Here is a 127,417-nt window from a genome sequence, read left to right on the forward strand (position 1 = left end):
GCCCCTTCTCCTGCCCCCCATCCCTAACGGCCTCTTCAGTCTCACTTGCTTCTCTCCATCCCCATGACTACCCCCCAGTCCAGGCCAATGACCTGGGCCTCCCCACCCCGCCTCAGTGCCCTCCCTCCCAATAAGCCAATCCCCCAGCCTGCATGGCCCGTTCAGGGCACAAATCTGATTACATCCCTCAATGCTTAAAATCCCTTATTAGTTTAGAGCCCACTAATGGCTTCCCAGAGCTTAGGCCTAAGGACCACGCCCCGGCTCCCGGCCCTGGCCCAGGGCTGAGGACTGCTCCTGGCTGCTGTCCAGGGTGGGAAGTACCTTGCTAAGCTCGTCGACCTGCCTTCTCCTGAGAGGTCGTCGGCGCCCTGGCTCAGGAAGAAACAGTCTAGAGAGGGGAGGCTGAGTGTATCCACCTGCCAGTGTGGGCACAGGGTGGCAAGACTTGGGCAGTCGGGGGCAAAGCCCTCAAGGAGGCCTCGGGCGGCAGAGACTGGCCTCGGAGTCCAGAACTGGCTCTGCAGGGTGAGGGTGGGGCGTAGGCCTGGGCCTAGAGCCCAGCTGCCTCACCCCCTACACCAGCCAATCTGGGGTTGGGGGGGGCGGCGAAGGGCGGCGGGGAGATTGGGCCCAGGGCCAGGGCACCACTGGGCAGGCAGTCCCTACGGGCACCTGGGCAGCAGGAAAGAGGCTCAGACCACAACGTACAAACACAGGCTATATTGGGGGAGGCTGGGTGGGGGCCAGGGCAGGTCAGTCCTCCTTCAGGCTCCCGAACACGGCGGCCGGCACACTCTGCTGCTCCAGCCGCACCTCTGGGGAAGGGGGGAGGCAGGGAGGACACGGTCACTCCAGGAGGGACGCTCCTGCCCCTGCGTTCCCCAAACTGCCCTGTCCAGCCGGCCCCTTACCGTTGGGCTCCAGGTCCATCTCGTCCTCGTCCTCGTCCTCGCCCAGCTCAATCTCCTCGGGGTTGGCCTGCTGGGCCAGCTCGGCCAGCTCTTCCCGGGAGGCGTCGCTCCTGGAGACAGGGAGAGATCAGGGAGGGGAGCCACACGGCTCGGCCTCCCCGGCCCCTCCCCTCTCGAAGAAGAGCCAGCTCACCCCCCCCACCCCCCACCCTTACCTCACGAACAGGATCTTGCTCTGGGCCCGTGGGGGCTGGTCCCGCTCGGCCTCAGCCGCCAGCTGCTCCGCCCGCTGTTCCAGCAGCTTCATGTCGTCCATGCCGCTCTGCCCGGGGGCCAGGTCAGACACTGGGAGGGGGAGCGTGGGGTCAGACAGCTTTGGTGGGTCCTGCCCTCCCCACAACCACACCAGCCCCCACCGCAGCCCACGGGCCCACCTCACTCTGGGTGCTGCTGGGGGCCCCAAGCTGAGGACGCAGCCCGCAGGGAGTTCCCAGGCTCCGGTGGGAAGGCGGAGGTGACCCCCAGAGCTCTCAGCTCAGAAGGTCCAGGCCGCGCAGGGGGCAGAGGCCGGGCTGATGGGGCCTGGCCAGGGAAAGGGGAAGCCGCGGCTGCTCACCAGTGCCCGTGGCACTGCCTGACACCTTGAGCATCTGCGAGGCCATGAAGTTGACCTGAGTGTTGTACGTGGCCTGCACGCTGCGGCGAATCCGCAGCATCTCCCGGATGGTGTCCTCGTTGCCATGCCGGACCTCGAAGTCCTTCCACGTCTGCCAGAAAGCCCCGGTGGTCTGTGGAGGGTGGGCGGCAGGTGTGTGAGCAGGCCGGCTTGGCTGCAGTGCCCCACTGCCCACCCGCCAGGCTCTCCCCCTACCCGGGGGTCACAGATCTGGGAGCAGAAGCTGTAGATGGCACGCGCCCGGTCGATCTCGCCAAGTCGGCACTCCATGTCCGCGAAGCGCAGGCACATCTCCCGGGCATGCTCGTCCGACAGCACCTGCCAGGCGCACAGGGGTGGGCGTCAGCAGGGTCCCCACGCCCAGGGCTGGCCTCCAGTGCCCCCAGCCACCCCCACGGGGCACCTCGATGGCCTTCTGGTAGATGCCGCGGGTATGGGTGACGCCGTAGATCTCGGCTGCGCGCTTGATGTAGATGTTGAACATGTCGTACTGCTGGGCGGGCTCCACGGCCCTGGTGGCACGCTCGTACACGGCCATGGCGTGCCGGGCCAGGCCCCACTCCTCCTCCAGCTGCGCGTACAGCAGGTAGAGCGCTGCGACGAGAGGACGGCGGGTCAGAGGCTGGAGCCCAGCCTGGGGCGCCCCGCCCAGCCCTGCCCGGCCCTGCCAGCCTACTCTTGGCATGTTTGGGAGGGCATCCGTCCAGCGCCTGTTCGAAGAGGTCCCGTGCGCGCTCCAGCTTTCGGCCCCCATAGCGGGCGATGAACTTGGTCAGGTAGGTGCTCCAGATGTCTGACACGTTGGGCCACTTGAACAGCGAGATGCCACGCTCGTACGCCTGCCCCAGGAGAGGAAGTCATGTGCCGGAAGGCGAGGGGAGCGCGCCTGCCACCTGGGCTGCCGGGAGCCTGCCCCCCATCTCCCTTGGGCTGAGCAAGGTGGCCTTTCCTAGCGCCCCCTCCTGACTATCGCGATGCCGTCGAAAAGGCCCGTACACCTCCCTCAACAAACTGCAAAGTCCCCAACAACGAGGCAGGACTAGGACTCACCAAGTCACCAGGAGGTACCATTATGGGCCGGGGAGCTGGGGGCGTGGGGGGGCCTCAGCTCTGCAGATACTGGAGCCCAGAGCCCCACACGGAGGCTCACACACCCAGGCCAAGGGGCAGGGCCCCTGTCACTCAGGCTGGGGGTGGCCCGTGCACTATGTACCACCTCCCCAGCTGTGTCCAGTCTCCCAAACCTGTCACGCAGCCAGGTGGGGTGTCCCTGAGTGCACACGCACAGACCTACAACCTGGGTCTGGGCTGTGGAGCAGGAACAGCCCCCACACACCCACACCAACCCCCGCCCCGTAAACACGGAAGCAGGACTTGGGGCCTCTGAAGGGGTGAACGGGGTCCCCCCAAATCCTGCCAAAGCCATACCCCCAGGACCTCAGAATGGAACTGTACTTAGAGATGAGGTGTTTAAAAAGGAAACGAGCATGAAGTCACTAGAGTGGGCCCTAATCCAAGAACTGGGGTCCTTATGAGGAGATGAAGTCACAGACACACACACAGTGACGACCATGGGAGGCCACGGGGAGAAGATGGCTGCCTGTGTGACAAGGACAGAGACCTCAGGCGAAACCAGCCCCGCCGACACCACAATCCAAGATTTCCAGCCTCTGGGACTAAGATGACACGTCTTGGTTATTTAAGTTCTCTGGTCTGTGATACCCCGTTAGGACAGCGAGAGAACACAACACAGTGCTCGAGGCTCTGAAGCGAACACGCTGTCATCTGGGACCCCCAGATCAGCCCCGCTCACCTTGAAGCTCTCCTCGAAGTACTTGTGCTCCTCGAGGAACATGGCGTAGTTGATGACGATCTGGGGCGTGGCGATGCGCAGGTCCAGGATGCGGTCATATACGGCCTTGGTGGACTGCGGGGCAGGAGCGGGTTGGAGCAAGTCCTGGGGCAGAGTCCGCAGCCCCGTGTCCCCCCTTCTTCCCCCTGCAACAGGCACTTGGCTACAAAGCTCACCTGGAAGGTGCCCAGGCTCTCCTCTAGGTCAGCGAGCATCGACCACACCTTCAGTGACTTGTACACACGGTTCTGCACAGGCTCTGAGCCGTCGAAGTACTCGGCACGGCGGGCGGGCAGCGCGGTGGCCTTCTGCAGGGAGCCAGCGGCGGATGCAGGGGCTTAGGAGCGTCCTGGGTCCGGCCATGCGGCCCCACACACCCCACGGCCCACCCCAAGCCCGGGCTTGTGTGTACCCGCAGCAGCCGCAAGGCCTGGTCGTAGTTCTCGTGCCGGAGCTCCAGCTCGCCACACTCGCACCACACGCTGGCCAGGTCGTCCACCTGCTTGAAGCTCACCTTGGTGGCCTTCTCCAAGATGATGCGGGCCTGCCAGGGCGCAGAGAGGACAGGCTGAGACCCTGCCCGCTCGCCCCCCCTCCCCCCACGAGGGTGCACATGGATATACTCGTGCAAATGTGACTGTGTCTGGGCCTCCTGCATCCTCTGGCCAAGGACGCATCCACACACGCATACACACACACACACACAAATGCACAAATGGCACAGCACTCACATCGTCCAGCTGCCCGTTGTCCTCGTAAAACTTGGCAAATGCGACCCACAGCGTGTGGGGCTTGCCCGTCGCCTTGAAAGGGTCCACCGTCTGCACAGCCTCCGTGTACGTGTTGATGATCTGGTGGGAGGGATTGAGTCAGGTGAGGCAGTCGGGGCCCCGGTGGGTGGGCGGGCGGGGGTCGCGCAGCCGAGGGGAGGGACCATCGCGCACCTCCCGGGGGCGGCCCTGATGCAGGGCCACGCGCTTGTGCCACTCGTGCACATGGTGCGGGTTCTGGCGCAGCAAGACGCTGTTGAGCAGCAGGGGGCGGCGGCCGATGAGCTGCTCGAAGCGGGCCAGCCGCAGCTCCAGGTCCACGTCATCTGGGCTCCGTGATGCGGGTCGGGGAGCATGAGTGAGGTCCTCAGCACACAGCCACCCCGCTCCCCAGACCCACCGCGTGCCCTGGGCTTGGCGGACTCAGCCCACTGGCCACCCCAGTCGGAGCCGTATACGTCATCCCGGTTACTCGCCAAGGTCCCACGTGCCCTGGCCACCTGGCCGGCCTCCCTCCCCCCCTCCCTGCTGGCCTCCGACGGCCCTGAGACACACCTCTCCCCTGCCCCAGCCGCTCAGGACCCTCGGGGCCCTCGGACCAACCAGCCCGGGCCTCCCCTTCTTGCAAGCCCAGGACGACTGCCGGCAGCTCACCGTCCTCCTCCCGCCCCAGTTCCGAGGCGGTCTCCATCTTGGCTGCGATCATGCTCTCTTCGAACTGTGCGTAGCTGTCAAACACCTGCGTGAAGTCGCGCACGGTCATCACGGTCCGGATGGCCTCCTCATACACATCTCGAGCCTGCGGGCATGGGAGGGTGGAAGGAAAGTGCTGGCAAGGGAGGCACAGGTGCCCACTCACATGAACACAGGGAAGCCAACAGCAAGGCCCTGGCAGTGGTCCCGAGCCGGGATCGCCCTGCTCTGTCAGGCTCTGAGCGGCGACGGCACAGCCATGATGAGCTGTCCCCTGCCCCCCACCCCGCCAGAGTGCTCTGGGGCCCCCACTCCTCCCCAGGAAACTGATGGTGATGCTCTCTTGTGCAAAGTGAATGACGCTCGAGGGAAACATGTGTAAGGTGCCCGATACCCAGTGAGACTCGTGAGGTGACCAACCGCCGTGCCCCAAGGTCCACGCCACAGGGACCCTGGCCTCGGCTCAGCCATGAAGGGCCCCGCTGTGGCTGTGGAGCACCCCTCATGCCAGCCCGGCCCCACTTCTGAAGCTCATGTTCTCCTCATCGCTCCTGCCCCCTCCCCCAGCTTGGGCCCCATCTCTCTACTAGCCCTGGCTGGTCATCCTACGGCCCCCGCCTGGCCACTGGCCCCAGAGCCTCCTGGCTGGTCTCCTGCCATGGGCCTCAGCCTGTGGCTGGCCAGTGGCTAAAATGCAGAGCTGGTCCTGCCTCTGTCCCACTCACGACGGGCCGGTGGCTCCCCTCCGCACGGTCCAGCCAGCCCCATCTTGGCCCGCAGAGCTCTCCCTTTCCTCGCCTTCGCCAGCCTCCCCTCTGCTCCAGCTCTACTCCCCTCTGCTCCTTCCTCCCCGAGGCCCCCAACAACCCCGGCCAGCCCCTCCAGGGACTTGTCAGAGGCCCAGGCACCCCCCGCACCCCGGGTGTGCCACCCCACTGACAAGCAAGCGGACAGGGACTCGGAAAGGAAGGCTAACTCTTTGGGAGTGACCCTCACGCCAGGCACCTGCGTGGCACCGGACTCCTCACAGGTGAGGGAGCAACTGTCACTCTCACTTTGCAAATGAGGACACCCAGGTTTGGTGGGTTCAAGGCCACCCAGCCAGAAAGGACTCAGGTCTGGCCAACCCCAAGGCAGGCGTGCATGCCAGCAGGACGTGCCCCATGTGCACAAACGGCGTGCCTGCGTGTTTGCTGCGCCCACACATGCCCGCCTGCGTCCCCTGAATGCCACGTGCTGGAGGGACCACCCCCTCCCCGCATCAGCCACCGGGCCCGCTCACCTTTTCGAAGTGGCCACTGCGGATGTAGTAGTCAGCCAGTGAGCACCAGAGCTTGCCCAGCTGGTCCGTGAAGCGGGTGAGGCCCCCGCGGATGATGGCGTCCACGTTGAGCGACTGCACCTTGTCCGGGTTCTGGGAGATGAGGTCACAAAGCTCGTGCCACAGCTGCAGCGCCAGGAGAAGAAGTCTCAGCTGGGTTCCCCACAGGAGCAAGCCCTCCTGCCCTGCCCCCATCACCCCACAGGCCCACCTGGTAGTTGGACTTGCCGGCCTTGGACACGAAGCGCTCGTCGTTGACCACAGTGGCCAGGCGCTGTGCGGCTTCGTCGAGCCGGTCACTGGACTTGAGGTACTCGATGTACTCCTCCGCGCTCTCGGGGCTGAGCTGCGCAGTGACCGGCCCCATCAGCAGTCGGGGGCCGAGGAGCCACACCACGACACCCCCTCCCCATCGGCGGCTCTGCGTCAGCCAGTCACCACTGTCCCGGTCAAGAGCCAGCCCTGCCAACCCTGCCTCAGCCACCCCTGTCCAACCCGGGTCCCACCAGTGAGGCCTCAGCCACACTGAATCCAAGTCTGGACTGGAATCAGTCTGGGCCCCACTGGTCCAAGGCCAGCCCCGAATGCTCCGGCTTCAACAGCAACGGAACAGCCTGCACCCTCCAGGCCTTGCTTTTTACCACAACCCACCCTACGTGGCCAGAGAGCACTGTGTTAAGAGTTACATGGTACATGATAGCTGCTAGAAGTTTAAGAAAGCCACACACCATCCTCACCCGGTTTCTACCTAGACACACTCCCATAGCCATTAATCTCGCATTCCCTGCCCTCCCGTGGTGGCCATTCTCCCGGTTTAGGTGGTCAGCTCAGGGGCATCTGTCTGCCCGGTGGGACCAAACACCTCCACGTGCAGAGACTGTCCCTGCCACCTGTCCCAGGACGTGTCTCGACACCGGACACACAGCAGTTAGTAGCAAATGTGTGGAAAATAAACAAACTGCTGACAAAATCTGTCTCAGGAAGCCTTCTCCCTACTTCCTGCCCCGTGACATCGTGCCAGGGGCTAGAGACCAGGGAACCAGTTCTGGGGGCCTCCTGACGCGGGGCAGTGGCCCTCCCGCCTACCTTGAGGAAGCGCCGATAGCCCCGCACGGCCGTCTCGGGCAGCGGGTGGGAGCGCAGGAAACGCAGGTACAGGGGCCAGATTCGGGAGTGCTGGGTGATGGGCAGGGCCCGGAGGGCACGGTCAAACGTGCGGCGCGTGTGCGTGACGCGGCCCTGGTCCATGAGGAACTGGCAGTAGTCCAGCCACAGACGGGGCATCTGGCGGCGCGGGGCAGAGGTGCGCGGTGAGCCCAGAACTCCCTCCTCCACGGCCAAGTCTAGCTCAAGGGCAAGTCTACCAAGGTGGCAGGACTCCGATCCCCCCACTCTGCCCACTGCTGGGGACCAGGGCCCCCAGTTCCCCCGCCCCGCCCCGCCCGGCCTCCGCCCTCTCCACCTTGTGCATGAACACGAAGGCCCTCTCGTGGCAGTTGTTGACGTCTTCATAGGCAGGGTCAGTGACACAGCGGTGCTTCACCTGCGCCCGGCGGGCCTTCAGGTATCGGTACCAGAGTTTGTAGCTGGGGAAGCAGACGGGGGCAGCCAATGACCGGTCAGCCTTACGGACTCCGCCCCCTCCACCCCTGCGCCCTGCCCCCCCACGAAGCAACTGCTGTGAGAAGGGACCTGAGGAAGGAGGACAAGTCCCTGCAACGGGGTGGGGGAGGGGAGATGTGCTGACCCGTGGGGGGATGGCTACTTAGTGCCAGAACGAGAGCCCCTGGGACCTCCGAGCCAGTTCCGTGAGGACAGGGCGGGGGTGGGGGCCACGGCGGGTCACACCTGCACGGCAGCAGCTTCAGCGCCCGCTCATACAGCTGGTTGAGCCGGGGCTTCGGGGCACCTTGTTTGAACTCAATGTAGCGGAGCCAGCACTTGACCGAGAACTGGTTCCGCATGATCTCCTCCTCATAGGGGAGATCCTCTTCTTCCTGCGGGAGCCAGGGAATGGGGAGGAGAGAGACCTGCCCTCAGAGCCTGCTCCCAGGTCCCCCCGCTCATCGGAGCCAGGTCACCAGACACCCAGATCCTAGGGCTCAGCTCCGCGTTTTACTCCTCGGAATCCCAGCGGCCCCCATCTGACCCAGTCATCAGACCCCTCAATTAGGGTTCGAGGTCAGGCTCAAGGCTGTCCCCCAGACACCACTCTTTTGGACTTCCGGATCGAGCCACCCACTCCCTGGCCCAGATCACCGGATTCCTTAGACTCCTGGGTCCAACGCCAGACCTCGCTCGGAGCTGGACACCAAGCCGTGACTCCGAACAACGTGTCTCTTCCCGAACACCAGGCCTCTGACATCTCGGGCTCCCACTAGCCAGAGCAGAGCTCAACTCTGCCCCAGAACTTGGATAAGTTGAACTATGAATAAGGAAACCTCACCTGGAGTGGAATGGGGAAGCCCTGAAGGGGGAACTCTCACGCCTACCATCTCTTTGTCAACTGCAGAAGCCCCACAGGAAGATTTTCTCCTTGCCTGGCAGCAGCCCAGAAACTGCCAGAACTCAGTCAATGAGAAGCCATCACCACCCCCGGAATATCACTTTCTTCTAAGAGACTTTCCTTCAAAGCAGCCCCTCTCAGCTGACTTTTTCTCTATAAAGTGACAGTCCTCTCCTTTGTTCTTCAGACTTGCCTTTGGTTTGACCAGAGCCTGCACACCCTTGTTTAAAATTCCTCTGCCAGGGGCGCCTGGGAGGCTCCGTGGACTAAAGCCTCTGCCTTCAGTTCAGGTCATGATCCCAGAGTCCTGGGATCAAGCCCCGCATTGGGCTCTCTGCTGAGCTGGGAGCCTGCGTCCCCCTCTCTCTCAGCCTGCCTCTCTGCCTACTTGTGATCTCAGTCTGTCAAATAAATAAATAAAATCTTTTTTTAAAAAAATTAAATAAATAAAGTAAAAAAATAAATAAAATTTCTCTGCCACTCTTAAATAAACCCATTTTGCTGGTAACATAACTATCGGTTTTATTTCCAGGCTCGACAAGGAGCTAAACCTTTACCTCCAGAGAGGTATGGACCGCAACCAAGCCTCACCAACACCAAACACCAAAACCCTGGGTAAGAGGGCAGGCCTCCATAGGGACACATCACAGATGCTGCGGATTCAGCTCCAAACAACCACAACACAGGGAGTATCACAACGCAGCAAGTGAATCTTCTGGTTTCCTAGTGCACGTAAAAGTTATACTCATGCTGTGCTGTAGTCTATTAAGCGTGCAATGGCATTATGTCTAAAAAATCACATCTTGGCGAAAAAATACTTTCTTGCTCAAAAAATGCTAACCCGAGCTTTCAGTGAGTTGAGATCTTTTTGCTGGTGGAGGGTCTCGCCTCCATGGGGACAGCTGCTGACTGATCAGGGTGGGGGCTGCTGAAGGCTGGGGTGGCTGTGGCAATTTCTTTAAAAAAAAAAGAGAGAGAGAGAGAAAGAGAGAGAGAGAGAATGGTTTACCACATCAGTTGAATCGTTCCCACATGAACAACTTTTCTGCAGTATGGGATTCAGCCTGACAGCGTTTTGCCCACAGCAGGACTTCCTTCCAAACTGCAATCAGTCCTCTCAAACTGCTGCTTTGTCAACTGAGTTTCTGTCACATGCTAAAAGCTCTGTTGTCGGGGCATCTCGGTGGGTCAGTGGGTGGGGCCTCTGCCTTCTGCTCAGGTCGTGATCTCAGCATCCTGGGATCGAGCCCTGGGATGGAGCCCCGAATCAGGCTCTCTGCTCAGCAGGGAGCCTGCTTCTCTCTCTCTCTCTGCCTGCCTTTCTGCCTACTTGTGATCTCTCTCCCCGTCAAATAATTTTTTTTTAAAAAATAACAAAAAAAAAGAATAAAAACTCTGTTGTCATTTCAACAATCTTCATGGCATCTTTGCTGGTAGATTCCATTTCAAGAAACCCCTTCTTTGCTCATCCATAAGAAGTAACGCACTCCTCCCCCATTCAAATTTTAACATGAGACCGCAGCAAGGCAGTCCTGTCGTCAGGCTCCTGACGTCTGGTTCTCTTGCTGTTTCCACCACATCTGCGGTTGCTTCCTCCCCTGAAGGCTGGAACCCCCCCAAGAGTCATCCGTGAGGGCTGGAGTCAACTTCTTCCAAAATCCTGTTCAGGTTGATACTTTGATCTCTTCTCATGCATCAGAATGCTCCTAATGGCATTTCAAATGGTGAAGCCTTTCCAGAAAGTTTTCAATTTGCTTTTCCCAGATCTATCAGAGTAATTGCCGTCTCTGGCAGCAATACCCCCATGAAACATGTTTCTTAAATAATAAGACTTGAAAACTGAAATTACCCTTTCGGTCCGTGCACTACAGAACAGATGTTACGTTAGCAGGCACGAAAACAACATTCACCTCGCACAGCCCTGTCAGAGCTCCTGGGTGATCAGGTACAGTTAGTGAGCAGTCATTTTTGGGAAGCAATCTTCACTTTCTGGGCCATAGATCTCAACATTGGGGCTCAAAATATTTGGTAAACAGTGTTGTAAACAGATATGCCATCATCCAAGCTTTGTTCCAATTACACAGCACCGAGTAGTTTTAGCTTAATTCTTAAGGGCCCGAGGATTTTTAGAACAGCAAACAAGCACCAGCTTCAGCTTAAAGTCATCAGCAGCATTAGCCTCTAACGACAGAGTCTGCCTGTCCTTTGAAGCGCTGAAGCCGGGCACTGACTTCTTCTCCTCTCTAGCTATTTAAGTTCTAAATGGCATCTTCTTCCTAGAGGAGACTTTTCCATTTATATTAAAAGTCTGCTTGGGGTGCCTGGGTGGCTCGGTTGGTTAGGCGCCTGACTCCTGATGTCAGCTCAGGTCTTGATCTCAGGGTTGTGAGAAAATAATAATAATAATAATAATAATAAATTTAAAAGTCTGTTTCACGTACTCACCTTCATTAATTATCTTAACTCTTTTTTTTAAAGACTTTATTTATTTGCGAGAGAGAGCATGCGCGTGCACGCACACACATGTGCACTCGCACACGAGCAGGGGCAGCAGCAGAGGGAGAAGGAGAAGCAGGCTCTCCGTGGAGCGGGAAGCTGGACACGGGGCTTGATCCCAGAACCCAGGGATCATGACCTGAGCTGAAGACCGACACTTAAACCAACTGAGCCACCCAGGCGCCCCTCAACTAGATCTTCTTCTTCTTCTTTTTTTTTTTTTTTTAAAGATTTGATTTATTTGAGAGACAGTGAGAGAAAGAGAGAGAGAGAGAGAGAGAGAGCAAGAGCAGGGGGAGGGAGAGGGAGAAGCAGACTCTTCACTGAGCATGGAGCCTGATGTGGGGCTCAATGCCAGGACCCTGGGATCATGAGCTGAACCTAAGGCAGACGCTTAACCAACTGAGCCACACAGGTGCCCCTAGATCATCATCTTCTTTTTTTAAAAAGATTTTATTTATTTATTTGACAGATTCAGAGAGATTACAATTAGGCAGGGAGACGGGCAGAGAGAGGGGCAGAGAGAGGGGGAAGTGGGCTCCCTGCGAAGCAGGCAGCCTGATTCGGGGCTCCATCCCAGGACCCTGGGATCATGACCTGAGCTGAAGGCAGAGGCGTAACCCACTGAGCCACCCAGGCGCCCCTCCCCTAGATCTTCTGATTAACTTGCTACAGATCCTACATTGGCATTCCCTGCTTCACTTCGCACTTCTGTTACGGAGATGGCTTCTTTCCTTAAACCTCATGAACCAACCTCTGTTAGCTTCAAACTTGTCTCCTGGAGCTCCCTCACCTCCCTCAGCCTTTGTAGAACCAAAGAGTTAGGCTTTGCTCTGAATTAGATATTGGATTAAGGGGATGTTGTGCCTGGTTTGATCTTCTACCCAGACCACTAAAACTTTCTCTGTAACAGCAATAAGGCTGTTTCACCTTTTTATCATTCATGTGTTTACTGGAGCAGCACTTCTAATTTTCTTCGAGAACTTTTCCTTTGCATTCACCACTTGGCTGTTTGGTGCAAGAGGCCTTGCTTTCAGCCTATCTCAGCTTCCAACATGCCTTCCTCATTAACCTTAATCATTTCTAGCTTTTGACTTCAAGTGAGAGACGTGACTCTTCCCTTCACTGGAACACTGAGAAGCTGCTGTAAGGTTATTAACTGGTCTAATTTCAATATTGTCACGTCTCAGGGAGTAGGGACAGAGACAGGCAACAGCCCATGGAGCAGTCGGAACACCTACATTTATTAACTTTCCCTTTTATTTGGTGTGGCTCCTGGTTCCCCAAAACAAAACTAATGGAAAAGTTTGAAATACTGTGAGAATTACCAAAACGTGACACAGAGACAAGAAGTTAGAAAATGCAAGCCTTCAAAAAAAGCAAAAAAGAAAAAGAGAGAGAGAGAAAGAAGAAAGAAAACAAAGATCTCCTGCAATAACTGTGAAGCACAATCAAAGGACATGTGTCAGTGCCCCAGATACCAAGTCTTGGACTCTTAAGGATCCCACTGGCCATCGCCTGACCAGCTCCACATCTGACTCCAGTTCTCCGAATCCAGACACCAATCCTTTATTCCAGAAACTACAAGGCTCAGGGCCAGACCCAGGCCGTTACTCAGGACACCAAAACTTTACCACAGAAACCAGAGCCCTGGCTTTAGGTCACTATCCTCTACTTCAGACACCAAGATCTCTATAAGATTTCACTCTGCGACCCACCCCTCTCCCCGCGCGCTCCCATTTCCACCGGAGGCCCGGGTCGCCTGGCCCTTAACTTCGACAGCAGCTCTTCACTCAGACCACCTGGACTCCGGCACCAGAACTTGGCTCCTGGCAGCCTGGCCCGCACGCCCTGCTCTCGGGTGGACAGAATTTGGCCGATACCCCCGGCGGCCAGACCCCGAACCTCTGAAGCATCCAAGCCCTGTGCTCTCACACGGGCCACCCCCGGCCCCGCCGCGGACTCACGAAAACGAGGTCCGGCCGCTCTGACCGGGAAAGACGCGCCATCAGCACCATCTTCCTGGCTCTCCAGCTACGGGCAGGAGTCGCGTTATAATGACGCCTCCTGCGGACGGCCCGCTCCCCGGGGCCAGACCTATTTCCTATTGGTTGAACCTTTACCGACCCCGCGGACCGCGTTTGTTGACTTTCGCTTAGAAGGCGCCGGCGACCGGAAGCAGAGTAGAGACGCCCGAAGATGACGTCATCACGAACCTCGTCTACCAATCAGCTTCAGTAATGAAGGCAACGAAGGCCCAATGAGCTGCAGTTTTGCTGGAGGGTTGACTTTGGGCGGAAGCGGCTTTGTAGCCTAGGAGAAGCGAGATGGGGGTGAAGCTGGAGGTGTTTCGGGTCAGTGAGCTTTGCCGCAGGTGGACAGTTGGACTCCCCCGGGCACTGAGGAGGAGGCTTTGGAGCGGGGGGGACTCCAGGAAAGAGGGCAATGTGGGGAGAGAGCTTCTGAGTTTTGAGAGGGATCTTTAAGTTTGGAAGCGCAGCGGAAGGGGAGGGCTGGTGGGCGGCGGGGCGTCCGAGAAGAGTGATGTGGAAAAGGGGCTCCAGGAAGGAAAGCTCCAGACCCTGCGGAAGCTCATGGGCTCTGGGTGGTTGTGCGTTTCTGATAGACCCCTGTGTTTAGGGGAATCGATTCCAAGTAATGAGGATTCCAGGGTCTGAAGATGCTCCAGGGATCTAACGGACGGGTGGGTAATGAGGTCTCACGAAGATGCTTTTGATTTTAGTACGGGATTTTGTACTCTGAGTCAGGGATCTTTCCGCGCTCGCGTGTGTACGTGTGTGTGTGTGTGTGTGTGTCTTGGAGGGGGCTTTGAGGTCTCCTAAATTATTATTACTAGAGGTCTAGGCTCTAAGGTGTGAGGCTTCTGTGCCCGTGGTGGGAGTTCTGAGGTTCTTGGGGACCCTGAGGACGCACTCCTGTCTCCGTGGGAGGATGGTCCTCCAGGCTCTGAGCAACCTGTGCATGTTGTGGAAGAGCTTTAATCCCTGGCTCTGTTCATTGACCTCCTGCCCTTCCAGATGACACTCTACCTCACCTTCCCTGTGGCTATGTTCTGGATCGCCAATCAGGCCGAATGGTTTGAAGACTATGTCATACAGCGTAAGGTGGGCACAGGGAGAGTATTCATGGGTTCGTTCCAGGGCTGGGGGAGAGAATGGGGCACCAACCTTCTGGGGACCAGTGTCTGCCTCCCACCAGCCAACCCTGCCCTGAGCGGGGGGGCTCCGGAGTCTCCTGGCTCATGCTTCCAGCTGCTATTTTGTCCCCACAGAGGGAGCTGTGGCCACCTGAGAGGGAAGACCAGGTAAGTAACATACTCTTCTTCCCCCTAAAGGGACAGAGGTGCCTGGATCCCTGTGGCCGTGATGGGTTTGAATGAAGATTTTGCTCTCAGTCCTGAGGAAAGAGAATTGGGAGCAGAGGGGTGTATAGTTTCTTTCTTGCCCTTTTCCTGAAAGGTGAAGCTAATCCCACTTGGACCCTCGCTGTAATTGGTGCAGGGCTTCCAGCATAGACGCTGAACTCTGAGGCTGTGGCCTGGGGGAGTAAGGAGGTGAAGGGAAGGGGGTCCAGGCCCCTGAGGTGTGTGTCCTCCTCCTCTCCCATTCCACCCCGCCTTCTCCACCCCCCAGCGCCGGGAGCTAGAAGAATTCAAAGAGAAGATACGGAAGCAGCGGGAGGAGAAGCTCCTTCGTGCTGCCCAGCAGAGCTCCTGAATCTTAGCCCGTCCACCCAAGAAAATACACATACACGGTTTCTTGTTTCTTGTGGAAGTGTTTTATTGTCTGTTTTCAGGGGCCAAGCAGGGCCCAGGATGGCTCAGGCCTTCATGGGGCTTGTGTCTGGGGTTGGGGGCTGCTGTTCCGACGGAAGCTGAGAGCAGTCGGGTCTTGAGGGGTGAGGAGGGGTTGGGGGCTGAGCGTCCCGGCTCGTTTCTGCACTCCGTCCTGTGGATGAAGAGGGGTCAGCCAGAGGGAGGGATCACGGGCAGTGCCAGCCGAAGCTGACCCAGACATCGGGAGACGGTGCCTGTGTGCCACCTCCTGCCGTTCGCCCCTGCCATCCCCCAGCTTCTACGTACATGAGTTACTCCTTTAGTTACCTCCTGAGTTACCACCTTTAGGGTGGTATTTGGGGTCTTGATCAGAACCCGGGGTACACGTGCATATGTGTGTCATAGACACACGCTAGTGTATGGAGGTGTGGGTCCCATATATAAACTCAGATGCCCTCTTCCTTGGAGGTGTCTTCCCAGGAAGGGGGGTCTGCTCATTCTGTCTTCCCTGAAACCCTGAGACAGGCAGGGGCTGTGAGTTCCAGCCACGGCTCTGACATTCACATGCCCCCGGCCCAACCTTGGGCCCCTCTCGGCCCTGTCTGGGCCTTTGTCCTCCCACCCGAAGTTGGGTATCCAATTGGCCAGGATCCTGTGCCTGGCATGGACCCAGGGTGGCACTTTTACTAGGCACTTACACCTAAGGGGCGAATCGGGGCTAGACATAAGGGTGAGGAAGGCTCCATTTACTTCTGGCTGGGGGTGGGAGGCAGGGTCAGAGCGCTCAGCCTAGCAGGTCTCTGCTCAGCCCCAGTGGCATGTCACCTACCTTGGGGCCTATGGGCTGGAAGCCAGGCAGGCTGCTGACTGTCACACGCTGGTCATCCATACGGCGGCCCTGGGTACTGGCCAGCATGTCCATGAGACTGTCCATCTCGGGTGCAGGGCCACTCTCTGCATTAAGCAGAGGCGTGCGGGGATGAACGTGTATACGCTGACTCCAGGGGACACAGCCAGAGCCCCCAACCTGCTCCTCCACCCCCACTCATTCTCTAGGAAGCGCGCTGGCCTCTCCCTCCCATCCCTTGCCCAGTGTTCCCATTTGCAGCTTGCTTTCTCAGACTCTTGCCCACAGGCCCCCCAGATGGCCAGTCTCCCTGGATCCCTATGCCCTGCCCCATTCATGCCCCCAAACATCACACCAGTCCCACCCTACCCCCTGCCCCCGTGCCCGTGCTCACGGCTCTCAGAAGTCGGACCCGGCCCTGCCTGCATCGAGCACCGCTGCTCCTCCATCCGGTCGCCCTGTACGTGGCTCAGCAGGTTGAAGAAGCCCTCCTGGTCTGGAGAGCCAGCCTGGGGGACAGACACACTCAGTCTAGCTGGCCTCTCAGCTGGGGAACCCCTCCCCTCCCCTCCCCTCCTCGGCGCTCACCATGGTCCCCGCCGATGTGCTGCTCTGCAGAGCCGCTCAGAATGAGACCTGAGCCTCCTTCCCAATCCCGGCCCCTGCCCCAGGGGCCCCGCCAGCAGGGCCACTCCACGTGGTGCTGCCTCCAGGGAGAGGCTACCGGTGCCAGCATCCTGACATCCTAAATTGGGGCCTGACTGCAGGGTGGCCTGGGGGCTGGGATGTGACCCAGGGAAACATACCAAGGGCTGCCCCCGAATCCCAGCATCCCCCACCTCCCAGGGGTTAACACGAAGAGCCCTGACCTCTGCCCTGGGGCTGGGCTAGGCCCTTGGACCCCCAGGCCCACCAGGGCTTCCTTGGGCAGCAACTGGGTCAGGGGTCCCAGGAGACTTGCTTGCTAATTAGGTGCCCTACAAACCAATTAGTCTTGTCATTCACAGGCCCTTGAGTTAGGGATGTGTGGGGTGGGATCTGCTTACTTTGACGCAGGGAGCCGAAGTCCCGTCCACCTTCTCTTCCTGGTCCGTCATCGTCCCCGCTCCCCTCCCCTGGGTCCCGTCCACTTCTCTGCTAACCTCTGTCCCGGCCCTGTGCCAGAGAAGGCTTTTTAAAAGACTGGGATGTGGACGGGGGGAGTGGATACCCAGCCCCAAATCCCTAGCTCATGCCCCATCTGCTCCCACCCAAGCTTAAGCCCCATAAAGATGATCCAGATAATTGTTTTTTGCAGCAGGACACAGTGCTGCTGTGGGGGTAGGAGACAGGGTGACCTGGGTTTGGGACCTTGTCCAGCAGGACTCACTGGGCCCCAAGAACTCTCAGTGGGGCTCAGCAGCAGGCCAGAGCATTGTCCCCCCACGATGGGGGGGGGGGGGGCTGGTTGGCCCAGCTGGGAGAGGTCAGGCCACCAGGGCAGCTCAGGCAGGGTCTGTAGCCCTCTAGTGGGAAGCAGAGTGAGATGGGTTCACCCTGCTGGTAGGGCTGTTGCCAACCGCAGGTGGTAGGGGAAGGAGGTGGACTTGAGGACTACTGAGGCACCACCAGGCTGTAGCTCCATCCCAGTCTCCCGGCCACTCCTCCCAGTCCCTGGGTCTGGTTGCCCACCACCGGCCCTAATACCAGAAGGTCTGGGATTCCCCCCCCCCCGCCTTTTTAAAGGTTTTATTTATTTTAGAGAGCAAGAGAGAGCATAAGCTGGGGGCAGGGGGAGTAGGGGCAGAAGGAGAAGCAGACTGAGCAGGGAGCCCAATGTGGGGCTCGATCCCAGGACCCCGGGATCATGACCTGAGCTGAAGGCAGACACTTAACCAGCTGAGCCACCCAGGTGTCCCAAAAATGTCTGGAATTTCCTGTTCTGCCACCAATGCCAGGTTGAGCTTTCTCCTGAGACCTGTCATCTCAGTACCTGGGGATGGCAGGCAAGGAGGAGAGTCCCTGCCCCCTCCCCCAAGCACCTATGGCCTCCTTTCAGTGGCCTGGGAGAGGGTGCCACTGGGAGGAACCCACGGGCACCCCATCCCCTACCCAAGATGCCTTTCTAGAAACCAGTTAAAACCTCTCCTCAGAGTAAATGGGCCGCACTGTCACCACACCTGCCTAAGCGTGAAGCTCGGTCCTCTTCCCCAGGCAACGGTTCCCCATCTGGGGCCCTGCCTGCACCCTGTCGGCAGCCCCAAGTCTTCGATGTCAACGGGATGCCCTGCTCTTCCGCAGATGTACTAGTTTACTGCTGCCTTAACAAAGTCACAAACCGGGGGGCTTAGAGCAACAGATGATTGTCGCACAGTTCTGGAGGCTGGAGCCAGAAGTTGGGGCGTTGGCGATACCATGCTCCTGAGACCCGTAGGGGAGGGTCCTTCCTTTCCTCTCCCTGGCTCCTCAGGGTTGCAGGCAGCCCTCGGTGCTCCTTGGCTGGTCGCTGCAGTATTTCAGCCTCTGGTTCTGATGTCATGTGACATTCCTCTGTGTTCCTGTCTCCACATGGCCGTCACAAGACAAGGAAACCAGTCGCGTTGTGTTAGAGGTTCATGCTACGATTCTTTTTCCAAATAAGGTCACCATCTCAGGTACCGAGCTTGGGCCTTCAACCTGTCTTGGGGGAGGATGGACAGGATACCATTCAGCCATTAACTGCAGAAGACCCTGGTCACCCTCACAGAATACAGTGGGGGGTGGTAGACCCTCCAGACTTCCACCCCTAGGGGACAGACTGAGAAGCTGGAGGGGGTGTCACGGCCTCCCAGCTCCTCCCTTTGCCCCTGCAATCCACCCTTCTTCCTTCCCCTCCTTCCCCTGCTCAGAACTCTCCCTTGGCTCCCGTTGCCCTCAGGAGAAAATGCCACGGAGTAATGGAACGTTCTAAAATTGGGGATGGACGCACAACTCTGAACATGCTAAAAGGCCTTGAATTGTACTCTCAGAGTGACTGTGTGCTATGTGAATTATATCTCAACAAAGCTATGAAAGAAAGAAAAAACAAGAGGCGCCTGGGTGGCTCAGTGGGTTTAGCCTCTGCCTTCGGCTCAGGTCATGGTCTCAGGATCCTGGGATTGAGCCCTGCATCGGGCTCTCTGCTCAGCAGGGAGCCTGCTTCCCCCACCCCGACCTCTCTCTCTCCCTACTTGTGATCTCTGTCAAATAAATAAATAAAAATTTTTTAATGGGCGCCTGGATGTCTCAGTGGGTTAAAGCCTCTGCCTTTGGCTCAGATCATGATACCAGGGGCCTGGGATTGAGCCCTGTAAATGGGCTTTCTGCTCAGCAGGGAGCCTGCTTCCCCACCTTCTCTCTCTGCCTGCTCCTCTGCCTCATTGTGACTGCTCTCTCTCTGTCAAATAAATGAATAAAATCTTAAAAAAAAGGAGAAAGAAAAAACAAGAAAGGAATGGAGGGAGGTAGGAAAACATGGAAGAAAACCCCAAATCTTACCTAGAGTGGCCAGCAATCCTGGTTTGCCCAAGACTTTCTCAGTTTAGCTCTGGAAGTCCTATGTCCTGGAAACTTCTCAATCCCAGGCAAATTGCCCTGGGTCAGTCCTCCCTTGTCCCACAGAGGTCTGGTCTCCAAGCTCACCTCACTCCCCCCTGCTCCTCCAGCCACATCCCCTTCTCTCTGCCTGCATCGCTGCATGGCTCCTTGATGTCGTGCAGGTTAAATCTACACGTCACCCTGTGAGTGTCCCCCTCTGGTACCACACACGATAAACCACCCCCCCACCTGGCATGTGCTCTCACATCACTATTTCTGTTAGAGCAGAACTGATCATTTTCTCTCCCCCTTCCACTTCACCTTAAGTGCCACATGGCAGATCTAGTTTTTATTCACTAATTGAGTTAGTGAATTGCCCGTCCCATGTAAGTGGCAAAGGGCCAAGCACCAGACTCATTACCTTTTTTATTTTCTTTAAGATTTATTTATTTGAGAGCAAAAGAGCATGAACAAGGGGAAGGGCAGAGGGAGAAGCAGACTCCCTGCTAAGCAGAGAGCCTGACATGGGGCTCCAACCCAGGACCCTGGGATTATAACCTGAGCCAAAGGCAGACTGCTTAACCGACCGAGTCATGCAGGTGCCCCATCCAGACCAATTCTTAATAAACATGGCCAAATGAAGGAACCAGTTCTGGACTCTGCATTCACACCCATGCATCACACCTGAGATACGGGACCTCTTTTGGATGGGTGCCACTGGACTGTGCCCTCTGTGTGGCAAGGTGACAGCCACTTGCTGGGGCACAGCAGGAGCAGGCCATGAACTTTCGAGTCAAGTGTGAATTGAGTGTGTGTGTAAGTGTGCAAGGGGTTGAAGCATGCCGCTGAGCCCACGGGTTCATCAGCAGAGAGATGTGATTATCAGCCCATGAGGGCAAGGCTATGACAAGCGGCCCCCCTCCGACAGAGTCCACGTTCAGATCCCAGCAGGCCTATTCATCGTGTGGCCTTAGACAAGGGTCCCGCTGAGCCGCGGTTTCATTGTCTATACCGCACTCCCTGTCAGGGCTTCTCCGGGGATGGAATGAGAATCTGGCACAGGTCCTTGGCACACAGTGGGTGCTGGTTTAGCTTCAACCCTCCCTCCAGGCTTTCTCGTGAGTTGATCACATGTTGTCCAGCCCGCGGCTACGCTCGGGTCACGGGCTTATGGCCCCACGGCCCCCGATGGGCACACAGCATCCGTCAGCCGCGGAGAAACTTCTGGCAGGGTGGTAGCCGCGTCTGGGAAAGATTAAAGCGTTGTTTCCCCGCAATCCCACTTGCTCGCTGCACGCAAGCAGGGAAGATGTGTCTGAGCTCACGTCTGCGTGTGTCGTCTGGGGGCCCCTCCAGTGACTCCGCACTCGTCTGCGTGGACACATCCGCCCGCCCACTCTGCGGGGGACAGATCTTCCTCTCCGAGGACCGGTGTGGGAGGGGCCAGCTCCGCGGGGCGGGGTCCAGGTGGCTGACGCGCGGGGCCACGCCCCCACCTTGGGACAGACCCGGAAGCGGTGGCGGCGCCCCTGGGGGAAGATGGCGCCCTCGGGGCTGAAGGCGGTGGTGGGGGAAAGTGAGTGCGTCTCCTGGGGGGCGGGGGCCGGGGGTGCACGAACCCTGGGACGCCGGCGGCGGGGATTTGGCGGCCCGGCAGGGCGTTGAGCACCTGATCCTCGAGGGGGCGGGCGGGGACTCGGTCCTGCTGGACGTCCCGGCTCTCCCGTGCCGGAGCTAAACTAAGTTGGGAGACTGACTCCCGGGACCCAGGGGGATCGGGCTAGGGGTGACGTAGGCAGGCCCCAGGGCTTGCAGTCCTGGACCCCCTAGGCTGCCGGCGGGGAGAGGGCGCAGCTGGACGCCCGACTGCCGGGTCTTCGAGCCTGGCAGAGTCCGGGGGGGTTGGACTCTTGGACTGGGGCCCGGGCTGGGTGCGCTGGTCAACTACCCCAGGTGGTATGAGAGCTTGGGGGTTGTGGTCAGGCCAATGTCTAGGCCCGGGGGATGGGGGACACCTTCCTTCTTGCCGGGTCACCACGAACCTCATGCAGCGTGAGGACTCGGGCGTCTCCGCCGTGGGTCGGGGCTCTTGGGAGACGGGTGGAGGTCGCCTCTTCCCCCATCTCAAGTAGTTCCGGCCTCAGCACCTCCTTCCTGCTCCTTCCGCCCTGGCGGTCCTGATAAGAGTGGACATGACACTCTGGGCGGGCGGGGCTACTCTGTCCCTTCTGCTTCTCCCTCCGCAAGGCAGGGCAGACTATGGCTCAAACCCCTAGCACCCCAGCCCAAAGCGGAGCCTCCTACACGGAGGTTAATGCGGAGAAGCTAGGCCTGCTTCAGAGCAGGGAGTCAGGGGTCCTGCAAGGAAACTGATGGAGGTTGGGAGGGGGATCTGGCTTCGAGGCCCCCACCAGGAGAACTCAAGGTTGCGATGGCGAGGCTGAGAGCTGGGCTCTGGAGGGAGGTAGACCTGTACATGAACTCTAACTTTTCAGTTACTCGTTCATCTAATGCATATTTGTTATTGACTACTTAAACCCCAGGGACTTAGCCATTTAGGGCTGAGGGTGCTTAGGCTGGTCACCCGTCCTCTGAACCTGTTTCCTTGTCTGTAAATTGGGGGTGACCCTAGGGGTGACCTCCCAAGACTGATGAGAGAAGTAAACAGGACTGAAGATGGAGGCCCAGCCCTGAGACTCAGAAGGCTTGGGGCTGTGTTGGGGCCAGTGAATCCAGTATCCTGAGCCCGCTCTACTTTTCCCGCAGAAATTCTGAGCGGAGTCATTCGGAGTGTCAAAAAGGATGGGGAGTGGAAGGTATGGGGTTGGCAGAATGGCTTGCCCAGACCCACGTGGGAGGCCCTGAATGTGGGACCCATAAGTACTCCCTGGGGAGGCCGCTAGTCCAGGGGTTTGGGGTGGGTGTGTGGGTGTGGGGCAGGCTGCTGTCGGGTCCTCCCATCCAGCCAGTTCTTGAAGCTGTCAGTCCTGCCCGCCACCCCAGCCCTACCTCAGGGGCAGCTGGAACTTCTCCTGCCCACTCCTCAGTCCATCAGTCGTTCTGTCCATCCATCCGGACAGGTACTCATCATGGACCATCCAAGCATGCGCATCTTGTCCTCCTGCTGCAAGATGTCAGACATCCTGGCTGAGGGCATTACAAGTGAGTGGACACCCCCACCCCATGCTGCCCAGATGGGACTGAGCATGGGGTCGGTCCCCTAATGCCCAGAATGTGTCACTTTCTATGGAGGACCCCTAGAGGGACACGGCTGTGACCTTGAACATGCTGAACCCTGCCATGTAACCCTTAGCCATGTGACCCACAGGCGGGTACCTCCCCTTAGGCGCGAAGGCATCCACTCCCCCTGCCCTGGCATCCAGCCCTCTTGCCCAAGTGTCCGACTCTCTGAGTCTGAGATTCTCCATGAGCCCTGGTCCCAGTGCCACCTACATATAGCCCTTTCTCCGTTCCTGCTAGTTGTTGAAGACATCAACAAACGGCGAGAACCCATCCCTAGTTTGGAGGCCATTTATTTGCTGAGCCCCACGGAGAAGGTGCCGGTGTGAACGAGTGTGTGTGTGTGTGTGTGTGTGTAGACGCATGCCTCTGTGCATGTCTGCACGTGTTATGGGGAGGGGGGACAGGCCATGGCTGGGAGGCTGGGGCAGGGCTCTGGAGGGGCAGGACCAGGCTTGGACAATGGTCTGTGACCCCCTCCGCCCCCCAGTCAGTGCAGGCCCTGATCGCCGACTTCCGGGGGACTCCGACCTTCACCTACAAAGCAGCACACATCTTCTTCACTGACAGTGAGTGAAGCAGGCAGGGGGCATGGGGCGGGGCGGGGGCATGGGGCCACTCTAGCCTGATGCCCTCTCTTGCCACCCCAGCCTGCCCTGAGCCCCTTTTCAGTGAGCTGGGCCGCTCCCGTCTAGCCAAGGTGGTGAAGACGCTGAAAGAGATCCACCTGGCCTTCCTCCCCTACGAGGCCCAGGTACGGTCTGGCTGGTCCGGGGTGGGGGGAGGGAGCCGGTGACCAAACAGCCTGGGTTCCCTCGGAAAGACACTGAATCCAGTAAAGAAGGGGCCTTCAGGTCAGAAAGGAAAGCAGCCAACACAGAGGGGCCTGAGTTCTTCCCACCGAGGGGCAGGGGCCCGGGCTGTTTCTCTGACTCCTGCGGGCATCAGCTGAAAGCAGCCCGGCCTGCCTCCTGCATGGCGAGGCAGGTTCCAGAGCCCAGGGGAAGCCCCAGGGAGCTGCAGGTGCTGGAGGCCGTGTGCAGGCCAGGGGTACACCCAGAGCGGTGGCCCCAACACTTATGTCCCCCCAGGTGTTCTCCCTGGATGCCCCCCACAGCACCTACAACCTCTACTGCCCCTTCCGGGTGGGGGAGCGGGCCCGGCAGATCGAGGCACTGGCCCAGCAGATCACCACACTGTGCACCACGCTGCAGGAGTATCCGGCCATCCGCTACCACAAGTGGGGACCCCCCCCCGAGGTCGCCCCCGCCCTGACCCCATCCTGCCTGCAGCCTTGAACCTCACTTTTGACCCCAGTCCTGGTCTTCGCCCTGGGCCCGACTCCCATCCCTAACCCCTTCCTTGACCTCCCGCGTGGGCCTGGCCCTCTTCTGCCCCAAGCCTGAGGCCCTCGTGTCTGCCCACCCCACCCCCAGGGGCCCAGAGGTCACGGCGCAGCTGGCCCACGCAGTCCTGGCCAAGCTGAATGCCTTCAAGGCGGACAGTCCCAGTCTGGGTGAGGTAAGGGGGCCTGCAGGGGAGGAGGGGTGGAGCTGAGACGGAGGAAGGACAGGGTCAGGATCCTCATCCCTGGCCCCCCCCCAGGGCCCTGAAAAAACCCGCTCACAGCTACTCATCATGGACCGGGCGGCGGACCCCGTGTCCCCGCTGCTGCATGAGCTCACCTTCCAGGCGATGGCCTATGACCTGCTGAACATCGAACAGGACACGTACAAGTACGCAGAGCCCCGGCACACGAACCCGGCGCATCAGCTCCCGCGTCCCTCCTCAGCTGCTTGCCCTGACCCTCCGTGTCGCCGCAGGTACGAGACCACGGGGCTGAGCGAGGCCCGCGAGAAGGCTGTGCTGCTGGACGAGGACGATGACCTGTGGGTGGAGCTGCGGCACATGCACATCGCCGACGTGTCCAAGTGCGTGGGCCACTCCGTGTCCCCAGTCGCGTCCCCTCCCCCACCCCCCACTATGGGCCACGTGCCTGGTCTTTGGCCCTGGGTGAGCGCCCCAGTGCAAGCCACGCCCCTCAGCCGACTCCTCAGTGTGGCCTTGCCCATGGCCTAGTACAGGGACACATGTGTCCCCTGGCTCCCGCGTCCCAGCTGTGTGACACCCCACATCACCCGCACACACTGCTGTCAAACTACAGCCTTGGCGCCAGTCCCCAGCCCCACCCCTGCCCTCTCTACACCGCCAGGAGGGTCACGGAGCTTCTGAAGACGTTCTGTGAGAGCAAGAGGCTGACCACGGACAAGGTAGGGGAGGGCCCGCGTCTGGATGGGTAGCTGGGGCAGAGAGGCCTGTGCCGCCATCGAGTGGGGGCGGGGCCCCAGTCCCGTGGCCGAGCCCGGAGTGGGATCCGGGGTGCGCAGGGGGCCGGGCCTCACGGCCTCCCTGTCCCCAGGCCAACATCAAAGACCTGTCCCACATCCTGAAAAAGATGCCGCAGTACCAGAAGGAGCTGAACAAGGTGAGCCTGGGCGGGAAAACTGGGTGGGGGACTGGGACTCAGTTTCTGTCACCCCCCAACTTCCTCCTCCCACCCCGCAGTATTCCACGCACCTGCATTTAGCCGACGACTGCATGAAGCACTTCAAGGGTTCGGTGGAGAAGCTGTGCGGTGTGGAGCAGGTGGGAGCGGGCCTGGGTCGGGGGTGGGGCCTCAGAGAGACCTGCCTGTAGAGGGGGCGGGTCTGCAGGGGAGGAGCCTTGGAGAGGTGTGGCCTTGAGGGGGCGGGGCTTCGGGAGAACTGTGATAGGGACTGTGATGTAGCGGTCTATGGGGTGGGCGGGTCCATAGAGGGGGTAGGACCCGGATAAGGGGTGGGGCCTGTGGAGAGGTGGGGGGGGTCTTGAGAGGGGCGGGGCCTGTTGATAAAACCTTCAGAGACCTGGTAGTAGGAAGAAGGCCGTCCCCAAGGTCCTGCCAAGGACTCTGGGGGTGGCCTAGCTCTGGAAGCCCACCGACCCCTGCCCCGCAGGACCTGGCCATGGGCTCAGACGCAGAAGGAGAGAAGATCAAAGATGCCATGAAGCTGATCGTGCCGGTGCTGCTGGATACGGCGGTGCCGGCCTATGACAAGATTCGGGTCCTGTTGCTGTACATCCTTCTACGGAACGGTGGGTTGGGGGCCTGGGAAGACCTCCAGAGACCTCCATTCACAGGGGTCTGCAGTGGTCCTGGGAATCTCTCAACCCCACAGTTTTCCCGACCTTGGGATACCCCCATTCAACAGGCACACCAGACCCGACAGATACACCCACCTCAAACCTGGGAACCCCCCCCATTGATCTGGGGAACTCTCACTGACATGAGGTCTCCGTTGACATAGCGACCCCCAAACCTGACTCCTCCAAACTTGGCCCCGTCAACTAATTTCGGACCCCCATCTCTCCCCTCTGGGATCCCCATCCAGAATTCTAGCATCCTCCTCGCACCTGCCCCAGTGACCCTTGGTCCTGAGGACCCCCCCCCCATCACAGTCTTGGGACCTCCTCTCGCCACCCTCAAACCCCTTCACCCAGGAACCCTGTGGCCACCTTTTGTCTCCCTGCCCTCTCTGAGCCAGCCCCCCTCATGAGGGTCCCATCCCTAGAAACCCACCCGTCCTCCTCTTCCAGGTGTGAGTGAGGAGAACCTGGCCAAGTTGATCCAGCATGCCAACGTGCAGGCACACAGCAGCCTTATCCGGAACCTGGAGCAGCTGGGGGGCACGGTCACCAACCCCGGGGTATGCTGGCAGCAAGCCGTTAGGGTCAGACTGGGCGGAGCGCAAATGTGGGCATGGGGGGCGGTGCCTGGGAGTCAGAGCCTGGGGCCTGGGAGGCTGCGGCATTCAAAGCATGGTGGGGCGCTGGGAGGACAGGGAGGTCTGGGAAGGGTCTGGTCTGGGGACCAGCAGGCACCGCAGCTGTTCCCAGTCATGGGTTGCATGATAAACAGGGGTGAGGTGTAGCCAGAACTGTGGTCCTGATGATGGTGCCGTGTGGGGTGTGTGGCCAGAGTCCCAGGGGACGGAGAGCAGGGTCACCAGCACACAGTCGACCATGGGCTCCTGGAGGACTCAGAGGACCGCCCCCCCGCACACCCCTACCCCAAACTCACCCACACAGCAGCTTCTTGTACTCAGCTGTCTGCTTAGTCTCTCCTGTCTCTCTCTGGCCCTGTGTGTCCCACCTCCCCTGACCCTGCCTCCACTGCTGGGGTGGCTCTCCTGTCCTCTCACCTGTCCCTCATCTCTCTCCCAGCCCCCTGTCACCCTGCCTCCCACCTCCCCGTTCCGCTGTTTCTCCATGCCTTTCTGTCTCTGTCTCCACCTGTCTGTTGTCTCTCTTTGCCACAGGTTTTAGTCTCATGGGCTCTGAATCTCTTTTTCCTTCTCATTCCCTGTTGTCTCCCTCTCCCTCTCTCTTTCCCTTTCTCCCTCTCCCCCTCCCCAGTCCTCTCTCTCCTTCTCTCACCTTCTTCCCTCTCTCTCTGCTTCTCTGTTCCATTTCTCCATCTTTTTCTGCAGCCCCTCCCCAAGCCAGATGAGTCCCCAGTCCTACCCATGACCCACCTCCTTCTCCCCCATCCTCCCCGCCCCCATCCCTGTGCCCTGCCTGTAGGGCTCTGGGACCTCAAGCCGGCTAGAGCGGAGGGAGCGCTTGGAGCCCACCTATCAGCTGTCCCGATGGACCCCAGTCATCAAGGATGTGATGGAGGTACCACTGGTGGGGCCTGACCTCCCCCTGCCTCCCCCGCCCATGGCAAGTCCGGCCCTGGTCTAGGCGGTGGCTCAGTCTTCTTCATGTCACAGTGCTAAGCTTCAGGGCTTAAAGGAAAATCCCTTGTTATGGGCATCCCCCTGGCATCCGATCTGCTCTGCTGTTGGGGGGGGGTCCCCAAGCCCACACCCGAGGAATTAGGAAAGCGGGGGCACCTCAAAGGGGAACCTCATTTCCTGTCCAAGCACTGGCCCCTTTGTCCTCAGTTCTCTTCCCCCTGCTCCCCACCCTCCCCAAGAAATCCCATGTTCCCGCTTCACCCTCCCCACCACTAGCCCCTACCCATCCTGGGAGCCCAAAGGAGCAATAGGCAAAAGGACCAGGCCAGGGGCCCGCTGTTCCTCTGGCCCCTGGCACCTCTGCCCACTTGGGGGCCCAGCAGCCTTGCCCCACCCAGCCCCGTGGAGCCCGGATGCCCTCACCTGAAGCTGCTGTCCTGAGCCTCCCTCTCTGGCTCCCAGGATGCCGTGGAGGACCGGCTGGACCGAAAGCTGTGGCCCTTCGTGTCCGACCCCGCCCCCACATCCAGCTCCCAGGCTGCTGTGAGGTGAGGGCCCTCGGGGGCCGCCTCCTGCCCCACACCCAGGCCCACGGGAGAGGAGGGGCGCGGCAGTGCAGTGGGGAGTCTCCTGCCCGCACTGACCATGCCCGCCCCCGCACAGCGCCCGCTTCGGCCACTGGCACAAGCACAAGGCCGGTGCGGAGGCGCGGGCTGGGCCCCGGCTCATCCTCTACGTCCTGGGCGGCGTGGCGATGTCAGAGATGAGGGCCGCCTACGAGGTGACCAGGGCCACCGATGGCAAGTGGGAGGTGCTCATTGGTGAGAAGCCAGGGCTGGGGTACCTTGGGTGCTGGGGCTGGCTCCTACATGCTTTAGAGGGTCGGGCTGCCAGGGGACTCCCTGTTGGGTCCCCAAACCCTGCGGCCTGTGCAGGGCCTGTGTCGGGGAGCCCTGGGGGAGTAGCTGGAAACTCCTGACTTTCTGAGGGGCTGGGGCTTGGGTTCTCAGGGAAGGGGTCCCCTGGGGGCTGGACTCCTATGTTTCTAGAGAGTCTAGACTTCTTAGATCCACCTCCCCAACCCTCTCTCGTGGCCCAGGTTCCTCGCACATCCTCACCCCGACACGCTTCCTGGATGACCTCAAGACGCTGGACCAGAAGCTGGAGGACATTGCCTTGCCCTGACCTGCCCCCCTCCCTTCCCAGAGAAATAAACTCCTCCCTTCTCTCCTCCCGCCGGCACCCACCTCGCCTTCTTTCTGATGGAGCTGACTTGGGCCAGGTGCCTCCCGTGGACCCTCTTCCCGGACCTGTCCCTTAGGACCCATTCTTGTCCTGCCAGAAGGCGTCTTAAGCTGAGGCGAAGCTTGAGAATTGGGCCTCGTTTGAACATTGGCTCTGAGAGGGACAAGCTGTAAGGCCTTGGCCGGCTTCCTGGCTTCTCCGTCCACCCAAAACACGGGGCTGCTTTGCAGACGAGGTAGAGACCATGCCAGAAAGCTGATGGCGTGAGGGTGTGACAGCTGCTGTTCCTCCGTCTTGAGTCATCTTGGCTGCTGTGATGGGCCTGTTAGTACTGACAAGCTGAAGATACCTGGTATCCTGTCCTCCCACAGCCCCCCTCCCAACCCCCACTCCAGAAACGGTTTTGATGGGCCCTGGAGCCAGACAGACAGGGTCTTCTCCAGCTCCTGGGATCAGAGTGTGCTTTTGCTGAAGACAGGTGCACAGCATGCCACGCCCACTTCCCACCCAGCCCAGAGCCTCGTTGCTCCCCGTTCTCGTCCTCTGCCCCACCCCCAGGGAGTTCACAGGGGCCGTGAACTGGGTATACACAGGTGCTGGGGCTGCCGCAGCCTGGGTGACTTCAACAACAGAGATGTGTTCTCCCATGGCCCTTAGAGGCTGGAAGGTCAAGCTCAAGGTGTGTGGGTTGGTTGTTCCTCTCACCCTGGGGAGTGGAGGCCGGAAAGCCATCTTCTCCCCATGTCCTCCTGTGCTGTCCCTCTGCACGTCTGTGTCCTAATCCCCTCTTAGAAGGACACCAGCCATGTTGGAGTAAGGCCCACCCTAATGACCTAGTTTTAACTTAATTATCTTGTAAAAAAACTCTCTCCAGAATCGGTCACATTCTGAGGCGCTGGGGGTTGGGACTTCCACCTGAATTTCGGGGAGGGGGAGATACAGCTCAGCCTGCAACACTCAGCTAAAAAGGAGATCGGAATCTCGCAGCGTGAATGGGACATGAGGTCTGTCCCTCTCTGGGGCACAGATACAGAGCCAGGTGGGCAGCAGCGGAGGGGGCTGTGGGAGCCCAGAGGGATACCCTCATCTATCCAGACTGGGGGCAGTCAAGGAAGTCTTCCTGGAGGAGGGGGAAGTTTGAGTTGGTAATGAAAAGAGGAGTCAGGGAAGGCGGAGAGGGCACAGTGGAAGCCAAGGCAAGAGTGAGAAGGAGCAATAAGGACATTGAGGGGCAGTAAGATCTGAGAGCCACAGAGCGCCTGGAGGGCCCGGGAAGGGATCTGAGCGAGGGCCGGCGGGGCCCACGTTTAACGCTGGCAAAGAGGTACTGCCCGAAGGGGTGCCCGGGGAGGGGCTCCAGGCGGGCAAACTGGGGATAGCGCCTCCCTCCCCACCCCGTGGAGCGCTACTTATTCCCATTAGGTCACCTTGGGCGATGTGGCCATCTAAGGCCGGGACCGGGAGGGCTTGGGCGGAGACAGGACACTTCCTCACCGGCCATGGAAGACGCGGCCCCGATTGAAGTCACCTCTCCTTTTCCGAATTCAGGGAATTCTAAGGACGCGTTTGCAGGCGGGGCCCTCGAGAAGGGCTAAACCCTCTGACTCAGTCTACTTCTAGAATACACGCGAAACTCCCACCAGGGCAGAAGGCTGGATGTGCGAGGTCGTCGAGGAGGCGGGGTGGGGCCCCGGCCCCCGACCCGTGGGACGCCCGCGCTGGATGCGGGGCTCCCCTTCCGGCCTCGGCAGAGAAGCCATTTAACTGGCCAGAGTCGGGGCGGGAAGGAGGTGGTTTTAAAGTGTGACGGTGAAACTCGCCTCCCCGGGAAACCGCGGTCTCCCCGCTCCGCCCCACCCCTGCCCAGGCCCCGCTTAGGTAGATAAACGCTATGAGCACCAGGGGGCGCTGTGCCCCCCAAATTTCCGGGATCTTGGCTCCGTACCTGGAGCTGGGGTAACCCTAACTGGAAACGGTAAGTGGATCAGCTGTACTCCGAGCTTCTCTGCTGCAACAAAACTCCCCTGCTCCCGCCGCCTCAGCCTCTGCCCTTTATGCCGAGGAGGTGTCGTAGCGTCTCCGACTTAAGGACAGTTTGATTCAACAAAAATTCATGGACCCCTGTGGGCGTGAAGCATCACGCCATTCCCCCCTCCGCATGCATTACTGAGACTTGTCAAAACCCTCCTATGAGAACGAAATCCAACCTCCCTCTCTCTGTGTTTCACAAAGTCCCTCTTCAAGTCCATTCCCCACTGGCTCCCTCAGCCACAACTGCCATCTGTCAAACACACCACTCCGTTCCAGCCACAGGACCTTTGCACTTGCTTTTCTAGTTGTCTACAGTGTTTCCCCCCGCAAATCTTCATATCCTCCCTCCTTCCGGTTTTAGCTCAAATGTCGCCGTTCTTTATTCCTGAGGACATCTATCCCGACTTGGTGTGTGTTCTTTGGGGTTCTTCGGGGTTCTCTTCCTTCTGGATGTGGCTGGCTGCTTCTTTGTGACCCGGTATAACTTGTTCTTAGCATCTGTTCCCACCATCTGTTCCCACCATCCTCACCGTGCTGTTTCCTCAGATCATCGGGTGGTTAGCACTATCTGAACCGGGCTTTGCTGTAGGTCAGAATAATCTCTCACCGGTGAGGCTGGGCACCTCCCTTTGCATCTTCTCAGGGGCTCCATAAGGTCAGGGTCCTATAGTTCATCTGTGGATTGGTGGGAGTGAGGCAGTTGTCCCCCAGTCCCCACCAGTTCTCCACCTAAAAGTGTCAGCAGCCATCACGTCTCCATGCCTGGACCCATTCTCTCCTGAAGATTATTTCCAAGTGTATTAATCCTTCCACTGGGATTAGCTGGGAACCTTCTCAAACAACCTGTCCCTTGGCAACTAGTTGGAAAGTAACAACCTGATACATTTTCTTAGGTATTATCTTCAGGATCCCCAGGAGTCAGCAGGATATTTGAGTTTATCAGGGAGATCTAGAGTGGAAACAGATCTCAGGGTGACCAGTGGTCACATTGTAAGCATATAGGAGGCATCCTGGAGACTCTGGCTGCCGTAATGATAATTATCATCATGATAAATTATGGATATAATAATAACGTTATTATTATTATTATTATTAGACACTCTAATGGGTCCCGGGCCCGGGCTAAGAAGGAGGGCCCCACAAAGTGAGCAAAAAAGATTTCCCAGGCTCACATCATCGCTTTGAAGGGTCTGAGGGCACGTCCCCAGGAGAAGTGAGGACCGACAGACGGTCTCAGGGTCAGGAATGCATTAGAGTGGGAGTTCTCCACCCGTGCTGTGCAGGGAGGTCCTTCTAGAATAAGATTCCATCCAAGTTTGTGGCCTGGAACTTGCTCCACTGAAACAAACTCGAGGCTTTGGGGCACACCAGAGCTGCCAGGTGGGCAGGAGGGGTGAAAGCAGGGACCCTGGCAGAGGAAGGAGTGCCTGAAGCCTTCAACTTGGGAGGCAGGGGCTTAGTGGCCGCAGGGGAGGGACAGGAAGTGAGTGTGACTCAGCGAGCCAAGGAAAGTTCCAGGAAGGAGAAGAGGGCAGGGAGGCTGTCAGCTGTCAGCTCCAGGGGAGCCCAGACAGCCAGGAGGTCACCGAAGCGAAGCGAGCTTCCCGTTTTTTTTTTTGTTTTTCTAAAGTTACTCAAAATCTTCAAACAGCCGTTAACCAACAGCGCCAAGAATGTTGTGAAAAGGCCCCTGGAGTGAAGAAATTGCCCAGCGAGTGGGAAGACTCTGCTGGGGGGTGGGGTGGGCAGAGATGGAGTCCCCAGGGCTGGGGCGCTGGGAGGGGGGACAGGACAGGAAGAGGAGGTCCTGACTCGGGCTTCCCAAGCCTCCAGTGACCAAAGTTCATGAGAGCACTAGGAGTCTCTGTCCCTGTCAGTGGCCAGGGAAATTCTGGGAAAATGATGGTGAGGGAAGGTGACATTTCTGCAGCATCTGTTTTGTGTGGTGTCCCGATCCGCATGGTCTCTGCAGTTGCCCGTGAATAAGTCAGAAGGAGAAAGACAAACACTGGGGGGCCTGGGTGGCTCAGTCATTAGGCGTCTGCCTTTGGCTCAGGTCATGATTCCCAGGTCCTGGGATCAAGCTCCGCATTGGGCTCTCTATGGGGCAGGAAGCCAGCTTCTCCCCCTCTCACTCCCCTGGCTTGTTGTGTTCCCTCTCTCACTGTCTCTCTCTCTGTCAAATAAATAAAAATCTTTTTTTAAAAAAGATTTATTTATTTGACAGAGATCACAAGTAGGCAGAGAGGCAGGCAGAGAGAGGGGAGGGGGGAAGCAGGCTCCCTGCTGAGCAGAGAGCCCAATGCAGGGCTCCATTCCAGGACCCTGAGATCATGACCTGAGCCGAAGGCAGAGGCTTTAACCCACTGAGCCACCCAGGTGCCCCAAATAAATAAATATCTTAAAAAAAAGAAAGAAAGAAAGAAAGAAAGACAAAGACAAACACTGCATGGTTTCCCTTATATGTGAAACTGATGTCCTCCCCCATTATGGGAATGTAATTGATCTGTAATATTGTGTCAGTTTCGGGTGTACAATGTAGTGATGTGACATATTTCAAAATGATTTCTACCATAAGGTTAGCTAACACATCCATCCCCTCATAGTTGCTGTGTGTGTGTGTGTGTGTGTGTGTGTGTGTGTGTGTGTGTGGTGCGAACCTTACAATCTACTCGCTTAGCAACTTTCAGACACACAATGCAGTAGTGTTTACTGTGACACCCCACCCCCCCGCCCGGGTACATTAGATTCCCCGGAACTTATTCATCGTCTAGCTGGAAGTTTGGTCCTTTGGACAACCTTCCTGTATTTCTCCATCCCGCCCTCGACCCCCAGCAACCACTGATCTGTTCTCTGTTTCTGTAAGGAATTTGGGTGGTTTTTTGGTTTGTTTTCAAGATTTTATTTATTTATTTTAGAGAGCAAGAGAGCAGGGGGGAGGGGCAGAGCAAAAGGGAGAAGGAGTCTCAAGTTGCCTCTGAGCTGAGAGCGGAGCCAAACACAGAATTCGAACCCAGGACCCGTGATCATGACCTGAGCCAAAACTAAGAGTCAGATGCCCAATCAACTGTGCCACCCAGGCACCCTGGTTTTTTAAATTAATTAATTAGTTAATTAGTTAAAGTAATCCCTACACCTAGTGTGGGGCTTGAACTTACCACCCCATGATGAGGAGTCACATCCTCTTCCAATGGAACTAGTCAGGCATCCTGAGTTTGTTTGTTTCTTTTTTTTTAAAGATTTTATTTATTTATTTGACAGAGAGAAATCACAAGTAGGCAGAGAGGCAGGCAGAGAGAGAAGAGGAAGCAGACTCCCTGCTGAGCAGAAAGCCCGATATGGGGCTTGAACCCAGGACCTGGGATCATGACCTGAGCCGAAGGCAGCGGCTTAACCCACTGAGCCACCCAGGCGCCCCTGTTTGTTTCTTTAAGATTGATATGTGGAACCTAAAAAAGCCAGGCTGGCACCTGGTGGGGGGTTCTGTTGGTTAAGCGTCTGCCTGCGGCTCAGGTCACGATCCTGGGGTCCTCAGATCCCCGGATCAAGCCCCATGTGTAGGACTCCCTGCCTCTTCCCCTGCTCATGCCCCCCCCCTCAAATAAATAAATAAAAGCTTTAAAAAAATGAAAAAGCCAGGCTGGGTGGAAGGAGTTTCCATGAAACTCTTTCCCGCACCCCTTTCCTTTGCGCTCCACGCATCCCCAGCCTGGTCCCCGTACTGCCCATCCCAGGGTTTGGGGGAGAAAATGCCTTGGTTAAAAGGGGAGACTTTGGCGTTGGACAAATCCCAGGACCCTGGGATCATGACCTGAGCTGAAAGCAGACGCTTAACCAGCTGAGCCCCCCAGGTGCTCCAAAATGTCCCTATTTCAGGGCACCTGGGATCCAGCCCGCTTCTCCCTCTGCTCCTCTCCCTTCCCCCTCTCCCTCCCCTACTTGTGCTCTCTCCCTCTCTGTCTCAAATAAATAAAATCTTAGGAAAAATAAATAGGGCCATTTTACCTCTGTCATTTCTTCAACAGCAAAAGAAAAGCTGTAGGAATATTCTCAAAACAATGTTGCTTTTGTTCTTTCTCTTTTTATTTATTTATTTTTTAATTATTTATTTATTTAATTTATTTGATAGGCACAGATTACAAGTAGGCAGAGAGGCAGGCAGAGAGAGGGGAAAGCAGGCTCCCTGCTAAGCAGAGAGCCCGATGTGGGGCTCGATACCAGGATGCTGGGATCATGACCTGGCTGAAGCAGAGGCTTTAACCCACTGAGCCACCCAGGTGCCCTCTTTCTTTTTATTTTTTTTAAGTAAATCTGGGACAGTGCTGTGGCTGTTCCGGGGAGCTCCCTCCACCCTGCCACACACTTCTTGAGGCTGAAAGGTACATGTCCTTGACCCAGACCACCAGGGTTCAAATCCCAGCTCCTCCACCAACTTGCTATGTGACCCCAGACAAATCCCTTAGCCTCTCTGGGCCTCAAGAGCTCCTTTTGTAGAGATAATTACCATCTCTACCTGACTGGGTGGTGGTCATATGTATATATTGCTCAACAAACAGTAGACACAGTCATCTCAGAGCATTCCAAGGAGCCCCCATGGGAAAGATATTCTGTAAGGAGTCCAGAGGCCCAAGGAAACCAGGGACACCAAGAGGCAAGAGTGGGTCTCTGCAAGGACAATCTCAGGTAGTTAACACTGGAAATCTTCATGATCTTTACCACCCACCCTTCAGGCTGTCGCTGTTCCTTGCCCCAAGGTGCAACCTGGCCCCACAGGGTCTTGCCTGTCCTCTCCCCACCTCTGCGCACGTAGCTAGCAGCTCGCACTCCCCTTCCGCCAGGCAGCCCCCCACCCCCAGGTCAGAAGGGTTTCTAAATGAAGCCAGGCTTGCCAGCTCTTGCTAAAGAAAATGGGCAGGTTGGGGCGCCTGGGTGGCTCAGTGGGTTAAGCCGCTGCCTTCGGCTCAGGTCATGATCCCAGGTCCTGGGTTCAAGCCCCACGTCGGGCTTTCTGCTCAGCGGGGAGCCTGCTTCCTCCTCTCTCTCTGCCTGCCTCTCTGCCTACTTGTGATTTCTCTCTGTCAAATAAATAAATAAAATCTTTAAAAAAAAAAAAAAAAAAAAAAAAAAAAAAAAGAAAACGGGCAGGGTTCCAAGGTTTTTGCTTTTCTTTTCTGTCATTCATATGGGACAGGAAGCAAGTGTCAGTGATTCTTTCCTGATTTGGCTGAGTCTCCTGTCATCTGAGTCTGTCAACCCGACAGCAAGTTGTTCTCTAGCGAGGCAAGTAACTCAGGTTGCTTCTGAAGGTCAGTTTCCCAGGCCCTCTGGGTCCAAAACAACCCTTCAAGGACAGCTGCACAGTAACAGAGGCAGGAAGAAGCTCGTAATACTTGTGAATTTTCACAAGGTCTGCCGGGCCACGCGGGGAGACGGGTGGTACAGAGCGAAAAAATCCTCTCTGTGGCTTCAGGACACAGATTTCCTTAAGATTGTTGGGAAATTCTTTTTTTCCCAACTGTCATTTAAGTATTAAGTGTTGGGTGGGGATAATCACGTAACTCTGTGCATTTGTCAAAACTCCTAGAACTCGGTAAAAAGAGTGAAGTTTGCTTTATGTAAATGACACCTTATTTTTTTTAATGATTGTATTTATTTATTAGACAGAGATCGCAAGTAGGCAGAGAGGCAGGCAGAGAGAGGAGGAAGCAGGCTCCCCGCTGAGCAGAGAGCCTGATGTGGGGCTCGATCCCAGGACCCTGAGATCATGACCTGAGCTGGAGGCAGAGGCTTAACCCACTGAGCCACCCAGGCGCCCCTGAAAATATTTTTTTTTGAGTTTATTTCTTTTCAGTTATCTCTATACCCAGTGTGGGGCTCGAACTCACGACCCTGAAATTAAGTGTGGCATGCTCTTCCAAATAAGCCAGCCAGGCGCCCCCAAAATATTTTCCTTTTTTCAAAGAGAATGAAAAGGCATGTGGCCCTTTCCTGCTACTTGAAAACCAAGGGTTTTCAAGCTAAGTCCTCAGGGAACCCTAGGGGTTCCACACACCCCCTGCTTTTCCCCCTGACCTATAGACAGAGATACCCACTTCTGTGCCTCTCAAAAGTTTTTATCTGAAAAATTCTGAGACTGAAAGATTTGAAGGATCAGAGCTCGCAACCAAATGACTCTTGCTGTGTCCTGAGCTACCTTGTATCCAAGCTGTGTCTCGGGGTCTTCAAGGAAGGGAGCCTGTGAAATTTGTTTATGCCAACCAGGCTCTTTGCCTTTCTGCCCACTGGTTTTCTTTCAGTTCCTCAAAGCTGGTGCACACTGTCCTTCCCCAGGGACTTGGGACATGCTGTTCTTCCACCCAGAATGCCCTCCTGACTGGTTCTCCTGCTTAACTCTTGCTTACCCTCCGCTCAGCTATCTCTTCCTCCATAAAACCTCCTTGGATTCTCCCAGTGGGGGCCACATTCTTCTGCCAGACGTTCTCCCAGAACTTGATTCCTCTCCTCCATGGCAGAGATGACTGATGGAGGGTGAGGTTAATTGAGCTCTCTCTCGGTGTCTGTCTTCCTCCAACAGACAGGGCAAAGTGCGTGAGGGCTGGTGGTGGGGGTCCCCTTGCTCCCCACGGCAGGCATGATGCATAGCATCACATCTGGCACATAGAAACTGCTCAATAAGTATTGTCTACACTTTGGCCCTGTGTACACGGTTGTGCTTACACAGGGATTTGACACACACATCACTTTTACCGAAATACAGCAGGCATAAAGTGTGCAGATGTAAGTGTGCGCTCGAATTTTCACTAGCTTCCCATTTTCCCTCACTCCCCAGGGAACTTCCAGCATCATCTCCAACAACAGAGATTAATCGGTCTTCCTTCTTTCCTTTCTTTCTCTCTCTCTCTTCCATCCTTCCTTCCTTTCTTTTCTTTTCTTTTTTTTTTTTTTTTGAGAGTGAGCGAGTGTGTGTGGGAAGTGGTGAGAGGGGTTGTGCAGAGGGAGAGGGAGAGAGAGAATCCCAAGCAGGCTCCACACCAGCACAGAGCTGGACACAGGACTCGATCTCAGAACCCTGAGATCATGACCTGAGCAAAAATCAAGAGCCGGACACTCACTCCACCGAGGCACCCAGGTGCCCTGTCCTGGTCTTTTTTAATAAATGAATTTGTGCAGTTAATGTTCTTTTCTGCCTCTGGATTCTTTTGTTCACAATTATGTTGGAGAGAATCATTCAGATTGTTACACGCAGCTGCCACTTATGATCTCTCATTCACACTCTGTGCTACTGACCAGGGATGGTCAATTTTTTTTTTTTTCTGTAAAGGGTCAGATGGTAGCTGGGGTCACCTCTGCAAGGCATCGTCTCTGTCACTGACTTAGGAAAGCAGCCTATAAAAAAGTAGGCATGGCCATACTCCAAGAACAGTTTATTTGTGGGCACTGGGATTTCAATTTCATGTCCTTTTCATATGTCACTGTTAAATATTTTTTTTCCCAATGATTCAAAAATGTATGAATTTTTGGCAGCTCCTTGAAAAGTTAAGCACAGAGTGGCCATATGATCCAGCAAGCCCACTTCTGGATGTGTACCCAAGGGGACTGAAAGCAGGGGCTCAGAGATGCTCATTACATTCCGAGGTTTACAGGAGGTGGAAACAACAGAGCAAGTTGTAAGTAACAGATGAATGAATAAACAAAATGTGGTGTGTCCCTACGATGGAATATTAGCCATGGAAAAGAATGAAGTTCTGACCCCTGCCACAACCTGGATGAATCTTGAAAACATTTATGCTAAGTGAAAGAAGACAGACATCAAAGGATAAGTATTGTGTGATTCCGCCTACTTGAGGTGTGAACACACAAAGTCATAGAGACAGAAAGTAGATGGTAGAAACCAGGAGCAAGGGCGGATAGTGAGTTAGTGTTTCAGGGCAACAGAGTTTCAGTTTGGGAAGATGAGAAAGTTCTGGAGACGGATGATGGGGTTGGTTGCACAACAGTGCGAGGGTACTTAATGCCAGTGGTCTGTACATTTAAAAAATGGTTAAAATGGGGCATCTGGGTGGCTTAGTCAGTTAAGCATCTGCCTTCCGCTCAGGTCATGATCTTGGGATCTTGGAATCAAGCCCCCTATCAAGCTCTGCTCTCAGTGCGGAGTCAGCTTCTCCCTCTGCCCCTCCTCACCCCTTGCAATCTGTCTGTCCCAAATAAATAAATAAACTCTTCTTAAGAAATGATTAAAATGACAAATTTAATGTGAAAGAGACACCTGGCTGGCTCAGTCGGTTAAGCATCTGCCTTCGGCTCAGGTCATGGTCCCAGGGTCCTAGGATACAGACCCACATGGGGCTCCTTGCTCAGCAGAAAGTCTGCTTCTTCCTCTCCCTCTGCCTGCCGCTCCCCTGCTAGTGCTTGTGTGCTCTCGCTCTGTCTCTGACAAATAAATAAAATCTTTTAAAAAATTTAATGTGAGGGGCACCTGGGTGGCTCAGTGGGTTAAAGCCTCTGCCTTCGGCTCAGGTCATGGTCCCAGGGTCCTGGATCAAGCCCCGCATCAGCCTCTCTGCTCAGCGGGGAGCCTGCTTCCCTTCCTCTCTCTCTGCCTGCCTCGCTGCCTACTTGTGATCTCTGTCAAATAAATAAATAAAATCCTTAAAAAAATTTATTGCGAAAAGTATTTTGCCACAATTTAAAAAATCCATTCGTACTAAAAACAAAACCCCCCAAAATAAAAATGTAAAAACCAGTCTTAGCTCGCGGGTTGCTCAGAAATAGACAGTGGGCCAGCTTTGTCCCATGGGCTGCAAGTTTGTCACCGTCTGTTGCAGACTGTTCCATTGAAGGAAAAAGAAACATGATTTTATCCAGTCTATTGTTGATGGGCATTTGGGTGTGAACACGGTATGCAGTTCTCACACGGGGTTGTTTTGGTTATGCTTTGGTGCAAACTGCTGTTTCTTTGCCCGTCCCTGGGACAAGGCTTCTGGAGTCATCCCCCAGGCACTACCTCCTGGACCATTCCCAGCCCGGATGTGAGAAGGGTGGGCTCTTGAATGGGGAAACTGTGGCAGGGAAGGGGGGAGCAGAGCTTCCTACCCCTGGGCCCCTAGAGTCTGCCCTGGGGGCTTCCTCTTGGCCCCGGATGTGGGATGGGAGGGCCAGGGGGGGCAAAACACCCAGCCAAGACAGGAAGCTCCACGTCCAGAAGCCTTAAAGAGGGAGATGCGGCAGAGGCATGAAATCAGTGCCTGAGATTCGACCTGCTGAGTCCATCCCGAGGGTAAGTGAACCCTGCTCCGGCTCAGCCCAGAAGTCCATCCCGAGGGGGCCAGGACAAAGCTGGGACTCCAGTCTCGTCCCCCACAGGGACCCAGGATTCCATATCCCACCCGCTCTGGACGCTTGACCCTCCCCAGATGAGAAGGGACTGACCCAGCTGTGGGTTCCCTCTTTCAGCAGCTGCAGGATGAAGGCTCTTCCCCTCCTCCTGCTCCCTGTTCTGGGGCTGCTGGTGTGTGGCAATTCTCTGTGTCCCGTGGACAAAGCCATCAATGAGAAGATCCAGGATGGCGCCCCATCCTTAAGTGAGGACCCTCACTCAACCTCAGCAGGGGCCCCTTCTAATTCCGGACACGGAGCAGCCATCGAACCAGCCCCAACCAGAACCAAACCTCCACCCCAAACCCAACCCAGCCCAGCCCAGCCCCCATCTAGCGGCACCTACCGCAGAAGCTGGGAATATCCTCCTTCCTCTAAACACCCATTTCAAGACAGAACCTGGGAGGTGGTGGGCTCCCCTCTTCATGGCTCTCTTCAGGGCCTGGCCCACCTAGGCCTTCCTCAGAACAGTTTTCTTGACCCCTGCCTATCTCCAAACCACCAGGGCCAGGGCCTCAGGAGGATGGGGGAGGGGCAGCCTGGTCTCACAGCCGCCTTCCCTCCTCCCTCCCTCCCGCAGTTCTTGAGACAATGAGGAACTTTGGCCTGACCTGCCGGAGTGTCACCTCCAGGGGGGACCTCGCCACCTGTCCCGCAGGTGAGTTTCGAGTCCTTTTCCCAGCTCTCACTTCTGTTCCCCGCACGCAGGAACCCTTCCCCCTAAGTCCAGCCTCTAGTTCTTTTTCTTTTTTTAAGGTTTTATTTGAGAGAGAAAGAGAGAGAGCTCGAGCGCACAAGCAGGGGAAGGGGGAGAGGGAGAAGCAGGCTCCCCGCTGAGCAAGGAGCCCCATATGGGACTCGATTCCAGGAGCCCGGGATCAGGACCTGAGCCGAAGGCAGCCACTTAACCGGCTGAGCCACCCAGGCGTCCCAGGCTCTGTTTCGAGTCAACTTCCCCAGAGTCCTGGTCTGCCACGCTAGCCTCCCCGCCCCAGCACCGAGACTGCATTTCCTCAGGACACTGGCGTCCAGGGCCCCAGCCTCCCTGCGCTCCACACAACCCGGCTCCCACGCTCTGGTGTTGGAGACCCTCCCGCCTCCGCTTCCCCCCGACCCCCAGGCCGGCAGCCTCCCGCTCGGGTCCAAACTCCCTCCGCTCCCGCCCGCAGGCTTCGCCGTCACCGCCTGCACTTGCGGCTCCGCCTGCGGCTCGTGGGACGTGCGCGCCGAAACCACGTGCCACTGCCAGTGCGCGGGCATGGACTGGACCGGAGCTCGCTGCTGTCGCTTGCAGACCGCCGCCTGAGGTCCCCGGGGAGCGCGGGCGGGGCTGGGGGCGTGGCCAGGCCTCGGAGGGGCGGAGTCAGGCCTCGGAGGGGCGGGGTGGAAATAAACCCTGAGAAGATGGTGGTGAGGGTCCGCGCGCCCTGCTGTCGTTTGTTGGGGGGTGGGGGACTGAGCTGGCGTCTCTGAAATGAGCCGGGCACGCAGACGCTGGAGGAAGGCGGTGGCTGTGGGCGTCCGTGACTTTCTTCTGCCCATTTATCTCCTCCCACGTTGTGCCTCCCCCTACCGCATCTCCGAGAACAAGGACTCTCCTTCCTCTAAGGACATGCACACCCAAGGATCATGGACTCCTTCAGGAGGGGAAGTGAGCGTTACCTCTGAGGCCACGACGATCCCTCGGGTCTCTGGTCTTCCAGGAAGTCATTGGGTCATTCTGTCCCAACCTGCACAATGAGGCTTCATTCGGGGTCTGGGTCTGTATGGGACAGGGACCCCTGACCTCCCCCCAACCCCCTGCATACTTCAGGGCCAAAGCCCCCAGTAGCCCCAGGGTCATGGTGGACCCCTGAGTCATCTCTCAGCCCAGAGCCCTGAGCCACGATCCCTCATTCCCCAACCTCGTGGAGAGATCTGCACACACTACATATACGCACACAGTACACAACCCAGTCATTATGGTCACACAGGGACACAACATGCCCGCAGACAATGCCCCTGAACCACATAAGTATGGCCATAGAAGAAGAAACATAGACCACAAACATGTAAACCCTGGACAGAGTCTTTTGCTTCTGACATCAAGTTCCCACCCCCCACCCCGGTGGCTTTGGTCCCAGTCTGAATTCTGACCTGGAAGGCAAGTCACCTGCAACCCTTACACAGCTTCCTGGGGGGCACAAATCCCTGGGAACCCTAATCCAAGGGTCTTAAAATCCAGTCCCTGAGAGATGCAGACAGACCTCAGAGCACTCGGTGTGCAATCTTGAAAGGGACCCCAGACTCAAATGCCCCAGCCCCCAGCAGCACACTCCAGGGACTGGAGCATGGGTGGTGGGGTGGGATCCTGGTTTTCAAGATGTTTTAGACGCTCCTGGAGGGAGGCAGTGGCGTAGGGCTCCCGTGACTTTCTTCTGACCACCCCCTCTCTCCCTATGTTATGCCCCCACCTCTGCCACCCACCCCCTGTGATGCCATAGCCCCCTGTCTGATTCAGGTAGCCATGAGCTGAGGTCACAAACTCTCCTCTTGTCCCTGGAACCCACCTATACCCCAATCCAGAGATTCCCCTCCTGTATCCACCCCCCTGACCCCACAGTGGCCATGGGGTTGAGGTGGGACAACTGAGTCAGAAGTGTGTTGAGTACCAGAAAGGGTCTAGAACCTCGCCTGTCCCACCCCCTCACTGATGTGGAGGGGGGTGCCCTCCTTTGTCCCCAGACTGATTGGAATGCCTCTTTATTTCCAAGCTCCACTCAATTGTCCCCCTGTGTCTGGCCCCAAGGAGGTCCTCTTCAGAGCGCTCATTTCCAGCGTAGTCATTCTCCTGTCCCAGGGTGCAGACCTGGATAGGCAAGCCCCCTTCTCAAGCCTCCATTTTCTCACTTGCCAACTGCCCAGCGCCCCCTGAGGTAGCCAAGATTCTTCTAGTCGCAAGTGCCTCAAACCTCACGTAAAGACAGCTTGAGCAAAAGTAAAAGGAAGTTCCTGGGGGCGCCTGGCTGGCTCAGTCGGTGGAGCATGCAACTCTTGATCTCGGGGTTGTGAGTTTGACACCCATGTTGGCTGTAGAGATTACTTAAAAATAAAATATTTTAAAAAGAAAAAAAAAAGAGGAAGTTTGTGGATATGTAACTGAGAGGCCCAGGGTTAAAGATTTATTTATTTTAGAGGTAGAGTGCGCTGGGGAAATGGGCAGAGGGGAGCAGAGGGAGAGGAAGAGAGCGTCTACTCTCAGTGCAGAGCCTGAAGCACAGAGGTCGATCTCACAACCCTGATATTCACGGACCTTTCTGAGCCAAAACGAAGAGTCTGATGCTGGTGGTCCCAGGCAAGCCCAGAGACCCAGGGTTAGAAACGACAGATTCAGGTATGGGTGGATAGAACCCTCAAATGATATCTCCAGGATCTGACTCCCTCTCAGCTCTGCTTTCCTCAATGTCTTCTCTCTCAAGCGGGTTCTCCCCCAACACAGCTCCAGGCTTACATTTTCTCAGGCTGAGAGCCCCCTGGGAGGTGGGGGGGATGGCCTTTTCCCCGGTTAATGCCGCAGAAGTCGCAGGCCTGAGTTTCATTGGCTGAATCTGGTTCCTGTGCCCACCCCTGTGCCAAATCTTTGACTCTGATTGGCTGGGCCTGGATCATGTGCCCACTCTAAACCAATCACAGGTTTATTGTTAGCTGGGCTGGAGACGCATATTCTTTTCTTAAAAGAAAATTGAGACTGTGACCCTATGACAGGGCTGGTCAGGAAACCTCACAGAGCCCTCTCGGGCCACTGTGATTGCTCGTGGGCCTCCAGGTGCACAACTGCTATTTTGTCCAAAGGGCTGATGGAGCCTGTTCTTAGCTTCAAGCACCTACAGAAATGGGCTAGGCTGCGGCCCCACCCCCTGCGCCTGTCCATCACAGCAGAGCCGGCTGCCCATTGGTCCGTCTCCTCTGTGACTGTTACGTCAGAAGAGGGTCTTATCTCTCAATCCTGACTTTCTAAATAATCAGAGGGAGGAGAGGGCAGAGAGGGAGACTGTCAAAGTGGTTCTCCTTGAGCCGGCAAAATTGGCAATAGTTTAGAAAACAGAGCATTATCCTCATCAAACCCTGGGGGACCATTCCAAAGTTATCTCAAATTTAATCACATATTTAAAAGCTAAAACATACCTACTTCTCCCACATGGACAGTCCTTTTTTTTTTTTTTTTTAAGATTTTATTTATTTGACAGAGAGAGATCACAAGTAGACAGAGAGGCAGGCAGAGAGAGAGAGGGAAGCAGGCTCCCCGCTTAGCAGAGAGCCCGACGCGGGGCTCGATCCTAGGACTCTGAGATCACGACCCGAGCCGAAGGCAGCGGCTTAACCCACTGAGCCACCCAGGCGCCCCTGGACAGTCCTTTTAAGGGGGACCTGGGTGGCTCGGTCAGTTAGGTGTCGGCCCTCCGTTCAGGTCGTGATCCCGGCAGTGGCTCCCCACTGAGCAGGGAGCTTGCTTCTCCTTCTCCCTCTGCCATTTCTCCCCATCCCCTCTCGCTTGTGCTCTATTTCTCTGTCAAATAAATTAATCTTTTTTAAACGTCTTTTAAACGATCTTTTACTTATTTTTTCCAGAGGGAGAGAACCATGATAGTCTAGGCCAGTGCTCTCCAATATCGCATCCATCAAATGCTTGAACTGTCCTGTGAGTTTAAGTCACGTTTGATTTTTGAAGATTTAGTACCCACAAAAAATAATATAGCTCAATAATTTTTTAGTATCGCCTACATGCTGAAGTGATCACTTGGGGGGTATATTATGTTAAACAAGATACATTATTAAAATTAATTTAGCCTGTCTCTTTTTGTCTTCTTAACGCGGCTGCCAGAAAATTTTAAATTAAAGATGTGGTTTACATTACCTTTCCACCAGAAGGCACCGTTCTAAACTTAGAGAAATTCCCTACAAACTTGGTCTCATTTTTATCTCCAGTTTTCAAGGTCACAGACACAAAGAGAGCTTTAAGACCTCTAGAGAGAGCAGACACGTGAAGGCATGAACATGGGCGTTTCTCTGGGGGTAAACCCCGTGTAGAAGCCTACCAATGGGCGAGCCATGTGAATACGTGAGCAGACGTGTGATGGTTTCTGGGAGTGTGTATGAGTGTGGGGAAGTGAGCAGATATGTGGATGAGAGTGAATGTTTCCAAGTGTTCCTCTGTCTGGGGGCCCCCGGAGAGGGGACACCATGTCCAGGGTTAGGTCAAGGGGTGCATCTGGCCTCTGTCCCAGACATGGGTGGAGCTCCAGTGGCTGGTCCCCTTGCCTCACATCCGTTCCTTTCCTCCACGGGGCCTTGAAGAAGTAGAACTTCTTGGGGTGGAGCTGAGGGGTGGGACTGGGGCAGGGGGCAGGAAGATGTGGGAAACCTAGGAATCCTGCCTCCAAGTCCAGATACCCCAAACCTAAAAGGCAGGACTCCCAGGGGGGCCAGATTCTCTCTTGAGAGGGGCAGGGGATGAAGGTCATATGGGTAGACACATACATAGTTTCCTGTAAAGTTTGTGATCATCCTTTAAAATTTTAAAAATTTATATATATTGAGTCTAATTGGTGTATAATGATGTGTGCGATTGAGGTATACAGGTGCGGACTTGATATATTGTTTATTACAACATGATGACCGTGTAGCATTGACTAACATTTCTGTTGCTGGTTCCTGATTGTGGTGGTTCCTGTCTCTGGATCTATGGGCTTCTCCTGCTTGGCGCTCCCGGGGACCTCTGGTCTCCTAAGACCCTCTTGATCTGGGGTGAGGAGCAGTGAGGATGTCCCTGGGCTGGAGGGTCCTGGATCATTGAAAAGAGGAGGCTGACCTCTCCTCCCCCTACCCCCAACCCACAGATTTCCTCATCTGCCATGACACCTTCCGGTGGGTGGGGATGTGTGTGGGCAAACTGGCAGACTGGGAACCATGGAGTCTGAGGAAATCTACACGAAGAAGAAGGTCAAGATGCAGGCGGCAGCCTTCAAAGACAAGAAACAGAGGGCTCCAGCCAATAAGGAAGGTTAGGCACCTCAGGGTGGGGAGGGGAGAGGTCAGGTGGGAGAGATGGGGATGGGAGAGACAAGGGGCTAGAAGTGGGGTCACAGTGCTCCTTCCCCACCCCAAAATGTATGTGTGCATGTGTATCCCCCAAACGCTCATGCACGCCCTCTCCACCTAACCAAGAAACAGATCATGTTTTCCCCATTCCTTATCTTTTATCCTCGGAAATTTGTCATGTGCAGGGGTCTGGTGAGCCAAGAACTCTGAGCCCCCTTCCCACCCCCACCCCTGCCCCAGAGGTCCCGGCAGGTTTCCCCTCTCATTGACCCACCCACAGGTGCAGATAACCCTGACTATGAGAATATCACCTTGACCTTCAGAAACCAGGACCAGCTGAAGGGCAGGCATTCACCATCCAAGGATCAGCACAAGCAACCACCTGCCAACACACATCACGCAGCCTTGGGAGGGGCCCATGGTAGGGCATCACGGGAACAAAGAGCACCAGGTGGAGGTCGGGGTCAGAGGTGGGGGACGTGGTGACATCAAGGTTTGTGTGTTAAAGGTCGGGGGTGGAGGTTTAGCTTCCCAGGTGGGGACGATGATGTTGGTGGTGTTGGTGTTGGTGGGAGTGTTGGTGAAGGTTTGGATGATGGTGATGGATTTGGATTTGGTGATGGCAGAGGGGTGGGCCTGGACAGAGCCTATGACCTTGCTGATGAGACCCGGTGCTGGGGACAGTGCTGACAACGGTATAGGCACTGATGTTGATGGGTGTGGTTGACAGCTACTGCTGACATCATGAGTGCTGGTAAAGGGGACGGTAAGGGGGCCATGATGATGGCAGCATTAGGACTGCTGGGGCTCTGGTCAGTATGCATGTTGGTGGTCACGGTGGCTAAGGTATTGGGAAGAGCAGGTGCAGGTGGTGTTAGAGTCAGTGCTGACGGGCTGGGTGGTGATGGTGGGCCCTGGAGGTCACCTGTCCTGCCTCTACTCCAGTCCCCACCCTGTCTAGGCGGCCCTCAGACTCCGCCCAGGTCCCTCATTGTCTGCACAGAGCCCTTATGAGCCTGCACATCATTCTCATCCTGTCCTGTGTCATTCTCTTGGCAGTGGTCCTGGCAAAGAGTGAGTAGGGTTTTTGGTTTTAGGGTGTTTGTTGTTGTTTTTGTGATTTTGTTTTTGTTTTGTTTTGTTTTGGTGGGGGGCTGCAGCAGCGTGGAGGGGGTCCGGTCCTCAGGAAGTGGGGAGGCCCAGTGTTTCCACCCTATCTCCCTTCTCCCTCGTTCCTCTGCCTTCCCCCACCCTTGTTCCCAGGACTGCAGGACTGGGGGCGCCTCAAGGCTTCTCCTGCCTCCCCCGCCCCTCCCCTTGAACAGATTCTGAGATGTCCCGGGAGTTGCTGGTCTTGAAAAGGGAGCTCTGGAATGGTGAGGGTGGCACCCGGGGGGAGGCCCCAGGGGTCCGGGTGGGGGTGGGGGGAGCAGCGGTGATAAGGACACGCCCGCTTCGGTCCTCAGTCTCCACCTTGGTGCGCGAGTGTCAAGAGGAACAGAATCAGGGCTGGAGCTCGGTCCAGCAGCTCGTCATGGAGGCCAAGCAGAACATTAATGTGGTCAAGAGAGATGTCCAGGCCGAGAATGATAAAGTGAAGACGCTATCAGCAGGTGTCCTGGCAGACCTTCACTGGGCGGAATTTGTCTCATGCTGGGTGCTGGGGAACTGGGGGCGGGGGCAGCAGGGGTCCCACCCTCCCAGGGCACAGGGGTTTAAAGGCACGATGGATGTCACCCCCTGAGTCACTCAGCAGATATTTAAATGCTGCTGGAAACACCAAGTACACAGGCCCCACGGCACCCCAGACTGGGGGTCGGGCAGGGAGGAGACTTCCAATAAAGGTGGGGGCCTTGTGGGGGACCCCACACCAGCTTTCTCCTGTCCTCTTGCCCCCAGACATAAACCAAATCAAGCATAAGTTACAGGAAATCTCCAATGCACTGGAGAAGAAGAGCCCAAGCTCATGTAAGTTGGGGCTGGGGAGGTGGGTGAGGAGGGAGCCACGGACTTGGTCCCAGTTTCCCTCCTGGGGGAGTGATCTGCCTGACCTTGGGTCTCCATCCCTCACAGAGACCTCAACAGATGGGGAGACCTCGAAGACACGGCTGCACCTCCCAGTGAAGCCGGCCACGTGTGTGTATCATGGTGTGTTGTGAGCGTAATGCATGACACAGTGGGTGGCTGTGTCAGCAAGGACCCCCAAGAGTGTGTCACTGTGAATGTGGGTGTTGGCAACACGGGGAGCACGGTGACCACGTGTGAGTGTCCTGTGGTATGTTGCATAAATGTGTCCTGGTGGAGCTGTGTGGGGGGCACCCTGTGTGCCACTATAATTGTGGTGTCACCGCGTGTGCCGTCATTGCTTGTGTTGGTGTGAATAGGCGTGTGCCAATATGTGTGACTGATCATGTCATCGAGGGTGTTCAGAGCCTGTACACATGTATGCCCCTTTGTTTCTGCACTCACGGTTTGTGATTTGTGAGGATAAAGGCCGATGCAAAAGAATGTGGCTTTCGGATCTCATATTCCGAGCATCTGGGGCTTTGGGAGCCTGGTCGGGGAGGGTCTGGCAAATGTTGTGGGGTGGTGAAAGGCACACAGTGAGCATGCGGACGTGATCCCAGGAGCCCTGGGGCACGAGATTGTGCGGCAATGAATGCCCTGAGTGCATGTCTGTGTCCATGAACATGTACCCAGGGGGTAACCTAGTCTCCCTCCGGGAGGCTGTGTGTCTGAGATAGACAGTGTCTCCCTAAGTGTAGGTGGGCCCACAGGTATATCCGAGCCCTTAAGCAGGTATCCTCGGGTGGAACTACGTTCCCACCGAGCGTGCAGCCCTGAGTGCAGACGTCCCTAAGTGCACAATGCCCCCGGCTCCTGGATGTATGTCCCTTAAGAGAACATGTACCCGAGTAAATGCACGGATTGCGTGTCCAAGGCGTAGTGGAGCCTCTAGGACAAATAGACATATGTGCCCTGAGACAGACATATGTGCCCTGAGACAGACATCCCCGCTCCTGTTTGTCTAAGAGTTGGCCAACCCAAGCCAGCCCCGCCCCTGACCTCCGGGCCAACACCTCTCGGAGGACGCCCAGGAGTCCCAGGCGGACGCCCCGGACACGCGCGCCCCCTGGCGGCCGCTCTCTGGAATCTCCGCCAGCGCGCGCGCCCCGCCCACGAGCCCGTCCTGGTCTCAGCGCCTGCGCACTCAAGGCCTTTTACGGCGCCGTAAAGCAACTCGGCCAAACCGACGGCCGCAGTTCGCTGGTGAGACCCCCGCCCGCGACCCCTACCTGCGCGGGGCCTCGCCCGCTCTGGGACCCCCAGCCTCCCGCGCGCCTGGGGATCCTGGGCGACGTTCCCGGCGTCCGCGATCCCCGGTCCGTCCGCTTCGGCCCACGCAAAGGGTCGGTGAGGAGGGTGGGTCCCTGTGGGTCCCTCCCCGGCCCCTCTGCCCGGTCCACGCTGGCGCGGGGGTCTCGGGGCTCCGACCTTTCCGCGGCTTAGCTTACCGGCTCCCATCGTGGCCTGGTGAGGGGGGCGGGTGCCAACACTCCCCTCCCACCTCGCGCGCTGGGCCCTCCCGGTGTAGAGGGATGCGCACCTGGGGACGTCTTGGAGCCCTGGAGTCCCCCCCGCTCTTGTCTTCCCATTCCCCGCGCGGACCTCGTTGAGGACAATCCCAGCATCCCCAGACCCCTCCGGCCCCCTCCTGCGCAGTGGGAACCGGGTTCTCAGCTCCTCCCGACCCCACCCTGGGCAGCGGCTTCACGCAAGAGTGGGCGAGGGTCGGGGGGCGGGAGAGGGTGTCTCAGCGCCCTTGGAATCCTCCCATCCGCTCCTACTCCTACACCCTCACCGCAGGTCAGCGTCGTGGAGGTCTCGGTGCCCCCTCCGGGTTTTCTCCAGTAGCCCCTTCCGGGTCTCCTCCGCGGACCCCTGGCTTGGTGCACTGGGATGGGAGGACCACTGCGCCCCCTCCTGGCTCCTCCGGAGCCCGGGTCTCCCTCCACCTTGTCTCCCACTGTCCGGCTGCCGTTCTGGAGGGCATGGAGGTGGAGGGGTTCCCAACGCCTTCTCTGCGGCCGCCTCCAGTCTTCCTTACAAACGAAGGCCCACCCGCATCTTCAAGGAGGCGTGCTTCGTGCATGCCAGACGACCGCTGTCAGAGCCCTTTCCTCCTGGCTTGTCCCGTGTACTCCTCTGTCAGTCCCTGAAACCCCAAACCCTCTTGGCTGTTGGTCTTGACACACCCTACCCGCTCTCTGGTTTCTTTGGCCTTCCGCAGGGGAGAGGCGGGCAAGTTCTCTTCATCTGCAGGAAGTTAGCCCTGTGGCTGCTGGAGGCTTGTGGGGGACAGTGCCCAAGACTTCTGACGGCTCCCCCATCCTTGTCCTCTCCTTGCCCTAGGTCTGACACCCCCTCCCCCATGCACTAGGTCTCTAGCTGCTCCCACAGGTGGCAGAGGGGGACAGGAAGGTGCTTTTCATGTAGGAGCAATCACCTGGAACTCGAAGGTGGGGATGGTTTCCGGTCACCCCTGTGGTCTCCCTCTTGTTTCCTCCCACCACCAAACCCTTTCTTTGCCAAAGGTGTAAACCTGCTACTTTCCCCATTTTCCGTCACCAGGGGAGGCGTGCTTTATGTGCAGGTGGGTGCCCCCTTTTCTAACTCTCTTCTTTTCCTACACGGGACGTCAGCACTGGAGCACACAAAAAGGGTGCTCCCTCCCTCCCCCGACCCGTGTTTCCTTGTGTCCCAGCAGGGCGGCGGCGGCAGCATGGAGGCACGCTTCACCCGCGGGAAGTCGGCGCTGCTAGAGCGTGCCCTGGTGCGGCCCCGCACCGAGGTGAGCCTGAGCGCCTTCGCGCTGCTCTTCTCGGAGCTGGTGCAGCACTGCCAGAGCCGGGTCTTCTCCGTGGCCGAGCTGCAGGCGCGCCTGGCTGCCCTGGGCCGCCAGGTGGGCGCCCGCGTTCTGGATGCGCTTGTGGCTCGCGAGAAGGGTGCCCGGCGCGAGACCAAGGTGCTGGGCGCTCTGCTGTTCGTCAAGGGTGCGGTGTGGAAGGCGCTGTTCGGCAAGGAGGCCGACAAGCTGGAGCAGGCCAATGACGACGCACGCACCTTCTACATCATCGAGCGGGAGCCGCTCGTCAACACCTACATCTCAGTGCCCAAGGAGAACAGCACGCTCAACTGTGCCAGCTTCACGGCGGGCATCGTGGAGGCGGTGCTCACACACAGCGGCTTTCCCGCCAAGGTCACGGCACACTGGCACAAGGGCACCACGCTCATGATCAAGTTCGAGGAGGCGGTCATAGCCCGAGACCGGGCCCTGGAGGGCCGCTGACCCCACGGGAGATAAAGAATGCAGAGCCTCCTTCCTAAACGTGTCTTGTGTCTTGTGTGGGGGCCTCACACGTCCACCCGACACCTTACGCCGGTGCCTGCCTCCGGCTGGGGAGGGAGGCCAAGACCTGCACGTTTATGGTACAGTGGAGGGGTGGAGGTGGGCCAGGTCCCACCCAGCCGGGCCTGGGGGAGGCCCGGGGTTAGCGTAGATGTGAGTCTGCAGGAGTTCCCCCGTGACTGGAGATGGGAGAACGCTGCTACTCTCTGTCCAGCTACCCTGTGGTGTAGACAGCAGTAGGTCAAGGATGGGATACAGCTGTGTGCCTAGGAAGCACGCAGAGGGAGTAGGCAGAGAGGTGGCTGACAGCGGCTTTACATCGTTGCTCAAAGTACGGTCCGCGGTGCGCAGCAGTGGGGTCTCCTGGGGGCTGGTCAGCACGCAGACCCTCAGTCTGCCACTGCGAGTCTGTGTCTTAGCAAGTTCCCCGGGGGATATCTGTACCTTAATTTTGAGAAGCAGTGCCCTAGCACACAGAGTGTGGTGCATTGGGGGTGCCCAAACCCCACCCGTGGAGTTTCAAAATTCTGCAGAGCTGGGCTGGCTGAGCATTTGCATTTCTTTTTCTTTTCTTTCTTAAAAGATTTTATTTATTTATTTGTCGGAGAGCACGCATGCATGAGCACACACAAGCAGGCAGAGGCCGAGAGGGAAGCAGGCTCCCTGCGGAGCAAGGAGCCCAATGGGGGACTCGATCCCAGGACCCTGGGATCATGGCCTGACCTGAAGGCAGCAGCTTAACCAACTGAGCCACCCAAGAGTCCTAGGATTTGCATTTCTAACAAGTCCCCAAGAACTGATGCTCCAAGGGCCGCACTTGGAGAACTCTAGAGACCTGGGGAAGTGGGTGGGCTCACTTCGGAATCATCTCGGTGCCAACGATAGTTTGAAGTTAATATCGATGATCTATGAACACATTTATGTTCCTTGTTCATTTTTTTTTTTTTTAAGATTTTATTTGAGAGAGGGAGAAGCAGACTCCCCACTGAGCAAGGACCCTGATGTAGGTCTCCGTCTCAGGACCCAGAGATCATGATCTGAGCCGAAGGCAGTCACTTAACCAACCAAGTCACCCAGGCGCCCTTATTTTATTTTTATTTTAAAGATTTTGTTTATTTGACAGAGTGGGAGAGTGCATAAGCGGGTGGGGGGGGTGGCCGACAGGGAGAGGCAGGCTTCTCGCTGAGCAGGGAGCCTGATGCGGGACTCGATACCCGGGTCCTGGGATAATGACCTGAACCGAAAACAGAGGCTTAAATGACTGAGCCACCCAGGTGTCCCTTTATTTTATTTTTAAGTCATCACTCAACAGGAGGCTCAAACTGAACAACTCTGGTCAAGATCAAGAGTCAGGGGGCGCCTGGGTGGCTCAGTGGGTTAAAGCCTCTGCTTTCGGCTCAGGTCATGATCCTAGGGTCCTGGGATCGAGCCCCACATCAGGTTCCCTGCTCAGCAGGGAACCTGCTTCCCTCTCTCTCTCTGCCTGTCTCTCTGCTTGTGATCTCTGTCAAATAAATAAATAAAATCTTAAAAAAAAAAAAAAAAAGAGCAGTTTGGCCTCTTTAAAAAAAAAAAAAAATCAAGAGTCAGTATGCTCTACCGACCCAGCCGGCCAGGCGTTCTTGTGCGTTTCTTTTTCAAGTTTTTTTTTTTTTTTTTTAAGATTTTATTTGGGGCGCCTGGGTGGCTCAGTGGGTTAAAGCCTCTGCCTTCAGCTCAGGTCATGATCCCAGGGTCCTGGGATGGACCCCTGCATGGGGCTCTGCTCAGCGGGGAATCTGCTTCCTCCTCTCTCTCTGCCTACTTGTCATCTCTATCAAATAAATAAATAAAATCTTTAAAAAAAAGATTTTATTTATTTGTCACAGAAAGGGAGAGAGCACAAGCAGGCAGAGTGGCAGGCAGAGGCAGAGGGAGAAGCAGACTCCCAACCGAGCAGGGAGCATGATGCGGGGCTCGATCCCAGGACCCTCTTGTGTGTTCTTGTTTAAAAAGTAAAATCTGACACTTAAGGCAGCTGCTCCTTTCCCTTTGGCCCACCACCCTCCCTGAGTTCCTGATCACTTCTCCTCCCCAAGGTAAATCCTGCCAGATCTTTTTTTGCGGGGGCGGGGGGGGTGTCTTAAAATTTCCCTTCCTTCCTTCCCCTCCTTGCAGACTTGAACAAGTCTGTCATGAAAGAGAACTTCGGGGCTGTCGGCTGGGTCCCCTCATTGAGGGTTTAGGAGTGGGGTGGATGCAGCTCTCAGTTGCTTTTGGGGGTGCACTGTGGAGGTTGGCATGAGGTGGGGAGAGCCCGGGTGCCGAGTCTGACCAGGGGATGGGTCCGGTTCCTCCAGCGAGGGGTGGGGTAGGCCTCCACCCCCAGCAAAGGACAGGGGCATTCACAGCCTGGATGGAACTATCAAGCAGCTACCATTTGTAGCCCTGGTGACGGTCATGGGCAGGAAATAGCTGTTGGCTGGGCGAGGGGAGGGGCCCCTGAGGAAGCTGGGGGAGGGGGTGATCAGGGCGCCAGTCTGAATTTGGGGAGGGGGCAGTTTCTAGGAGGCCGACCAGGATCCAAGATGGGGAGTCCAGGAGGGCGGTCTAAGCCTCCATGCAGGGAGGGAAGTCGCAGGGAAGCCCATAGGATTGGAGGAGTGAGCTGGGGTGCGCTGGGAAGCCAGGGGGAACTGCAGAGTCCTTGGGTTTAGTAGCCTGAGGTGTCCCCCAGAGCCCCTGGAGAGTGGCTTCTAGGGCCTGCTGGGCGAGGGGCAGATCGCAGAAACAAAGGACAGGAGGCAGGAACCGGCCAGCCGGCTCCACCCAGAGACCCAACAGTGAAGGATGCCTGAGAGAAAGAGAGAGGGTGGGAGGAGAAGAGAGGGGCTGTTCCCTAGGGAGGGAAGCTGGAGAGCTGGTAGGCTGGGAGGGGACTCAGGGTCTTTCTCCCTGCTGAGGGTGAGTACGGACTTGTGGGCAAGGGAGGTGTGGAATGATCTGTAGGAGTGGGGGTGGGGCACCCATAAGAACAGATCTGGCAAGTTTCCCATTACAGCAGCTCCGAACAGGATGCTCGAGGCTGCAAATACAGTGTCTACTGAAGCCGAGACAGGGTGGGTAGGGAGGGGGGAGGAAGAGGAACCCAGCGGCAGCCCTTGGTGAACCAGGCAGGCATGGTACCTCCCCTCATTTAATAGACCATGAAGTAGGTACTGAGAGAAGAGATCATCTGCCCATGGACCCACATTTACCTTTTTGACAGATATTTATTGAACACTTACTATGGGTCAGGTGCTGGGGTCACAACTGAGAACAAAACAAAAGCTCCTGCTCTCCTGAAGGTCACAGTCAAGCCTGGGGTGGGAGGCCGGCGGGGTTGGGGGGCAGTAAGAACACACCTATCAGTGAGTGACACATTTTCTTGGAAGGGGAGGAGTGTAGTAAGAAAGTAGGGTGAGATACAAGCGATCTGGAGTCAGGGGTGTCATTTTAAATGGGAGGGAGGGGGGAATGCAAGATAGCCCCCACTGAGGAGTAAGCGGGGCAGGAGACATGTGCAAAGGCCCTGAGGCAGGAGCGAACCTCCATGTGTAAGTGCCAGTGAGGAGGCTGGTGCAGGTGCTGGGGTTGGGGAAGGCGAGAGCAGAGGAGAAGCTAGGGAGACCAGGCAAGTTGCAGGGATTCTGCAATTGCAAAGCACCCTGTAAGACTTTGATTTTTTTTTTCTTTTCTTTTTCCCCCCCTCAGATCCAGAAGGAAACTTCTGGAAGGTGTGAGCAGTGAAGAAGGAGATTGAGGCAAGCTAGGATGGGGGCCCACCAAAGTGGTTGCTGGAGGTGGTGGGAAGTGGGCAGATTCTGCACATGGCTTTCCCTGAGGATTCGGAAGGAGCAGTGAGGGTGACAGGTGCCGAGTGTGACCCCGTCGTTGGCCTGAGTGGCAGAGGGGCCGGGAGTCCCCTTTGGAGAGCTCAGGTAGGCAGTTATACACTGGCCTGGAGTTCCAAGGGGGCGTCTGGAGGAGGCAGAAATCGGGCGAGCAGTGGGTAGACAACAGGTAACCTAGGCCTAGCTCTACCCCTGTCCCTTCCTGGCCCCAGGACCCCCCACGGGCCACCCCAGCGCCCTCCCCAGCCCCTTCGCCTGGCCCTTGACTCCCAGGTCCCAGGTGGTCCAGCGTGGGCCTCTCCTCATGGATTCCCCTCTAGGGGGCCCGAGAATCCCAGGAGCAGTCTGGTTCTTCCTGTTCTAGGCCAGGAGTTGGGGGTTGGGTGAGTGGGCGAGGAGTGTAACACAGGGTGTCCTGGGGTCCTGGCCTGCCTCCCTCCTCAGCCTCGGGTGCAGGGACTGACCTGGCCAGACCTGGGGCTGGTGCCATGTACACCTCCCAAAACCCACGTCAGGGTGGGGCCAGCACCTTTGGACCGGGTGACCAGGCCACCTGTGGGCCTGTCCGCATCTCCCGAGTGCCTTCTGCGCACCAGGCCCATCCTGCGTCTCGTGCGTGCGCTCCTGCCCTCCTGCCTGCAGGCCGGGCTGGCGGTTAAGCTCAGGCTATCCCCTGCCCCCCCTGCAATATTCTAGGGGTGTTCTCTGCTGCTTTGGACACGGGAATCTTCATCTCCAGCCCTGTCTAGTAAATGCTTCTTGTAATGAAGTAGGAGTGGGGGTGCGGGGGGCGGGGAAGTGGGGAGGTGCAAATGCCATTTTAGTTGCTCTGGACACCCCGAGGTGGCCTCAAGCCGCTGGTTCTGGAACTCCCAGCTCCCACATTGGGAGACCGGAGCCAGCGAGGCCCCTGGGAAGGGGCCGTCCTCACCCCGTTTTACTGACGTGGGCTGGGTGGGGAGCCTGGCTGCCTGAGCCAGGGGTCTTCTCCCTGGGGGGTTAGGACATGGGGGCTACATCTGGGGTGGCCAGGGGTGGGCTGGGGACATGGTCTACTCCTGACTCCAGCAGACGGTGGGGGGGCCCGACAGGGGAAGCACACAGGGGCCCGAGGCATCCGCCTCTGCTCCCCGGAAAGTTCTGAGGCGAGTACTCTGAGCGCTTGAAGACAGGGATGTGGTGACGGCCAGCTGAGGAGCAAGGGACAGGCCCTCTGGGGAGTTGGCAGGAGCCGGGGATGGGTCAACAGGCCTTCTTCTGTTTGGGCAGGAGAAAATGGGGCCGGGACCTTAGCCACAAATAGTTGAGGGTCCTCAGAGCCTCTCCGTGGGCCTGGCTGTTCCTGTGTCTGAGGTGGGGGAGTGACGCAGGGGGTGCACCGGACAGGTGGGCCGGGGACTGTTAGGGTCTGGGTCTCGGAGCACGTCCCGGTGAACCCCAGGGGGGCCATGGGGGTGGGTGGGCGGTCAGCACGTGGCCAGCCGGTCGCACACCCAGCCGTCCAGCCGGCTGCCGCAGAAGGCATCGTTCCACTGCCCGGAGCCCTGCATCATCACACAGTCCTCGCCCTGGCCCCCGTTGTTGGGTTCCCCTGGCCGCCAGTTGCTGCAGCGGAAGACTTAGGGTCAGAGGGTGGAGGTGGGAAGGAGCCCTAGTGCCTTCAGTCGAGACTCATCCCTCAGAGTCTGGCCGCCCCCCCCATCCCTGCAGCCCAGCGATACCCTCCCCCCGCAGGCCCTCACCTCCACCTGGGCCTGCCTGCCCCCCAAGCCGGCCGTTGCTGAGAAGCACCCCCTCCCTGAGGCCCCCCTTACGTTCTCCCTCCTCACCTATAGTTCAGGGGTTCCTTGTCCATCCATATAAACTCCCCCTCTCTGTCCAGGTCCCGAAGGCCAATCCAGGTGCCCTTCCTGTTGGCGTGTCTGGCCAGGAAGTCCTGTGGAGCAGGACAGGCCTGGAAGTGCCGGGGAGTTGTGCCCGGGTCCCTCCCACCATGCAAGAGGCAGAGGTAGGGGTCCACAGCCCCTGCCCACGAGCTCGGGCTCACCTGCTCCTCTTGGCTGTGGATGCTGACCAGCTGCCCTTGCAGTTTGCTGCACGCGAACCGGGCCTGGATCCACCTCTTGGGGTCCTCACCGAAGTAGTAGCACTTCCTCTGGAAGCTGACCCACTTCTCGGGGCACGTGTTACAGGTGGAGCCTGGGGTGGAGGAGAGGCTCAGAGGGGCAGCTGTGGTGGGCACCGTGGCGGATGCTGTGGCGGGCGCCATGACGGGCACCGTGGCGGATGCCGTGGTGGTCGCCATGACGGGCACTGTGGTGGATGCCGTGGCTGGCACCGTGGTGGGCGCCGTGGCTGGCACCGTGGTGGGCGTCGTGGCTGGCACCATGGTGGGCGTCGTGGCTGGCACCGTGGTGGGCGCCGTGGCTGGCACCGTGGTGGGCGTCATGGCTGGCACCGTGGTGGGCGTCGTGGCTGGCACTGTGGTGAGTGTTGTGGCTGGCGCCATGACCGGCACGGTGGGTATGATAGGCAGAGTGGGTGGCAGCGTCTCTCCTGGAGTCACCCCTGGGGTCCGGGCTGAAAGCAGACCCACCCCAGAGCCTAACAAAGGCTTGCAGGCTGCCATCTCCGGGGCTCTGCCGCCGACGGGCCAGACCAGCTCCCTGGCAGGAGCACCTCAACAGCCTGCAGCAATGCCAAAAAGAACCACCCCCAGACCCCCACCGGAGCAGCATGCCCGCCACGGACACCAACATCAAGGGGGTCCTGGCCAGCAATACCTCAGCCTCTGCCAGCGCCATCCCCACAAAGTGACCCACAGCCAGCCACGTATCCGTCACCATCAGCATCCCCATGTCACCAGCTCTGTGGCCAGTGGCCCCTCAGCCACCAAGCATCACCACAAACCCCTTCACAGTCAGAAGCACCTCCACTGCCAACACCATGGCAGTGATCACCAACCCCTGCCTGCGACACCTGCGTCACCACCATCATCACCAGAGGGGCCCAGGATGGCCAGCAACCTCTCTCTGCTGCGACCACCATGGCCAATACCAATGCCAATGTGGTGAGGCCAAGATTGCCAGCATCACTTGCCCTGTGACTTGTCCCCATTAATGGCTCCAATAACAGTCCTGGTCACCCTAGCTACCAGCACCCCCAAAATCAGATTCTTGCCATGTTTGGGGAAATGGAGATGATTTTTGTCTAGTTGGAGGCACCATGGAGAGCTTATGGAGGGGGCTCCTGAAGGGCTGGGTCCGCCTGGTCTCGACCTTGGGCCACCTTGGTCTCTGTCTCCTCTTGTCCCCACTCTGAGGAAACTCTTAGACACTGTCACCACCACCCAGCCCTCCCAGGTGCGAGGTTAAACCCACTGTTACTGGGTTGACTCGCTCTTGATTTAAAATAGATTTTCTTGGGCACCTGGGTGGTTCAGTTGGTTAAGCGACTACCTTCGGCTCAGGTCATGACCTTGGAGTCCCGGGATCGAGTCCCATATCGGGCTCCCAGCTACACAGGGAGTCTGCTTCTCCCTCTGACCCTCCCCCTTCTCATGCTCTCTCTCATTCTCTCTCTATCCAATAAATAAATAAATAAATAAATAAATAAATAATTTAAAAAAAAAATAAAATAGATTTTCTTGAAATGATGGGCAGAGAGGGCCCATAGCTTTGGTGGAAGTTTTTAAGTGGCTGGGGGTCCACAACCTCAACGAGGAACAAAGCTGGATGTGTTTCCGACCAGGAACCAGTGACCCGTATATGGCCCTTGGTGCGGGGGGTGGGGCACCTTAAAACAGGAAGAGAGTATCTCTGGGCACTTGAAGAAAATTTTGATGGGGGGGCGCCTGGGTGGCTCAGTCAATTGGGCGTCCGACTCTTGATTTCTGCTGGGTGTCATGATCGTGGGGTCGTGAGATTGAGCCCCGCATCAGGCTCTGTGCTCAGCGAGGAGTCTGCTTGTCCCTCTCACTCTGCTCCTCTCCCCTGCTCATGCTCTCTCTCTCTCAAATAAAGAAAGAAATAGAATTTGGGGCCGGCGGGCAGAAAACTTTGAGGAAAGTGCCCTGGCTGCGTGTTGCATAGTCGTCCAGAGACAGCCCTGGAGCTGGGCTCAGACCCCAGGCCTCCACAGGGACCAGGGAGGAATTGGAAGATCTTCCATCAGAGAGAATGTGGTCCAGAGCCCTCCCCAGAGGGACCACAGGCGGCTTTCTTGTTGGGATTCCCACAGCCACAGTGTCCCAGAGGACTGAACTCCTTCATACCAAGCACAGAGCCTTCCTCTTTTCTTTGCCACTTGGGGCAGCTGGGGCTTCCCAGAGGTGGAAAACCAAAACTCAAGGGAGGGGGTGAGGGTGGGGAGGACATCAGGGCAGGAACACCCGGGTTCAAGGCTCACTGGTTGACTGTCTGCTCTTCCTGCAGCCTCTTGGGACAGCCCCCCAACTCATGACCCCCAGCATCGCCCCCATCGCTGCAAAGGTGAGCCCCCCCCTTGGCCCCACCCCTGGCTGGGTCAGACAGTCTTCGGGGAGGGGCTGTGGCTGAGGGCGTCGTGCTGCTGACTCTGCTGAGCCACAACAGGCAGAGGAGAGAGAGGCCAAGAGAACCCAGAGATGGTCAAACAATGCTTTTACCTGGAGGAAAAAAGTGTTCGAGCGCCCCCCGCCCCTGCACCTGCTCCAGGTTCGAGGAGGGAAGCAGCTGGACTCAGAAAGAAACTCACTCTTGTGTGTCCCCCAAGGACCCTGCCACACACATGAGCGCACACCCGGCCACGTTGTCACGTGCACACGTCTATCACACGTCACCTCACCCGTGCGGTCCCATGCACGCACCGACACACCAACTCACCGTTGGACACATGTAGCTCTATCCATAGCTTCAGCACCTCCTGCTGGAGTCTTTCCAACGAACGTAGGGCTGTGTGTCTCTCGTTCAAGCCTTGGGAGATTGGATGGGGGACAGTGGTCAGAGACGAACTGGCAACGCCCCCCTCCGTCCCCCCCACCCCTAGCCCCTCCCAAGGCTCACTCAAGGACTTGAGGTTGCTCAGGTCCAAACGAAGTCCGTCCAGGTTCCGGGAGAGCTCAGAGTCTGATGGGGGTGGGATGGTGTCAGGGTTGGGAGTCCCAGAGCCCCCAGCCTCATGGTGCCTCCCAGCTTTAGCACTCCCCACACCCCCCACCCCTCCAGCCCCCCCAATTTCTCACCCTGAGCTTTCATTCTCTTCTGTTCAGCTCGGATTTCCTCCATGTTCTGTGATACCTGGGCAGCTGGTGGCGGGGGAGGGGGCTCAGTGGTAAGCAAGTCCTCCGGGTCCTCCCCAGTCTCCCAGCCCTCCCTGCCCCCCAGCCCCCGTGTCTTCAGGGTCACCTGCTCATTTTGGAGTTCACAGGTGGTCTACACGGTGCCCGCAAGTTAATCCAGGTTTCCCCTCCCCCCAGACCTCCCCTCCTCCTAGACTCAAGCTGCCAGCCAGCTCTCACCCTGGGATTTCTGGGCCATCTGGTCACCGTTGTGTCTTTCCAAGTCCTTGGAAACCCGAGAGACTAGGGCAGCAGGAGAGAAGATGTGCCCTCAGGAGCCAGGAAGCCGATTCCCGAATCACTCCCCGGCCCCGGCCCCAAGTGCAGGGCCCCCTCACATGGTCACGAGACCTGAAGATTTTCGTTTTTCATTTTTGGGGCAAAAGTGCTCAGGAAAATGCAGCCAAGAATAGAATGAACACATGTACCTTCCCCTCCACCCCCGCCCAGAATGAAACATAAAAGCAGCAGGTATTTCTCGAAAGTTCACTGGACGTGGTCTCAGTGCTTTGAAGGTCTTAGCTTGTTTCTGCCCCGAGAGCCCTGAAGTGATGCCCATTTTACAGGTGAGGAAACCGAGGCCTGGAGCAATTCCGGAGCACTTCTCCGTCAGGCACTTCTCAGAGCCCACTTCCCTCCAAGAGTCTCCGGGTTTTCATCCCCAGGGGAGTGGGAAATGCAGGCTGACCCTCAGTTCCCGGGGTGGGAGGTCGCTGGAGCCCAGTCCTTCTCCCACTGCCCACAGTGGTCAGTGGCAGAAGCAGGACAAGAGACCCTCTCCCCGCCTTGACCCCTCCATACCGTTCTGAGCAGCGGTTACTTCTAGCTGTCTCAGATTCTGCACGGTGTCCCAGTCTGGGGAGGAGAAAAGAGAAGGGGAGGAGACGGGTTTCTAGATGCCCGCAGCCATGCACACCCCTCCTGTCAGCTGGGGATGGAGGCCTTGGGCATACCGTGTGGCAGGTGTGGAAAGGGCAGGAGACAGGGGTGCTGGATGGGGTGGGGAGCTCTCCAGGGTGGACAGAAGGGTCTTGGGAGGAGGCTGGTGGGGACAAGGCAGGAGACACGATGGAAAAATTGGACTCCAAGGGCTGTGCTGGGCTCCCTGGGGTCAGAAAGTGGGCTTCTGGGAGGGAACACAAGAGGGAGACCGCATGGGGCTGGGGGCATCCTCACGCCAGAAGAGAAGCAGGACCAGCAGCCCGGCCCACAGCAGGACGGTCGCCAGCCCCAACAGCGCCAGCTGCACTCTCTGCCCACAGCATCGCCGCCTTCTGGAAAACTTTGAGAACTCTACTGGGTCTGGGGAGAGCGCCAGGGGGAGAGGGTTGAGCCTGGGCTTGGCCATGTCTGTCTCCCCATCACCCAGAGCCCCGAAGTCCTGGGAGCCTGTCCAGAGCCCACACAAAGGCAGTGGATCTCAGAGGACGCCCCAGCCTCCTCTGCGCGCCTTGCCTGCTGTCTGTCGTGCCCACCAGCGAGCACCCCACCGCCCGACTTTGTCCCTCTCTGCATCCATGCGTCTCCGACTCTGTCCCTCCAGCCGTCCAGCCCCATGTCTGCCACTCCTTCTGCCCACCCCCTAGTGGCCAGCAAGCCTGACTGGGGGCCAGGTCACTTCCCAGGAAGACAGGCCTAGGACCAGGAGCCGAGACCCTTCCTCCACGGACCCCTCCTCTGATGGCCGACCCCCACCCAGAGCTCACCCGTGGTCCTCTTCCCTTTTGTGGATTCAGTTACCCCCTCAGGCCCATGCTAGATCTCCAGCCTTATGCCCAGAATTCTGGGCCCTCCTTCCCCTTGGACAGCCAGCCCTCACCCTGGTCCTGGCCCAAACGCAGGGCACCAGGGTTCAGTTCTTCCTCAATACCCAAGCTCTTTCCCAGCCTTTTCCCTGGATGTCGGACCCCCCCCCCCCCCCGGGGGACTCATCCCAATCGCTGAGTTGCCCAAGACCCTACCTTGTGGCCCCACTGTGGGTCCGGGCCCCCTCCCCTCACCCTGGCTGGGAGGATTCATCACGCCGAATTCCCCTTGTTCTGAGGCCCTGTTCGACTTGGCTTCCAATCCTACTGGGCTCCCGGCACCCCAGCTGGAGCGGTTTTGTTGTTGGAGGCCGTTGAGTCAGGGAAGGGAGGGGCCTGTGGCTTTCCTCTCCTGCCTGGCTCTGGGCCCAGAGGGCCAGTCGGGGCTCACCTACCCCTGGCCCCTGGCTGGGCCTTCTTCCCAGAGAGAGACCCTGGAGCCCCTCTCCTCTCTTGGGTGAAAGGTAGGGGGTCAGCTGCTTGGTTTTGCCCATGTCAGCTCCAGAGAGTCCTCTCACCTGAGTATGAGTGCTCCTCCATGGCAGTCTTGCTTGGATTCTCTCAGTGATGGGCTGCTCACCACCGGACAAAGCAGTCAACTTAACAGGTAATAGCTCTGGCCGGGAGCTGGGTTCTAACGAGCAGGAAGGTTAGATGTCAGGCTCCGGACAGCATCTGACACCTGAGCAGCTCAGTGACCATTGGCTGAGTGTGCTCAGCCCATCGCCAGGAGTCAATGTTGCATTTAACTGCGAGATGCAGCTGGTATGGCGGGTCACAGGCCTGACACCAGAGGTAGGTACCCCAGAGTCTGGCACACGCTGGGTACACAGCAGGTGCTCGAAAAATGTGGCGAACGACTGAACCTCAAAACCGACTTCCTCATCCATAAAAAGCCAATGTTAAGGACACCTATGCCCTAGGGCTGTGAGATACTCCTCATGAATATGTAAATTGCTCTCAATAAGGCCTGACCATAGCCCCGAAAATAAAATCAGCTTGTTCCTATTGCTGCCTGTGCAACCTTGGCCTGGGACCCCACCTTTCTGAGCCTCAGTCTCCCCTCTATAAAATGGGAATGATGATCGCATCCAACTCAGGAGGTCATGGAAGGAACAAACGAAGTAATAACGTGCGTGAGGCTTTCAGCGAGGTGCCGCTCACACACAGTGAGTCTCCAGATCCTAAATGTTTATCAGGCATGTGCTGGGAGGCGCAGAAACTCCGCCACTAGACCTCAGCTTCCTCCTCCGCCAACATGCTCAAGGCATCTTTAAAGTCTCTTGACTTTGGGGCGCCCGGGTGGTTGTCAACTCTTGGTTTCGACTCAGGTCATGATCTCAAGGTCGTGAGATCCGGCCCCTGAGGTGGGCTCTGGGCTCAGTGGGAGTCTGCTTGGGAATCTCTTCCTTGGCCCCTCCCCCAGCTTGTGAGCGCTCTCACTCTCAAATAAATAGATAAATCTTTAAAAGTTTCTCTTGACTTTAAAGACCGTGCCAGTGACTGTGGGGGTGGGGGTCACACAAGCCTCTTGTCTGAGGTTACTGGCTGCCTCGCTTGCTTTATGACTCTGGGGAAGTTGCTTCCCCTCTCTGAGACTTGGGGAAGTGGAGGCGTGTGGTGGCGGGGACCCGATTACCTGCAGCTCCAACTGGACCGTTCACCGTCGTGGAAGAGGTGGGAGGTGTCAGCATCCCACCGCCCAGCCTGCCTGAACCCACACCAGACAGACCTGGGGCTGAGTTCCGGCTTCTCTCTGAATGCGCAACTTAGTTGGCTCGTCTGTCAACCAGGGGTGACAGGGCCAACCCCACTGGGTGAAGACCGAGGCGGTGCACGAGGTCCTGGTGCACAGTCGCTGCTCAGTTAACCTACTGGTGGGCTGCTGGGGAAACTAAGGCACCAAGAAAGTCACTCGTCCATGTCACGCAGTGGTGGGACCAGGACCTGAACCCAGGACGTGGGACACTGGAGCCTATTTACTCAACCACTGGTGGGGGAGGTGTGGTGTGGGGAACATGGCCTCCTGGTCTGCTGGTAACCAGGCTTGAGGCCAGGCCCTCTCTCTAACTCCGGAGCTCCCAGCTCTGCTTCTGGCCTTCCATGGCTCCCTGCGATCGGCCCCCAGCGCACCCTCCAAGCTCATGGGTTCCTCGCTGTCATGCCAGGCGCTGGCTTCCCCTTCCCCAGCCCAGGACCCTGCACCTCTGGCGGTCCCGCCCACACTGCCCGCTGCCCTCCCCTCAAGCCGAGCTCCTTCTGAGTATCCCTCAAGACTCAGCCCGGAGCTCGCTTCTTCCGGGGAGCCTTCCCTGTCCACTCCCCAGGGCCAGCCCCTACACACACAGGATCACCTATGTGCACACACATTCACACACTCACACACTCAACGTGTCTTACTCACTCACATGAGCTCTGAGCGTGTCGCTGTCCTGGCCCGTCCAGGCTGGCTGCAGAGGCCGGTGGGGCCGCGGGCCGTGGTGAGGAGCTTGACCTGGAGAGAGAGTTTCTTCTGAAAGCAGACCCACCCACGGCTTCTATTTTCACAGACCTAATTATGGGCTCGCCACCTGGGTAACCACAGCACACGCATGGCCTCCCGGGGGCTCCCTGCAGCCCGGTGAAGTCCGGACTATGAATAGCTCCCTCCATCACTCAGGTGAGCAAACTCAGGTTCAGGGACGCTAGCCCGAATCCCCGGAGCGCGGGGGGAGGTAAATGGGAGAGTCGGGACAGAACCAAAGTGACTAGAAAGATCCATGAGATCACAGAACATCTTGGTCAAATATCGATGGTTTTGTTATCAGGTTGAGTTTAGTCGTGCCCGGTGCACGTTGCCCAGTGTCCTTGGAGAGCAATTTAATGTCCACAAACACACTTCGAGGCAGATGCTTTAATTCTTCACGCTGCCTTAGGGGTGAAGGACGTGGGGCCCAGAGTGGTTAGGTAACTTGCCCAGAGTCACACAGTTCATAAACGGCAAAGCAGGGATTTGAACCCAGGTAGCGTGGGTACCAAGTCTGCATCTCTAACCACCGTTCACCTGGCCTTGTATTTATGAGGCCTTCCTGACACCTCACACCTTGCTCGTCCTCCAGAGAATGTATCCTCTGATCTTTAAACGTCTTCCCGGTCTGGTTTGGGGAACATCTCGTGCCAAGCCCCCATTGGATGGGAAGATGCCTGCCCATGCCCCTGTGTCCCACTTCCCAGCTAGGGCCGGGCTGGGGAGGAGCCTGGCTGAAATGCCTCCCTCGTCTGTCACACCACGTTTCAGCACCGAAGGTCAGCCTCGTTATGTATCTATCGACTGAATGGCTGTTGGTGGAGGCTGTTCATTCAGGGGCCCCCGAATGTCCCTCTCAACCTTGATCTGGGCTAATCGTGCGGACTCGGACCCATTGCATGATTGACCAACTGACAGAGGAGGGTCCTTTCATTTTATTTTTTATTTTTTTAAGATTTTATTTATTTGTTTAACAGAGAGAGAGAGAAAGCACAAGCAGGAAGAGTGGCAGGCAGAGGGGGAGGGAGGAGCAGGCTTCCTGCTGAGCAGAGTCTCCATTCCAGGACCCTGGGATCATGACCCGAGCCCAAGGCAGAGGCTTAAGCGACTGAGCCACCCAGGCGCCCCAAGATGGTCATTTTAAGTAGAGAAGAGCATTGTCAGGTGGGTACCAGAGAGGTCGGTCCCTGGGGCTAGACATAAGGCAGCAGGAGGCCTGTGGTGGGGAGGGGAGCCGGGTGTTGTCATGGGGGCCAGGTGGGGGTGTGGACCCTGGGGCGCTGTCGCCTTGCCCAGGTGCTGGAGGAGGTGTCCGGGGCGGCTGCTGCGGGAACGAAGAGAAGCGGATTGGTTTGGGAAGAGACGGGCCTTGGCTAAGGGGACGGTGAGCACGGGGAGGTACTCAAAAGCTGCTGTAAAAATTGACTTGGTCTCAGTTGGAGACCCTGGGGGACAGTGGAGCTGTCCTAGTGAAGAGGACACAGGAAGGAGGAGCAGAAAGTTTGGGAACAGTCCCTGTTGGGTCGCGGTGAAGACACAGGACGGGGTGAGGAGTGAGGAATGAAGGATGGGACGGGGGTACCGTTTGGTGTTTTTGAGCGTGTGGGAGTTTTGCGGGCCCCGTGCTCAGTCCCCCGTCCACACTGCTGCCCACCATCCCCACGTGTCCTTCCATCCGGCGATGCTGGGTCCCTGCCAAGACTCAGCTTGGACGAGAGGATGCTTTGGGGGTGAAATCTCCGCTCCCCTCCTTGGGGCAGGGGGAGTGGCAGCAACCCTGTCACGCGATGACCCCTCCCTCTTCCCTTCTGTGGTATCAGCCCACTGCTCTGTTCACTTTAAGGGAAAAACAGGAAACCGTGCGGATGTGGGCCCCGATCTGAGGGTGTCAGTTCTTCTTTCGGGTTTGGGATCCTTCAGCCTGGGGCAGTCCCCTCACTCGTCGCAGATCAGGATCCGTAGGAATGAACCAGGGGTTCGTAAATGATTCCCAGGCAGGTTCCCACCCCAGCCCCATCCCTGACCCTACTCGACCCCAACTCACCCCCAAGGAGGTTCTGATCCCCAGCCTTTCCCCGCTGTGCTCTGTGGGGAGAAGCTGCAACCACCCCGCTAAGCTTAGAGCCTCAGCACCTGGGACAGGGCCCGGTGTCCATTGCAAACGTGATGAAGGAACATTTCCTCCCGGACCCCAACCCTGACCCTGACCCTGACCCCAACCCCATCCAGGTGGCACAGCCCAGAGCTTACCCCACCCGATCAATGTCTCCTGGTGAGGCTAAAGGGAGAAAGGAAGGGGGTGTGGGGGGGGGCGGGAGGGAAGTGCAAGGAGGAACTGCAAGGAGAGCTTGCAGGAGGAGGTGTCTCTGGAATCGGGTTTCTCATTCTCAGCTCTGCTGGCATTGGGGCCGGATGGTTCCTTGTTGTGGGGGGTGGGGCTGCCTGTACACTGCAGGATCTTTAGCAGCCTCGCTGGCCTCTACCCACGAGCTTCCACTAGCCCTCCCCCTTCCAGCTAGTTGTGACAGCCAATAATGTCTCCAGACATCACCGGATGCCTCCTGGTGGGGGGCAGAATCACCCCCAGTCGAGCACCACTGCTTTGAAGCATGATTTATAGACAAAGGAGAAGGTGCTGGCTTCAAGCTTCCACCCGCTTTCTCTCTGTCTCCTTCTATTTGTCCATCTGCTGTGGACAGATGACCTCTTTTCCTCTTTCATCCACTCAACAACCATGATTTGAGCACCTACTGGGTGCCAAGTTCTGAGAACAAGATGAAGTCCCAGTTCTTGTGAGGGAGGTTTCATTTTTCATTGTGCTAAAATATATATCACATAACGTTTACCATTTTAATCATTTCCAGTGGCGATAAGGACCCTCACATTGTTCCACCGTCCCTGCCGTCCATCTCTAGAACTTTCCAGTATCCCAAAACTGAGACTCTGTCCTCACGAAGCACTGACTCCCCACCCCTGGCTCCCACCCTCTCCTCTCTGTCTGTGTGGACAGGGATCCTCTGGGGACCTTCTGGGAGTGGGGTCCTGCGGGACGGGTCCTTCTGGGTCTGGCCTGATGTCCTCAGGTTCACCTAGGATGCAGCGGAAAAACCAAGTTTGAATTTCACAAATCCATGGGATAGTTTCAGGGCTTGGAAAGCAGGGTTAGGGTACCTGGGGAAGAGCTAGTTTAGACTGGAGGGTTCTGAACCTGGGGGGACGTGAGGTTCTGTCCGAGCAGACCCCTCCAGGCAGCTGGATTTTCGTCCTCAATGTTTCAGCGGCCAGGGGTGCTCCCCTGGGGCTTTACAACCTCAAAGCCTTGAGCTGGTGCCCCACCCTCTTCCTGGCCAGGGAAATCCTCCTGGGAAATCCAGGAGGCCCCAGGTCCCGGAGAGGACCTGCCTCTCCCAACCTTGGCCACGTGGCTGCTCCAGTCTGCTCTTTTGGGGTCTCAGTTTCCCCCTCAGAGGAGGGCACTGGACTTTAGAACTTGGAAACCCCGTGGTCCTAATCCGCTCCTCCCTGACAGGCACAGAAGCCCCATAGCCTCTTGTAGGACCCCAGTGCTCCAGGAAAGTGGGGGGTCGGGGGCCCAAGTGCCAGCGTCTGTGACTCAGTAGCGGGAGGTGAGGTGATATGACATCATTACCTACAGAGACCTGAAAACGCAGGGACCAGCTGTCTTAGGCGACTTAACCACAGACACACGCCGAGACTCCCATACGCAAACACAACACCCTCCAACCACAGAGACAGAAGCCACACCAGACCACCCACACACCACATCCAAGATACAGACCACACGACACAGCCAAACCACAAATCAACATCCCCACGCACACAGACGCAACACAATAAGACTACAGACCCACGGGACACACACACATCCATAGAGAAACAGACATGGACAAGTACACGGAGAAACCCATGCAGGGACACAGACACCACACACGGAGTGTAGACACACAGGTATGGACGCCACACAGATACAAGGTGGACACACCCAATGTGCGCAGAGTCACACAGAACACAATCACATGGACATACACACACATAAACGCACAGAACCTACACACAGAAAACTAAACACACGGACACACAGAGACACACACACGGTCACCCAGACACGCACAAAGGTCCTCTGCAGGCTGTTCCCAAAGGAGAGGCCGATGGAAAAAAGTAGGTGTCCTCCATGAATAGCCCTCTTGTTTGCCTCTGCCCTTCTGCCCCGTCCGGGCGTGCCTCAGTTTCCCCTCGGGGACTCCTCTCTGCCTCTCCACAGACCCTTGACGTTAATCACCCGCAATCCCTGCTGACTTCCCACATCTCTATCTTGAGCCCAACCCCATCACCTGGGCTTCCTTGGCTCATGTGCCCTTTCATTGGCTCACCCCAGGGTCCTCCGCATCCCCCTTTCCACAGCCCTGAGCTCCGACATTAATGGGCCTTCCCCAGGGACAGGGAGCTCCCCTAGGACAGGACGTGGGGAGGGGGTGCGGGGGGAGTCCTTCCTAAGCTCCCAGTCACATACACTCCCCACTCATACCACTCCTGGCTGCCCTTCCCGACCCCCACCCACTCAGCAAGTTTGTTAACAGGAGGGAAGGCCACTTAGAAATGGGAAAAGACTGGTTCTGCGAGGAGCCTTGGGGTCTGCAAGCCAGCTGGCTTTGCTTCTGTGTGTTGTGGGGATGGAGGGAGAGGTTGGAGGGGGCTCGATATGAGGGTACTGTAGCCGGCCTGTCCACATCCTTACCTCAGAAGGGCCTCCCGGGCCCACAGCCCACACCCCCACCCAGATCCCCGCACACCCCAAGGGACCAAGGGGCTGAGCCAGCCCATCCCAGGAATCCTGAGAACATTCCGGGCCTGCACTGGGAGATTCGGGGATTTCTCTCTGACAATGGCCACGGTTCTCTAAGGGGATTGGGTAATGTGTGGGGGACCAGGCGGGAGGAGGGCTCCCAGCCCCTCAGAGATCCAGAAATCCTGGACCCAGTCTCCGCACTCCAGAACCCATGTTCTCACCTTCCTGGAGAGCTAGAATTCCAGGCCCCAGGTCCCCAGCCCCTCAGAGACCCGGCCCAGCCCTTTAGCGACCCACGAATCCAGGTTCCCAGGTCCCTCCCTCAGAGACCCAAGACCCCAGCCCCAGAAAAAACGTTGGTCTAGAGCTCGTGGTTTTTTTTTTTTTTTTTTTTTTTTTTTTTTTTTTTTTTTTTCCTCCCCTGGGCCTTTCTGCACGCTCCTGCTTCAGGTCTCCCAGCTCCGGAGGCGTGCTGCCCCCTGCTGGACACACCTGGTCACTGCCCCCGCCCCCCACTGGGTGACTCCCCACCTCTGGGTGGGAGAGGGAGAAGGCGGGCTGAGTTCCAGCTCCAGCCCCTTTCCCTGCCGGGTGACTGTATCCTCTCGGGCCTCAGTTTCCCCATCTGTAAATTCTCTCACATAGGTTCTTGTGCGCACAAAGCCTTCCGCCCGATGCCAAATGGAGAGAAGCCCACAATGCATGGGAGCCCTGGGAGGGCAGCCCTGCACCTGGCCCCACAAGGGTTCTTCCAAGAAAACCTCATCTCCGGGCAGCCAGCAAGGCCCTGTGTGGCTGGCGCCTTCCCCTTCCGCTCTGTTCCCCCTTTACTGGGCTCTAGCCACACCTATGGGCTTCTCTGCCTGCATTTGATGGAAGTGACCCTGGCTAAGGGGGCCCCTAGCCCCTCAGTCACCCTTTTACTTGTCTCTACGACCTGCCTTCTGTGCGTGGATGCGTCTGGTTTGCTGGACCGTGAGCTCCAGGGTCGGGAGTGGGGGCAGTGGCATGTCCTGGAGTCCCCGTCCCTGGTCGCGCCAGGAGGGCTGGGCGCCTAGTAATTGCTCCCCAGGTTTCAGGGCATATGAGCGCCCTATGACCACTATGTGGAATGACCACACACTTGGTGGCTTTCCACAACCTCAATGCGCTAAGGATCTGGAGGTCAGAAGTCCCACAGGTTCTCCCTGGGCTAAAATGAAGGCATCCATCAGGCTGTGCTCTTGGAAACCCAAGAGGGAGACTATGTTTCCTTGATTTTTTTCTGGCTTCCCCAGGCGTCCACATTCCTGGGCTTGTAGCCCCTTCCCCAGCTTTCTTCTAGTCTCTCTCGGGCTCTGCTCAACGGGCTCATCTCCTTCAAGACTCTGCTCGTCCGGCCTCCCTCTTCTTAGGTCCCTTGTGATGATGACCTTGGCCCCACCTGGAAAATCTAGGGGCACCTCCATCTCCAGCTTCTTGAGGTAATGAATCCCATCTGCAAGCCCCTTTTACCATGTCAGGCCATATATTCACAGGTTCCAGGGACTGGTACGGGGACACCTTTTGTGAGCCATTATTCAGTTGGCCAGAAACCCACAAAATACTGGTGTTATTACCGTCCCACTGGATGGATGCAAAATCAAGGTGTGAAGAAGCAAAATGATGTATCCGGGCTCACCCAGTGAGGAAGGGGCAAGCACAGGTTTTGGGTTTAGACTCTAGGCTTTCTGTTAGCATCTGCCAAATTAGCCCTCTTGAGCCGTCTGTGTCTGCATCTAAGGACAAGAGGGTGAGGGTGGGGGGATTGAGGCAGAGGGGGAAGGGGCTAGCAAGAGCTTGAGGGGAACGCGTCCTGCCCCACCTTGGGGGCCCTCCTCAGACACCTCAGCCAACCTGGTAAGATGCCTTGGGATCTCAGGGGGTTTCCTGGGATCTGGGGGAGGGAGGTGGGAGCTTGGAAAGAACAAGCCATTCTGTCACAAGGCCATTTCCTTGGAAAGTGGGGTGATGAGTGGGGCTGGTCTGTCCAGGAAACCTGGCTGGGCTTCAAGGTCACCACTGACTTGCTGACTCAGCCCCAGAAAGTGTGGTTGTGTGGTCACTCAGGGGGCTGTTGATGGGGACACCCATTGGGAAAGGGTCAGAGGGTGCTAGAGGGAGTCCCTCCAACACCCGCCCCCCGCTTCCTAGCACAAACCCCCTTGGCCTCTCCAACTCAGACCCTCATTTCCCTCCCCCACCTTTCCCCTCAGACTAGAAGAGCAGGGAATGGGGAAGGGGTGCTTTTCCAGAATGTTCTACTTCCAACTTCATCCTGTGACCATACCCTCTTCTATCCCTCCTCATCACCCGCTCTTCTCCCCACCAGACTGTGAGCCCCAGAAAGGCACCAACCACAACCCGAAATCCAACATTTCTTTATGACAATTTTTAAGCACATAGAAAAATTGAGTTTAAGAATGGAAAACCCATTCCTAGATTCTAGAATCAGTGTATTACAATCAATTCATCCATCCACCCCTCAATCCTTCCTACATGTTCATGCATTTCAAAGTAAGTTGCAGGGACTCCTGGGTGACTCAGTCATTAAGCATCTGCCTTTGGCTCAGGTCATGATCCCCGGGTCAAAGTAAGTTGCAGACATTAGCTCATTTCCCTCTAATACTCCAGCCTGGAAAATACAAACTAGGGTCCAATATTTGTTTGCCACTCTCCTTACTTTTTTTCCTTTTGAGTAAAATAGAATAAAATGTGCAAATCCCAAGTGTATTCTCTTCAAGCTTTGACGAAAGCATTCACCCGTGTAACCCAAATCTCTATCAAGACACCAGAACATATCCATCCTTCCAGAAAGTTCTATCATGGCTCTTCCCAGGCAATCATCATTCCCACATTTTTTCCACCCTCGAGTAGTTTTGCCTGTTCTAGAATCTCATAAAGATGGGCTTCTAAAGTCTATAATATTTTGTGAATGGCTGCTTCCGCTCTGCCTAAGTTTTTCCAGCTTTCTCTGTGTTTGGAGACCCCGGCGTCTTGTTCTCCACTGGCATTCCAATGCCTGGAGTATAATCAATGCTGAGAAGTGTTTGTGGATGGGGAAATAATGAATGAATGAATGAATGAAAAACGAAAGAAAGAAAGAAAGAAAGAAAGAAAGAAAGAAAGAAAGAAAGAAAGAAATTGTTCCTTGCTCACAAAAGACTTGATCTGACTCCTTCTCTCCATCTTCTCTTACCAAGCTCCTGCCTGTCTTGGTTCAGGGGCTGTAATTCCCAAGAGCAGAGACTCCCCCACCTCCTTTTTCCCAGGGCCCAGTCTTATCTTCCTATGAGAACATGTGTTATCAAGCACGTGTTCCCACCAGCTTCCTACTTTCCTCCTTTATCTGTTTCAACTTCCGGCACCATTTCCTCCCCCCCTGCTCTTCTCTAGATAAAAGGCTCCACCTAGCTCTAGAACTGAAGTCTTTCCTGTGTCGAAAATATCCTCCCCAAGCAGCTGGAGCCCCGAGATATTGCTGAGTATTAAAACACAAAATTTGGGAAACTGGCAGTTTCTTTTAAAATTAAACATTCGTTGGGGTGCCTGGGTGGCTCAGTGGATTAAGCCGCTGCCTTTGGCTCAGGTCATGATCTCAGTGTCCTGGGATCAAGCCCCGCATCAGGCTCTTTGCTCAGAGGGGAGCCTGCTTCTCTCTCTCTCTCTCTCTCTCTGCCTGACTCTCTGCCTACTTGTGATCTCTCTCTCTGTCAAATAAATAAATAAAATCTTTAAAAAAATAAAATTAAATTAAACATTCGCTTACTACCTGAACCACAACTAGATATTTCCCCATGAGAAGTGACAACTTAAATTTGTAAAAAGACCTGTAGAAGAGTATTTGTGGCAACTTAATTCTTAGTAATTAACACTGGAAAGAGCATAGACGCCTGTCACCAGGTGAATGGATACACAAATTGTGGTCCAGCAACACAACGGAAGGAGAGACAGAAGTGAAAAGGAACAGAGTGGATGTGAACAACGGCATGGGCAAATGCCTAGAGAAAGAAGCCAGGCACAAAAAGACTGCATACTGTGTGAGGGCACCTGGGTGGCTCAGTTGGTTAAGCACCTGCCTTCAGCTCAGGTCATGATCCCAGAGTCCTGGGATCGAGCCCCATGTGGGACTCCCTGCTCAGCAGCAGTCCGCTTCTCTCTCCCCCACCCCTCCCACTCATGCTCTCTCTCTCTTGCTCACTCTCTCTCAAATGAACAAATCAAAAATCTAAAAAAAAAAAAAAAAAAAAAAAGACAACACACTGTGTGATTCAATTCAGATGACATCCAGAAAAAGCAAGTCTAGCAAATAGTGATGGAAAGCAGAGTAGTCATGGCTGGGGCAGGGGTGGGGAAGGAATTTTAGGGGACGGTGGAAATGTTCTCGATCCGCAATATAGGGGTGATCACACAGCCGCATACATTTCTGAAAACTCGCGACATCGTAAGCCTGAAATAGCCGCATTCCAGTTTTAAAATGGTAGCCATGGTATAAAACGTCCATAACATAAAATTTACATCTTGGCTGTTTTTAGGTGTCCGGTTCGGTAGTGTTAGGTACACTCACGTGGTTGTGCAACCAATCTCCACAATATTTACGTCCTGTAAAACTGAAACTCTATCCTCATTAAACAACAACTACCCATTTCTCCATCGCACGAGGCTCTGGCTGTCACCCCTACTTCTCGCTCCTATGAGTTGCACCACCCTAGATACCTCACGTAAGCAAAATGATACAGTATTCGTCCTTTTGTGACTGGTTTATGTCACTGAGCATAATGTCCTTGGGGTCCATCCACAGAATGTCCTTTCTTTTCAAGGCTGAATTATAGTCCATTGTATGGGTGGACCCCAATTTATCTGTTCATCTGCCATCGGACACTTGGGGTGGGACACTGGCTTACATGGGAATTCTGTTCCGAATTTTTTCAGGACCCGCCGTACTGGTTTCCGCAGCAGCTGCGCCATTGTTCGCTCCCGCCAGCAACACGCGAGGGTTCCAGTTTCTCTACTGCTGGGCAAACACCTGTTACATTGTTGTTGCTGTTTTTGATGCACATCATCCTGATGAGTGTGATAAATTGGCACATTTTATTGTATATATTGTATATAATACATATTGTATATTGCATGTAAATGATGCCTCATTAAATTGTGTATAATGTATCTCGTATATTGCGTATCAATTATACCGGAATAAAGTTGACTTTTAAAATGATCTTTTTTTTTTTCAAGATTTAGTTATTTATTTGAGAGAGAGTGAGCAAGAGAGAGAGAGAACATGAGCCCCGGGGGTGGGGGGGGGGAGGAACAGAGGGAGACAGGCTTCCCGCTGAGCAGGGAGTCCAATGCGGGGCTCGATCCCAGGACCCCGGGATCATGACCTGAGCCGGAGGCAGACACTCAGCCGGTGGAACCACCCAGGTGCCCCCAAAATGATCTTTTAAGCAAAGAGTTATACCTGGAGCCCATGCAAACCAGGACAGACGGAGACCCACGGAGACGTTCGGCCGCCCTAGTTTAAGATAAGAGACATGTGTGCATTGTCAGCTGATGGGAGGTTAAGGTTCGATCTCAAGCAGTGACTGCCACATTATGGGTGTGAAAAGTTTATTCTGCGGTTTCCAGTGGCTTTTGTTGAATTGAGATGCTCCTATGGGGGCGTCCAGGCGCCTACAGACGTGGGAAGGCATGGGACAGGATCATCACAGGCGGCGGTCAGGTCGCAGGTGGTTAACGTCGAGTTGGGGCTCAGTTCCAGGAAGCTTCACTGTTAGTCCCTGGTGGCTGTGGCAGTAAGTGACCTCCAACTCGGTGGCTTAAAACAACACAATTTCGTTATCTCACAGTTCTGGAAGTCAGACGTCAGACACCGGGCTCTCGGGCCTCAAGTCAAGGAATCAGCAGAGCCGCATTGTTCTGGGAGCTCTAGGGGAGAACAGCTTGTTTGTCCTTTTGAGGGGGAAGGATGGGGAGGTTAGGACATTATTTTTTTAAAGAGCAGTTTTAGCTTCACAGTAAAACTGAGAAGATACAGAGATTCCCCAAATGCCCCCTGCCGGCACATAGGCACACCCTGCCCCTCCATCAACATCCCCCCCAGAGGGGCCCCTTTGTTAGAATGGATGAACCTACATTCCCATTCCTGCATCATTACCTGCCAGAGTCCATTGTTTACTTTAGGGTTGTTTTGTTTGTTTTTTAAGATTTTATTTATTGATTTGAGACCCTTGCAATCATGCTGAGCCTACCTGGATAAACCTGGACAACCTCCTCACCTCAAGATGCTCACTTTAATCACATAATCACAAAGTCCCTGTTGCCGTGTAAGGTGACATATTCATAGGCTCAGGGGATTAGGACACGGACGTCTTCGGGTGACCGTTATTCTGCCTACTACAGTGGTGCTCCTGGCAACTGCTGTTGTGTCCCAGGAACATGACAGTATATTTCAGATCTATTGTGGGGCGCTCTCGGAGCTTCCTGGGTCTCCAGGAAAGAAGGTCTTTAAGACTGCTGACCTGACCCAGTCACACTCTCGGGGGAGACGTTGCAGGACTCCTTTGTATTCAGGCCCCCGCCTGTACCAGCTTTAGAATACACTCTTTCTGGCAAGACCGATTCTCCAGGAAAGCAAGTCAACTGAAGGTCAAGGTCTCTGGGATGAGTGTTACGCTCCCAGGATGCCTTTCTTCCCAGGGAGGTTGGATCTTGGATGAGGGAAGGAAGGAGGGAGGGTCTGGGACCAAGAAGCCAAAGATGAAGAACTTGACCCTGACCTTCTCATGCAGGGTCTTTGTGTACCGACTCAATGTTGACAGGTTGGAGCCTGGCCGCCTGCCAGGATGCAGGCCTGTGAGCTGACCAGGAGGGGGCATGGCAGATGGTGGGGGCAGGACGGAGTCTTAAGGCTCCTGCCCAGGGCTCTCTCAGGCCCCAGACCCCAGTGTCCAAGCCAGGTCTTTGAAATATCCCAGGGAAGCTCCTGCTTAACTTTGAGGTCTCCTCCTTCTGCCCCAACCACAGCCGGTACTCGGTACTCACTCAGCTCCATTCCCAGGCAAGACACCTGGGCCTCTGCTCACCTGTGCTGCTGGACATCCACCACTACGCTGACCACCATTGAGGTTGTCAGCCAGACTTAAAGGCTGACTGCGGACTGTCAGTCTGTTTCTGTTGCTCTTCAGTTGGCCACGGGTCTCCCGATGGCCGGTAAGTTAGACTAGAATCTGTGAGTCTTCCAGACCATCATTGACCCAACTCACCGAGTACCCAGGTGCCAGACTGGTGTTCTGGTTGCCTCCCCCACTGTGAGCCACATGTCTGTCAGTCGATCATGTCTTGTGTGAGGCTGCATAATGGCCTTTAAATATATCCACATCCTAATCTCTGGAACTTGGCCACTATCTTATATAGCAACAGAGATTTTGCAGAGGTGACTAGGAATTTAGAGGTGGGAAGATGTAGACATTAAAGAGTTTGGTGGGTCTTGGTTCCCTGCTCTTGGCAGGCATCATCTACACCATTGGGATTTTCTGAGTGATTGGAGTGTCTTCGTCAATCGTGGGGGCTCCTTGGACCACACCTGAGTTATGCCGAGGAGATGGCTCAGGGTGGGGGTTGGTCATGCCAGAAAGACCAACCAGGAGGGGTGGGACCTTCAACCACCTGACCTCCATGGAAGGGGAGGGGAGCTAGAGATGGTGGCAATCGTGTGGCCCCTGATTCAGTCAACCACGCCTGCAAAATGAAATCTCAATGAAAACTCTGGACACCAATGCTCAGAGGAGCTTTCTGGTTGGTACAAACATGACCCTGTTCACCATGTGGATGTCTTCATTTGGCTACTGTGGATTTGTGTCCTTTCTAGAGCTTTCCTGAGTTCTGTGAGTTATTCTAGTGAATTACAGAACAAAAGGAATTGTGAGAGCCTCTGAATTTGTATCAGCTGGTCAGAATCAGTTGGTCCAAAGTGTGGGTGACCGATAGCGCCCCCAAACTCGCAGCTCGTGTCTGCAATGAGGACAGACACTCTTGTTAGGAACTGTGCCTTTAATCTGTGGGTGGGTCTGCACGAACTCAGGGTGTTAAAAGTGCCACAGTTGCCTTGGTATTACAGGGACCATCCTGGATTAAGACCTGGGTCAGTCTTAACTGCAATCATAAGCATCCTTATAGGAAGGGAGGCAGAGGGAGATTTGATGCAGAAGAAGGCAATATGATCAGGGAAGCAAGATACTGCTCTACTGATTTTGAAGATGGAAGAAGGGGACCATGAGCCAGGAAATGTGAGGAATGAAGCTCTAGAAGCTAGAAAAGGCAAGGAAACAGTTTCCACCCTGGAGTTTCCAGAGGGAGCCTGGCCCTGGTGACACCCTGATTTTGGCCCAGTAAGTCTAATTTTGGACTTCTGATTTGCAGAACTGTCAGCGAATGTGTGTTGTCTTTAAGCCACCAAGCTGGCGGTCATTTGTTACCTCTGTAACAGAAACTCATACGCCCCTTCTAAGCCGACTGTCTGGAAATCCATCAGTCTGGCCAATAGTCCAGTAGGTATGTTATCTGTCCAGGACTCAGGTGGCTCCTGGTCCTGGTTAGTGCCTCGCTCTGGGCGGCAGTCATAGAGCACGCAGAGGACTGGGGTTCACTGGAAGGTTTCCCTTGGCCAGGGAGTCTGGGTGTGGTTCCCTCTTCTGCCTGCTCAGTCGCTGCTCTCATGGCTGGGCAGCCTGGGGGCTCTCAAAGGCTGCCCAGAACTAAAGGTTGCTAGCCTGTCCTTCCCCTCAGTTGGACCTGTCTCCACTGGAAATTCTGGGAGAGTCCCAGATCTCCAGGATGGGAGCAGGAAACTTTGGGAGTGCAGGGTGAATTCAGATCAAAAGTCCCCAGCTGATAAAGCCAGGCTCAGGGCACCCTGCACCCCTCAAATGGGTTTAGCTACACTTCACACACCCCAACACCCTCTGCTTGCAAATCCCATGGTTTCTCAAAAAGTCCATCTTCTCTGGGATGTATGGGATCAGTCCATCCAGTGGTCACAGAACCTGTCTTAGGACAGAGAGACCTGCTCTTTGGATCCAGACAGCCCCTCTCCCACCTGCCTCAGGGCCTTGTCTCAGACTGTCAGATCTCCACCGTGGGGTGACAGTGTCCTCAAGGAGGGGCCACCCCTGCAGAATTCCAGCAAGGTTCCTTCCCTAGAGGTGTGGCTTCTCCAAATGCATCATGTGGCATTCGTGTATTCTTCCTTTGAGTCACTGGTCACCTTGTTCCTGTGCCCAGCTAGATCAGAAGGAAGAGCACTGGGTCAGAGTCATTCCTGTGTCCCTAGAGCCTGACAGCTGTCCTGGGCAAGTGCAGGTTACTCACGGAGCTTTGGAGCATCATAGGGCCAGGAGGTCACTTAGAGAGGTCGGGGTCACTCACAGAGCTGATACTGGGGTCTCTGGGATAAAACTTGGAACAGCTCACCAAAGCCACGAACCCAGATTCATTTCTCAAGGATTTATTGATGCTTCCTAGGACTTCGAAGACAGCTCACAAAACCCCTATCTGTGATGCCTCCCAGTGGTGGGGGGGTGGGTAATGCAAGAAAACCAAACAGCTCCATCCCTGAGTTGCCCTACTTTGATGGGGGTTGTGGGGCGTGGGGTCCGTGGACCGGCTCAGGAGCCAGGATTTGGGTGGGGTTGGAGGCTGGGTTATGTCTGTGTGAGGGCTTGCAGTGAGGTTGGAGTGGAGGTCCCAGCGCCTTTACCTGCCTGGGTTGGGTGGGGCGGTTCTCAGTAGTGGAGGGTGGACCTGGTGGGGGGAGGGCAGGGAGCCGCGGGGAGGAATCAATGGCAGTGGCCGGCACCAGGATGGTGACCTGCTAGGGCGATCTCCCTGGGGTGGGGTGGGGGGTGGGTACGGCTGCAGACACTGGTCAGCAGCTGCGTCTCTTCTCACAGATCCAGTTGTCCCTCTCGTTTTCGCATGGTGCGTCGTTCCACATCCCCGTGCGTAGCATCATAGCGCAGTCCTCACGCCCCATAGAGTCATTGGGCTCCCCCATGTTCCAGTGGCTGCAGTGGTTTGTCGGGGATGTTTCTGGCGCTCAGGATGGGCCTGGCGTGCAGCCCTGAGGATCTACCCTGTTTATTGCTTGGGTCTAACCTAGACACCCTGAGGGTTTAATGTGAGCACGCACCTGCGACATCACTTTCTAACTCCCGGAATTGAACCCTCAGCCAGGTCCTGGGGTCCGGCCCGCCCATCCCTACCGAGTCCCTGAGATCTGGCCAACGCAATTCCCGCATATGCTGACCTGTCCCTCTCCCCAAGTCCCTGCCCTCACCTGAAGCTGAGCGGGACTCCGTCCACCCACTGGTAGCCCTGGATCGTGCGCCCGCGGCGCACCGCCCTCAGGCCCAGCCAGTAACCGCGGCCTCGCGTGTTCCGACTCAGGAAACCCTGCTCAGGAAGGGAGACCCAGCCGGCTGAGTGGCCTCGCCACTCTCGCCCCCCACCTCCCTCAGGTGAATTCCGCCTCCCGCCCTGCGCACCTGCTCCTCCAGGTCCCCGACAATCACCAAGTGCGCGCCCGCGCCCGCGCAGTTACGCTGCGACTCCTCCCATGTGGCCCGCTGGACGGAGAAAAGGTAGCAGGAGCCCTGGAAGGGCAGCCATGACGCGGGGCACTCTTCACAGGAGCCTGTGGGGTGGCGAGAGTCAAAGACGCGAACTGCTCCTGGTAGAGCAGACGGAAGAAACCGGCGGTGGGGAGGGGCGGGAAGTGGACCCCTGAGGTCTAGAGGCGGAGGCACAGAGAACAGGCCAAGGTCAAGGGGCAGGATAGTGCGGATCAAGGAACCCCGAGGCCCACAGGTAGGTCCACTTGTCCCTTCCCTCTCTCCCCTCTATCTTGCTCACTGTTCCCTAGCCGGGCGGCCTCCAGAGCCCTGAATAGCTCACTGCGGATGTCCTCGCGGTCCCTGCCCGCTTCAGCCAAGCTCTGGGTCACTGCAAAGTCAAGGGAGTTCAGATTATAAGTCAGGTCAGGGTCAGGAGTAGGGTCATGATTAAAGGTCAACATCCACTTCCATGGTTAGGATCATGGTCAAGAATGACATCACGGTCAAGGACTGTTCTAGCTGGTCCGGGGCAAGTTGCGGTTGGGGTTAGGAGTTGTAGTCAAGATCAGAGTCCAGCTGTCAGAGGTCAGGATCACAGGATAGGGTCGCCGTAACCCTAACCAGGATAGGTGTCAGTATGTGAATGACAGCCGGGATGACGGATCAGGGGTCCAGGCTATGTCCCCCTCTCACCGCGATCGCTCAGTTCTTTCAGAGCACTCTCTTGCTGGATCAGCTTCGCCTGCGCCTCCCCAAGCTCGGTGCGTGTCCTCTGCAGCAGCGCCTGTGTCCCCAAGCCTGGGAAGCAGGGGGGGAGGGAGAGAAGGACCCGCGCGAGACGTCAGTAACCCACCCGTGGGCCCCCCCGCCCGACCTGCCCCAAACCCCGCCCCTGCTCGCCTCCTCCAATCCCGGCCCAAGCCCCGCCCCCAGCACGCGAGTCTCACAGCAGCTGTTGCAGGCCCGGATCTCCTGGTTCAAATTGCCCAGCGCCGCGGTCTGCTCCGAGGCTGGAAGGATTCCCGCCCCACAAACACTCCCGGTCACCTGCGGGGACTCACAGGACACCCTTCCCCGCTCGGGGACCAGGCCCCGGGACCGCGGACCACCCACTACCCTGTCTCCAGGGTCCTAAACACTCCGGCCCCGCACACCACGTGGGCGAGGGGGGTGGCTACTAGTCCCTTTCTGCACGCACCGTTTGTCCTCAGCAGGTCCTGGTGGCCAAGCAGCGTCCCTCGCTCGGTGGAGGCTGTGGAGAAGAGGCTCCTACAGGTGCGACCGGGGACTCCGGCATTCTCCCCCCTCGCCCAGGGGGTGCAGGGGCCCCGTCTTGGGACGCATAGAAGGGGCGGGTAGGCATACATTCACGTGATGTGCACACACCCAGGGGAGACAAACACATGGGGACATGCACACACATACATGCACGCACTGACATACACATGTGGGTGCGCACAGCCCAAAGATGTGCACAGACTGTTCACACGCGTTCACACTCAGACCCAGGCGGGGGTCTGGGACCCAGCTGTTGCATCCAGAGACAGACGGAAGATCTATGTCCCCAGGGTGGCTTGACACAACCTCCCCTCATTATGTGGTCACTCACCTTTAGAAACTAGGACGCTCAGAATGAGGGCCCACAGAACTGTGGCTACCACCAGAAGCAGGCCCAGGAAGAGGAGTCTCCGTCCCCAGCTTCCCCAGTACCCTGGGATAACACAGATGAATTCCTGGGTCCTTCCTGCTCCAGGACCGCCCTGGGTCTCTGGGCCCCGAGGATGGAGCCCTGGGCGCGTGGGCTACTCCCAAGGAACTGAGGTTCAGAGAGGTTAAGTAATTTGCTCATGGTCACACGAGCTCCAAGTGGCAGAGTTAGAATTAGAATCCGGGTCCAGCTCATTCTGGCGCCTGTGGTGTCTCTTCTGCACCCACTACTTGGACTGCCTTTTGGCTGTTCACCTCCCTTCCCCCATCAAACCCCAAACCACTGACCAGAAAGACCCAAGCTGGAGAAGCAGTCCCATTGCTCATACCTCCAGGGACTTCCTCGAGCCTGCTGTCCCACTTGCTGTACCCGACAGTGTCCATGGTAAGCAGATGCCCAGCCCTGGGCATAGATATAAATGTAGCCCCCTCCCAGTCCCGCCTACTCTTTTCCTTCCTTCCCATCTCCTTCCTCTCAGTTCCTGGTACTGGGACCCAGAGACCAATCACAGGGCTGGGCCCTTTCTGGTCTGGGCCTGTTTAAGAGTAAGTATGAAGGGGGGATGGGGGAAGTGGAATCAGAGGTGAGGGGTAGAAGAGGGTTGAGTGGGGTAGAAGGAGTGAAGAGGGGTGGGGAGAGTGTGTGTGTGTGCGCGCACGCAGTTCTGGTCTCTCTAGCCAGACAGCAGCAGCAACATCTCCAGACTGGTGCTGGGGGCTTCATTTTGGAGCTCACCCCCATTTCTTATAGGTCTGGGGCCTGGTTTCTTCCAGAGAGGAACAGACTGAACCCAGCCAAGTTCTGGCCCCCTTCTGAGAGTTCCTGAGAAAGCCCCCTCAGCTCTGGCCCCTCCGGGCCAGCTCAGCTTCCCCCCTCAACTTCCCTGCAGGTTTCTGGAGACTGAAGCTGACCCTGACCTTAATTCAACTCTTCTTGGCCAGAAGGGAGAACACAGATGTTTGTTGGGTGGTGGCCAGCTAAGCTTCTGGATTCTATTATTGGGTGGTTGAGTGGGGGTGTATGTGTGTAACTTCAAGAAGCCTCAGTTTTTCTCCTCTGAGGGGAAAAAGGGGGGACAGTGACAGGTCCTCCCCTCAAAGGATGCTGAGATAAAGACATGAGGTTACGCACGCCAAGCCCAGGGACCATCCCCAGGCATAAAACCCACTAACTGTTCATTAATTCTTTCAGTAAATATTGTAAATATTGGACAGCTACCGTGTGCCAGGCACCAATCTAGGAATTGTATGTACATCAATGCCTCCAAAGAAGCAAATTCCTTCCTTCTTGGAGCACACATTCTAGGTGGGGTAGAGAGAGACAGACAAATAAAAAAATGAACATAATGCAAAAGTAAGTTATATACCATAGTGGTTCTCAACCGGGGGTGATTATGCCCCCCAGGAGACATTGGTCAGTGTCTGGAGACATTTGTGTGTATCACGTTTTGGGAGGGTAGGTACTACTGACATCTAGGGAGTGGAGACCAGGGATGCTGCCACACATCCCCTAACACACAGGACAGCCCCCCACAGCGAGGAGTGATCCGCCCAATGTCAATAAGGCTGAGGGTGAGAATCCTAATGTCATATATTCACAAGTCATAAGTGCCATGAGAAAAAAGGGAAGGAAAAGTCAAACAGGATAAAAGGCTTGGGCAGTGGGTTGGTAAGTGGGGCTGGGGCAGTGGTGGGTAAGTGGGCTTCACCAAGAGGGACAAATATCAAGCACTTCCCACATTTCAGTCCCTCCTGTAGATGTGTGAACACATGAACACATCCCACTTCCCAAATCCTCTGAACAACCCTCAGAAATAACAAATATTATCTCTACCTTTAAAAAAATTTTTTTAGTTCAGTGCCTATTTTCCTACCTTGTTCCAGAAAGAAATGCGAGAAGACATGATAAAAGAAGATGAAAAGGCAGAGGGTGGGGCAACTGGGTGGCTCAGTCAGTTAAGCATCTGCCTTTGGTTCAGATCATGATCCAGGGGTCCTGGGTTAGAGCCCCACATCGAGCCCCCTGCTCAGTGGGCCCTCTGCTTCTCTCTCTCCTTCTGCTCTTCCCCCAACTCATGCTCTCTCTCTCTGTCTCTCTGAAATTTAAAAAAAAAAAAAATCTAAAAAAAAAAAAAAAGGATGAAAAGACAGAGGCAAAGGAGAAATGAGGACCAGGAAGGGAACGTGAATTTAAGAGACGAATCTGGTGCACAAAATTTAGCCAGAGATACTGGACTCTTGATAAATGCCCCAGGAAAGTAGGGTCAGACATCTGGGAATGTGCTGCAAATTCTTTCAGAGGAATCTCTCCAGCAGACATGTCAACCAAGTCCCCATCCAACTTTCCATAAATACAGCAGCAATTTTCTGTCACTGGGCGGAGGTGGACAGCTTCATGGTCAGGTGTGGTTTTAGGGAAAGCAGGCTCCCCTTAGCTCAAAGCAAATGACCGTCCCACTGTTGGGGTGCTTTTAGCAGGTTATTAGAAGCAGTGAGTTTGAGACCTCAGAGAGAAGCCAGCTGAATGAGAGACAAGCCACAGGCTTCAGTAGATACCCAGGAGGGGTCTATCCCTGGCACGCTCCCTCTCTAAATGAGAATCCTGAGTCTAAAGGAAATCATTTAAGTACAGTGGGAGAAACTATGCCTCATATGGAAACCAGGACATGCAAAATGTCACCAATGAGCCAGATGATAACCTCAGGAAAATAAGTTACTCTCTTGGTACCCCATTTCTTCATCTTTAGCATCAACAGGTGGTAAAGCTTTTGTTACCCAATTCATTATGTCTCCGTGGCAATGTAGAAGACAGCTGGGAATGTACTGTGAGGTATCTGATTTACTATACAAGTACGGGATATTATTTAATGTAATGGTGTCCCCGTTTACTAAAGACATTACTGTGGTCCTGTATCACTGGACCAGTGTGGAGCACCAGTTGGGGCTAGCCTCAGGCTTCAGCGGATACTGGGAAGCATCTGTCTCTGGCACTCAGTCTCTCTCTCTCTCTCTCTCTCTCACACACACACACACACACACCCGCAGGAATTTTCAATGGCAGACCCAAAGATTTCCTTTAGAAATGATCTTGGTCCCGTTCACAGACAACAGGCAACTAAGACCTCATGGTTTTAAGTCAAAAGGTTGTGCTTTAAAAAAAAAAAAACAAACAACATATTATTTATGAGAGAGAGAGAGATTGAGAATGAATGAGTGAGACAGGGAGGACCCGAGGGAGAGGGAAAAGCAAACTGTCAGCTGAGCAGGGAGCCTGACAGTGGGCTCTATCCTAGGACCCTGGGAACACGAGCCAAGCTGAAGTCAGACATGTGACCAACTGAGCCCCCCAGGTGTCCCTAACCTGTACATATTTAAAGAGTACAGTTTTGACTAACCCCTGACACCACAATGTATGCGGATGATGGGTGTGGCCATGACCACCCAAAGTTCCCTGTGTTGCTCGGTAAGCCTCCCTCCCTATATGGGTATGACCATGACCACCCAAAGTCCCCTGTGTTGCTCAGTAAGCCCCCCTCCCTATCCCCCGGCTACCATTGACCTGCTTTTGGTCTTTAGAGTGGTTCACGTTTTCTAGAATTTTGTATGAATGGCACCATACAGCGTGTAGCCTCTCGAGGCTGGCTTCATTTGCTTAGCGTAACTATTCTGACATTCCTCCGTGTTGCATTAACCCTTCCTTCCCACTGCTGGGTAAAATCTCATTGTGTGGATCTACAAGTGTGATTCTATATTCACCTGCTATATCTGTCATGAGTAAAACGGCTGTGAGCTTTTATGAGCAAGTACTGTCGTGCATATATGCACTCATTTCTCTTGGGTACATACCTAGGAGTGGATAATTGCATTATATGGTAGGTGTGTTTCATTTTGTAAGAAACTGCCAAATTATTTTCCAAAATGGCTGTGCCATTTTTCATTCCCACCAGCGATGAATGAGAGTTCCGTTTCCTCCCACATTCTTGCCAGCACATGACATGGTCAGTCTTTTTAATTTTGGACATCCTCTTATTAGCACAGTGTGATTTTAAATTGGCGTTTCCTTGATGATTAATGACATGAAGCATCTTTTCCTATGCTTCTTTGCCACCTGAGTATTTTCTTTGGTGACCTGTCTCTTCGGATGTTTTGCCCGTTTATTTTTATTTTTTTTAAAGATTTTATTTATTTATTTGTCAGAGAGAGAGAGAGAGAGAGAGAGCGAGCACAGGCAGACAAAGTGGCAGGCAGAGGCAGAGGGAGAAGCAGACTCCCCATAGAACAAGGAGCCCGATGTGGGACTCGATCCCAGGACGCTGGGATCATGACCTGAGCCGAAGGCAGCGGCTTAACCAACTGAGCCACCCAGGCATCCCTGTTTTGCCCGTTTAAAGAAATGGGTTGCCTCGTTCCATCTGAGAGAGCAACTCTACTAGAGCCGTCCAAGGAAGTTTGGCCAGGTTGTCACTCTCGCTGTGTTTGTTTAAACTGGCACCGCCTGGTCTAGAAATATGGCTTCATTGTTTGCTGCCAGTGTCTCTGTCAGTATGTAAAGGATACAGGCTTCACTAAGTTGGATTAAGTGAACTACCTTCCAAGACACCTACCTTAACTGCAAATATCCAAGATACCTATAATGCTAACTCATTGTACGTAAAATAAAAACACTTTGATTATTTTTTTAAGATTTTATTTATTTATTTATTTATTTGACAGACAGAGATCACAAGTAGGCAGAGAGGCTGGCGGGCCTGGGGAGCAGACTCCCCACTGAGTGGAGAGCCCGATGCGGGGCTCAATTCTCGGACCCTGGGATCATGACCTTAGCCGAAGGCAGAGGCTTTAACCCACTGAGCTACCCAGGCACCCCATGAATATTTTTTTTAAGGGATTGGTTGGAGCGCACGGGTGGCTCAGCTGGTTAAGCAACTGCTTAACTTCAGAGCAGGTCATGATGCCAGGGTCCTGGGATAGAGCCCCGCATCGGGCTCCCTGCTCAGCAGGAAGCCTGCTTCTTCCTCCCCTAGTCCCCTGCTTGTGTTCCCTGGCTTGCTGTGTCTCCCTCTGTCAAATACATAAGTAAAATATTTTTAAAAAATAAAAAGGGATTGGTTCTTTTCTTATTGTTTTGAGAGTTTTTTTATATATAATCTGGTAATAAATCTTTTATCAGATATGTGATTTTCCCATCTTTTCTCCTCATCTGTGGTTTTTTTCTTTTCATTCTCTTAACAGCATCTTTCAAAGAGCAAAGTTTCACATTTTCCAATATATCCACTTTTCTTTCATGGGTTTTGCTTTTGGTGTTTTATCTAGGAAATCTTTGCCCAATCCAAAAATTTCTCCTATGTTCTTCCCCGAAATTTTATAGTGTTGGGTTTTACATTTAGATCTTTGATACAGTTAGAGTTAATTTCATAGAAGGTGAAAGATCTTATAATTGAAGTTCATGGCGGGGGGGGGTGAATATTAGTTTGAAACGTTGTTGAACTAGAGGCAACTTGAAGTCAACAACTTCAACTGGAGTATAGCAGAGTGGGAAAGAGCAGGGCTCTGGAGAAAGAAGAGGCTGGGATGGACTCTTGGTAGTTTCACTCTAAGCTGTGAGTTCCTCCTCTACAAAATGGAAGTAGTGAAAAGTTGTCAGTGCCCTGTCCACATTCCTTTGGCATTCACCTCTCTTATTGTAAACACCTGGGGATTTTTTTTTTTTTTTTTTTTTTTTTGCTCTCACCCAAGTGGAGGGCAGGCTGGCAGTGCAAGAGAGGTAGGTAATCCTGTGGGTCAAGATAACTCTGAGTTGCATGTTCCACTGTCTTCCAGAGGTGCCCGGGGAGACTGAGCTCCACTCAGCAGTACCTGCTCATGAGCACACCCTGAACTAACTCTTTCCCGTCCCTGTCCCAATTCCTTAGTTTCCTCCTGGGGCCTCTAGAATCATCTCTAGTTGGGGGCACCTCCGTGGTTCAGTGGGTTAAAGCCTCTGCCTTTGGCTCCGGTCATGATCTCAGGGTCCTGGGATTGAGCCCTGATTCCGGCTCTCTGCTCAGCCTGCTCCCCCCGCCTCATCCTGCCTCTCTGCCTACTTGTTATCTCTCTCTGTGTGTCACATAAATAAATAAAATATTTTTTTAAAAAAGAATAAACGGGGCGCCTGGGTGGCTCAGTGGGTTAAGCCGCTGCCTTCGGCTCAGGTCATGATCCCAGGTCCTGGGTTCGAGCCCCGCATCGGGCTTTCTGCTCAGTGGGGAGCCTGCTTCCTCCTCTCTCTCTGCCTGCTTGTGATTTCTCTCTGTCAAATAAATAAATAAAATCTTTAAAAAAATAAAAAAAAATAAAAAAGAATAATCTCCCAGATAAACTACAAATTTTCAAAATCTTAAGTTCTGCTTCGGGGGTGGCCCAAAGACTCCTAGTCTGCGTCAAGAGATCAGCAGAATAACACGTACAGCCTGGCAGTGATCCTTATCATCCTCTGACATTATCATCCTCTCTCCTCGTTGCTATCCAAGGTCCACTGGGACCCCTAGTAAATGAAATTACCCACGTTCAGGGAGAGAGCCCGCCAGGAAAGATTTAAGAATTGTTGATTTGCGACTCGTTTTCCTGGGGAGTAACCTAAAAAGATGACTACCAACATGGTAAGGTTAGATTGCTTCTACGTGATGGGCAGGAGCCCAAAGGTCAGAGAGGTGGCTCGCAGAAGCCTCCCAGCCAAGAAGTGTTGGTGTTCCCATCCAAGGTCATGTAGCTCCCGCCACAGCTACTCTTCTCTCAGTTATTGTGAGAGACTGAAAAATCTTGGCCACAAATTCCTCCCTCTTGCCTACACCTGCTTCTCTGGATGTGACCATTCTTCTTCCCAACCAGAGGTGGAGTCTCTCTTCTCTATCCCGCCGGAATGTGCGTTGATCCCGTGACTTGCTTTAACCAATTAGTGTACAGCAGCAGCTCCACGTGACTTACCAGCCTTGGCCCCAGCATGCCTTGCGGCTTCCGCCTTCATGCTCCTGGGGATGCTGCGGGCTGCCATGTTAGAGACCCTGGCTTGGTTTCGTGAGGATGACAGGCTATGAGGATGGGAAAGCCGTCCAGCCAGCCTCCCCCAGCAAAGTTTCCTCTTGGCCCTTCCAGCTGTTTCCCACGCGAATCCAACAACCCGGGTAATTCATAGCTGAGGCCAGGAAAGGAACCACATCAGTCAACCCACGGAATTGGGAAAAATTACAGGTTGCTGTGTTTTAAGCCACCGATTTGTGGAATAGCTGGTTTTGGTGCTTCAGATAACCGAAACAGTCATCAGCGCTGACAGGCACACCCTCGGACCCCCAGGGGAAGCAGCAGTTCTGATGGAGTCGGGATGAGCCGGGAGGGGTCCCAGGTGTCCCGTGAGGGCAGCACGTGTGTCGGAGAACGTTTCCAGGCTGAGGACGGGCAGCTGTTTTTTTACTCTCAGCATCAGCATTCTTGGAAGTGAGGATCTCCGGAACCTCGGCCGCCACTGGGGCTTCAGCACAACCATCTGGCCTCTGACCCTATGGCTTCCCCGGTGCTGTGGCTTCCCTGATCCAACCGCTGCCCCACGGACCCCGGATTGTGGATCTCTTGTGGGTTTCTCTGGGATATGTTTACTGAACTGACCACATCCTCCTGCCTGTGGCTTCTGGGACATCTCGTCTTTGTCATCAGCTCCTCAGTGTCAGGGACTTTTCCAGGCACTGGGGATTCAGCAAGGTACAAAACTGGCAAAAAACAACAACAACAACAACAAAAACAAACAGTTGATTTGGGGGGAGATTCCCTGGAAGGGAAGACAGTAAACAAATGAGCAAATACGCACCAGGTGTTACCATGCCATGGAGCGATAACTGTATACATTGTACCGTGCTGTCCCCCCCCCCCCAGGGACAATACAGAGGAAGGAGATGTGGTTGGGGGGTCTCCATTTTAGGTAGGAGGATCAGGAAGGGCCTTTCTGAAAAAGCAGCATTTCTTTGGCAAACAGTGTGACCGTTCCTCAAACGGTCCAACCTTGAATGGCCATGTGACCCAGCAGTTCCACTCCTAGGTATCTACCTAAGGGAATGGACAACAAACCCACACAAAAGCTCGAGCATGAATGTTCACAACAGCATGATTCATAATAGCTCAAAAGTGGGACTGAGCCAAATGTCCACCCACTGGTGAATGGGTGGATAGAATGTGGTATATCCATTCAATGGAAGAGTATTTGGCCATGAAAAGGAATGGAGCTTGGGGGCACCTGTGTGGCCTGGTCGATTAAGTGTCTGACTCTTGATTTTGGCTGTCAGTGCTCGCTTGGGCAGCACATATACTAAAATTGGAATGATTTTGACTCAGGTCAGACTCTCAGGGAAGTTCGGGCTCCAAGCTCAGTGCTGAGTCTGCATGTTTCTCTCCCTCTGTTCCTCCTTGTGGTCTCTTTCTCAAATAAATAAAATCTTTAAAAAAGCCAAAAAAAAGGAATGAAGCATTGTTAGGTGATGGAATGTGACAAACCTTGAAAACATGATGCTAAATGAAAGAAGCCAGACACAAAAGACCACAGAGTGTATGACTCCATTTATAGGAAATGTCCAGAATAGGTAAATCTATTGAGGCAGAAACTAGGTTCACAGTTGCCAGGGGCTGGGACTGATGGTAGAAACTGGTGATGGTTAGGGGTAGGAGTTTCTCTTTGGGATTATAGAATATTCTTGTTTTTTAAGATTTATTTATTTATTTGAGAGAGTAAGAGAGCACGAGAGAGAGCATCAGAGGGGGGAGGGGCAGAAGGAGAAGCAGGCTCCCTGCTGAGCAGGGAGCCCAATGCAGGACTCGATCCTGGGACTCCAGGATCATGACTTGAGCTGAAGGCAGTCGCTGAACCAACTGAGCCACCCAAGTCCCTCTTATGAAATGTTCTTACATTGGTTGGGGTGATGGATGCACGTTGTGTGGCTATAATAAAAACCACTGAATGGTAAGGGTGAATGACATGGTATGTGAATCCTTTTTCAAAAGAACCAGAAAGGAAGGAAGGGAGGGGAGACATTTAAGCAGAGGTCCAGATGAAGCAAGGGAGTAGCCCTGAACATGCCGGAAGGAGCACGTGCCAGCCAGAGGGAGCCGAGCAGAGATGGGAACATGCCGGTGTGTGAGGGGAATGTGGCTGATGGGCGGTGAGCAAGGATTAACTCACAGTTACTCTCACTGATTTCACAAACCTCCATTTAATGACTCGTAGGTGCCAGACATTGTCCTAGAAGCTGTGAATACAGTGAAGAACATGAAGCTGAAATCTGGCTCTCACGGAAGTCAGACATTAAACCGAGAATTCCAGTTACCACATCACGAGAATGGATTGTTCCATAAATTCATTTCTTTTTCTAATTAGTGGCTTTTTAAAAAAAGATCTTATTTATTTATTTGACAGACAGAGATCACAAGTAGGCAGAGAGGCAGGAAGAGAGAGAGGAGGAAGCAGGCTCCCCGCTGAGCAGAGAGCCCGATGCGGGGCTCGATCCCAGGACCCTGAGATCATGACCTGAGCCGAGGCAGAGGCATCAACCCACTGAGCCACCCAGGCGCCCCCCCCCCTTTTCTTAAGTAGGCACCACACCCAGTGTGGAGCCCAATGTGGGGCTTGAACTCACACTCTTTTTTTTTTTTTCTAAGATTTTATTTATTTAACTTGACTGGGGTGGGAGGGGAGAGCACAGAAGCAGGGGGAGAGGGAGAAACAGGTGCCTTGCCAGGCAGAGAGCTGGACCAGGGCTCCATCCCAGGACCTTGGGATCATGACCCGAGCCAAAACAGATGCTTAACCAACTGAGCCACCCAGGCGCCCCTCATTAGTGGCATCCTCCCTTTATTTATGAACAGGCATACCAGATTATCTCTCTTCTCTCTTGAATTGTCCAAGAATCTTTAGGAGCCCTAAAAACCAAATGTCTGAGGAGAGGGAACAGGAAGGCTTCCCTGCCTCAACTTGGAAACTTGGTCTTATCTGTCCCCTCCTGCAGTTCCTCCCCCAAACATACAGTGGCGCTGCTGAAGACTGGTGCCCACGGTCGCACCAACGAATGATACAGACCTCCTTCTGGGTCCACAGGCCAAGGCTACGTTTCTTTGCCGGATGAAGATTCTAGTCCCTCCACAAACATGTGGCCAGACACCCCCTCAGCCCTGCGACTCATGCTCTTAGGTCTCCCACACAGCGGCCTCTCATCAATGCATTTAACAGAGATCTGAGTACCTGCTGTGTGCTGAGCTCTGTTGAAGGTCCTGGCCATGTAATGGTGAGAAAGACAGCCAGTCCCTGCCCAGGTGGGTTGAAACCTAAATATTTGAAAAGTGAAACTTTGGGGGAAAAAAGCCCCAAGTGGGAAGAGTTTCTTAGTCAAAATATGAAGAAAACAAACAACAGGGGCACCTGGCTGGCTCAGTTGGTGGAGCTTGCCACTCTTGATCTCAGGGTCGTGAGTTCAGGCCCCACGTTGGGCATGGAGCCTGCTTTTAAAAAAAAAAAAAAAAAGGCCACCAAAGAAGGATCAATACTTTAAACTGCATTTTACAAAATTCTGCTTTTATTTGGGTCACGCTTTGTTAAGAAGCTGTTTCTCCCCAATCTTTAATTTTATGGCACACATTCTGTTTTCCTTACCGTTATTCTCTTTGTGGCTCTATTTTTCCTGTATCTTCTTTCTTCTTCCATGCTTATCTCAGGTATATCCTGTTCACTAGTCTTTTTCTCAAATATGGGTTTTATTTATTCTTTTTGCTATTTTTGGTTTGAAGACGTAGTATTGTTTTCCAGATGGGAGTCGAACGGCCCCTGTTGAAACCCCAGCGATCCCATTCCCGTACTAATTTCTCCACACTCCCTGCCAAACTGTCTAATCTTAGGAGGAGCCTCCCTACTGCCCGGTTCCCAGTCTGTAATATTAGTTCCTACCTCGTTGGACTGTTACAAGCTTATGTGCATTGATATGTTTAAAAGCACTTAAAATTTGCCTAAAACAGTTAAATTCACTGTTGCTATTTTTTTCTCTTCAATTATTTCACCCTTCATTAAAAAAAAAAGTCCCCACTCCTCTATACTTTTATCTTATTATTTTTTTAAAAATTTGTTTATTTATTTGAGAAAGAGAGAATGAGAGAGAGCGAGCATAAGAGGGGGATGGTCAGAGGGAGAAGCAGACCCCCTGCTGCACAGGGAGCCTGATGTGGGACTTGATCCTGGGACTCTAGGATCATGACCTGAGCTGAAGGCAGTTGCTCAGCAAACTGAGCCACCCAGGCACCCAGCTTTTGTCTTATTTTTAAAAAGACATGTATTTTTAAAAAGATTTTATTTTTAAGTAGTCTCCTCACCCCATGTGAGGCTAAAACCTACAACCTTAAGATCAAGGGTCACATGCTCCACTGACTGAGTCAACCAGATGCCCCTGTCTTTTTTTTTTTTTTTTTTTTAATCTCAATCAGTTAAGTGTCTGCCTTTGGCTCAGGTCATGATCCCGGAGTCTCGGGATCGAGCCAAGCATGGAGCTCCCTGCTCAGCAGGGAGTCTGCTTCTCCCTCTGCCCCTCACCCGCTCATGCTCTCTCTTGCTCTCTCTCAAAGAAATACATTTTTATTGAGGATTTATTTATTTGAGAGAGAGAGAGCAGGGGGAGGAGCAGAGGGAGAAACAGTCTTAAGCAGATTCCGCGCTGAGTGCAGAGCCTGATGCGGGGCTCGATCTCAACACCCTGAGATCATGACCTGAGCCGAAATCAAGAGTCAGACACTTAAACCGCCATCCAGGGACCCTCCCCCCCAATGTTTGTTTTCTAAAACTAATTTATCAAGAAGTGAAATACTTAATTCCTTCATTTTCAGTCTCCTATTCTCCTCCTTTCTTTTTCCCCCCTTTGTTAAAAAAAGTCTTTAAACTACTTTGACTACTTCTCACTGAATTTTGTTGCGACTCAGGTCATGTTTCTCCGGAGATTTTGAGTATCTATTGCATGCTGATTCATTCTTCTGGTTTGCTTTCCTGTAAATTGGTTGTATCCATCTTTTTCGAGGAAGTGGTTTGTTTTTTCTTATTAATTTACGGAAGTTCTGTATGTATTACCGAGAACAGATGCAGGTGTCTCCCAGGGGATGGCTAGTCTTTCCATTTTCCGTACCGTGGTTTTCAAGGCTCATCACTAAGTAAAACTGGCTGACTACAAAACTCTGAAACGAACTAGTGGTAAGATCTAGTGTCTAGGGGTGCCTGGGTGGCTCACTTGGTTAAGTGTCTGCCTTTGGCTCAGGTCATGATCTCGGGATCCTGGGATCGAGCCCGTCATTGGGATCCCTACTCAGTGGAGCATCTGCTTCTCCATAAATAAATAAAATCTTAAAAAAAAAGATCTAGTGTCTTGATCTCAGTAACCTAGAGTCTCAAGAAGCAGCACTTATCACCCTTAGTGCTATGACATTTATGAGAATCACACGCAACCACACCCAACTGCATATATTTAAGAATGTGTATCACAAACATCAGAGTAGATGCCTGTGGGAGAGAGAGGGGAAGTCAGACCTTAAAAGTCAGTGGGGCTCAGGGGACAACTCAGGACTGAGGAATGTTATTTCCCAAATAACAGGAGGGTCCTGCTCCTCTTCCTAGAAGTCTCCTGGTTCCGAGACACAAGACCCATCTTGCCTTCATCATCAGAAATGGAGCCCATGTCAACAGACACACAGCTGACTTAGCAGCAGGATCTTTCTGGGAGGGCACGCCCTTCTTCTGGGGCTCTCTAAGACAGCAGTATTCAGGAGGGGCGTGGGCTCAGTGGGAGGAAACAGGAAAAAAAAAAGCCACAAGGATTGCACAACCTCATCAGAATGTGCTCTTGGGAAAGGACGTAGGTGGCATTGATTCATCAGCGCTTATGGAGGGAGTAACAGTGAGTGCGTTTGGAGGAGCAGCAGTGGTTTTCTGGAAGTGATAGCATTGAAAGTGCGCATGGAGGACTTGGCTGCTGTTGGCAGGAAAAGAAAGGGTCTGCCAGGCAGAGGGCACAGCCAAGGCAAAGGCAAAGAGGCAGGAAGGTGGGTCTCTTCAGCCTGTGGCTGAAGCTGTCTTGGGGAGTCAGGGCAGGCTGTCCAGCCCTGCCCCATGCCCAGAATTCACTGGAAGGGGAATTAGGAAAAGCGAACAGAGGTTCCTGGCATGAGGATGGCCACAGACCTTCCACCAATAGTCCTAGCCCCGAGCAGAGAAGGAGAGACCCACTTCTGGGAGGCCAAAACATGTGACCAAGGATTTGAAAAACATGCAATGAGTCTAGGAAGCACAGGGGATATGAAGACCTCTGGAGGTATCTGACTCAGCCTAGAGGATCTGGGAGGGCCTCCTGGAGGAGGTGATGCCTGGGCCCTGGGCAGAGTCAGTTTTTTTTTTTTCTGGAGGAAACGGGTGTATTAGAGATTGTTCCCACTGTGATGGTAGCATAAGCAGAGCTTGGGGGTGGGATTCTTGGAGAGGCTGAGACTAACTCAGGGGCAGTAGTCTGGGGCTGGAGTGTCAGCTGGGGCCAGGTCCCACAAGGACTTGAAAGGCAGAGACAAGGGGTGGGAAGAAGGCAGAAGTTATGGGATTCAGCTTCAAGGTTAAGAACACTCTGTGGTTTTGGTTTTCTCCAGAGACGGGAAGCTCGCTACCTACCAGGGAACCTAGGTCATTGCAAAGGGTATGTTATGCATTGGTTGTTGCTGTAAGTTTGGGCTTTGCTTTTTTATCATGGAAAAAAAATCAAGCACACACAAAGTTATGCAGAAAAATAAAAATATGGAAACCCACATGATTTCCTCTCAGCTTTACCAAGTTTTGACTTCTTTACATATTTCAGATCCTCTTAAAAGGAAAAAAATTGTACTTTCTCTTCTTGTTCTCCACCATGGGGATCAAGGTAAAAAGGAGAACCCCATGGGGGATCCTTGCATCTGTAAGCTCTGCCTTAGCATCTGTGTGGGGGAGAGCCAGAGTGCTGGAGCCGTGCAGAGGCCAGCCCCCGGTGTTCCCCAGAGCTAGATATGCCGTCAGAACCTTTGGCAGCAGGAGAGATGAACCGATGGCCGCCTGTTGGGCCAAAATGAAAGGAATCCCGGACAGAGGTCTAAAGCTGCAGGAGTATGAGTTAAGAAAAAATGGCTTTTCTGATCCTGGAAATTTTGGTTTCAGGATCCAGGAGCACATTGATCTGGGGATCAGATATGATGCAAGCATGGGTGTATGTGCAACCTGGTCTCCCGTGCAGTGCCGACTAGTCCAGGCTTCAGCATCAGACAAGATCACACAAGAGGGGCAGGATGGGCTGCACGGCGGCCAGATGCGGAATCAGCAAAGAGGAGGCCAGGCGCTGGTTCCAGCAGAAGTATGATGGGATTGCCCTCCGTGGCTGATAAATTCCTATGTCTATCCAAAAGCCAATACAAACTTTTCAGTGGAAAAAAAAAGTCGTAACTGACAATCCCATGTACCTTCTCAGGTCTTCTCTCTTTTCTTCCCCAAGATAACTGCCCTTTCAAATTTGATATTTGCAAATTTGGTATTATGTTAAACCAACTTTACGGATGTATTTAGATAATGTATTGTTGGGTGGTTTTACTCATCCGGAAGCTTTCTGTGACTGGTACCACGTGTTCTGGCTCCTTCTACAATGTATTTTTTGCCTCCTCCACACTACAAGATATGTCTAGTCAACACTCATTCTTCATTAAAACAAAAAACCAAAGACAAACACAAGAAAACAAATGCTTGGTAAACAAAGAACAAGATAAAACTTCCTTAATTTGATAAGCAGCAATTTCCGGAATCCACAGAACTGTCTTCTGTAAGAGTGAATTCTGAGAACCGTTTTTTTTATAAAATCAAGAACAAAATAAAGATGTCCCTCTTGCTATTTTGCCAATGCGATAAGAAAAAAAAGAAAGATTGGAAAGGAAGAGTCAAGGTTGACAGTATTTCACTACCATGATTATCTAGAAAGTCCTAGGGATTTAACTTCACTAAAGGGTAAAGCATTGATCTCTGAAGGGGGCACCTGGGTGGCTTAATCAGTTAAGCGTCTGCCTTTGGTTTGGGTCATGATCCCAGGGTCCCGAGATCAAGCCCCATGTCAGGCTCCCTGTTCGGTGGGGAGTCTGCTTCTCCCTCTCCCTCTGCCCTACCCCTTACCCCCATTCATGCTCTCTCTCTCTCTCAAATAAACAAGTAAATAATCTTTTTTAAAAAATATTTTATTTATTTATTTGACAGGAGGAGAGAGAGAGAGAGACCACAAGAGAGAGAATACAAGCAGGGGGAGTGGGAGAGGGAAAAGCAGGCTCCCCACTGAGCAGGGAGCCCCATGCGGGGCTCGATCCCAGGACTCAACCATCCTGACCTGAGCCAAAGGTAGATGCTTACTGACTGAGCCACCCAGTCGCTCCATTAAAAAATCTTTCAAAAATAAAAATTAAAAAAGAAATAAAAAGGAACAAGGGAGAGGAAACATATCCTCTTCCCAAGATAACAAAAACCCTTGAGGGGCACCTGGGTGGCTCAGTGGGTTAAAGCCTCTGCTTTCAGCTCAGGTCTTGATCCTAGGGTCCTGGGATCAAGCCCCGAATCAGGCTTTCAGCTCAGCAGGGAGCCTGCTTCCTCCTCTCTCTCTGCCTGCCTCTCTGCCTACTTGTGATCTCTATCTGTCAAATAAATAAATAAAAATATTTTTTTTAAAAACCCTTAAACATTACTTTTTCCCAAATTAAGTTATAAATTCAGTATCACCTAATAAAGATCCTATGTAGATTTTTGATAGAGTTGTTTTATTGTGGTAACATACACAACATGAAATTCACCTCGTAACCGTCTCTGAGTGCACAGCTCCGTGGCACGAAGCACACTCACACCGTTCTGCAAAGACCCCCTCCCCCCCATTTCCAGAACTTCCCATCTTCCCAGACTGAGACTCTGTCCCCATGAAGCATGGACTTCCCCCCACCCCCGCCCCAAGCCCCGGCTCCCACCATCTATCTTCTGCCTCTGTGGACGGGACTCCTCCAGGGACCTCACAGAAGTGGAATCATAAATAGAGTGTTTTAAGGATTTTTTTTCCAAATTTTTTACTTTGAAATAATTTTACATTTACAGATGAATTACAGCGGTGGTCCGGGGAGTCCTGCCTACCCTTCACGCAACTTCCTCTCATGTTAACATCTGACATTACCGTCATATGCTTGTCAAAAAGAGGAAAGGAAGATTGGTACAATACTATTAATGAAATGATAGACTTCATTTATATTTTACATTTTCCCACTGATGTCCTTTTTCTGTCGCTGGATGGCATCCGGGATCCCACATGGCACTTGGGTGTTGTGTTAGTTTCCCAGGACTGGTGTGACAAAGGACCGCAGACGGGGCAGCTTGCACACCAGAAATGTATTGTCTCGCACCCTAGGAGGCTGGCAGACTGAGATCAAGCTGTCGGCAGATTTAGTTCCATCTGAGGTGCGTCTCCTGGTGTGGGGATGCCGTGTCCCACAGGGTCATTCCTCCGTGCACGTCTGTGTCCTCCCCTCCTCCTTTTTAATTAATTAATTTGTCAAAGAGAGAGAGAGAGAGAGGAAGAGAGAGTGCTCCAGAGAGTGGGAGTGGCAGGTGGAGGCAGAGGGAGAAGCAGGTTCTCCTGAGCAAGGAGCCCGATGCCGGACTCAATCCCAGGGTCCTGGGATCATGACCTGAGCTGAAGGCGGACGCTTAACCAACTGAGCCACCCAGGCGTCCCTCTGCTGTTTTCTTAGGATTAGATTAAGGTGTTAGATTTGAAGAGAAGAATACCGCACAGGAGAAATGCTCTTCTCATCACATCACATTGGAGAGGAGGACATATCAAATACCAGCGATCACTGCCAATGTGATGAAGGTCAACCTCGGTCAAGGTGGCCTTCGCCAAGCCCCTCCCCTGTTCAGTCATCGTCTTTCCCTTCGAATACTCTATTCCTTGCATCATCAACAGGGTTGACAGAGCCTCAAGAGGGCAAAAAACAAAAACAGAAAATCTTTGGTGTTACAATGCCTTTGTTCAGCCCTGCCCAACAAAATCTTACTCCTTAATATTTGAAATGAGGGGACAATGAGCAGAAATACTTAAAAGGCCACTGGGGAGGGGACAATAAAAAAAAAAGGTTGATAAACACTGCTTTCGTCCTATGAAGTGAGTCACAGAGTCGGCCGCACTCCAGGAGGAAGAGAATTAATTCCCTCTTCCCACAGGGAGCACTATTGAAAATGTGTGAACATGTGTTAAAACCACCACGGTAATTAATAACTCTCTTTCAGGGGGAGATAATACAAAGTTGAGGCTATGCAAATATCCTGTTTCTCTCGTTAAAGTCACACTTGTTCATTGTAAGCACGGGTCTGTGGGTCTTGCCCACAATGATTACTACCAGGGCATCCTACAGAGATCTCCTACTTCCTTCACTCCTTCCACACTTACTAACTGGAATCACTCTGTAAGGAAAAACCAGAAAGGCGCACAGCTGCCCCCATTACCAACATTCTGTGCCGGGGGGCACCTTTGTCACAATCAATGAACCCACGCTGAGACGTCATGGTCACCCAGGGTCCACAGCTGACATTAAGTTTCTCTCCATGTTGTACACTCCATGCATGAGGACTGATGGCTCGTGACGAGCTCCCAGCATTACAATATCATACACAGTAGTTTCACTGCCCTAAAAATCCTGTGTTTTGCCTATCCACTCATATGCGAAATTTAAGAAACAAAACAGATGAACACAGGAGAAGGGGAAAAAAAAGAGAGAGAAAGAGGGAAGCAAACCATAAGAGTTGTTTTTTTTTTTTTTTAACATATGCTCCATGCCCAGGGTAGAACCTAATGTGGGGTCTGAACTCACGACCCTGAGATCAAGACTTGAAGTGAGATCAAGAGTCAGACGTTTAACTGACTAAGCCATTCAGATGCCGCCATGAGAGACTCGTACTGGGAGAGCAAACTGAAGGTTGCTGGAGGGGAGGCAGGTGGGGGATGGGCTGGAGGGGGGGATGGGCATTAAGGAGGGCACTTGTGATGAGCCCAGGGTATTGTAGGTAGGTGATGAATCACCAAATTCCACACCTGAAACCAATTTTGCCACATATGTTAACTAGAATTTAAATAAAAACTTGAAATAAAATAGTGCCACACAACAAAACAAAAAGACCTTTTTAAAGATTTATTTATTTATTTATTTATTTATTTATTTATTTATTTATTTGACAGAGAGAGATCACAAGTAGGCAGAGAGGCAGGCAGAGAGAGAGGAGGAAGCAGGCCCCCCGCTGAGCAGAGAGCCAGATGTGGGTCTCAATCCCACGACCCTGGGATCATGACCTGAGCTGAAGGCAGACGCTTAATGACTGAGCCACCCAGGCGCCCCTCGGTGTATCCTTCTGTAATAAACCGGCAATCGAATAAACTTCCAATCTATGATCTATAGCCCATCAGTTGGAAGTGCCGCGGACATCCCGGACTTGAGCTTGGTGTTGGAAGTGGGGAGGCAGTCCTGTAGGACCAAACCCCGACCTGTGGGGTCTGGCGCTGACTCCAGGTAGGACACCCAGCCAGGGTCAGAGGGTTGCTTGAATGTCTGAGGAATGACCAAACCCCCACCCTACGTTGGAACTGGGTGCGGCCTCATGTTATTTATGAGGGAGCGATCTTGGGGGGCAGCACCTGTGGAAGGGAGGGGAAGTGCATATCATATTTCACACCAGGCAATTCTCCAGTTCTGACACCCTCCACCAGCTGCAAGCAGGGTGCCCAGGCTACTCACACTTCTGCCTGGTTGACTCCAAATTTGGGGGTTCCCATAACCCCCTCTCAGGTTTACGTCATTTGCTATAACGGCTCACAGAACTCCGGACGGCGCTCTGTTGTATTCAGAACTGGGGACAAAGACCAGATCTCTTTTTTTTTTTTTAAATTATACCACAAGAAGGAAGCAGAACTGCCCAGAGGGACAAGTTGAGCCAAGCTGGTCTGACAACAGCCTCGGCTGACCCCGCCCACAGGAGCGCTGGAAACCAGAAAGGGCCCTACGTTGAGCTCGCCCACGTGGCCAGACTTTTGTCCCCCTGCGGCGGTGTGAGCATGAAGGGGCAGAGCATGAAGGGCCATGGCTGTGAGTGAAGCAGCTCTCTGCAGTGAGTGTCCCCAGAGGACTGGAGAGCTGACGCCAGTCTGCCAATGAACGTCTAGGCAGTTGCGCATCATCTCTTTCCTTGAAAGGGCATCTGGGCACCCCCCCACCCCCATCTACTATGTCACCGAGGGAGGAGGGAGGAGGGAGCTGGGGGACCTATCCCCCAACTCCTGCTCATTGCCCACCGGCATTCATTCCCCGATCCTTCCAGCCTTTGGGATGAGCTCCAGTAACCAGAGAAAGCCCTCCATCAAGGGCACGGGCAATGGCAGGTAGACGCTGAGGGGACGTTGAGGGGACGGAAGGTATGCAAGGATGTGATAAAGCTCCAGGGGACGTGGCAGTCACACAAAGCCAACCGAACTGTGATCTTGGCAGGGAAGAGAGAGCAGATCAACGGAACACACGAGCCCTGACTGTATCCCAAGCCCGGCCCCTTTATGAAGCCCCAAAGGGCAGGGTGCCCAGAACTACAACCTCCGAGCCGAGGGAAAGCTCGCGCCATCACAGGAAGGACAGAACTGAACCCATAGGGGATGAGGAATCGGAGGGGGACCAGTCCTAGAGCTTTGTCAAGGTCTCCACACCCACAGACCAAGGCAAGGAATCCTGGGGGAGGTTCTGCAGAACCAGCAGAGGTGGGGTTGGAGCTACAGGGATCAAGGACAGAGACCAGCCTTTAGCCACAGGAATAGGGGGCTGGGGGCCTTTTGCCAAAATCACATTTGGAGTAACCCCTAAGTTCCCTAGTCTTCCCCCACTGTTGTCCGGTTCTCCTTCGTTCCAACACTTCACAAAGCTGCAAAGCCCTTTGGGGACACTAGCGCATGTCCTTGGCCCGCTGCGCCAATTGTGTGTATAGCTTCTGTTAACTTGATGCTTTCGTACCTGCCCGCATACCCGTGTTCCAGAAAACCCAAAGATGTGTCTGAATCACCTTGCGGGGGCTGTCCTGCCTCCCTTGTTGTGTCCTCACCACTTCTGGGAGGAGTCCTCCTCCCCAGGGCCAGGGCCAGTCCGAGCCCACACCCTCAACTGTCTCCCTTCTCTGGCTCCCACACTCAAGGTTACCCTCTCCCTACTCCAGTCACCCCAGGGCAAGGCACTGGACAGTGAGATCCTGCTGGAATTATTCTCACCAGCCAGTCCTGAGCCTGCGGACCCTGCCTTGCCCATTCCCCACTGGGAAAACCTCAATAAAGGCTCCTGCCCACAGTGCCCTGCCCACTGCCTCCTGAGGGGCCCTGGTGCTGCCTGGTGTAGCCCCTGTGACGTGTTATGCGCGCCTGTCTTGCAATTGATGGCTATAACAAACCATCTTTTCAATGCCAATCTGATCTACTGGCCTTACTAGGCCCCAGAAATTCTATTAAAGACTGTTTGAAAGCATCCACCCAGACTGCAAGCTCTTGCTGCCCTGATGTGAAATTCGGGGCACATGGCATCTTATCTGAACACGGGTATGCGAACAGCACGTTCCTCAACGAGGAAAAATCCCAGACTCTTTGGTTTAGGGGCCAGGGTATAGGGGAGGGATCCCCAGGTAGAGCTCAGGTCAGGGTCTCAGAGTCCCACCCCCACCTGATAGAGTGTTTCCTTGAACTTACTCATGCCTGTGTTTAACGAGCTGGGACCAAATCAAGCCAGTTCCCGAGGGCCGGCCCCACACGTCTCTTTCCAGCGTCTCTTTCCAGCTCCACATTGAGGGGCACCGGTTAATGGCTTGAAATCGGTCACAGCGGCGGCAGCGGGACGTTGACCAGGGAACTGGTTTTCAAGTCTGGACTTACTTCCCCCTCCCTCCAGAGAACTCATTGTTACATGTTGGCCAGCTCACCACACGGGCTTATTTCCGTTATCTGCTCCCCGAAGCGCAAGTGTCAGATGGCGTTTGCATCTCCTAGCACGATGCCTGATTCCTATCAGCCTTCACCCCCCCTCCCCTTTCCAAGCAGAGCCAGCAGCTTCTCATCCAGAAAATCCCCTCTGGCCGTCTTGCTCCGTTGGCCAGCGGCCAGGGGCAGGCCCCGGGGCCAGGCAGTCTCCCTGGACAGGTGTATCAGCTCATGGGCATCTTCGATGATGACAAGCGGGGTCCCCACTTCCTGGCAGGCCATGATGGAGTTGTGTTGGTTCTGCTGGGGATTGGAGAAGGAGGAATTTTCTCGGGAAGAATGTCCATTCCCCAGGGGTGGGGCCCCACCTGCCGGCTGTTAGGGCCGGTGGGGAAGGGCTGGGACTCAGCTTAAGATGCCCCTGACCGGGGTACCTGGGTGGCTCAGTTGGTTAAGCGACTGCCTTCAGCTCAGGTCATGATCCTGGAGTCCTGGGATGGAGTCCCACATTGGGCTCCCTGCTCGGCAGGGAGTCTGCTTCTCCCTCTGACCCTCTCCCCTCTCATGCTCTCTCACTCTTTCTCTCCTCTCTCAAGTAAATAAATAAAATCTTAAAAAAAAAAAAAAAAAAAAAAAGATGCCCCTGACCCTGGGTGTGCCCACTTTTCAATCCCTTGAGAGCTGGGGGTCCTTCATTCTGCACTCCCGACGGCCCATCTTCCTCCCCACTTCTTATCCTCCCCCAGGCCCAGGAGAACTCAGGGGTCCCGGCCTCATTCTCTCCAGATTGGGAGAAGCAGGGAGCTCAGAACAAGAGACTGGCTTAATTAAGCGCCTACTGTGTGCCTGGCCCCCCCGGGAATGCCAGTCACCCAGTCCAGCCTTCAGCTGGGTCAGTTCCTGCTGGACCTCCTGCTTCAAAGGCTTCAGCCCCTGGGATCTGGTACTCTGGGGACTGTGCCAAGAAAAACAAGAAACTGCACTTATTAAACGCCTGCTGTATGCATGCTCTGCACTAGGCCCCCAGGGACATTGTTTCTCCATCATTGGTTCATTGGTTTGTCCTCTCTGCAGATGGAGAAGACACTTGATGCCTCACCTTCACCCGCCCCTTCCCCCGCAGCAGTGTGGGGAGGGACTGTGGAAGAGGCCACCAGACAGGGCAGCTGGCCAGGAAACCCTGGAGGGACCCACGTCTCTGCTTTCAGCCCTATCTCTCTCAGGGGGGCTGCCCCCCAGCCAGGCCACTAAATACCAGACCAGGGAGTCCTTGACCCTGGAGGCCTGCACCTGACCTTGGACAAGGATGCCCAGCAGAAGGCCAGCGAGGAGCATGAGAGGGAAGAGCAGCAGCCCCAGGTGGGCCTGACTGTGGCCCAGACCCCCTGAGGGACAGAAAGATGGGCGACCCCAGCACACCCGTGTTCCTGCATCAACCCGCCCTAAGGAGACCTTTTCCCGGGCCCCGCCTCCCAGGACCCAGGAGTCTGGCAGGATCTGTAGCTACTCCGTGCCCTAACCCTGTTGCACCCGTGAAGTTCTGGAAACTTCATGGTGGAATAAGTAGTCTTTAGGGGGACAGTGGTCCTGCTGGGTATCAGCTCTTCCTCCTCTGAGTGGGCAGAGAAACAATTCAGAGTCTGTGCAAACTGAGACCAGAGTGGGCCACCTCCTTGGGCTCACCCCAATACCCCAGAACCCCAAGCCAGCCTCACCCAGGGTCAGCCTCACCCACCGTCCCCAAATGCCTTGTTCAGGACTCCTGGGACCACAGCCTTTCTTTCTCACCCCGTGATGCTCACTTCCAAAACTGCTTTCACTCAGGGAGAGACACAGGGCGCAGGGCAGTGACATCTCACCGGAAAAGGCTGGAGGGAGACACGGGATGAGATGGGCTGGGTCTTCCAGGCATTCTAGGAAGTAGTAGGGGGTAGTCTAGGGGTAGTCTGGGGTCGACAGCCAGGAGGACTGGTCCTCTTGTGGCATGGCCAAGACGTGGGATGCTTTGCATGAGATCCAAAACATGGAAAGTAGAGCTAATTTGTTATGCTTCCTTCCCTTAGGACATCGCCCCATCACCCCCGGGAACCACCATCCCCCTCTGCCGTCTTGGCTTGCTGATGGCCTCAATTATGGTGCTTTCTGAAAGGACTTTGGGAGTTGGGGCTGATTCACAATTGCTCAAGTTTATTTAATGCCTGCTATGGTGGGGCTCTCGTCTAACTATTTTGTGTATGAATTGATTGGCTCCTCCCACCCTGGGGTAGATCAAAAGGCCTGCAGGGTACAGGTAGGACAAACTGCAGGTTTGGTCCAGGTCCAGGTCCCTGAGGGAGGCTGCAAGCCAGGGCTCAGGTCCCTCTGGGTTTCCCTGTCCAGCTGTCTGGACAGCTCCTCTGTGCAGGAGAGGAAGGAGGAGAGGGGCAGGAGGCAAGGGAGGCTGCAATCCTAGCTCCCTGGCCCTTAAGCAGTGCTTTGCTCTCTCTCGGGGGTCGGTTTCCTCAAATGCAAATGACTAAACCCTCAGGAACTTCATCCTGGCCCCGGGCTAGGGGTTGTTATCCACTGAGCGTCTGACAGGTGATTGTATGGTGCAATATGAGATAGCTATGGATTTTATTTTATTGTTAAAAAATCGTTTCCAGCGACACCTGAATGGTGCAGTCACTTAAGCATCCAACTCGTGGTTCCGGATCAGGTTCATGATCTTGGGGTCGAGAGAGCAAGCCCTGAGTCCAGCCCTACACTCAGTGTGAGTCTCTCCCTCTGCTTCTTCCCCTGCCCCAGCTCTTGCTCTCTCTCTCTCTCTCTCTCTCTCTGTAAAAAACAAATCAATCTTAAAATTTTTTTTTTCCAGTTTCATGGAGCTGTAATTGACACATAGCATTCTCTTAGTTTTAGGTGTACAGCATAATGATTCAACGTGCGTATATATTGCCGAACGATCACCCCAATAAATCTGGTTCCACAGTTAAGATCGTTACACATTTTTTTCTCATGATGAGAATTCTGAAGACCTGCTCTCTTAGGAGTGTCTTGTAGGGTTCCAATTTCTCCACATCCTTGACCATACTTGCTACTATCTCTTTTATTCTAGCCATTCTGGTGGGTGTAAAGGGACAGCTCATCGTGGTTTTCATTTGTATGTTCCTGGGGGGGGGGGGGGGCGCTTATTAAAAATGCAGATTCTGAAAAAAATGCAGATTTTTTTTTCTTTCAGGATTTTATTTAAATTCAAGTTAGTTCACATGTAGTGTCGTGTTAATCTCATGGGGAGAATTTAGTGATTCATCAGTTGCATATAACACCCCATGCTCATTGCATCAAATGCCCTCCTTAATGCCCATCACCTAGTTACCCCATCCCCCACCCACCTCCCCTCCAGCAACCCTCAGTTTGTTCCCTATAGTTAAGAGTCTCTTATGGTTTGCCTCCCTCTCTGTCTCTATCTTATTTTATTTTTCTTACTCTTCCCCTATGTTCATCTGGGTTTTTTTTTTTCTTAAATTCCACATATGAGCAAAAAGAAATGTGGAAGGAAATATGGTGTTCTTAACCCACTCCCAAGAGAGTCCAATTCAGTGAGTGAGTCTGGGATGAGGCCCAGGAAAAATAGAGGGTTGGTGGGGGGAGGTCATTTCTTTTCTGATAACTAGATTTAACTTCTCATGCAAGCCCCATTTCCTTCTGGTGAGCCAACCTGTCACCACAATGGAACCCATCTTCGGCCAGGAACTTGGGATGGAGACTGGGGAAGGTAGAGATGGGAAGGCATGGGATCTTTAGCAGCATCTATGGGCTCTGAAACAGGACTTTCAGTTACCTGAGTTCATGAATCATTTGTTCATTTGTTTACACTTGTTTGTGTTGTTTTCTCTTACTTACAATAGATACATCTTGACTGATACACACCGTTACAGCTGAAAGGGACAAAGCCAGTCCTGAGCTCTGAACAGGGAGATAATTCTTTTCTTTTCTTTTAAAGATTTTATTTATTTATTTGAGTGGAGAGAGAGAGCAAGTGAGACCAGAAGAGCAGGGGGAGGGGGAAGCAGACTCCCCACTGAGCAGAGAGTCCTACTTGTGACTCGATCCCACGATCCCACGACACTGGGATCATGACCCGAGCTGAAGGCAGCTGCCTAACTGCCTGAGCCAAGCCCGGGAGATCACTCTAAGTCCTTGCTTTTAGGAATGGGGTGAGAGGCATGTGCCTTAGTCTGCTCAAGTTGCTATTTTAAAAATACCATAGGGATGCCAGGGTGATGACGTCAGTTAAGCCTCTGACTTGTTTTTGGCTCAGGTCATGATCTCAAGATCTTGAGATCGAGCCCTACATCAGGCTCCACACTCAGCCAAGAGTCTGCTTAAGACTCTCTCTCCCTGTACTCCTCCCCACTGCACATGCTCTCTCTCTCTCTAAAATAAATAAGTACGGGTGCCTGGGTCGCACAGTCAGGGAAGCATCTGACTCTCGATTTCAGCTCAGGTCATGATCTCAGGGTCATGAGATCGAGCCCCACGTCATGCTCCCCCACTCAGCGAGGAGTCTGTTTCAGATTCTCCCTCTTTCCCTCTGCCCCTCCCCCCACTTGCACATTCTCTCTCTCTCAAATCCTTTTAGAAATATAAATAAATAAATAAATAAATAAATAAATAAATAAGTCTTTAAAAAATAAAAATAGGGCTCCTGGGTGGCTCAGTTGTTAAGCATCTTCCTTCAGCTCAGGTCATGGTTCCAGTGTCCTGGGATCAAGCCCTGCATCGGGCTCCCTGCTCAGCGGGGAGCCTGCTTCTCTTTTTCCTTCTGCTTGCTGCTCTGTGCTCTCTCTCTCTCTCTCTCTGTCAAATAAATAAATAGAATCTTTAAAATAAGTAAATAAATACATCTTTTTAAAAAATACAGGAAACTGGATGGCTTACAAGCAACATGGTTCTGGAGGCTGAGGAAGTCCAAAATTAAGGTTCTCGCAAATTTGGTTCCTGGTGAGGGCTCTCCTCCCAGCGGGCAGATGGCTGCCTTTTCCCTGTGCCTCTCAAGGAGGAGAGGGGGGGCTCTGGTGTCTCTTCCTCTTCTTGAGAGGGCTCTAATCCCATGACAAGGGCCCCATCCTCATGACCTCATCGCAACCCAATTACCTCCCAAGGGCCCCCACCTCCAAGTAACCCTGCACTGGAGGTTAGGGTCTCAACATAGGCACTGGGGTGGGGTCGCAAATATTCAATCCATAACAGCATGGTAACAATGGCCATGTCCGTTTTAGTTAGGAATAGATACTGACGCCCTTTAAGCTAGTCTTTTTGCTCACACAGGGGTCTAGAAATTTCCGTCTGATTTTGACAAGAGGGGATAAATTCAGGAGAAGAAAATCTTCCCAAATAGCCAGTAGATGATATCCATAGTCAATAACTTGAGTAGAATCTTACAGACATTTTACCAGGAAGCATGGTCTTGGACACAAGGTCAGTTATGGGGCCATGAAGGTGGGCAAGAGAAGGTCCTCCCTGCTTTTCCACATCTGGCAGGAACCTGTCCTTTTCAGAATACCGAGCGATGCATCCAGCCTCCTCATAGATCCCCAAATGCACAGACCAGAACAGAAGAGATTAAGCAAAATGTCAATTTCCTTCTCACTGGGGTAAAATACACATAACACAAATTCGACCATTTTTACCACTCTCGAGTGCACAATGCCGTGGCATTAAAGCATCTTCACAGTGTTGTGCAACCATCCCCACTCTCTAGTTCTGGAACTTGTTCATTACCAGAAAGAGGAAATCCTGGACCGATTGACACTTACTCCTCCCTGCCCTCCCCTAGCCCCTGGCATCCGTGAATCTGCTTTCTTTCTTTATGAAGATTTGCCTACTTTGGACATTTCATATACATGACCTTTTGTGCCTGGCTTCTCTCCCTGAGCATAATGTTTTCCAAGTTCATCTATGCTGTAGCAGGTGTCAGTACTTAGTTCCTTTTTAGGACAGAATAATATCCCATTATATGAACAGACCAGCTTTTGTTTATCCATTCATCGGTTGATGGGCATTTGGGCTGTTTCCTCCTTTTTCCTATTGCGAATAGTGCTGAACTACTAGCTTTTACTTAACCTTTCCTCAGTACCCTATGGGTCTAGTAATAACAGTTGCTTACGGGTTGTTGTAATCTCTATTGTCCGCATCCCACCCTCCACGCCAGACACTTCTCGTTCAGCAGTGGTCAGTCCTCGGGCTGTCAAATAAATTTGACTCAATGGGGAGTCCTCCACAAGCCTAGGAAAACACTACCAATGCTACTCATGTCTTTTGGGGTTAGCAACTTTATCCATTTGTATCAGAACAGCTATGAAGAATTTCAAACGTGTCCCACCATGGGGAGATCGACCGGTTTCCCAAATATTTCTTCCCAAAGCAGCACAAAAAAAGAGAGGAAAGCAAGCTATGGCATAGCCTGAACACAGAGAATGCCAGAACGTAAAAGGATGATGAGGAAACGTGAAATATCACGGAAGTGAAGCAGGAGTCCTCCTCCCCACCCCTCACCCCCCACCCTTGTGCTCCACACAGGAACAATGGAGACAAAGTGCAGCAGATACAAAAATGGGAAACTAGCAAAGTAATCTGAGGTTGATCTAGGACTAGTTCTAGATTGACAAAGCCCACCCTAAGTCTGAAAATACCGCAATGATGTTGGAGCAGATCAGAGTGTGGATTCCAGAAAAGGAATGGATTAAAAGGACAGTCTTCAAAACGCATAGCTTCTGGGGAAAGGAAAAAGGAAAAAGCAAGAGAGAAGAGCTCACTGACAGTCTTGTGGTGAAGAGGAATGGAAGGGGCAAACGTAGGGCTCTTCAAGACAAAAGAAAACTATGAAATTGGACGTCTCTCAACCTATGCTCACGCCACCAACAGAACAGAACACTAAGTCGATTTGCTGCATTGACAGAAGAGGGCGCCTTTGAGCCGCATAGCTCAGAACAAAAAAAAAAAAAAAATGAACTAAAGGAACATAGTTAAGTCCACAGAGAGTAATTGCAAAAATTCAGGAAATGAAAATCCACATAAAAGGACGAGGGCAGAAAAGAGTCAAGAAGTAGAAGGATTTTATAAGTCAATACTCCAAACGGTTCACAACAGGCATCTGCGGATAAGAAAAAAAAAAAAGAAAGAAAGAAAGAAAAAGAAAGAAATCTTTTTACATCAAAAATTCAGGGGTGCGGGGCGCCTGGGTGGCTCAGTGGGTTAAGCCGCTGCCTTAGGCTCAGGTCATGATCTCAGGGTCCTGGGATCGAGTCCCGCATCGGGCTCTCTGCTCAGCAAGAAGCCTGCTTCCCTCTCTCTCTCTCTCTCTGCCTGCCTCTCCGTCTACTTGTGATCTCTCTCTCTGTCAAATAAATAAATAAAAAATCTTTAAAAAAAAAAATTCAGGGGTGTCTGGGTGGCTTGGTTGGTTAAGCATTGGACTGTAGGTTTCAGATCAAGGCATGAGATTGAGCCCCAAATCAGGCTGTATGCTGAGTGTGGAGCCCGCTTAAGAGTCTCTCTCCCACTCCCTATGCCCACACCCCAATCACGTGCTCCCTCCCCTGCGCTCTCTCTGGGAAAAAAAAAAAAAAATCTAAAATGCTGACGTGGGCAGGGATAAATGAAGAGAGAGTCCAACCAACTCAGGAAAGAAATGGAATAAAAAGGTAAAATTATCTCAGGCATATAGAATAATAAATCGTAAGGTACTCAAGAGAGAACAGACCCCAACAAAAATTTGATAAAGGGCAGTGGAGAGAGGCAGGAAAACATCGAAGAATAACAATGACACTAAGAAAGAAGTAAAATAGGGCCAAGGTGGGGCACCTGGGTAGTTCAGTTAAGCATTTAACTCTCTCTCTCTCAAATAAACAGATAAAATGTTTCTTTTTAAAGATTTTTATTTATTTAACGGACCGAGATCACAAGTAGGCAGAGTGGCAGGCAGAGGGAGAGAGAGGAAGAGAAGCAGGCTTCCCGCTGAGCAGAGAGCCTGATGTGGGGCTCGATCCCAGGACCCTGAGATCATGACCTGAGCCAAAGGCAGAGGCTTTAACCCACTGAGCCACCCAGGTGCCCCTGTTTTTGTTTTTTAAAGTAATCTCTGCACCCAGCATGGGGCTCAAACTCACAACCTTGAGATCAAGGGTCACATGCTCTACCTGCTGAGCCAGCCAGGGGCTCCCTGAACTCACAGTTTTTAATAGAGGTACACAGATAAGTAGATACAGAAACAAACATAGAAGTGCGTGTGTGTGTGTGTGTGTGTGTGTGTGTGTGTGTGCCAGTTACTGTACATGCATTTATTTCCTAGCTCTGCCCTCCAAGAAGACCTAGAGCAATGGACGCCCCCAAATCAAAAGCATACCTAAACCACAATGAGATGCCACTGCACACCTACTAGGATAGTTATTATGAAAAAAATAAAAATAACCAGTATTGGTGAGGAGAAAAGAGAGCCCTCAGGCATTGCTGCTGGGAACATAAAATGACATGACCGCTGCGGAAAACAGTTTGGCAGTTCCTCAAAATGTCATGCATACAGAGGTCACCTCGGTGGCGCAGTGGGTCGGGTATCCGACTCTTGGTCTTGGCTCAGGTCATGATCTTGGGGTCTTGGGTTCTTGGGGGTCGAGCCTTGCACTGAGCTCTGAGCTTCAGTGGGGCATCTGGTTGAGATCACTTGCCCTCCCTCTTCCTCCTCTTCTGCTCTCTCTCTCCCTCAAAATCAATATATAAATAATCTTTATAAAAAATGTTATGCCTAGGGGCGCCTGGGTGGCTCAGTGGGTTAAAGCCTCTGCCTTCGGCTCAGGTCATGATCCCAGGGTCCTGGGATGGAGCCCCGCATCGGGCTTTCTGCTTGGCAGGGAGCCTGCTTCCCGCGCCCCCCACCCCCGCCTGCCTCTCTGCCTACTTGTGATCTCTGTCTGTCAAATAAATAAATAAAATCTTTTAAAAAATGTTATGCCTAAGAGTTATCAGATCATTAAGCAATTCCTAAGTACGCATCCACATGATTTAAAAGGAGGGACTCCAACAGATCCTTGTACACCCAGGTTCATAGCGGCACCATTTATAGCAGTCCCGACGTGGAAGCAACCCAAGTATCCACCAACAGATTCATGGATAAACAAAATGTGTATGTTCATTTAATGGGATATTATTCAGCCATAAAAAGGAAGGAAACTCTGACATAGGCTAGCACACAGTTTAACCTTGAAGACATTATGTCAAGTAAAAGAAGCCAGGCACAAAAAACAGATATTGTGTAATTCCACTTCTATGAAGTTCCTGGAATAGGCAAATGCAGATACAGAAAGTGGAACAGAGGTTACCTGGGCTGGGGCGAGAAGAAGGGGTGTTAGCGTTTGGTAGGGACAGAGTTTCTTGTCTTTTCTTTCTTTCTTTTCTTTTTTTTTTTTAGATTTTATATATTCATTTATTTGAGAGAGAGAGAGAGAAAGAGAGAGAGAGAGCAAGAGTGGGTGTAGGGGCAGAGGGAGAGGGAGAAGCTGGCTCCCTGCTGAGCATGGAGCCCAATATGGGGCTCGATCCCAGGATCTCATGCTCTGAGCTGAAGGTAATAAACTGACTGAGCCACTCAGGTGCCCCCTGAAGGAATTCTTAATGGCCAAAGCTGGAACAATTTGAGCAAGAAAGGAAATGGTTGTGGGGTGCCCGGCTGGCTCGGTCAGTAGAATGTGGGACTCTTGATCTTGGGGTCGTGAGTTCAAGCCCTACATTGTGTGCAGAGGTTACTTAAAAATAAAAAATTAAAAAAGGAAAAAGAAATGATTGGGTTGGACTATAATTCATGGAACAAAATACATATCTTTGATCCATACTTATCAAAATAAATCAGTGAATATAAATAAATGGACGGGAAGGTACAGTTCTTTTTTTTTTTAAGATTTTTATTTATTTATTTGACAGAGAGAGATCACAAGTAGACAGAGAGGCAGGCAGAGAGAGAGGGGGAAGCAGGCTCCCCGCCGAGCAGAGAGCCTGACGCGGGGCTCGATCCCAGGACCCTGAGATCATGACCTGAGCTGAAGGCAGCGGCTCAACCCACCGAGCCACCCAGGCACCCGGTATAGTTCTTTCTTACAGAACTGCCACTAATAGACTGGAGGGGTGGGGCGCCTACGTGGCTCAGTCGTTAAGTGTCCGCCTTCGGCTGGGGTCATGATCCCAAGGTCCTGGGATCGAGCCCCGCATCGGGCTCTCTGCTCAGTGGGGAGCCTGCTTCCCTCCCTCTCTCTGCCTGCCTCTCTGCCTACTTGTGATCTCTGTCAGATAAATAAATAAATAAATAAATAAACAAATAAATAAATCTTTAAAAAGAAAAAAAAAAGAAAGGTACCTTGTAATGAGATGATGTGTTCAGGAATGAATGAACACATAGTTTGACAGACAGACAGATATGTACATATCTGTATGTATATACGTACATTCCCAACTAAAATTACAAATTAATTCAAAACTGTATCTGAGAAATAAGATACACAAGGGGCTCTGGGTGACTCAGTTGGTTAAGTGTCTGCCTTCGGCTCAGGTCATGATCCCAGGATCTTGGGATCGAGCCCCACATCAGGCTCTCTGCTCCGCGGCGAGCCTACTTCTCCCTCTATCTCCTGCTCTTGTTATCTCTCTCTCTCTCAAATAAATAAACAAAATCTTAAAAAAAAAAAAGAAAGAAAATACACAGTAGTAGAGAGAAATGTGTTGAAAGACAACAATGTCTCAGTTAATATCAAACATGATATATAAAATTATAGTATGAAATATGAAGTATAGTATATAGTGTAAAACTATAGTAACTTAAACAGTTTCAAAAAATAGACATAAGGGGCACCTGGGTGGCTCAGTCAGTTAAACGTCTGCTTTCAGCTCAGGTCGTGATCCTGGGGTCCTGGAATCGAGTCCCGCATCAGGCTCCCTGGTCAGCTGGGAGCCTGCTTCTCCCTCTCCCCATGCTTGTGCTCTCTCTCTCTCGCTCTCACTATTTCTCTTTCTTTCAAATAAATAAAGAAAAACTTTAAAAAAATAGACATAAGTTCCATGGGGCACATAATGCCATGTGCGACTTTATTAAGGGGATGTCATGGGGGGCTGGGGGGGTCGAGACCGTCAACAGAAGGGAGAGGTCTCTACCCTATGGAGGGACAGGTCTTAGAGGAGAAGGGGTCTCCAACTCTCCCTCGGGATCACGAAGACCTCCATGCAGGAGGAAGATGACAAATCACCAGAGGGAGAAGCAGGAAGAACAGGGCCAGAGAAGCAAGCAGAACGCATGCCCAAGCTGCCTGATCTCTAGAGGCAGGTGGAGAGGGGGGAGCATGGACCCTCAGGAGCCAGGGCAGGGGGACGAGGGCTTCTCACACGTCCAGAAGTTTTCCGAGCTACATCTTTTGTCGTTCCAGCCTTCGCTGTACAATTCTACACAGTCCTCGTCTCCGTGGTTGTTGGGTTCCCCTTCTTTCCAGAAGCTGTGAACACCATCGAAGCTATCAGCCCCCCTCCTCCACCCGGAGCCCCACCCTGCCCCCTCAAGAGCAAGTCCCTGGCTTTGGGCACTAAAAGTCCAAGCGCCAGCCAGAGAGTGGTAAGGATTCAGAGGAGCTGCTTTCAAAATGAGGGTTCAAACACCCCTTCCATCCAATCAGCTCTGGCAAAGCAAAAAATGCAGACTCCTGGGCCCAGGCCTAGGATGATAGAGTCGGGCTCTCCCCGCTGGGCTGGAACCAGGACTCTGCATCTCCACCAAGCTCATCAGGTGATGTTTACCAATCAAGCGTCTGAGCGCCCCTGGCTTGGGTTTCCCTGCCCACGCCCCACCCCCACCCCCAGGGCCATGTCCTCTAGCCGGTCACCTGAGCTGTAAGGGGGAGTTGTCCAGCCACTTCCAGGACCCCTCATTGTGGTGGTCACTGAGGCCGAGCCAGGTGCGCTGGTTATTTTTCGTATTCCAAGACTTCAGAAATTTCTGAGGCGGCGGCGGGGGGTGGGGAGGGGCAGCAAGATGTCACCGGCCCCTGCCTGCCCGCATCCCCACGGTTGTCCCCCGCCCCGTGAAAGATCTCCTGTGGCCCAGCCTGTAGCCCTAACTCAAGCTGCACGTGTTCACATGCGCGTGTGTGCTGTGGCCGTGTGTTCATGTGCGCGCACACGTGGAACTGTGTTCACTTGCGTCTGAGGAGACATCACGTATGGTCTCGGGAGTGCGCTGAGTCCCCTCTCTGTCCACAGTGGGCTTCTGCCACGCAGGTTCTCTCACATGACCTTCCCAAGCCCACCTTGGGGCCTCCTCCCGGAAGCCTTCCCTGCCCATCTCCCCCTCCCCAGCACCGCAGGGCCTCCATGTCTCCAAGGACAGAGGAAGGACAGAAGGCTTTTTGGCTGACACTCCCACGGCCCCACCCCCGACGGGAACCCTGCCCGGCCCACCTGCTCCTCCGTACTGTTGATGATCACCAGCTGGGCCCTCAAGTTCTGACACGCCGAGATGGCATCTTTCCAGATGTTCTGGGTCTGGGAGAAGAAGTAGCAGGTTCCCTGGAAGAGTTCCCATTTCCAGGGACAGGGGCGGCACAGGCCAGCTAGGGAGGAGAGTGGGGGCAGGGCAGACAGGCCCCCAGCACCATTGTCAGCTCTGGAGAACCTTCTGTTCAGCTGTCAGCTCAGTCCCAGGGACAGATCCCAGCCCTGCCCTGCCCTCCTGGGGCAAGAACCATAGAAAGTGAGTTCCAGCCCCACCTGTGGTTCCTGAACTCCCTCCTGACTTTGGTGTATGACTCTTACCCAGGGTGGCATTCATCCAAGTCAGCTGCTGGAGGATCTCATCCAGGTCTGATCGTGGGGGCTTCTGAGACACACCCACTGGGAGAAGGAGACTTCCATTAGGAAGCACCTAGTGTGTGCCTCGTGCAGACAGCAGCCCCTGAGAGCCGATCTATAGATTTCACAGTGACCCCAAGAGTCCATTATGCAAATAAAAAACAGAGACTCGGAGAATGACTTGCCAACATTGCCCCAGGGTCTCCTCCAGGGATCCAGTCTCCTCCCCAACTTCAACCCTAAGGGTTCAGGGTCACGGTGGGGCAGAGGGGTGGAAGGGTGGAGGAGTGGAGGGGTGATGGGATGGAGGGGGCAGGCGTTGGCTCATCCAAAGTTGCACAGCCTCTGAGCCCTCCGGGCCCCAAACCCTTCATTCAGCCCTTCACCTTGGCTGGGGCTCTGCTGATGGTCCCACTTCTCTTTCTGCAGTGACTGGCGAACGCTAGAGACTAAAGAGAGCAGAGAAGTTCTCTTTTTTTTTTTTTTTTAAGATTTTATTTATTTATTTGACAGAGAGAGAGATCACAACTAGGCAGAGAGGCAGGCAGAGAGAGGGGGAAGCAGGCTCCCTGCTGAGCAGAGAGCCCGATGCGGGACTCGATCCCAGGACCCTGAGATCATGACCTGAGCTGAAGGCAGAGGCCCAGCCCACTAAGCCACCCAGGTGCCCCGAGAAGTTCTTTTATCAGCACCAGCTGTAGGCCTGACCCCATGTTGAATCTGGTTTCAAGGTTTCTGGGAGCCTAAGTTCCCTGTGGAGCAAGATGGGCTGCATCTCACAGAGGATGACACAGGCCCAGAGAGGGGTAGTAACCAACCCACAGTCACACAGCAGGTGGCGTGGAGCTCAAAGGTCCAAGCCTTAGTGGGTCTGGGGACTGTAAAATAGGACAAACACTTAACGGGCCCCAAGACTTCAAGACTGGCCCCTGACTCACCTTGAACCAGGGTGGCCACCAGGAGCAGGAAGAAACCCACGGAGACGAGAAGAAGAAGTAGAGGCAGCTGGGCCTGCGTCAGATACCCTGCAGGACCAGCAAATGGGCAGAGCCAAGGTTCTCAGGACAGACCTTGCCCCCCCACCCATGCTGGACACGGCTCCCCAGTTGCTCCTTCCCCAGATGCCTGCCCTGGAACCACCCCCCTCGGTACCTGGCAAGATCCTTGAGCCCCTGAGTAGACCAGTGTATTTCTTCGTTACTCTCCTGTCCCCAAACATTTCCTCCTCTGAACAGGACAAAACACAGTCAGCTGAGCTCTTGAAGCCTGCCAAGCCATGTTGTGAGCTGGGGGGCAGCCCCGACTCACCCCGGGGACCCTGGAATCCTGCCCTCCCTACCATCACCCCCGAGTGGGGGCCCAGCCTCACCGGGGTCCCCCAGGTCCTTGGAGTCACACATCTCTGCCATTCTCCTCTTCTCCCCGGCTCCTCTCCCGAGGATGGTTTTTATAACCCCACGTGCTGCCCTTGCAGCCCCTCCTCAGGAACACTCCTCCCGGGTTCAGGAAGAAGAACAAGAAACAGGACATTGCTTCCCCCCAGAACAGTGGGTGGAAGAATGAAGTGCTGACACAACGAGTAGAGGGGACGTGAGGGTGGGGACAAGAGCTGAGTGGTCAACTCTGGTGTCTGGAGGCGCTGCTCCCACCCCTTTCTAGTCCTGTGACCATTGGCCTTGCCTTGTCAGGGTCTCGGTTTCCTCGCCTGTGAAATGGGACAATTACCCTGCCTCATGCTGTTCTTGTGAGGTTTAATACTGTGGGCTAGCATGGGGTCGTAACAGCCCTTACGTGTGCCTCTTGGTTTCCATGGGTTCCAAGTGTTCTCCCTTGTGGAAACAAGTAATAAATCTGAATTTGTTGGACCGCAGGTGTGTTCCTGGTTGTCTTTGACTAACAATTCTCGAAAGACCCCTAGGAGAAAGATACAGTGAGTATCGTGCTTGACAGATGAGGAAAGTGTGAAACAGAGAGGGGAAGCAACTTGCCGGAGGTCACACAACTTGGAAGTGGTGGGGCTCAGAGTTGGACCCTGGCAGGTAGACCTGAGTCCTTGCTTAATCACCACATGGAGCAATTACTCTTTTCCTGCTTTGTAATTACTAAGTAGTTTGTAGAGAGTCACTTTGAAACTGTGTGTATCAAACTCTCAATTTATGTATTTATGGATTCCTGGTTTCCTACCCGATTCAATTGCGTGTATGTTTCTCTCTTTCTCTCTCTTTTTATCTAAAGTGAGTTTCCTGCAGACAATATATAATTGGATCATCTTTTTATCCATTCTGTCAATCTCTACCTTCTTTTTTAAAAAATTATTTATTTATTTGAGAGAGAGAAGGGGAAGGAATCCCAAACGGACTTCACGCCAAGCGTACTACGAAGGTTTTTTAATATGTTATTTGGTATAGATAGATAGATAGATAGATAGATAGATAGATAAGTCTGTTGGCTATATGTTGAGGAGTGGAATTTTGGGATTACAGTGTATGCATGCATATTCTACTTTAGTAAATACTGCCAAAAAATTGTCCTAAGTGGTTGTTCTAATTCTTATGTATTTCTTGGTATCATTCTTAATTTTCATTTTAGCCTTTCTAATGGATACAAAGTGATATTGATTATGATCTGAATATATATTTTCTTCATGACTAATGATTTCGAGCATATTTTAATGTGCTTGTGACCATGTGGATATTCTTTTTCTGTGAACAACCAATTCTAGTCTCAAGCAATTTATATATTTTTTTATCTAAGGCTACATTTTTTGCTTCAGAGAAAAAGTAGATTTTTTTCCTATTGATCAATCACTATTTATTTAATTTCTAATTTTTTAAATTTAAATTCAATTGATTAACATATAATCTGTTATTAGTTTCAGAGGTAGAAGTCAGTGATTCATCATCGCATGTAACACCCAGTGCTCTTTACATCACGTGTCCTCCTTAACATCCAGCACCCAGTTACCCCATCCTGTACCCCCTCCCCCACAGTAACCCTCAGTTTGTTTCCTGTGGTTAAGAGTTTCTTATGATTGGGGCGCCTGGGTGGCGCAGTGGGTTAAGCCTCTGCCTTCGGCTCAGGTCATGATCTCAGGGTCCTGGGATCAAGCCCCACATCGGGCTCTCTGCTCAGCAGGAAGCCTGCTTCCCCTTCTCTCTGCCTGCCTCTCTGCCTACTTGTGATCTCACTCTCTCTGTCAAATAAAAAAAGAAAAAAAAAGTTCCTTATGATTTTCTTCCTCTCTGATTTTGCTTTGTTTTATTTTTTCCTCTCTTCCACTGTGATCCTCTGTTTTGTTTCTTAAATTCTGCATATGAGAGCATATGATAATTATCTTTCTCTGATTGATTCATTTCACTTAGCATAATACCTTCTAGTTCCATCCACATCATTGGAAATGGCAAGGTTTTTTTTGAGGGCTGAGTAGTATTCCATTATATACACATACTACATTTTCTTTATCCATTAATTTCTTTATCCATTAATCTGCTGATGGACATGAGGGCTCTTTCCATAGTTTGACTGTTGTGGACATTGCTGCCAGAAACATTGGGGTCCAGGTGTCCCTTCAGATCAGTACATTTGTATCTTTGGGGTAAATACTCAGAAGTGTGATTGCTGGGTCATAGGGTAGCTCTATTTTCAACTCTTTGAGGAACCTCCATATTGTTTTCCAGAGTTGCTGCACCAGCCTCCATCCCCATCAACAGTGCAAGAGGGTTCCCCTTTCTCTGCATCTTTGCCAACATCCATCATTTCCTGACTTGTTAATTTTAGCCATTCTGACTGATGTGAGGTGGTATCTCATTGTGGTTTTGATTTGTATTTCCCTGATGCCAAGTGATGTTGAGCATTTTTTCATGTGTCTATTGGCCATTTGGATTTTTTCTTTGGGAAAATGTCTGTTCATGTCTTCTGCCCCTTTCTTGATTGGATTATTTGTTCTTTGGGCATTGAGTCTAATAAGTTCTTCATAGATTTTTTATACTAGCCCTTTATCTGATATGTCATTTTTTAATATCTTTTCCCATTCTGTTGGTTGTCTTTTGGTTTTGTTGACTGTTTCCTTTGCTGTGCAAATCTTTTTATCTTGATGAAGTCCCAATAGTTCATTTTTGCCTTTGCTTCTCTTGTCTTTGGAGATGTGCCTAGCAAGAAGTTGCAGCTGAGGTTATAGTCAATCCCTCCCTTTTAATTGGAGAGTTTAGTTCATTTATATTTAATGTAATTACTGATAAGGTAGGGTTTATCTCTCCCATTTTGATATCTGTTTTTTGTATGTCCTATTTTTTTTGGTCCTCAGTTCTTCCATTCCTCTATCTTTTCGTGTGTTTAATAGATATTGTCTAATGTATCGTTTTAATTCTCATGTTTCTTTTACTATATACTTTCAAAGTATTTTCTCAGTGGCTGCCCTGGGGATTACTATTAACATCTTAATTTATAACAACCTAGGTCGGATTAATATCAATTTAGTTTTAATGGTATACAAAACTTTGCTCCTGTATAGTTCCATTTTCTCTCCCTTTATGCTGCTATTATCACAAATTACCTCTCCATGCATGTGTGCCAATCAACTTAGACTCTTAATTGCTGCATTTTACCATTGTCTTTCAAATCAGTTGGGGAAAAAGGAGTTACAAGGAAAAATTACATTTGTACTGTCTTTACATTTACCTATGTAGTTACCTTTATGGGCGATCTTTATTTCTTCATGTGTGTTTGAGAAACTACCTAGTGTTCTATTATTGCATCTTAGAAGATTCCTTTTATTTCTTCGATTGCAGTGAAATACTCATAACATGAAATTTACCATTTAAACTGTACAATTCAGTAGCATTTAGTGCATTTGCAGTGTTGTGGATGTACTGCAACCATCACAATTTTTTAAAAGATTTTATTTATTTATTTGACAAACAGAGATCACAAGTAGGCAGATAGAGAGGGAGAAGCAGGCTCCCCGCTGAGCAGAGAGCCTGACACGGGGTTCAATCCCAGGACCCTGGGACCATGATCCAAGCCAAAGGCAGAGGCTCTAACCCACTGAAATACCAGGCGCCCCAACCATCACCATTTTATAATTCCAGAATATTTTCCTCACCCCAAAATGAAACCCCATACTCACCAAGTAGTTGCTCCCATTCCCACTTCCCTCACACACACCCCCAAACCACTAATCTACTTTCTGTCTCTATGGATTTACCTATGATGCATATTTTGTATAAAGGGAATCATACGAAATGTATGTTTTGTGTCTGGTTTCTTTCACTTAGCATAATATTTTCAAGGTCCCTCTATGTTGAAGCATGTATTGGTACTTTTCCTCTATGGCTGAATGACGTAGTTTTGTTAGATATATAATTCTTGGTTAGCAGGATGTTTTCCCCTTTTAGCGTTTAGAATATGTCTTTCCACTGCCTTCTGACCCCCATGGTCTCTGATTAGAAATAAGCTATTAATCTTACTAAGGACCACTTATACATAATGAGACATTTATCTCTTGCTTTCAAGATGCTTTCTCATCTGATTTTAAACAGTTTGATTATGTTGTGTGTAAGTGTGGATATCTTTGTTGAACTTCTTAATGTGTAGCCTAACATTTTCATCAAATTTTGGAAGCTTTCAGCCATTTCTTCAAATATTTCCTGCCCCTTTCCATCTTCCCCTCTCCTTTTGACACTCCCATTAGGCATATGTTGATATGTTTGATGGTGTCCCTCAAGTCTCTGAGGCTCTGTTAAATTTTTTAAAAGATTTTATTTATTTAGAGAGTGAGATAGTGGCAGAAAGCACAAGTGGGGAGGAGAGGGAGAAGCAGGCTTCTCCACTAAGCAGTGAGCCCGACCATGTCCCAAAGACAGACACTTAACAGACTGAGCCACCCAGGCACCCTGGCTCAGGGTAAATTTTTCTTCATCCTTTCTTCCCCCCATTGCTCAGACTGGTTAATCTCAATGGATCTATCTTCAATCATTGCTGATTCTTTCTTCTGCCTGCTCAAATCTGCTATTGAACCCACTAGTGAAAATCTCATTTCAGGTGTTGTACTTTTCAACTTCAGAATTTCTATATGGTTCCTTTTTAGAATTTCTCTTTATTGGTATTCTCTAGTTAGTGACATATTGTTCTCATACTTTTGGGTTTTTTAGGATTTTATTTTATTTTTTTGAAATATTTTATTTATTTATTTGACAGGCAGAGATCACAAGTAGGCAGAGAGGCAGGCAGAGAGAAGAGGAGGAAGTAGGCTCCCCGCTGAGCAGAGAGCCCAATTCGGGGCTCAATCCCAGGACCCTGGGATCATGATCTGAGCCGAAGGCAGAGGTTTTAACCCACTGAGCCACCCAGGAGCCCTTAGGATTTTATTTTTAAGTAATCTCTACACCCAGTGTGGAGCTCAAGTTCACAATCCTGAAATCAAGAGTTGAAAGCTCCACCAACAGAGCCAGGCAGGAGCCCCTGTTCTCATACTTTTCTTTAGTTCCTTACATATGTTAACTTTTAGCTCTTTCAACATTTTAAAACAGTGACTTAGAATATTTGTCTAGTAACTCCAACATGTGTGCTCTCTCAGGAACAGTTTTTACTCACTGTTTTTTCCCCTGTGTATGAGTAATATACTTCCTTGTTTCTTTGTATGTCCCATAATATTTTTGTTGGAAAATGGACACTTCAAATAATATAACAACTATGGAAATCAGATTTTCCATCCTCCTAAAGGTTTGCTGTTGCTGCTGTTTGTTGCTGGTTTTTGTTTATTTAATTACTTTTCTGCAATTTAATTACTAGTTCTGCAAAGTCTATATTTTCTGCCATGTATGCCCACTAAAATCTCTAGTCAGTTAGCTTAGAAGTTAGGTGATGGTTGGACAGACATTTCCCTGGATGCCTCTAGAAGTCTTCCAGTCTCTGCTGAGGGTCTTTGTATGTTCAGACACAACTTCAACGTGCAGCTGGAAACTTTGAAGCTCTGCCTTAGCCTTCACTTCCTGCTCTCACAGAGCCTTCAAAGCCCCTAAGGGCATCTCATTCCTTAAATTTTCCTTTTGAGACTTGTGATTAAGTTATTATTTGTCCCATCACCTCACACAGCTGTCATTTTAAAATATTTGACAAATGTTCACTGGGGAGAGGCTTTTAGCTTTGGACAAGTTCAAACAAAGTCAACTAAAGACTAGCCTTTCAAGTGAGGTCTTCCAGGGAACCAATAGGCAGATGAAATAATGACTTTTGTTCAGAAATGAGGATTTTCAAGAGCTCCAGCTCTGTTCTTCTCCCTCCAGTACCAGCAATATGGGCTTTTCTTTTTCTTCTTTTTTTTTTTTTTTAAGATTTTATTTATTCACTTGAGTGAGAGAGAAAGAGTATGAGAGGGGAGAGGGTCAGAGGGAGAAGAAGACTCCCTGTCAAGCAGGGAGCCCAATGCGGGACTCAGTCCCTGGACTCCAGGATCACGACCTGAGCTGAAGGCAGTCGCTTAACCCACTGAGCCATCCAGGTGCCCCAAGGGCTGTTATTTTTCAAGGATATTTCTGGGGGCACCTGGGTGGCTCAGTGGGTTAAGCCTCTGCCTTCGGCTCAGGTCATGATCTCAGGGTCCTGGGATCAAGCCCCGCATCAGGCCCTCTGCTCAGCAGGGAGCCTGCTTCCCCCTCTCTCTGTCTGCCTCCCTCTCAGCCTACTTGTGTTCTCTGTCTGTCAAATAAATAAATAAAATCTTTTTTAAAAAAAAAGAATAATTTTGAGTTGGATAGTGGGGAATGGAACTAGAGTAAGTTAAAATCCACTGAGCTCACTGTTCTTTACTGAGATTCAGCTGTTTTTCTTCACTAAATACTCCCTGAATTGTTGCAAGATGTTGGTTGATTTCCAGAGTCCTAAAAATGCTGATTCCGACAAATTTTGCAGTTTATTCCCTTGTTTTTATAGAGGGGCAAAATTTACTCTGCCATTCTTGCTGATGTTATTTTCCTCCCAACACCCCCCCCCCATATTTTTGATGCTTAAATTGTCTTTGATTTGGCCAGTGCGAGTCTTTCATACTGGCTTCTATGTCCTTTTGATATCTGCCTATCCATTTTTTGCTAATCAGTTTTCCTTCCTCTTGATTTGCAACCTCAGGAATTTCCCCGGGTGAAATCTGAAACCGGTCCCCATACACATAGGGCAGGGTGAAAAAGAAAAAGTCCACTCCAGATTGCTAGGTGGCCATTCTAATAAGCAAAGGAATTACATATGAGGTTTGTCTTGGGTGTTTGCAAGACGAGTAGATCTCCACACCTGCCTACCAGAATCTTAAAAGTTTATACAGAGGCCTTAACGGAGTTCATTCATATATATTATCCAGATGGCCATAACACCACATCACTCTCTCAAGGCTATGTCCTTGCAGCAGCCTCTGGGCATGGGGAAGGCAAGTGGCACCCACATCCCAAGTATTGGGGAGGGAGTGGGGAGCGTCTGAGGTGCCCAGGTCTAGCTCACAGTTCAACGAGTGACCTTCTCCAACTGGTGACCTTCTCCAACACTTCCTTTCTGGTCTAACTAGATGTTTCCGGCTTTCCCTGTCCCAATTCTGGAACCAGCCATTTTCCCAAGGAGCCCTAGTTGCTTTTAAATGGAGAATGGCATTCAGAAACCAAGACCTGGGTGTGCTCATTTTTATTGAGGTATCACTGGTCCCAGGACCTCTTGGTAGACAAATGGGAACACACCACACACCACACACACACACACACACACACACACACACACACTTCTCCAAATATTTTGAAAACCATGATTTCACACCAACACCTCCAATTAAATGCAATAGGGTTCATCCTAGTTTTCTTTCCATTCAACTTTATAACACCCTTCTCTGATGTTGGGAAATCTGGTTCCTATTATCCTGAATTTTATTATTTGTTTCTTTGTTTAATCCATTCCCCCATATATAATCAATCTCTCTTTTCCACCACCACAACTCTGTATGGATGTCTTCTTTACTGTGCTTGGACCCTGACTCCTTGCATGGGGTAGACAGATTGTCGTGTCGTCCTTCTTACCTCACTTAGTCCCCAACACCCCATACCCAGTTCACCCCTCTGCATGAACGCCCTCCTTACCAGGTTTGGACTCCAGCACTCTAGTGGCCATCATTCTGAACATTTACTCTTTTCATCTAAGAATGGGCTGGTTTGCTCTGTCTCCTAAACATCTCTCTATCCCTGCAAGCCCTCCCATACCCAGAGCTGGTGTCTGCCTGCCCCCTGGTATGGAAGGTGCCACTGCTCTTGGCTCACCTACGAAGGGCTCATTTTATCCCTGAAAACCAGCTCATCACAACTTCCTTGCGATCACCGCTTTTAACTAGCTCTATTGAAAAAAATGGGTTTTTCTCTGGGTTTTCCTAGTCGTCACAAGGAAAGTGAGGGTCTTTTGGGGTTCTTCTACATTTTAACCGGAAGTAAAGATCCAAACAGCATTTCCTTGAGTGCTGATTTTTGTGCTAAGCCTTTTTGCACACGATCTCAGTTAATTCCCATAACACAGCTACTATTATTTCATTTCATTTCATTACTATTATTTCATTTCACCTAAGAGCAAAAAAAGGTTCAGAAATTATGTCCCCTGCCCATGGATGCTGGAGCTGGGGGTCAGAGCAAGAAAGCACACCATCTTCTTTCATTTCTGTGCCTCAAACTCCAAAAAAATGGGAGGGGGGATTGATAACGCAGCCTCTCAGATTTTGGGAGTTCACGAGAGAGAGGAGGGGAGCCAGATTCAGGCTCAAAATCTGTTTCTCTGTCCACTATCTGTCTCCCCCAGAATGTAACTTTCTAGACCAAGAGTTGGCAAACATTTAAAAAAGGGGGGGGGGCACACAGCAAATATTTTTTGGCTTTGTAAGTCATACAGTCTCTGTCACAATAACTCAACTCTGCCATGGTAACATGAAGGCACCACAGACAGTATGTCAGCAAATAGAGGGGGAGCTGGCTGTGCAGAGGGAGGAGACGAAGTCTGTTTCCTTCACCGCTGTACCCCCAGTGTCCAGAAATGGCGCTCTATCAGTGTTTGCTGAAGGTATGACTAAATGAATTATCATTGCTGGTGTGTTCTTGGTGGAGAAGTGGTGACACTCATTTCACCTATGAGGACGATGTAGGCACAGAGAATTGAGGAGACCCGCCCATGGCTGCACAGCACAAGGCAGAGCTGGGGTCCAAGGTCAAGTCTGCCCCATTTGGCATCCTCTTTGTGCCCAGCTGGGCCTCCTGGGGAGGTGGTGGCTTTCCCATCTGCAGACACATCAGCAGAGCTGAAACATCAACCCCTCGGAACCCCAAGCAAGATACTCTCTCTTAGATGGGCTATTCCTACCACCTTCATTATTAACCATTTCATCTGGGGTTGAACACCTCCTGAGCGATCCCAGACCAGCCATCCAGTTTTCCCTCCTGGGGCTGGGAGTCCTGCTGAAATACTTTCAGTTCCTCTGGGAGGTCACATTCTGTCTCACTTCCCGATCTCTGTGTGTGCGAATCGCTACAGAAGGTGACACTCCTTCTCTTACCACCCAATTCCACCTCTGCTCAAACAATTTGTCCTACAGAATGTAACCTTTCCCCCAGAGTATAATTCCCTTCTGGAAGCTCTTGGAGTGTTTTCCAGCATCACCAAAATGTTTTCCAATCCCCAGCCAACACCAACAGGATGTCCCACAAATTTAACTCGGCGCTGACATTATCAAGCTGGAGATAACACCAGATCTGTTTAAAAAAAAAAAAAAAAGTTCCACTGAGTAAGTTTTAAAGCTCTTACTACCTTTATTCCATTATACATGAATCGAGCAGCTTCCAATCTAGCCAATAGAAAGTTTGGAGGAGCTGGACGTGGCAAGAAGGGAGCAAGAACAAGGAAATTGTGCTGGACAAAAAAAGCGGGGTTCCATTACTGCAAGCTTCCTCGCCCATAGGGGAGGGCAGGTCACCTAACTAGGGCTGATCAGGTGATTCCTGACTGGCTGGTTAAGATTCCACTTCTGAGAGAGCAAAGCTGTGATTGAGTTAAACTTTGGTGTCATGACATGGGGTTTAGCGTGTTTGGGGCCTGTTGCCTTGTTTTTAACAGATCCCACAGATTAAAGGCTCGATCCCAGAGGACCGTCCCCAACTTCAAACACCAACTGCAAGTCCAGGCCACCCCTACCTCTAACTAACCCACTATAAATCAGAGGTTCCCACGACCACCTCCTCAGGTCTCTTCAGATCATTTGTGAGAACTATTCATCAAACTTAGGGGG

At 53.4% G+C, this 127,417-nt stretch overlaps 11 protein-coding genes and 1 long non-coding RNA gene across 40 annotated transcripts; 5 read left to right on the plus strand and 7 right to left on the minus strand.

Moving 5' to 3' along the window:
- Window positions 1-708: 708 nt before the first annotated feature.
- On the minus strand, window positions 709-13,373 carry XAB2 (XPA binding protein 2). Its single transcript, XM_047704085.1, has 19 exons — window positions 13,196-13,373; window positions 8,075-8,223; window positions 7,689-7,812; window positions 7,313-7,510; window positions 6,438-6,572; window positions 6,188-6,352; window positions 4,867-5,011; window positions 4,387-4,538; window positions 4,174-4,293; window positions 3,855-3,986; window positions 3,619-3,750; window positions 3,404-3,517; window positions 2,267-2,429; window positions 1,994-2,184; window positions 1,786-1,908; window positions 1,531-1,702; window positions 1,130-1,259; window positions 915-1,024; window positions 709-818 (listed from the first exon to the last, which is right to left on the minus strand). Exons 1-19 carry the CDS (start codon window positions 13,244-13,246, stop codon window positions 757-759), a joined length of 2,568 nt encoding a protein of 855 aa, XP_047560041.1. The 5' UTR covers window positions 13,247-13,373; the 3' UTR covers window positions 709-756.
- A 110-nt stretch (window positions 13,374-13,483) lies between these two features.
- On the plus strand, window positions 13,484-15,013 carry LOC125085633 (protein PET100 homolog, mitochondrial). 2 transcript variants are annotated; one of them, XM_047704129.1, is made up of 5 exons: window positions 13,513-13,582; window positions 13,869-13,932; window positions 14,267-14,353; window positions 14,521-14,553; window positions 14,882-15,013. In XM_047704129.1, the coding sequence occupies exons 2-5, from the start codon at window positions 13,909-13,911 to the stop codon at window positions 14,963-14,965; spliced, it is 228 nt and encodes a 75-aa protein (XP_047560085.1). In that variant the 5' UTR covers window positions 13,513-13,582; window positions 13,869-13,908; the 3' UTR covers window positions 14,966-15,013. The 2 variants fall into 2 exon arrangements, with proteins under 2 accessions (XP_047560076.1, XP_047560085.1); XM_047704120.1 differs by lacking the exon at window positions 13,869-13,932 and having other exon boundaries at window positions 13,484-13,582.
- Window positions 14,995-17,008, minus strand: PCP2 (Purkinje cell protein 2). 2 transcript variants are annotated; one of them, XM_047704097.1, is made up of 4 exons: window positions 16,918-17,008; window positions 16,266-16,380; window positions 15,854-15,978; window positions 14,995-15,196 (listed from the first exon to the last, which is right to left on the minus strand). In XM_047704097.1, the coding sequence occupies exons 1-4, from the start codon at window positions 16,966-16,968 to the stop codon at window positions 15,077-15,079; spliced, it is 411 nt and encodes a 136-aa protein (XP_047560053.1). In that variant the 5' UTR covers window positions 16,969-17,008; the 3' UTR covers window positions 14,995-15,076. The 2 variants fall into 2 exon arrangements, with proteins under 2 accessions (XP_047560053.1, XP_047560064.1); XM_047704108.1 differs by lacking the exon at window positions 16,918-17,008 and adding an exon at window positions 16,460-16,536.
- Window positions 17,009-19,903: 2,895 nt separating this feature from the next.
- On the minus strand, window positions 19,904-21,706 carry LOC125085648 (basic salivary proline-rich protein 2-like). The gene is made up of 2 exons (XM_047704177.1): window positions 21,448-21,706; window positions 19,904-21,139 (listed from the first exon to the last, which is right to left on the minus strand). The coding sequence occupies exons 1-2, from the start codon at window positions 21,526-21,528 to the stop codon at window positions 20,612-20,614; spliced, it is 609 nt and encodes a 202-aa protein (XP_047560133.1). The 5' UTR covers window positions 21,529-21,706; the 3' UTR covers window positions 19,904-20,611.
- Window positions 20,881-28,660, plus strand: STXBP2 (syntaxin binding protein 2). Of its 3 annotated transcripts, none has more exons than XM_047704141.1 (19): window positions 20,881-20,981; window positions 22,172-22,221; window positions 22,486-22,567; window positions 22,886-22,962; window positions 23,136-23,214; window positions 23,296-23,399; window positions 23,737-23,885; window positions 24,082-24,166; window positions 24,251-24,381; window positions 24,469-24,576; window positions 24,858-24,915; window positions 25,065-25,130; window positions 25,211-25,291; window positions 25,642-25,780; window positions 26,282-26,391; window positions 27,269-27,364; window positions 27,889-27,974; window positions 28,090-28,247; window positions 28,526-28,660. In XM_047704141.1, the coding sequence occupies exons 1-19, from the start codon at window positions 20,945-20,947 to the stop codon at window positions 28,609-28,611; spliced, it is 1,782 nt and encodes a 593-aa protein (XP_047560097.1). In that variant the 5' UTR covers window positions 20,881-20,944; the 3' UTR covers window positions 28,612-28,660. The 3 variants fall into 3 exon arrangements, with proteins under 3 accessions (XP_047560097.1, XP_047560118.1, XP_047560107.1); XM_047704151.1 differs by having other exon boundaries at window positions 20,945-20,985; XM_047704162.1 differs by lacking the exons at window positions 27,269-27,364; window positions 27,889-27,974; window positions 28,090-28,247; window positions 28,526-28,660 and adding an exon at window positions 26,909-27,237.
- Window positions 28,661-39,827: 11,167 nt separating this feature from the next.
- RETN (resistin) lies at window positions 39,828-41,484 on the plus strand. 2 transcript variants are annotated; one of them, XM_047704412.1, is made up of 4 exons: window positions 39,828-39,979; window positions 40,156-40,283; window positions 40,658-40,735; window positions 41,247-41,484. In XM_047704412.1, the coding sequence occupies exons 2-4, from the start codon at window positions 40,166-40,168 to the stop codon at window positions 41,381-41,383; spliced, it is 333 nt and encodes a 110-aa protein (XP_047560368.1). In that variant the 5' UTR covers window positions 39,828-39,979; window positions 40,156-40,165; the 3' UTR covers window positions 41,384-41,484. The 2 variants fall into 2 exon arrangements, with proteins under 2 accessions (XP_047560368.1, XP_047560378.1); XM_047704422.1 differs by having other exon boundaries at window positions 39,847-39,979; window positions 40,159-40,283.
- A 1,821-nt stretch (window positions 41,485-43,305) lies between these two features.
- MCEMP1 (mast cell expressed membrane protein 1) lies at window positions 43,306-48,663 on the plus strand. Of its 4 annotated transcripts, none has more exons than XM_047704247.1 (9): window positions 43,306-43,450; window positions 44,686-45,861; window positions 45,954-46,117; window positions 46,436-46,576; window positions 47,101-47,229; window positions 47,481-47,531; window positions 47,622-47,768; window positions 48,055-48,123; window positions 48,229-48,663. In XM_047704247.1, coding segments are annotated over exons 3-9 (633 nt in total). In that variant the 5' UTR covers window positions 43,306-43,450; window positions 44,686-45,861; window positions 45,954-46,023; the 3' UTR covers window positions 48,231-48,663. The 4 variants fall into 4 exon arrangements, with proteins under 4 accessions (XP_047560203.1, XP_047560213.1, XP_047560198.1 ...); XM_047704257.1 differs by lacking the exon at window positions 43,306-43,450 and having other exon boundaries at window positions 44,630-44,755; window positions 45,043-45,861; XM_047704242.1 differs by lacking the exon at window positions 43,306-43,450 and having other exon boundaries at window positions 44,630-45,861.
- On the minus strand, window positions 46,024-47,106 carry LOC125085744 (uncharacterized). The gene is made up of 2 exons (XR_007123001.1): window positions 46,467-47,106; window positions 46,024-46,076 (listed from the first exon to the last, which is right to left on the minus strand). It is a non-coding gene; the product is annotated as an uncharacterized LOC125085744 (long non-coding RNA).
- A 656-nt stretch (window positions 48,664-49,319) lies between the features above and the next one.
- On the plus strand, window positions 49,320-51,540 carry TRAPPC5 (trafficking protein particle complex subunit 5). 15 transcript variants are annotated; one of them, XM_047704379.1, is made up of 3 exons: window positions 49,368-49,425; window positions 50,569-50,675; window positions 50,921-51,540. In XM_047704379.1, exon 3 carries the CDS (start codon window positions 50,939-50,941, stop codon window positions 51,503-51,505), a length of 567 nt encoding a protein of 188 aa, XP_047560335.1. In that variant the 5' UTR covers window positions 49,368-49,425; window positions 50,569-50,675; window positions 50,921-50,938; the 3' UTR covers window positions 51,506-51,540. The 15 variants fall into 15 exon arrangements, with proteins under 15 accessions (XP_047560239.1, XP_047560259.1, XP_047560335.1 ...); XM_047704371.1 differs by having other exon boundaries at window positions 50,924-51,540; XM_047704361.1 differs by having other exon boundaries at window positions 50,927-51,540.
- Window positions 51,541-53,693: 2,153 nt separating this feature from the next.
- Window positions 53,694-65,070, minus strand: FCER2 (Fc epsilon receptor II). Of its 5 annotated transcripts, none has more exons than XM_047704212.1 (11): window positions 64,968-65,070; window positions 63,078-63,193; window positions 61,931-62,056; window positions 61,556-61,609; window positions 60,935-60,997; window positions 60,659-60,721; window positions 60,480-60,542; window positions 60,300-60,389; window positions 57,485-58,017; window positions 57,267-57,391; window positions 53,695-57,042 (listed from the first exon to the last, which is right to left on the minus strand). In XM_047704212.1, exons 2-11 carry the CDS (start codon window positions 63,097-63,099, stop codon window positions 56,904-56,906), a joined length of 1,278 nt encoding a protein of 425 aa, XP_047560168.1. In that variant the 5' UTR covers window positions 63,100-63,193; window positions 64,968-65,070; the 3' UTR covers window positions 53,695-56,903. The 5 variants fall into 5 exon arrangements, with proteins under 5 accessions (XP_047560148.1, XP_047560168.1, XP_047560179.1 ...); XM_047704223.1 differs by lacking the exon at window positions 64,968-65,070 and adding an exon at window positions 64,292-64,821; XM_047704192.1 differs by lacking the exons at window positions 63,078-63,193; window positions 64,968-65,070 and adding an exon at window positions 62,716-62,831 and having other exon boundaries at window positions 53,694-57,042.
- A 12,854-nt stretch (window positions 65,071-77,924) lies between these two features.
- On the minus strand, window positions 77,925-82,648 carry CLEC4G (C-type lectin domain family 4 member G). 2 transcript variants are annotated; one of them, XR_007123003.1, is made up of 10 exons: window positions 82,540-82,648; window positions 82,113-82,214; window positions 81,702-81,755; window positions 81,451-81,513; window positions 81,197-81,301; window positions 80,802-80,891; window positions 80,435-80,583; window positions 80,227-80,342; window positions 79,260-79,954; window positions 77,925-79,172 (listed from the first exon to the last, which is right to left on the minus strand). XR_007123003.1 is itself a non-coding variant. In XM_047704443.1 (9 exons), exons 1-9 carry the CDS (start codon window positions 82,619-82,621, stop codon window positions 79,816-79,818), a joined length of 900 nt encoding a protein of 299 aa, XP_047560399.1. In that variant the 5' UTR covers window positions 82,622-82,648; the 3' UTR covers window positions 77,925-79,815. The 2 variants fall into 2 exon arrangements, 1 of the variants encoding a protein (XP_047560399.1); XM_047704443.1 differs by having other exon boundaries at window positions 77,925-79,954.
- Window positions 82,649-114,346: 31,698 nt separating this feature from the next.
- Window positions 114,347-117,649, minus strand: LOC125085754 (CD209 antigen-like protein E). Of its 2 annotated transcripts, none has more exons than XM_047704470.1 (8): window positions 117,500-117,649; window positions 117,283-117,357; window positions 117,069-117,155; window positions 116,517-116,579; window positions 116,095-116,172; window positions 115,741-115,892; window positions 115,167-115,279; window positions 114,347-114,782 (listed from the first exon to the last, which is right to left on the minus strand). In XM_047704470.1, exons 1-8 carry the CDS (start codon window positions 117,537-117,539, stop codon window positions 114,641-114,643), a joined length of 750 nt encoding a protein of 249 aa, XP_047560426.1. In that variant the 5' UTR covers window positions 117,540-117,649; the 3' UTR covers window positions 114,347-114,640. The 2 variants fall into 2 exon arrangements, with proteins under 2 accessions (XP_047560426.1, XP_047560416.1); XM_047704460.1 differs by having other exon boundaries at window positions 117,283-117,396; window positions 117,500-117,642.
- Window positions 117,650-127,417: the final 9,768 nt, after the last annotated feature.

The sequence above is a fragment of the Lutra lutra genome, chromosome 1 (genome assembly GCF_902655055.1).
Source record: "Lutra lutra chromosome 1, mLutLut1.2, whole genome shotgun sequence".
NCBI classification, from domain to species: Eukaryota; Metazoa; Chordata; class Mammalia; order Carnivora; family Mustelidae; genus Lutra; species Lutra lutra.

What these genes read in the sequence shown, in the direction of transcription:
- XAB2 (XM_047704085.1), bottom strand. Translation starts at nt 13,246, where the DNA reads ATGGTGCTGATGGCGCGTCTTTCCCGGTCAGAGCGGCCGGACCTCGTT. An exon ending in GCAGTGGCCACTTCGAAAAG is followed by an intron (nt 5,012 to 6,187) that starts GTGAGCGGGCCC and finishes CCATGCCCGCAG; the next exon opens with GCTCGAGATGTGTATGAGGA. An exon ending in ACAACGGGCAGCTGGACGAT is followed by an intron (nt 3,987 to 4,173) that starts GTGAGTGCTGTG and finishes GCGCCCTGGCAG; the next exon opens with GCCCGCATCATCTTGGAGAA.
- LOC125085633 (XM_047704120.1), top strand. Translation starts at nt 13,556, where the DNA reads ATGGGGGTGAAGCTGGAGGTGTTTCGG. An exon ending in TGAAGCTGGAGGTGTTTCGG is followed by an intron (nt 13,583 to 14,266) that starts GTCAGTGAGCTT and finishes CTGCCCTTCCAG; the next exon opens with ATGACACTCTACCTCACCTT. An exon ending in ACTATGTCATACAGCGTAAG is followed by an intron (nt 14,354 to 14,520) that starts GTGGGCACAGGG and finishes TTGTCCCCACAG; the next exon opens with AGGGAGCTGTGGCCACCTGA.
- PCP2 (XM_047704097.1), bottom strand. Translation starts at nt 16,968, where the DNA reads ATGACGGACCAGGAAGAGAAGGTGGACGGGACTTCGGCTCCCTGCGTC. An exon ending in CTTCGGCTCCCTGCGTCAAA is followed by an intron (nt 16,381 to 16,917) that starts GTAAGCAGATCC and finishes TCTGTCCCCCAG; the next exon opens with GCTGGCTCTCCAGACCAGGA. An exon ending in TCCAGCCCATAGGCCCCAAG is followed by an intron (nt 15,197 to 15,853) that starts GTAGGTGACATG and finishes CTTCATCCACAG; the next exon opens with GACGGAGTGCAGAAACGAGC.
- STXBP2 (XM_047704141.1), top strand. Translation starts at nt 20,945, where the DNA reads ATGGCGCCCTCGGGGCTGAAGGCGGTGGTGGGGGAAA. An exon ending in CCGGCCATCCGCTACCACAA is followed by an intron (nt 23,886 to 24,081) that starts GTGGGGACCCCC and finishes CCCCACCCCCAG; the next exon opens with GGGCCCAGAGGTCACGGCGC. An exon ending in GCACGGTCACCAACCCCGGG is followed by an intron (nt 26,392 to 27,268) that starts GTATGCTGGCAG and finishes CCCTGCCTGTAG; the next exon opens with GGCTCTGGGACCTCAAGCCG.
- LOC125085648 (XM_047704177.1), bottom strand. Translation starts at nt 21,528, where the DNA reads ATGGGGGAAGAGGCGACCTCCACCCGTCTCCCAAGAGCCCCGACCCAC. An exon ending in GAGTCCTCACGCTGCATGAG is followed by an intron (nt 21,140 to 21,447) that starts GTTCGTGGTGAC and finishes AACTTAGTTTAG; the next exon opens with CTCCGGCACGGGAGAGCCGG.
- RETN (XM_047704412.1), top strand. Translation starts at nt 40,166, where the DNA reads ATGAAGGCTCTTCCCCTCCTCCTGCTCCCTGTTCTGGGGCTGCTGGTG. An exon ending in GGATGGCGCCCCATCCTTAA is followed by an intron (nt 40,284 to 40,657) that starts GTGAGGACCCTC and finishes TCCCTCCCGCAG; the next exon opens with TTCTTGAGACAATGAGGAAC. An exon ending in CCTCGCCACCTGTCCCGCAG is followed by an intron (nt 40,736 to 41,246) that starts GTGAGTTTCGAG and finishes TCCCGCCCGCAG; the next exon opens with GCTTCGCCGTCACCGCCTGC.
- MCEMP1 (XM_047704247.1), top strand. Translation starts at nt 46,024, where the DNA reads ATGGAGTCTGAGGAAATCTACACGAAGAAGAAGGTCAAGATGCAGGCG. An exon ending in GGCAGTGGTCCTGGCAAAGA is followed by an intron (nt 47,230 to 47,480) that starts GTGAGTAGGGTT and finishes CCCCTTGAACAG; the next exon opens with ATTCTGAGATGTCCCGGGAG. An exon ending in GAAAAGGGAGCTCTGGAATG is followed by an intron (nt 47,532 to 47,621) that starts GTGAGGGTGGCA and finishes TTCGGTCCTCAG; the next exon opens with TCTCCACCTTGGTGCGCGAG.
- TRAPPC5 (XM_047704283.1), top strand. Translation starts at nt 50,939, where the DNA reads ATGGAGGCACGCTTCACCCGCGGGAAGTCGGCGCTGCTAGAGCGTGCC.
- FCER2 (XM_047704192.1), bottom strand. Translation starts at nt 62,773, where the DNA reads ATGAATCCTCCCAGCCAGGGTGAGGGGAGGGGGCCCGGACCCACAGTG. An exon ending in ACCCACAGTGGGGCCACAAG is followed by an intron (nt 62,057 to 62,715) that starts GTAGGGTCTTGG and finishes CGCTCTCCCCAG; the next exon opens with ACCCAGTAGAGTTCTCAAAG. An exon ending in GAAGAGAATGAAAGCTCAGG is followed by an intron (nt 60,543 to 60,658) that starts GTGAGAAATTGG and finishes CACCCCCATCAG; the next exon opens with ACTCTGAGCTCTCCCGGAAC.
- CLEC4G (XM_047704443.1), bottom strand. Translation starts at nt 82,621, where the DNA reads ATGCCCAGGGCTGGGCATCTGCTTACCATGGACACTGTCGGGTACAGC. An exon ending in GCTCGAGGAAGTCCCTGGAG is followed by an intron (nt 82,215 to 82,539) that starts GTATGAGCAATG and finishes GTGTTATCCCAG; the next exon opens with GGTACTGGGGAAGCTGGGGA. An exon ending in GAAAGAACTGAGCGATCGCG is followed by an intron (nt 80,892 to 81,196) that starts GTGAGAGGGGGA and finishes TTGACTTTGCAG; the next exon opens with TGACCCAGAGCTTGGCTGAA.
- LOC125085754 (XM_047704460.1), bottom strand. Translation starts at nt 117,539, where the DNA reads ATGGCAGAGATGTGTGACTCCAAGGACCTGGGGGACCCCG. An exon ending in TTGGATGAATGCCACCCTGG is followed by an intron (nt 115,893 to 116,094) that starts GTAAGAGTCATA and finishes TCTCCTCCCTAG; the next exon opens with CTGGCCTGTGCCGCCCCTGT. An exon ending in AACTCCCCCTTACAGCTCAG is followed by an intron (nt 114,783 to 115,166) that starts GTGACCGGCTAG and finishes TGGTGTTCACAG; the next exon opens with CTTCTGGAAAGAAGGGGAAC.